The sequence below is a fragment of the Cyrtonyx montezumae genome, unplaced genomic scaffold (genome assembly GCF_038088225.1).
Source record: "Cyrtonyx montezumae isolate F1298 unplaced genomic scaffold, pur_monq_1.0 scaffold_0, whole genome shotgun sequence".
Taxonomy (NCBI): Eukaryota; Metazoa; Chordata; class Aves; order Galliformes; family Odontophoridae; genus Cyrtonyx; species Cyrtonyx montezumae.
The window spans coordinates 13,203,072-13,347,250 of record NW_027071824.1 but is presented as its reverse complement, the minus strand read 5'-3'; the positions used below and the strand labels follow the sequence as shown (position 1 = coordinate 13,347,250).

Here is a 144,179-nt window from a genome sequence, read left to right as displayed (position 1 = left end):
CATTGCTCACCCTTGTCACTGATCTGACAGCCACTGGTAGGCTTGCCGCAGGCTCAAAGATCTGATCTTCACAGACATCTTGGTTTTGCACATTATGCCATTCGTTATGACTGTTAATTACTGTATCTCACCACAGAAAATCAAAGCTGTGTTTTAACACTGAGAACCATATGGCTCATGGACTGAGGGCGATGGATGGAGCTATGAGTGGAGATGTTGACTGAAGAACTGTGAGCAGGTCTGAAATGTAACGTCACTCACTGCCTACTCGATCAACGGTACTGACTAGGAAATTGCTTTATTAGACAGAACTTCTTGCAGCAAAGCAAATTAAAGCTATCACTGGTTTAAGTTAACAATGCTCATGGTCAGAGGTGAACCGTTTCTTGAGAAGACCAAGAGGAGCCCCTTTGAAATGACAACACAATAACAAAACAAAAACACTGCAGAAAGTCTCCTAAGCAAAGCTGAAGGAGCTCTCTGCTCAGAGTGCATATTGCTAATGGAGTAGGTGAAGTGACATCACCTCTACATGACAGACAGCAGTGTTCAATCACCCTTAAAGGTAGCAGAGCAGAATTTTTCATCTTGTACATGATAAGGAGGATGCCAAAACTAGCCCCATTAGGACAGAGGAATTAACCTGCAAGCTCACTCACAGAGGAAACAAGCCAGATTTTCTCCTCTGAACTGGAAACTTCTGGCTACAAGACAACAGCAAAAGCTTCATTACTTCAGGGGGCTGGCCACTAGATCCATTCTCTATCAAGTCCGCATCAACCCTCATGGGGCCCACTGGTCTCCCCAAGAAGCAGCAAACAGTCCAGCCCCACTAAAAGCCTGAGACAACCCTAACCTGCTTTATTAGGTGACACTGGACCTGACAGGAGTGCAAGGATTAAGAACATGATCTGGGAAAGCAGCGATATGGTTGGAAACTGGGACCTCTGGAGGGCACCAATGTCTAAGTACATCGTGCATTCAGGGATGACCTCCTGGAAAGTGACTTCCAAAGCATCTATGAAGAGCAGCAGCCAAGTGTGGTGTTTCAGGGCACTACTTAACTTTTCTGGACAACTGTACCTCCGGAACTGGTGCCAGTCTTAAATTCCTGTGATACCAGACACAGGAGAAATACAGGAGGTCTTAAAGTGATACAGCTACCAGTCTTGAAAATGGCTCCTTTGAAACTTGTGATGGAATTATTTGCAAGTATCTTTGCCTACAAAGTAACATAATCTTGTTGAGATCTAGCATAAGGATTGACACCTTGAAGTATGGACTCAAGATGAAGATAAAATTTTCCAAGGGGAAGAAAAGAAAAAAAGAAATGATAAAAGCTGAAGCTGTTGATGTTTCTTATAAGACCACGGCTTACAAACCACCATTACAGAATGCTCTCTGAGTACTTTTAGCTGAAGAACAAACACTGGCAAGAATCATTTGATGACGAGAAATGACTGTGACAACAGAAGAGCTTAAAGCCTTTACGCAAAGCCATGCCACCAAGACAAGAAAGCAAATTTCTATTTATCCAGAAGTTGGATAACCCCAAGTCAGCAGAACAGTGAGAAGAACAAAGAGTGAAAGCATTCTACAACCAAGAGCACACAACACGTATGGCAGAGTGGGGAGCAGAGAGCCTATGTGAGTATTGTCAGGCAGAAGTATTTGGCTTAAATATTAGGCACAAATACGACCATAGTATGAATGGGCAGGCAAAGGCTGCTCTGAAAATAATGCCTCCTATTTTGTTATGCTGGCCCACAACATCAGAGGCAGACAGTGGTGGTATAGCAGTAGTGGTTGGACCTTCCCACCAATATCCCATTACATGTTGTTGCTATGTGACAGATGGCAGCAGAGGGGCAGTCCGACACAATGACATCTGACATGGAAGTGCACATGAAGCAAAGGTGTGTCACTGAATGAATTCCTCCACGCAGAAGAAAATGTCACCCACTGACATTCATTAATGCTGAAGTGGTGGGTGATGTTTCAGCAGTGGTGACAGCAGGGCATCTCCACTGGTGCAGATGTTTATGGGCACGGCATGCAGGCTTTTGTTCACTGCTGGCAAAAATGCACAGCTAATAATGGCGACTGCGTTGACAAACAGTGTGGGGTAGTTGGGAGTTTGTTCTACCAAACAGTGCTATTGTGCTCTTCGTTGTAGTTTTCACAGAAATAAATAGGAGGCATTACTTTCAGAATGACCTACATACAAGGAATTGCTTGCAGGAAAAGTCTGTTTTTTCTCTTCTTGGCATATAATGAAACTGAAGACAAATGATGTATAAATAAAACTGTGTGCTTCAGTAGTACAGAATGATAACAATCTCAGCAATTCATTGGCTCACACCAGGAAATTCCCCACACACGCTGCTTGCAGGTTATCAGCTTTATCAGATTGGATACAGAAAAATAAAATGACAGAAGCAAGGAGTCAAATACAGTGTCCCCACAACAGAGCTTGCAAGGAGAAAAAAAGCACTTTACATGGGGATAAAAGACTGGGTTGTGAAATAAAAGGCACATAGCTCTCAGAACCCGACATACCTGTATATATACGTATCACGTCCATGGCAGTCAGTTACCACTTGAGCAAAAACAATCACTTCGACATCAAGAGTGGACACACACCTACCTCACATCTCCTCAGTGAAGGATGAGTGTCAGATGTTCCCAAATAACACACTAGTTCTACCATGCTGCTTTTTGCTAGAGCTCCAAGTCTTTTATAAATGGCTCAAGTGATGTCATCATTCTTCCTTCACTAAAGGGAAACCTGAGACAGTGAACAGGATGGTGTCCAACTTATCCCGCATCTAGCAAGTCCTAACTTAAGTAGCTCTTTTTGACCTTAAAGTCTGTTTCCAGCTCCTAGAACTGAGATGAATCTTCATTTTCCTCCTTCTTAACAGATGAGAGCTACAAATAAAAGTATTCTGAAGATGAGAGACCATGTAAATAGTACTTAACATTCACTTTAGTTAAGAATAGGCTACAAAAATCCTGCCATAAGTTTATAGCCTTGACTGCCCAGATTTCACAGGACGTCTGGTAGGACAGCAAAGCGAGAACAGTCACAAACAGGTCTTGTTAACAATATTTTGCCCACACCTAAGCTACCTCATTAACTTTTGGGAAGCTCCGATGTGGAGTTATTTTAATACTTCTCACTCCACCAGCTGCTTCAAAAGTGAAGCAACGTCACAAACCCTTTTCATGGACTCATTTGTCAAGGTCCTCTGAGCTCAGAGGCAGTAATGTTGCATTAGGCATCTCCCGTGAAGATGTGGGTCACCACATAAATGCTTACGCGGCCAACTGCAAGCCCCAGAAACATTCCATGTTCTTTTTCACACATCTATGGCAGATTGCCACATTCATTCTAGCACCTTTCCAGTATCGACCACGTAACACTGCATGTTCTGCTGCACGTAACTAACAGACTACTGACATCCCACACAGGCCCACCAACAGCTGAGATGGGCTCCCCAAATCCTCTCCCCTCTCTGGAAAATGACACGAGGTATTGATTACAAAACCCTTCAGTCCACTTGTGTTTCTAACCTTTGTGGAGTGTTCCTGTTAATTTTCAATGCAATACTTGCACCTCATTTAAGCACCCCAACGATTTAATCATTTCTGTTAAGAATAATGATCTCTGCAACAAGCTTAACACAATTACAGCCTCATATTTTAAACATGTCAATAAAAGAGGTAAGTTAAGCTCTTCAACTTTCATTGATTAATCAATTACTGAATCATTTCAGCAGAGTTTAAGATGATTAACCTTCCGCAAGTTTCAATGAAGCTCAAACCACAAAGGCAATATTCATATAAAACAGCTAAACCAGTTTTGTTCTCAGGGACTTATTTTCTAGGACTCCACTAGTGATCATTAGTGATGATAAATTCTTCGACGCGTAAAGGGGCTTAGGAAAAAAAAGTGTTCTCAGGAGCAATACTGTAGAAAAAGTATGATCAACAAATTGAGAAAATGGATGCACACAGAAGCATCCAATACTTCCACAGACTGGTCTTCTGTCTGTGCCAGTGAGGTTGTATGCACGTGCACGTCCCCAGAGCATGTATACAAAAGCCCATAACTAAGGGGGTGGGAAGATCTTGAAATGTGAGTGAAAATCCACAAAATTAAGCCCTTGCTGAGAAGGGTCGTGACAGAACGTGACAGAACTTCAGAAGAGGATAATCGTTGTTCCCAATCTCTTTGCTCAATTATTTGAGACGCAACAGAAGCAGACTGAATATCAACATGAGTTGTTGATTATTTTGATCTACCCAGCTACTTATCCCTTGGACACGTACAGTAACTAAATATAGGCAGAAGTATTTTAAATTATGCTGCAAATAAACTCATTAAACCCACAACTTTTTGCTCCCAAAAACAAATATAGAAGGAAAACAATACGGTAGTTTATACCCCATTTATTAAGACAGAGCCATCTATTACTTAATACACCAATCGGGTATAGCTACAAGATCACATTGTTTTCTCACTATTAAGATGCAAGACAGTTTGGCAACCGGTTAACAAAGACAAGTTCAGCAGCATGGAGACGCATGGAAGCTGCAGAGGGTCAAGAACCACATGAGCCCATGAGACCCAGAGCAGCACTATCACACATGGTGCTGGCTCCAGGCGAGTGCTGCTGGCACACTCAGGAGCCAACTCCTCGAGTGCCCCGCAGGCCTGCCAGGGCCCCTTCAGCTGGAATGTTGGGAACGGGTCCAGGGACCGTCTGGGTGCTGCTCATCTGGACACTTACCAACGACTGAAACACCAAAGCTACAGTTTTCTGTGCAGGGATCGCATAGTTTTGTAAGAAGGCTTCTGGTAAGAAAGTTTATAGTGCAATCTGAACTCATTTGTGCCCACAGTGTCATTATTCGTTCTCCCAAAACAGTTTAAATATAATCATGTAAGAATTTGCCATCTCTGTAACGATATTACAAAATAGTGCTTATACAGTTAGTGACTACACATACTCATTTTCAATGAATTTCTCTCACCGTGCTTTTGCCAAGCTACAATATGAAAGCAAGAAGTGACAAAGCAGTCAAGAACTTTCACATCTCTCAAAGGCTATTAAAATTCTCAGGACTCTAAAAGAAAGTTCATATACCATATCAAACAGGAAGCACATACAGTGCTCAACTGAACTCAAAAGTTTTAAGAACAAAACCTAATTCTGCTTCCTCTTTGCCAGCGTGCCACCATGTCATAACTCCTGCTGAAAAATCAGAGTTTGCTTTACTTCAAGACAAGCAAGTTCAGATATGTTTCTGCTTGTCTGTGTGCTTAACAAGTAAATCTGTCACATGACCTACATCGCACATACGCAATTATGTATTTTTTCCTTCCTACTGAAGGCAGGGAAAAAAGTCAAGCACCAGGAACTTCAACTCTTAAATGCATTGCATTGGCCCCAAGAAACCTATCTGATAATGGCTGGAGTTTTAATGCAAATTTACACAGTGAACATTTCTTCAGCTTGAATAGTGTACATTCATAATAGTTACCTGGGTAACAATGAATGTACAGAGACTTCATTGCATTGATGTCCCACTGATATACAACTTTTGTAAATGAATGTTATATAAAAATGAGAAAAAAGGCAATGCTTCATTGAAATACCACATTTAGATCAGTATGGCAACATGCAAGCAAATGAAGTGAAAGAGCAAGTTTATTTCCATTCTCTAAATGTAACATCAAGAGACTTTTTTCATTCCTAAGACATAGCCAAAGGGATAACTATTCTTAAGAAAGAATCCTAAACAGACCCTTACCTCACTGAATCGCAGGGGTTGGAAGGGACCTCTAGAGATCATCGAGCCCACCCCCCTGCCAAAGCAGCTCCCTAGCCCAGGTTGCACAGGTAGGCGTCCAGGCGGGTCCTGAACATCTCCAGAGGAGACTCCACCACCTCTCTGGGCAGCCTGTGCCAGTGCTCTGTCACCTGCACTGTGAAAATAAAAAGAAAACAGCCTTTCTCTATTTGTAATGCAACTTTCTTTCTACACTGTATGAAGAGATTTTTTAAAATTCCAATATATTAAAGGTCACCGTATCAGCGTACTTTGGGTAGCTTCAATAAAGACCATCACAGCACATGTACTTGGAGGAATCTTACTTACACACACATACATACATATCTACAGGCTACACTGATTTGTGAAGACCAAGATTTGGCACATACAGAATTCCACAAAAATACTTTAGGAAAATTAGAGTTCTAAGTACTTTCATTATTTTAAACGTGAATTACTTCTAAAAGAAGACAGACAGTTGTTTTAGAGACACATAGAAAAATCAGCTTGTACGTTTCTATTAAACACTGTATTTCAAGTTGTCTTTGAGAAAAAGACGCATGCTCCCTGCAGGTCCATCTCTGTACAGTACTCAGCACCTCTTTGACTTTACAGTTTCAGTCTTGCATGCAATTTCACAGCAAGTATAGGCTCTAAGGCATTCTGTAAATATTTTGTAGAAGCCTGGCTCGCACATGGAGACTAAAGCAAACAGGTTTTATACTAATGAAATGCAGAATTTTAAATGATGCAGAATCTTAAATATAGAATTTGCAGTATGAGTGTCTGTCGGGATGAAGTCTAGTATAGGAGAGATGCTAGATATACACACACAAAGCTCAAAGTCTGTATGCTTCTAGGTTAAAGGCTATCCCTTTGTAAGTAAGAAGTCTTCAAGTACACAAAAATTTAAATACATAAATACCAAAAGATGACTTTGCAATTTCCTTTCTTAAGAGAAGTTTTGTTCTAAGAAGAAAATTATTTGGACTTCAACTGTCTATGTCCTTAACAGTATTTTCAGAAGGTTTATGCCTGGAAAAGTGATCCAAAACCAACAAAAGGCCCTCAGTTACTGTCAACAGACATTTCTCCAATTCCATGAGGATATGAAAAGATTTCTAAAAAATATTTAGATTTAATGTTTGTTTGTTTTTTTAATTATTGTAATGGTCTTCTACAGTGACCCAGTAATAGAGTAAAACCCCACACGCAGTCATTTCAATAGCGACACTGCTCTACTTACTCAACAATTTTCCAATGTTGGGTTAACATCATATGGAAATTGATTATCACCATTTCCATCTTTTGGTAAAGCCGAACTGCTGCTGGCTTCCTAATGTCTCACGATGCACGTATTTATATGTAACACAACCACCAAGTTGTGCTAAGCCAAGCTCTGAATTCCCACGTAGCACCTGTTCTTCTTAACCACAGCAAAATATCTTTGCAAGGTTTTTGCAAAACAATTCCACTGAGTACACCCTGCCTATAGCCCTTTCTACAGAGATAAGAATCACCTCCAAAGAACACCTCGCATGATTATTAAATACTTATCTGTCATGTAAGCAGATTAGACTGGAATCATGCAAGCATACCTTATTACATTGAATACTACAGTAAGAAAAATCAGTTGTTTGTGCACATATTTTGATGAGGACATTTACGTTTTCTACATAAAATTGGAATGCCAAAGTCAAACTGGAGTCCTCAAGGGAGTTAAGTACTTGCATTCTCAACATACTGATGTTTCAATGACTTTAGAACTGAAATCATTGATTAGAAAAATATTCTGCAACTTGAGTAGCCAACACTCAAGTCTATTATACTTTTAAATTACATTTACATAATTTCTAACATAGGCACACTATCAATTTATTCTGTATATTTCAGCGAAGCAAAGCTTTTAACAGTTGTACAGAAATATATATCATCATTCTTGTGTGCGTCTCTCTCTCAAGGGAGCAATAAATCCTCTCCATAAAGATCATTTACACATATACAAATGTTCCAAGGTTAAAGTTTGAGGGTTTTTTTTTTCTCCAAATATTTCCTACACAAAAATCTTAAAAGATTTTGTATTCCCGGCCACACCAATAATGTTATAGCTCAGATCTCCTCAGCCAGTTTCTGACTAGCAACACTGCAACTGTTGTAAACAAAAACCAGGTCCCTACACTGGGACAAAACTTGGTTGCAGGTTAAGCTGTGTGATACTACTAATGAAAGCAAGATCTAAAGTAAACTCATCTGAAATTCAGATCAAGGGAACAGTGAGAACGACACAATGAAGGGACACTTGGGTGCAATTTCATGCTGGTGAACTGTTTCCTCTTTCTACACTTAGAGCAAGTTTTAAACCAGGAGTTGCATATCCAAGGACACACACAATTTAAAACTTAAGTGACTATTAGCACATTTGTACACATACTTACATAAACTTAGTATTTACATACAAAGTTTCACCGTAACAGTTGAAGCCTTAACACAAATGAGAGAAGATAACCTACTACAAAGAATGTGTAACCGGATCACAGATTTTCCATGAGCATATAAACGCATTTTAAAGTGCTTTCTGGGTGCTTCAAAACAAACCCTTTCAGTCTACGCTTCTATATAGTGCTGTTCCAGTCATTACAAAATTTAAGTCATTCTTCAGATACATGGTGTACCCAAGAAAAAAAAAATGATGACACTCCTGATGTAGAAGTTTCAAGCTCCACCAACACGAATGTATACATTGCTTAAGTTCAGATGAAGTTGTCAAATACTTTGGTTTATCATAGCTTAGGATAAATATCGGTAGACCAGAAACTGCACCTCTCCACTCTCAGTTTTCCTCTAAAATAAAAAACACCCCAACATAAATTGACAGTATTCTTTGGTAAAAACAGGACATTTGGCCAGTTCGTGTGTACATCTATTTATTAAAATAGTCTAAAAGTGAACAAATGCCACTGCTGTACTGTCAATTTACAGGAATAACCATTCCTTACTCATTGGGGAGTATCAAAATATTAAGCTTAGCAGTTAGCTATGTAACAGGCTAAAACACATTCAGTAACTATTACAGGGGATCAATAACATTTATAGAATATTTTTTGCTTAACATTTATACTTGACAAAATCTTTAGAATGCTGGATGCCTGCAGACAAGTTCATTATTTTGCAGTGACTACAGAAACATTCAATGGTGTACACTGTCAGGTTTCTGATACACAGCATAACAAAACCCAGGAATACGGTGTGCTGAATACTCAGCTGCACGGTATTTGTGCATTACCTACACTAAGAAAAGCCTATTAAAAATTCAGTTAACTGCTACAAGTTATGTGAATATATAAAAACAGAGCAGATATACAAGTATAACACTGAACATACTGTACTTTATTAGCACAAAAAGCCAGAACAAGGCACAGCAAGCAGAAAAATACATCAATAGAAGGGTTAGTGTAGCATACAAGAATAACGTTTATTGTACTTGCAGCCAAAATGTTCCCTACCTCGCACAGGTCACTGCTGTAGAGAAGTGAGTAATAACATACTGTAGCAGCTGGTAAAGAAACTAGGGAGCACTCATAATTGGTACAAAACATTAAACAGGGGATAGGGCATTCCAACAAAATTTTAGTGCAAAAATGTCTAAGACGGAACTATTTGAAGTTCCATCTCCAATTAAATAAGCAAACAGAACTTAGAATTTTGTTTCCAAGTAATCTGTTGAAACTATTATCAGTGCATATTACTTTAAAACATTTTAAAAAGCGAAAATTGAAAGATATTTACAAATAAAGTGTAACAGTACCTTGGAAATCTGACATTATTTCAGATATGTCAGATTCTGTATTCTGATTATAATTCAACCACTTGTAATTTTCTCCATAAAAATATCAGACAACTTTAAATAAAAATTTCAAAAAAAAAAACAAAAAAACAACCCACCATTTTCTCTTCACTATTACCTTCCGTTGTAAATTACAAGCAGTTAGGCTTTAGAAAAATACAAAAGCTTTCATTTCATGGCTATAAACCAATTCTGTAGTCCTGCCACTGAATCAATAACTCACGCTGGAAGGTATTCAGCTGTCCAAGACAGCATTACTTATGCTAACAATGCCACTTAAATCTCCAAGTGTTTAAAATAGAATTACAGTACTGAGCAGGCATATTCAAGTCTTAATGATTAGGAAACCCTATACACTGAGAAAAGCATGATTCATCTGCTAGCATCCAAAAAAAACCCATTAACTATTAATGGGCTGCAGGTCATCCCTGCTTCTTGTGAACTGCTCCTGATAAAAAGAGAATACTCTTATCCACTACTGTTCGGAATCTTAACTGTGAGCTCAATTAGTACTTTGAATAGTGGAAAGTTTTAAAGACAATATTTAAAAAAATACTTTAAATATGAGCCAAAATGCTCCTCCAATAAAGTCTTTCTTCATTAGCATTACACGAATGCCCCATGGAAAATGCCTCATAGTTTCTTCATCCAATTACTACAGCTATAAAAACAAAATATTTAGGAATTAGCAAAAATATTTTCACTAGGCCTTAATGAAAAACGTGCAGAATTGTGTCTGCTTGTTGTTTCCAAGAGGCATCACAACTTTGTTTGATTAACAGCAGGCAGCATCTGACAGGATACTAACACTCAGCTTCAATAGGATATTGCAAAAAAGCTAGACGTTGTTGGTGCGCTCGCCGCAGTTAAACTGTAACACATAAAAAAAGCATATTCTGTAAGCTTACTGGGGGCTCTGATTTCCTTTTACTTTGTTTTTATAGGTTCCCTCTCCAGCCATCGCACCCGGACTTTTTGTTTATAGTGATACTCCTTTAAAAAGTCTTGCAACATTGAAGGTAATGGAAGGTCATCGATTCCATCATACGTAGTGCACCTGCAGATTACTGCCCGGCAGATATACTGCAGACTAAAAGGGAAAGTCCTGTTCAGAGACACAGTTAGCAAGGGTTCGAAGAACATGCAAGAGCTAGGGTCTTTGTAGTGCTCCAGAAGCCCTGTAACAGTGGAGGAGTGAAACACGCAGGGATCGTGGGCATCAAAACTGAAGTTGTGATTCCACTGCTCGATGCGTGCGTGTAGCGATCGGTTGTAACGACGGAAGCTCACAGAGAAGAGGTAGTCCTCTTGCGCTGAATCCCTGAGCAAAAAAGTGCCTTCGGGTTTACCCTCCAGAAGTGCTTCTGCTTCGTAACGGTCCATCACACCCCAGTAACATGGGTTACCTGTGATCTGAAGTAAGTCTGGCACAAGGCAATGGATGTAATCAATCTGAGTGTGCACCTTCCAAGCCCCCTGCTTGCTGATATGGCCGTGGCTCTCTCCAGACATCTGGCGCTGCTTCTGCCTGCGCGACTGTAGACAAAGCGTTGTTGTGTCCTCTTCAGAGTCACAGCTTCCTGGAGGAGTTGCATTTTTGTCCCCGGTCAGCTCAGTCATACCGGGGGCTAGCTTTGGTCCCAGTTTATATAACGGATTAACCTGTGCTGTAGCTTCAAAAGTATGTATTTGGGCATTGGGAGGGGGATCAACCCCTTCTTCGATACTGAGTCTACGTCTCTCCCTCAGCCTATCTTCTTCGTCTTCTGTGGAAACCAAGGAAGGATCAAATGTGTCAAAAAACGTTGAGTGTGGACTCACGGGAGCTGTGTGCTGTTTGATCAGATGCCACTTCTGAGCCAGATCTGAGCCTGCAGGAAAAGGGCATTTCTCGAGCATTAGTTCAGAGAGATGGATCTTTCTTTTGTTAGAAAACAGAGGTTTGGACTGTTTGCTGTAAGTTCGCATGGGAAAACACAGTCCAACAGTATCCTGCAGACGCTGCCGCAGAGAACGGCTGCCTACTGTCCTGTTTGACACCGCATCCATATCATGGACAGAACTCACTCCATACCTTCTCTCTCTTCTCTGCAAACCACCTCGTGTTCTACCAAATCTTTTCTCAGTATCCAAAGAGCTCTGGGTTTTGGTAGAGCAGGAATGTTTCTTCTTCCCACCCCAAGGAGCATGACGAGAGTAAGAGTCCCTGCGAGCGAGCCTAGCTCCTGTGGTGACACACGAATCATTCTCTTTCTCTATACTTATTTCAACAATCTGAGGAATTTCCGTGACACAGTTTGGGTTCCGCCTGACGGAATTCTTTGAAGGACTCAAACCTAATTGCAAAGCAACGTTTTCTCTCAGAGGGCTGCTGGGTTGCTGTTGAATCAAACCCGTTATCTGGACAGTTTTGTCTTTCGCAGATGAGCAACTACCGGAGTTGATGACTACGTTTTCATTTTGGTTTCCACCTTCATGACTGAAGAGATTCTGGCACCTGTATTTGAAATTGTTCCACATCTTTCCCACTTTATCCATGGATTATGTTATCTAAGTTAAAGAGAAAAAATATTAAAAAGAGTTTAAAAAATGAGAATAAACCCTCGGTTATCAATTAATTTACAAAGATGACTTTGTTAACTGAACACAATATCATTGAGAAAGCACCCTCAGCTTCGTAGGGTTGTACAGCACTGACATGCAGCGCATCATCTTGTGACACAGAAGAATCACCAGGAAAAAAAAAAGCGTTTGGGAAACCACAAACATTTGATTTATAAGCAAGCCCACCTACATTTCTATTGGATTATTTAAAATGTAGGTAAGATTTGTACCTGGTAGACAGGAAATACACGGTTTTAAATTCTTCAGATAAGCTTTCAGTAAGTAGGAGTACAATTCTGACAAAAACCACTTCAGGTGACTCCGAACAACAAAAACAGTTAGCAAAAGCCAACAAGAGTACTAGAAGCGTCTAGATATACCATCCAGAATTGAAAGCTCCAGCTGCAGGCAAGGAAAATTTCAAACGACAATTAACAAGATTAAAAAAAAAAAATAGCACAAAACAAATGTGGGGTAGGGTGGGAAAGAAGTGTTCAGAGATTAAGCAATTAAAAAAAAATAAACTAAGGCAGTAGAATATCAGAATAACTTGAATTTTAAAGTCTCTGATACATTAGTAAAGCCATAGATACAAAACATCTAAAAACTGTCTGGCTTTATTACTTAAGCCATGAAAGAATGAAAGAGCCCAGGGAGCTTTTCTATCTTTAGCAAGGGCACTTAAAAAGAAAGCAGCTCTGCAGCAAAAGCACAGTGACAGTGGATTGTGAAGTAAAAAGAAAAACATTAGTATTGCGTATTCTGTAATTGCTTCTTCAGAAACCAAGTTTGATAATTGGAACAAGACTGTCAAAAATCACAAGACTGCCCTAGGACACTGGCTAATTCTATTCCAAAAAGTCAGGCAATGCTGAGCTAAATTAGATCTAATTAAGCTCTGAGAGAAGTGCTAAACTTAAAGGACCAAAACATGTCACCTTATTTAACTATCAGTGAAAGCTGCTCTGTTCTATAGATATGCATCATGCTGAAGCAACACTTCTCTGTTGCTGCAGTTCTCTGCTCAGAGTTAGAAAGAAACCTAAAGCAGTGATTAAATCCATTGGGTCTCATGAAATAAGATGGGTGATAGACAAGTAAGCAACAGCTTTGCAATCCAGTCTAGAAGTTCCTAAAGCACAGGTGAAAGCCTGTTACTGTAGCAGAATTTACTGAGATTGAGGAAGAGATGGAGGTACAGTTTACAAGAGATTCATGATTAGATAATTTGAAATTCCTCCTAAGTGATATGCAAATAAAAAGCAAAATGAATAAAAACTTATCTCCCCACCTCTTGTTCAAGCACTTCAGCAATAGCAGTAAGTTAGACGTCTACATCCAATTACAAAAAGTAAACTTTAAAAATGTAGTGTGGAGTCAGGAAGGAGGACAGAAGGGGAAAAAAAATAACTAGATCTTAACCATAGCTGGGAACTGTTGGCACAAGTTACCTAGAACATCATGCTAACAATCTAAATTACATCCAAGCAGTTATTAAGAAGGAAGACACTTTTTTCAAGTAAAAAACTTTCAGATGGAGAAAACTTGCAAAGATAGGAAATCTTACATGTAAAATGCACTACAGAGCTCTCTGCATATGTTAAAAGTAGATGTGTGCAAGCACACGAGCAAGAAAGTTCTTCCTGAATAATGAAAAAATTTCTACATTAACCTTTCTGGGAGTTGTTTGGTCCAAGTTGGTAGACTGAAGAGGTCTTAAGAACAACACGTAGATTTGTAGGAACCATTCAACCACCACAGCAATAATAGCTGCTTGTAGAGTGTCAGAGATTATCCACACTTCCAAGGAAGCACACGTTTGATGTGCAGGCTTGTCAACACAGTATATATATGGTTAAGTTCTACCCACTGCTCTTTCACGTTCTTCATTTCTTCCTCTTCCAAGTCACCGAGATACATAAATTTATCTGTGACACCTACTATCTGACTGTCCTTAATCAGCTGAAGCTAAGTAACAAATTTTAAGATCTTGGGATGTGACAAAGAAGGGACAATGCATTACCTCCATTCTTTCCAGAAATCAGACTGGAAAGTGAAATTTTTGTGACAGCAAATCGGAATTGCTTTTCCAACCAGTCATACTCTGTTCAGTAATGTGTTTTATTTGGAAGTTGCTTGCTATTGCTCTTCCCTTGCACTACTATTCCAAAATGTGTTTAGGCTGCTAGGTGGGTTGGAAATCCTGCAGGTTTACCCAAAAGTCTCCAAAACCCAACTAAAAACCAAACAAACAAAAACAAACCACCCACAAAATTACCACCATATCAGCTTGACAAAATACTTCCTCAAAAGTTCTAAAGTTTAAATAATTTTTGTCACAGTTAAGAGCATATAGATATCTTTCTTACCCAGAAAAACATGAGCCACTGTATCTTGACTTGAGAACACACCTCAGGATGAACTTGCTAGATTCTGAGTTGTAGACATGATTACTAGAAAGAGAAAAAAACAGTATTTTTCTTAGCTGTTAAGAGCAACTTCTCACTTTATACTTACAATCTGCTAACAGTATCAAAGGGATATTTCACTAATTATACTTTACATGTGTGCACAGTACTACCTGCTCATTTTATATATATGTATATATATATATTCTTATGTTTTTAATATAAGTAAAAGGCTTCACAAAACTTTTTTCATCTCTTAAATACATGGTCAATCAGAATCTAGAGAAAGACCCTCAAATGAAGCTGTTAAGAAATAAGAGCAATGTCACACCATCTGGACCATTCACGTGCCAGACACAGTGGGCACACTCAGGCTTGTAAAAATGGCTTCCCACATTTTGGTTTCAAGTCCAAAGCAGCGGTTCCCAAGTCAGACTGGCAGTGCTGTCAGATCACCTCATTACTGCCTCCCCTTGTTGTTTTCAGCTGCTGCATCACATCAAAAGGCAGCTAAAAATACACACTTTTCTAATATTACTTTTCCAGGTAAGCAACTGCCACAAGGATGTTATATGATTGTGAACCAAGAGGAATGTCAACTACGATTCTAAAAATGGGAAAGTAAGTGGAATGCAAGACAAGTAAAAGAGTAGGTCAGCACTTCCCTAAAATAATGACCTATTGTTTTTCAGAAATCTGAGAGGCATTATGGGATTTTAGTGCAGTATGCTCATGCCACTGTCAAGTCTAGCAGGAACAGGAGACAGTCTGCTTCTTCACATTAGAACCAAGCCTAGGACAGTGTTGCCAGTTACCAGGAAACTATGAAAAGCTATGCTAACACACAGATCAGACAAAAACTACTTGGATATGATGCTTATTTACTGGAATAAGAAATGTAGGTCTTAGTGATGACTATATGGTTATGAAGCTATTATTCCTAGGCAGAAACTTCAGAGTAATGACAGACCAGCACTAAACTTTATTAGTTTTGATTCACCTGTGGAAGCACTAAAAATGAAGAAATGCTTTTAAAATTAGGCCACATAACTACTACTGAAAGATTCTATAAAAATGAACTTCCCAGAAAGCAACAGAGTTACAAGCACAAAACTAAGTCAAAGGCAGATGTAAAATTCTTTCCCAATGCTAACTTTTTTTTCCCTCCCCCCATCCATTATGTTCCTAGCAGGTCCACAGTACACAAGACAGAAAGAGTGCTACAGGTTCCAGACAAAGCCAGTTATGATGCTGCACTTGAGTGCTGACTCCACAGTAACCCCTTCATTAAACACCTAAAAAGTACAGAGTTATCTTGAAATTTCATGCTTAACTTCTTATTTTGAGTGCCACTCTTACACCTCAGCTGCACTCAGGAACGTGAGCAGTCAGGTCACTGCTGTCACACCAAAGCAGCAGGCAGTGACACAGCCTGCTCCACCAGCTGCCTGCTGCTTCCACCAGGGAGTGGTTGCTTCAGAAACCGTTCTTTGCTATTGGAAAACAGCTTCCTGAACTCAGGCGACTGTCTCAGTTAAGACTCTCAATCTTGCATTAGAATAAAACTTGAGTCATGCTTAAAGTATTTTATATTCCATCTAGCGATTGCAAACTGGTTTAAATCGACACACAGCAGACTTGCGGTTTCACAGATTTCTTGTGGCAGCACCAAGGTCCACAAAATACAAATCACTTTTAAACTGGCCCTAAAGCCATCCTGGTTTTCCAAAGGAGAGCTGTCTGAGACAACTAGTTTTGGAAAATGTCATTTTAGCCTGAACAAAAAATAAACTCCATGAATCAAAATCCACAGTATGGATTTTGCAGATCACTTTGCAGATTTTCCCAGAAAAAGTTATACTATTATTTCCAAACCAACATCTTTGCAACTAAAAGTAATTTCTATCTACCCTAAACTGACAGAAACGATCAGAAATGTATGCCAGAGACCACTCTTTCCAGAAGCATCACAGCACCTTGCCAGAGCTTTCTGCTGGTGACTTGGTAATAGGAACAATCCTAGAGGTAACACACCTTCATCCATCTCCGTGTTACCCGATTTGAAAATTAGATGAAACATTAAGTTACACTAAAAACAAACAAACAAAAAACAAACAAAACCCGGAACTGAACCATCCACCCAAGGCTGTAACTCTGTATAATGCAGTACACATTAAAAACACTGCATGGCTATTTCCAAAACAAGCATCTACAAACATCTCTGGTTTGGCATTTTCACACCGTGACAACTTCAAAACACTGAAAGGCAACAATGACAAAGTCAAAAGAAATCCGTAACCTGAAGGGAAAAGGGGAGAAGTCAGAGTCTACTCCCTGCACGCTACTGTGCTCGCTGCTACACTAGCACTGTGAGGGCACACTGCCCAACACCCACTGTTTGAGTTAACCCACCTGAGGAAGGTACAACAGGGTTACAAGGGTTACAGAGCTATTTCCTCCTTTTCAATACACATCCCAGTAATAAAGAATTACTGCTGCAATACTAGAAATGACACTTCTTTAAAAAAGAGAGTATAAGTTAGGAAAATGTATGGCTCTACTTCAGTTACACGCACAAAAACGCAGCCACTACAGACAGCCTGAAGAACCGATCTGGAGAGCTGGAAAAAGGAGGGGGCTGGTCATATGGATATATATTTTTAACAGATGCAGTTCCTCAAGTTTTCATGAAAGTTTAATTAGGACAAAGAACTACTATTTCTCCTAGCAGGCTCTGAAAACTTCCTGGCCCCTTCCTGGCCACCTGTGCTGAATCTGGTGCAGGACACAGCCTGCACATGTGTGGCTGTCCATGAATCAGCTTGTGGAACAGACCCGGACTAAACTTAGCCATCAGAGTCTCCATCTTTTCTACATCTTCTTTATGACTTCATAAACATTTGTGTTGGAGTGGATGATGAGGAGTAAGGGCACTACTGCTTCCTTGAACATCAGCACTGGCATTACAACCTGTGGTGGCTACTTTGAAGAGTAATTTCAGCTGAAGCCTGTATGTTAATCAGAAATGGTCTTCTGTCTGCAAAGGGAGATCAAGATTGTACTTCTGATACTTCCTTGAATGTTCAGGCTGAATGTTCATTTCAACAGTAAAATGCTGAGTCAGCTTGATGCACTCTGCTAAAGCATAGTGAAAGCTATGAGTTTCAAGAACTTCAAGCTGGCAGACTGTCTAGTCAAAGAAAAATAATGGTATTTGTTTCTTACTTTCAATTCAAAACGACAATCTCCTCAGTACAAACTCACAATGAGCGAGAAGCACAGCTGATGTTCTGCCAGTTTCTTTCCAAGCAGTCCTTTAGTTACTTCAGTACAGAAATACCATCCCAAGAAATTTTCAGTGGGACAAGCCCTTGCATCCCCCTTGCTAGGTTTTAGGATTCAAAAAAGTGTCAGGACTATGTGTGTTTAGATTATAAAACAACATACAGCTGCCATCTGTTTCCTTTCTTTTCACAAAACCTAAAACCCCTAAAAGAGAAAAGCATGAATGAGGAACAGAACATGAACAACACTGAACCAAAATAGAGACACTTGTTTCTGAAGTACTTTTTTAATTATACAAGAAAAGCAGATAATGATACAACTGTGATGAACAAAGATAGTATTTCTAATTATGTCAGGATTAGAGAGTTGCACACAGCAAGCCTAAGTTTCAGATATTAATGAAGAAGTAATGCTGCACAGATCTTCTGAGAACTCTGCATACTGACAGATATCCAAGGTAGAAGCTCCGGAACTTCAAGACAAGGATGTGTCTGAATCCCAGGTTAAGACGCCATCAAATTATCTAGGTGTTATTCAGATGGCCACTCATCATAACATCTAAGTCCACACAAGCAACATTACATGCGAGCATTTTCCCCTAAACGACCCCAACACGCCAGAAGTACACAACTGAGCTAACATCACCTTCAGAGAAAAAGTAGAAGAAAAAGCACGAGGTTAACTAAGGAAGCTACCTGCTATGGCAGAGAACTCTAGGCAACCCACTGAAATAATGCTTTCTCTTACTGCTATATTTAAGCCTCCTTGAACATAAGCTGCCAATGTATTTCAGTTTTTCTTTTCTTTTTTTTTCCTTTGTTTTTAAATGTGTACAGAATAAATAGTTCCAGTCAGTGCTGAGTTAAGCACAGCAGCCCTCTTGATGACCTCTGCAAAAGCCATTAAGAGTATTCTTAGAAAAAGATACAGAGCTCTCCTGTAGCAGGAGAGAATTCCATTCCACTTTTAAGAACACTAACAAAGCATATTCTTTTCTATCAAATTCTGAAACACAAATAATGTGTTTCTCAAGTTGCTATAAAATGAAATGGTTGGTTGTGATTTCAGGGCATTCTGTATTAAGGAAAAGCAAGCTTTAATAGTTCTGCCTCAGTAAAGCAAAGGTAATAGGAAGTAAAGCTGAAAAGAAAGGATGGGTCAGTCTCATCGTGTATCCTTTACTACCACAGTAGAAACATGCATTTTCAAACAGAGCATTTCATTCAATTGCAAATTGGCTATTTTGCAAATAGATAGCTCCTCCTTTTCAAGGCCAATTTAGACTGTTTTAACAGTATTACTTCTTATCATCTCATTCTACAATTTTCAAGACCTCCACAGCTTGTCTAATGCCTCCCCCTTTACCAACACCCTTAACCCTTACAGCCCTCTTTATGCACCCAGTCATTTCCCATAGTACCTTGCTATTTTACCCAGGAGAAGACCACACTGGCTAATACAAACAAGCTGTCTGACACCTCAAAACCTGGTAAGAACAAAGCTCTACTTGTTCACCTTCAGTGATATATCTAGAGAGGTGCCTACATGAGAAAAACTGTATTGATATTCATGTCATGTACATGACTTATTAAGAAATGCTGCCCTTTCAAATTTGAATGAAATGAGTGCAAAGCTCAAATGCCTCTACAGCCCTAATAACTGAGTAGGCTGACAAGCCTAGGCTGCCATTTATTTGGATCTGCAACTGAAAAAGTCACTGTTATCCTGAAAACTAAACAGTGCCAACATGCACTTTGAAACAAATTCATCACTGTCAATTGCTCAATTCCTAAGTCTGCCTTTGTGTCACAAGAAGTGCATACACCCTGAGCCTTATGTTCAGCATCTGACTTTTTTATTCACTCATAACATTAACAGAGAAAAGCATCCCATAGTAGCAACATCATATGCATGTGCAACAGACAATAAGAAAGCTCAGCAAAAATTCTACGACCGAAGAGCTAGCAGCATAAATGACTTGACAGGCTAAAAGAATACAAACCACATTAGCTGTACTTTAAAGTATGCTGGTATAAACAGATAACCAGTGAACCGGTCCATTGTGTCATTGAAGTATGAAGAGTGAAAGTTTCAGGCTAAGAGTTTTGAGAAAAGTACCAGAGCAGCCCGGTGCCTTATCTAGCTGCAGCCACACTCTGTGTCAGGCAGAAAGGTGTTCTGGGATAGGCAGCTCCAACAGCACCCACACACCTACAGAACAACTTTCACGTGATTCAAGTCCCAGTTCACATTCTTTAATGCCAGAAATTTAACAGGTAAGCTCTAGTGTCTCTGGCAATCTTAGATCAGTTTCTGGATAAAGCACTGGATAAAGAATTTGGATCTTCTGGATAAAGAATGCAACTGTGCCACAAAACCCACAGAGCATTTGGCAAGCTAGGAGTTAAGCCCCTGCTTAGGCCTACCCCCAGCTGCTGTCAGCACTCAAACTTGTCAGGAGGAGCTCGTTGCCCTGACAGGGCTAATTGGCAGCAAGCACCTGGCTCTCCAGGCAGGCAGGGGTAGGTAAAAGAACACAAACCCTGCAAAGGAGAAGAAGCTGGAAGGCTGCCAGGAGGCCTAAGCCTGTTTTGTACTTTCATTTTGATCCACAGGCAACTTCATCCTGGCCTACAACCAGTCTAAACAGCAGAAACACTTCTCTGCAGCTTTCCCATTGCTGGGGGCAGGTGCCTGGCTGCAGGTGAGCTCTGTCATAGAGCACATGGGCTCATACTGCAACACCAGCACCCGTAGGAACCAGCATTTCAGTGAGCTTGAAACCATGGGTACCAGTGGAACAAAGCCACCCCAATAGCCATGGAGAACACCACTCAGTTTTTAATCAAGCACACTGGATAAACTGTGGTGCCACTCCCTTAGCTGACAGTGACGTTAAACAGTGCAATACATAGGTCCATCAGCAATCTTTAAAAAGAAAATGCTCAACGTAACGAGGTAAGATGCTAACAGCAGAATCACTGCTCTAACAAGAAAAAAGTTTTTTTTGGGGTAGCACAGTAAAGAATTTAATAATTTGCAATACTTGCCCTTCTTCTTTACACAAAGGATGTCGCCAAAACCATAAGACCATCACTTATGCATCAGAGGCTGAATAATCACTGATAAGAAATGCCAGGTCTCTCTTCCTCTCAAGACTATCTACTGCCTCAATTACAACTGAGGCATTAACTAAAGATTTTTTATAATGCTGCTGTGTTATCTCTAGGGAGTTGGATCTCATTTCATAATAAGACACAGAAGAGGTGATAACACTTGTCAGGGTGTGGCTGTACCTTTCTTCTTGGCCTTACATAATGCCATCAACTATATCAAAACCATCTGAATTAAATGCCTGCTCTGGCAAAGAAACACTGGCATATGTTCACAGAGTAAGCCCCTGTAGGATGAAATTTTTGTAAGAGAAGACTAATAAGACTTACTCTATTTTGCCCTGAATCAGATTCTTAAAAGCAGCGATTCAGTTGTAAGAATGGCTTAAGAGAAAGCATTTCATGCAGAAAGAGCTTGCGGCACTCCATCAAACTGAGCAAACCTAAATCAAATGACAATTACCAGACAATTTACTTGACAGAGTGACTATTTAAAAACAAAGCAAAAAACTAAAACAAAAAACTCTCAAACACCAAAAAATAAACCACAAAGTGAGTGACTGATGCTATTCTACCACATCAGATTGAAACAAACTACCCTCCGTGCAAAAGAAACAGGAGAGTACAGACCTTCGTTAGCTGTTTCTCATTAACAGAGCTTAGATACAGCCATGACATCCCAAGGGTGATTGTCCATGGTAACTCATCTAGCATCACTTCACTGCTATTAAAAGAGATACGCCTGCTTTGCTCCCATTCCTCTGCATCTGATCCAGTATTCACTAGACCTCTGTTTTCATTACCTACCATAAAGATAATCAATGTTCAACTCAAGTTATCTTGCTAAAGACAAACAGAACATTACCCAGGGAAAAGAAGCCAGAATAAGCAAGTGACAGTGAAGGTAAGAGAAGCTTCACGCTCTCAAACCAAGAGCAGAAAGGAGAAGAACCAGCTCTCCCAGCAGCAGTGAGCTATTAATACTGGTTAGCCATTTCTGTGAAACCTCATCCCTCACTGCTAAATCAAATCCTCCTCGTCTTAGGAAACACATTTTATTCAATGAAAGATTAAATGAAAGTCACAATTTTGCATCACATAAAGGGAAGCCCTACAACATAAGACGTACCTATAAAAATACATTTTAAAAGATACAGGAGTTGTGCAACTGTTAACAGTAAAAGCTACCAACATTAAAATACAGAAGCTATTCCTGTTTGTTTCAAATAGGCAGCACTACTGTTACTTCAAAGACCAAACAGACTGCAAAAGCACTGTCAAGAAAAAGGTGCCACGGTTTCATCAAAACCTGCTCAATAACTGACTTCAGGGAGCTAGGATACTTATGTATCTATGATACAAAATAACTTGCTTCTTCGCTCAGAGGATACAAGTTTCCCCACTTCATCATTAGCAGAGATGTGGCGGTTTCCACATTTAGCTGTGGCTGCAGCGAAAACACGCAGGGTGATCACCAGAATGAGAACTGCACAACTGCCATTCCTCGTTACTGGATGGAAGTTTCCAGGAAAACCTCTGATCAGCCACAGTTTGAGCATACCTCCCCTAAGCCATTAAGGCTGAGAGGTCTGAATAAATCAAAGCACTACGATAATTTCACACTGATCCCAAACTCTTCTGCTGTGGGTCAGCCGAAGAGTTTACTCATGAGGTGGAGGGAAGGAGAGGAAAAACCATGAAAACATCCACTGTTTGAACTGTACATGTGACTGGGAACTTCTGATGCCTTGCAAGATTTTTCTTCCAAAGAATTCTGATAACTAGCCAGAACGGAACATCTTTCAGCAAAGCCTACCTGTTCTCTCCTCTACCAAAGAAGCATCAAAAAGAAAACTTCTGCTCACCCTTGCACTGGCCTCCTATAAAGATCACACTGTTGCAGGAGGAAGGAAGGACAACAGTAATGGCCATGAAAGGTTTTCAGACAACTGCAAGAGTCTACATAATTTTGCTTGAAAAACAAAAAGCTACTTCATGCTACATGGCATCAACAAGCAATGACATTTTGCCTCTAACTATGAACTACCCACCTCAAAAACAGCAGAGAAATTCAGACAGCTTCATGAGCTTCAAGTCTTTCCAACAAGAGGGATATTACTAAAAAAAAGTTGCCCAACGACCATGAGCTAGTGTTCCCACTATCAGATCACACTCAGAGTCTTACTGTAGTTTACCCATTTGGTTTAAATTTTACGTTTGGTTCAAAGGTAGCCTGGACTGCTGTCTGTAGTTCTTTTACAAAGAATTGCTCCAGGAAAAATATCCAAAAGTATATTTCACCCATTTAAAAAAGAAAAGAAAAACAACAACAGAAAAACATGCAAAATACCTCCTCATCTTTCACATTTAGGAAGCGCAGACTTCATGTGGACTATCTTATACCTCCTTACAGAAATACAGCCAAGCTTGGTCCAATTTGCAGCCCTGGAAGAAAATATTCCCTCAGCAGTCCTTCCAGATTTTACCTAAAGAATCCATATTGAGCTTTTTGGGATGGCTGCCAGTAATCAGTACTGATCAAATGCATATAACTCGTTCTTACAAGGTAATTGAGCATGTGCTGTGACACACAGCTACATAGCAACACCAACAGCAGCATTCCTTGCTCTGCTCTGCAGTGGTGCACATGCACCATTACAGATAAAACCATGGCTGTAAGAAGTATTTGGGGGGGGGGGGGGGGGCTGAAGGGAGAAGAGGAAGAGAAAGAACGAGTCTTGATTCTGAGCTGGCACGTGCCAGGTCCATCTCAAGATTCTCCTCCTTGCTCTGTGCTGTTACCACATCCCCATCCCTCGTATAACTTGGGGGGGGGAGAATTCCCTTCTTACAGCTCTGGTTCCCTGGCTCTGCACAGCTCACTGCAGCCTGAAGATGTACTTGAGAGGAAAATCCTGCTGAGCACACAGACTGCAGACAGTCTCCATAGAATTCCACAAAGAAACATTGGCATGTCCAGATAAAAAAAACTTTCAAAAAAAGACTGGCTCAGTTTCAGCAGATTTTCATATAAAATTTAAACACTACATCTCTGCAGAGATCATCCACTGACAAATTTTAAGCACTGCTCCAGTTCAGAGGTGCACTACAATATTTCAAACAAGAGAATGCCATAAAAAAAAAAGCACAATTCCTCTAGGTCTGTTTCTGGAAACAGATGAGGAATTATGGCTGAAAGTTTTAAACAAAGTTAAAGCCAAGGTTAAAAAAAAATGCATAAAGTATTTCAGTCCAAAAGACTGCAGTTGAGCAAAGTTATAAACAACTGAACACAGCATCTCTTAAATTTCCAAGATTTCCTATCATCTATGAAAGTAAGAGGCTAAGAAAGAACACCAGCGTGAACGACTCATACATGACCTTCCATTCTCACTCATGCAGCAATGTTCCTTGCTGCAGAAGTTTACATCTGTGCAACAAAATACCATCAGCGACACTAAATCACTGCTATTCAAACTGTCCAACGGTTAACAAACTGACAGCAGTCGCATCATTATCACCTGTGTCATAGCCAACATCAGCTTTAGTGAAACAACGGAGCAGAACGATCCAGCAAACACAAAGCAAACGTTCCTGCCTCTCTAAAAATTCCAGTTATTTGCATGCTTATTGAGATAATAATGATCAGGAATGTTAACACTGCATGCCATCTTGTTTTCTTCAGAAAACACCAAATGAAAGACTAATCAGACTGACCTCAAGACGCTTCACAGACTCTATAATCAATCTGAAAATCTAATGGCACTGATCTTGTACACTGACATAGTCCATCCTAACAGCAATGCAAAGAGGTGGGGAAGAAGAGAAATCAACACATACATAAAGATAAGACAACATTCTCTGCAGTCACTAGAGAAAACAGAGGACTTCTAGATGCACAGTAAGCAGGAGCTAAAGATGTCAACACAGAGTAGTTACTGCTCAAAGTCCAAAGATGAGAAAGCTTCATCTCAACACTCAGCAAACACAAGGACCAGAAAAGGTTTCTCTTCCCTCTTCCAACTCTCTTCCAAGCAGTCCCAGACATCCTATTTAACTTCAAACAATATAGAAATGATACAAGAACAGCCATGCCCACTGACTCTTCACATCAGTTGCCAGAGTTCCACTTCCACCAAGGACTATTTCCAGTTATTTGAAGTACGACAGTACTAGAGAAGAGCATTACATGCAGCCACCCTGGGATCACACACAAGGCACCACCACCATCAGCTACCTCCAACATGCTGCACGTTTCAGCTCAGCATCAGACTCCACTCATGCTGACCTTGATTTTCCACCCTGCTCCTCTCCTGTGTTGTGATATGCTCGTTGCTGCTGCAGGCTGACCTCTATCTTCCTGGTACAGCCTCCCATATGACAGCTGAAGTGTATGAATACACAGTTCACTCCTTTCTACCCAAGTTCTGCACATATAAGATAACTCAAAAATCCTTTTGACTAGCAATTTTCTGCATGCATTTATTTGACCTTCAGGGCTGGTTCCTGCATAGAGGCAGCAAGCGATTACACTGAACTACTATGCTGAGGTACTCATCCCAAAATTCAGGCATGAACGCCCTGAGAGCCCAGTAGTTATTCTTAAATACCTTTTGGGAGAGTTTTGTAAGCTGTAACATATACACAGCATAGCCTGCAGAATCGTGCTAGAGGATACGAGCTCAGTATGGGATCAGAGAGCCTTATTTTACCAGGTAAATCAGTTATTAATAACTTCAAAGAGATCATGCCAACATCTCCCCAAACATCTGATGTTGAAGTACAATCTCTTCCCACTAAAGAGCTAAATACACAGTTCAACTCCAAAATCAATCCCAAAATTGACTGTAGACTAAATATGCAAGGCTAATTGAGATATAAATGAGGATCAGGACCTTTAGGTTCATCTCTGCTTAAGGAATTTGCACAGGGTGCTACACTGGTTGGCATACCCTGTGAAATGTTATAACAGAGAGGTACACACATTGACATTTCTCTTCTGATTTGGCTTCCATCACTGTCTGTTATGGTTTTATGATTTTAAAAACCAAAACCAAGAATTTCTGCCGAAATTGCTGTCCCTATAACACTACTGTAACTCCTTCTATAAGCAAGACATAAGGCCTTCTAACAGCAAAGACCAAGGCTAAAACCGTTCAGCCACACATGCAAAGAGTTTACCTTTACGTCACCCCCTACACCAGCACTCAGATGTTCTCACAAAAAGTGCACACATACATTAAAAAATATATATGAAAAAAAAAGCTCCTTCAGAATAGAGGCATCTGCTGAATACTTTCATACAGTACTCATCAGCTGAAGTGTGCCATCCTGCCACAGGGAAGGACAGTGCCTCCTCAGCCCGTCTGCCATGATAAGCACACGAACTAGCAAGACCAAATATAAGAAATTCCATTAGGTAAGAAATCCATGATGTCAGCATTTTTTTTAAAGCAACAACCATTAACCTACTGCCCTTTCCAAATTCAGAATAACCTGAAAAAATGCAGCGTAGCATGCTTTAGGGATAGCAGTCCAACCTCACTGTTGGCACAAAGCTTAGCGACTGTAAACTTTATTAAAGTTTTAACATCAACTTGATTCTAAAAGTAGAAGTTTTAGAACTTCCACAAAATTGCTATGAAGTTTTGTTTGTCGTATAACAAATGAGCTGTATCCTAATAAACTTCTCACTAAATTAAAACAGTTTCATACTTCCTTGAGCGACAGCTCACAGTAGATCTACAAATGAGCGAGGTAACAGCTACGGAACCCTTCCTAGCACCTACTCCTAATGTTTGACTTTGGCAAGAAAAAGGTTTTGACTCAAGTTCTTGTTTCACTAATCCACAGTCAAATTCTTCATCAAAGGACTGCTGGAAAAACTCAACTTGCTGGAAACAGTAACTATAATTACTGACCTTCACCAAGTTAGCCAAAATTAAACTGCAAAGCTCTAACTTCACAGTACAAAGAAAAGCATGTCTGTGAGTAACAGAAACCAAATCAACACTTGTGAGATCTCAGAAAATGAGATAGAAGCAGTGACTTCACAGGAAAAAAAAATTGAAAGCATTCTTTGACCACAAGTAAATTCCTTCTACATTTGTACTGCATGACAAAAAAAGGCACAACTATTTTGTTGTACGTCTTGGCTAAATCAAGCCCTTGCCCAGTAGAGCATAAAATTCAAAATGTGGAATTTATTTTTATGAAATCTCATAGAAATGAACAAACTGTAAAACAGAGCTGTACATTTTATCTCCTTACAGAATGCTGTCCTCTCTCCACACTGTTCAGATGCACTTTGCTCGCTGCTATCTGGGATTTTGGAGGGGAGAATTATCTTGGTGCTTCTGCATTTCTTGAAGAAACCAAGTGCCACTGCAGATGTCCCATTAACAAACCTGCACGTGAAATTATACATGCCTCGGTCAATTATAAAACTGGCAAATCTGGATTCTTTCCACTTATTACAGGCTTTAAAGCAAACATAGGAATGACACAGTCCTGGAACTATGCATAGATACACTGTTGGTATGCAACTTTTCTAGCACTAGATTAGCTTCTCCAGATACAAAATTGATTCACGTTTGACTAAAGTTTAAAATATCCTAGAATTAATTCACGGGCCATGTGGATCTTCCACAGCCTTTGTTTCTACTGCTAGCCAGGAAAATAAGGCAATTATTTGCATAACTGAAATAAAATGTGATTTCATAACATGACGATTTTTGAGTCTATAAGAACTTAAGAGGACGAGGACCAAAAGTCATTTATTTCTTACAAGCTGTTTACAAAATAGCCTAACAGTAAATCTGTTGTCAACTTAGACACTCAGCAAGAACATATTTCCCCCACTGTAAGGACCTCAAGGCCCCTAAGCCTCTCATTAATTCAGATCTCAGCTAACGAACAGACAATATCTATCAAACTAGGGATATCAAAACAAAAAACTTGTCCAGCGCAGTGGTCATCAGACACCTGTACAACCAACACTGAGCAACAGCTGTGTGATTACTTGATAAGTTTTGAATTCATGTCACACTCCTGACTGAAAGACAAAAAAATCCATTAACAGACGCTTCACTCCTGAAGGAATCTGAGAGAACAAAACCTCATACACGTGTAAGGCCGACAGTCCCTACTGACAAAAACACTGCAATCTTCCACAGATGCTCCAGAATCAAGGAATTTGAAGAACTGCCAGTGGTCAATCCTCATGAGACAAAGGAGTTTTCTCACTTCTTTCTGCACGGCTATTGCCCAGATTCACTTGTTAGTTTTAGTAAAGCAAAGCAGTAGATCAGGCCAGGCTGAAAGTCTTCGCATTCATTCAAATTCATTCAAATTTTGCTAGAATGCACTGCAATGGACATCAAAATACCTCTAGGATTTATGCCACCTTCTGGATGCAATGAACTTTTGAAAATGTTAACTGAGACAAAATTACGTCATAGAAGACCAAAGATATAAAATTATTTTGGAATTTTCATACTAGAAGGTTAATTGCCTGGTTGTAGTTAGTATAACAAAACAAAAGTGACAACAACAAATCAAACATATTTTAATCCCCAAACCAGAGAGGAATTAGAAACTATTTTTACCAATCTTAGCAATGCACAATACATTAGATTTCCAAAATTAATTCAGATTTTCTCCAAAAGTGCACTTTAAATATCCTCAAGATCACCAAGACATCAAAAGAAACCAACAATCCCAATGGTGTAAAACAAGATGGCTTCAAAAGAAAAAAAGATATTGATGGCAGTCAAGATGGAGTTTCATCTGCAGCCAAACCAAAATATTGGTGGGTCAGCAAATAAGTAAATAATAATAAATACTGACAGTCAGACCTGTCAGGACAATACATGCTGCCTAACACAGAATACAAGAACAGAAGAAATATTTATCATCACATCCTCAACATCTTTACCCAGTGATGGATCACAGAACCACAGAACTGTAGGGGTTGGAAGGGACCTCTAGAGATTGAGTCCAACCCCCTGCCAAAGCAGCTCCCTAGCCCAGGTTGCAGAGGTAGGTGTCCAGGAGGGTCTTGAATGTCTCCAGAGGAGACTCCACAACTTCCAGAGGCATTACCTTTGCATTCTCTAAGATTATTAGATGAAATTTCTCTTAATATAATCTCAGACTAAGTTATAGGTGCATTACAGTTAAGAACCAGAGGTCCTGTTGTCAAACCCCTTGCCTCCATAAATACATAAGGTAAGATTCTAAGAACAATAGCTCTGAGGAACTTCAGCAGTTAAAATACTTAGTTAAAATAAATAAATAGATACATAAATACTTTCCTCTTCCAAGCAACAAGACCAATGAATGAGAAACGATATTTACGGAGTGTAAAATAGAGTAGGAGTTAAGCAAACAGAAATATTAACTTAGAGAGCAAATTTAAATGAGAAATGCACCTTGATAGATTTGCCCTTTTATACTACTCGTGCATCTGAAGTAACTAAACTTCACCCAATTTTAAAACGCTGTGAGTTTAATTGAATTCTACTTCCTATCCAAGTGAAGTTTTTAACACAAGTTTAAAAAGAAGCATGTAATTCCCCAACAGAAAAGTAAAAATTAATGACCTAAGAAAACAAAGCATTGACTAAGCAGTGTAAGACCTTACTCCAATCTACCACACAATGCTTCCACACCACTTTGCTGCCTGAAATTCACTCACTTTATCCACATGCTATTTCAGAGCAATAAAAGACCTCTCGCTGCACGACTGAGATGACTAAAATACTGCTGTCTCCACAGAGGCCAGTCAGATATAAAAGTTCCTCAGAAACAAAGTTTCATACTGGGATAGGTTTTCCATAAGCAAGTCAGTCAGTAAACCAAACTGCCTCACAGGCCTTGCAGCAAAAGAAAAACCTTGCAGGAGACAGGCAGAGCACGCGGTTAAAAATAAAGGCAGATAGAACTGAGCACATCAAAAGTTAGAGATGCCTTGGCAAGGCAGGCCTGGTGCCCGAGCTCTGCTCAAGAAGTAGGGTACTTGCAAGTGTGCCCCAGTCAGCATTTTCATCCTCAGCTGGCCAAGTTTCACAACAAAGGTTTTGTCAAAATAGTTTAAGCAATCTCTATGACCTATATTGCTGCTGTTGAAGGACAAGCATTTTAAGATACAACCTCGATCAGTTTTTGTGGTAGTCTTGATCAAGCCCAATTCATTCAACTGGGATCCTCGAGCTTCCACTACTTTAAGGGAAGCATGTAAAAGCTGCCAAGTGCTAGGCCTCTGTATCCCAGAATTACAGTTCTTAGTCCCACAACAAACACAGAGGTCTCAAGTAATGACATCCAAATGATTTTACCTGTGTGCCACACCAGTTTCTGAGTTACTACCAGAGTTCATTCTGCTAGAAAACTATCCTATATTGCTTTTAAGTTACTTACATTCTTGACAATCTTTCAAGTTCCACTTCTGCAGATTTACTCAAATCAAATTTCTAAGTGCTTCCCAACATTGGACAGATTCCCTCTCCTCAGAAATCAGCGCTTGCAATAGCAAATATTGCACTACAACATTGTCCTAAGAACGTTCCACACACTTTCAGCAGAGAACCTTTATTACAAAAACCTGGAGCAAACAAAGAAGCCTTATGGAGCACACTAAAACCCACCCTGTCCTTTGCTGCACCAAGAAAAGCAGATTCCTGCACTCTTTGATCCTTCACCAACTACTGCACAGACCCAAACTTTCACATGATGGGATGTGTTAAGCTTCAGCTGATAGCTCAGTATGTCATATACTCAACTAAGATCCAGATAACCGGGAACATACATGGCTACATGGACACTGAAATATTTTCTTTAAGAAATACTGCTTTTCTGGGCAGCCTCCATCTCCTGCTCCTCCTTATCCGAACCTTTCAAATACAGGCTTCAGATGTTCTGCAGCTGCCCAACACTCCCCTGAAGAATTCAACCACTTCTGTGTAAAAGCACAGGCAAGAACTGGCTCCCATGTTATCCAGGAGATCAGGACTAGTTGCAGATCCAGAAGAGGTTCCTGACTACAAATCTCTTCCACAAAATCTGGCTAACACCCAAGAGCAGATGAACTGGTAAAATTACTCTTCCTTCCTTTCCAGATAATTCTTCAAAAGGGTTTTCTACCATACAAACCAGTGCAGACTACGTATAACTATACTGAGTTTTAGCCAACCTCTCTCACGGCCAAAAATATCAGCCACCACCACTGCACACATTTTCTTACAGAGATTTTCAGAAGGTCTGCATAATCTTATAACCACGAAGTTAGTGAGACATTACATATTTCCTGAAACTAAGCTGCACATTAGATGATTCACCAATTAGTGTATTCATGAAGCTTTAAAAAGCAATCAAAATTTCATTTTTGTTGAAAAATTTAAGAAAGATGTCCAGCTGTATGCATGGGGAGAGCATGTGGGCTTTTCTCCTTAACTAACAGCTACGTTAACTGGTGAAAAATATTCAGCGTGTCAGAGTTAATTTATAGAGCTGACAAAGTATAAGGGCTCCAGAAGGTATAGCATACATTTACTAAACTTTAAATACATTTTTTTTCAGCTAGATATAGCTCAAAGATTAAAATAAGCAGCCCAACAACTAAACCACAGAAATGCTTAACATTTCAAGGCACTTTTTGTTTAACAGAGCAGACAGGTTACCATCACACCAGAAGAGCTGATAATCCTTCTGATCCCATCAATGGAAACATTTTCCTGAAGGAGGTGGGCACCTCTGGAAGCCAGCAGACACCTCAGCACTGCACAAGCCACCATCATGCAGAGGGGAGGCACAGCACATTGCTCAACACACCCAAGCACTGAGGCCTTAATGAAGCCTCCAGGCATAAATACCACAACATAAATACTAAGTGCTAATTTTCCCTTAAGGTTGAAGAAACTACCAAGCATAGCTCTTGGGGAGGCGAGTCAAACAGCACTCAAGAATTATTTAGCTATATAGCTTACTCCAGGAGTGAGTATTTTTAGGACTGTTGGGGAAATCTTCACATCAGAGGTTCTTTCTCTTACTCTACAAAGCTAGATATGCAAATTTCAGCAAACAAAAATATACCTCTTTCAGACTTCATGGTTTTTTCCCCCACTATTCATAGCAGTAAACAAAACCACTTTAAACCCTAAAGATCATATGTACTGTATGGAAGATGCATGGAGTCATCTGAATCTTGTGAGGAATCTGCTAAAAATCATGCTGTTCAGCAGCATGCTATATCACAGGACTAGCTAGTTTACAGCAATCATCACTACCCTCTGATGAGCCTAAAATACATCCCTTGCTTAACTTTAAGCGTGAAGAACGAGATCAGAAAAATTCACGTCACACCACCCTGGAATATTAGTTCACTAAGGAAACATGAATTGCCATATCCAATTGGACAAACAGTCATCTCTCTAGAACCCTGTCACAGAGTGACAGATTTCATATGTTTCAAAGAACATGTTAAAAAAATTCCTCTTAGAACACAGTTGATTTCTAACCCCTTCCATCTGCTCTGCCTTAGATGTACCTGCCATCATGACAAGAGTAATAGGAGAGAAATTCTAGCAATTCCTCCCAGGACTACACCAGCCATTTTTCCATTGCTCTCATACGTAAGAAGTCATGTCAAGCTACTGCGTGCTGCCAGCTGTCTGCATTCACCGCTTCATTGTACTGCTAATGCAATTCTGAAACTGGGGTAGATATGAGACATTTAGGCAAACTGGAAAATCAGAAGAGATTTCAGCAGCTCAGTCCATCAGGTCTCAAACTCGTGGGTTTTTTGTTTTTTTTTTGTAGCTTGCTTCAGACTAACAAAGAACGCATCCCAAAAGCATTCTTAAATCACTCTGCCATAGTTATCAGTGGACAAAAACAGAATGAATCAAATCTGCTCTTACACAGCCTCCATCACTAAGGTACTGGTTTGATATCAAACCCATGTGACCATCTCAGCTCACAGATCAACAACGGAGTGAATTAGCAGATGTTAACTTGGAAACTCGCCTCCTTTCAATGGTTCACCACAGCTACCTATCTCCTCTGAGTATCTCATGATTACAGCCTCAAATGTCACCATCTGACAGAGCTATGTCAAGGCTGAGGGCAGCACAACAACTTCAGTAGGAAGTCCTTAATGGCACAAACCTGCAATATAATATGATTCAGCCCCAAGATTTCTATAGATGTAATACATTTTAACTAAGGAATAGCCTTAATGTCATCTGCGTGCACTGTGACCCATAAGAGACCTGAATTCACAAGAAGGTATGAGACCTGAGTGAACAGGTTAAATGGCATTTAGGGCTATGATGTACTGCATGGTCATTACCTGCTGACACAACCCTAATTTCCCTTCCAGAAGTGGACTTAGGAAAGGACATTCCATCCTCCTCAATAACGCGTTGGACTCGAGGCTTCTGGCACACAAATTACAGTCTGAGTTGCACAAGTACACTTTGTGGGGAGGAGTGGGACAAAGAAGACAAGACCTTTTTGCGAGAGTGATCTTGGAGTAACATTCCTAAATTGAAGTTAACCAGGTTTACATGAAAGGAAGTTAGGAATTACATCCTCATTCTGCAATAAAAATCAAAGCACTTCTAGGAAGCCGCGTTAACGCACTGGTTCTGTACAGAAGTTCACACTAAAGGAAAGAGGGCAACTGAACAGCCTCCTGGTGCTGGGCCCTAGCTCGTACAACAGTAGCAACATTACTAAGGAATAAAAGCACCCTGAAACGCAACCGCTTGCCTCTAAGAAAACTTCAAGTTTAAAAAATAAATAAAAACACAAAACAGATTACGATCAAAAGCTCAATGAAACAGAATACTGAAACGTATCTGAAGCATTTCAAGAGTCCTGATAGCCATGATGATGCCAGCAGCAGTCTTTTTTCCAAACAACATTTCAAGTCTGAGAAAGACCTGTCTGGACTTCTGCTCTCACCTTACCTCTCTCCTGAGGGAGACAGATCAGTTTGAGATCCAGTCCTCTGTGCAAACGCACGGAATGTTTCTTTTTAAAGTGAGTTACACAAACACAACCTTTTGGAGTACTTCCCATTCATATAACCACCCTGCAAATAGTTCGCCTGGGCTACGTTTATCCTCAAAATATTTTTTTCTTGTTGTGGGACTACACCACAACAAGAAGGAACTACTGGAGTTGTCACAACCTACGTGGGAAAAGCAGTATCTTTACCAAAGTGGGCAGGGACACCACCAACAATGAGGTGAACTTCAGTGGGTTTGGCTCTGGGTTTCTGGTCACGGGGCTGGCACGGCACCATCGGGGCCAGACCCCACATGACAGCAGTACAGGACCTCATACGCTGGGTAGAAGCTGGGTACAGACTTCCTAAGAAAATTACAGCTCGCGATCACGGGAACGTCACATAAAAGCTTTTGAAACAGAGGGGAAAAAGGAGAAGCGCTCTGCAGGCACTCAGGGAACGTCAGTGCAACCACATCGCATCCCGTGCTCACGGGAATACACGCCGGGCTGGGAACCGGGGCCGGGCTACCGTGATTCGGAACAACTATCGAGCTGCGAAGTTCCCACCAGCACAAATAACGCCACGCATCGCTCCAAGTCCCCAGACCCGCTCGCAACCCGGAGTTGGCGCAGACGCCCCAAGTTTCGCCCATCCCCTCGCTCCCGCAGTCCCACGCGCACAGAGCAGGGTTAACGCGAGGCGGCTCCGCGGGGCTATTCCCTCGCGCGAGCCCGTCCCCCCCGGCCCTCCGAGCACCCCCTGCCCCCACCGGCCACGGCCCCTCACCTGCACCGCCGCCTCCGGCCGCGGCACTCCCGCCTCTCAGGGGCGGCCGGGCCCGAGGACGCTGTCCCCCCCCACCCCAACCCGGGGCCGCCGCCCGCCCCTGCCTTCTCCCGGCCGCCCCGGGCGCCGGCCGCTCCCCGCCTCCTTCACGGCCACGGCCTCAGCCGCACTCCCGCCGCCGGGGGGCGAACGGCGCAGGTTCCGGCCGTCGAGCCCGGCCCGCAGGCACCTACCGCTGCGCCGTCCCGGCGGCCCCGACGGCCGCAGCATCCTCCGCCGCTCGGGGAGAGCGGTGCTGCCCCCTCCCCGGCCCCCCTCCCTCCCTCCCTCCGCCGAATGGAAAATAGTTCCTCGGGCCCCGGAGCGGGGAGAGCGGGAGCGACATCCCTGTAGCCAATGAGAGCCAGCCTGGCCCTCCACAGAACCAATGGCAGCGGCGGGCCGGCCGAGGCGGAGCATCGCGCAGCCAATGGAGGCGCAGCTCTAGGACCGACCCGCTAGGACGGCTTCGGCGAGCCGCCGTCGGCGACCATCTTGAAGTCGGGCGCGGCGCCCAATCTGGGAAGGGGCTCGTCAGCCGCCATTTTGGATTCGGGCGATTTGGGCCGCGGGGCGGGGCGGTGTGACGCGGCGGTGGGGCGGAAGCGGTGGCTGAGGGCCTAGCGGCGGGGCGGGCCCGGCCCGGGGGGAAGCAGTCGCTTTCTGGGGGCTTCTTCACAGCTCCGAGGTGCCCCGCGCGGGCGGCAGACGGGGTCCGAACTGAGCACTGCACTGCACCTCGCAGGAGGAGGTTCTTGCTGAATAGCAGGTTGGACATGAGCCGGCAATGTGTCCTTTCAGTGAAGAAAGCCAGTGGTGTACTGTGTTGCATCAGAAGGTGCAGTGCTCTCACAGGTCACGCAGTGGATCCTCACCCTCTGATCAGCACTGCTGAAGCCACACTTGGTGTGCTAGGTTCAGCTCTGGACTGCACAGTACTGGGGAAATGTGGACATGCTGAGGACAGTCCAGTGAAAGGCCGTGAAGATAGTTGAGGGAATGGAGCACCTCCCCTGTGAGGAAAGGCAGAGGCAGCTGGGACTATTCAGCGTGGAGATCACACAGTCACAGAGTTGTAGAATTTGAAAGGGACCTTTAGGGATCATCGACTCCAACCCCCTGCCAAGGCAGCTCCCTAGCCCAGGTTGCACAGGTAGGCGTCTGAGTGGACCTTGAATGTCTCCAGAGAAAGAGACTCTACCACCTCTCTGTGCAGCTGTGCCAGTGCTCTGTCACCTGCACTGTGAAGAAGTTCCCACACACATTTGTGCAGGACTTCCTATGCCTCAGTTTGTGGCCATTTCTGCCTGTCCTGTCGCCACACATTTCTGAGAAGAGTCCAGCCTCGTCCCTTTGCCTCCTGCACCTTAGATATTTATAGACATGGATTGGATCTCCTTTGTGTCTTCTTTTTTTGAAGGCTGAACAGACCCAGGTCTCTCATCCTTTCCTCATGAGACTATCAGGGGATCTCATCAAAGTATAGAAATAACTGAAAGGACTATGTAACAGGACAAGAAGTAATGGACACAAACTTGGTGTCATCTGAACATCATGAAACACTGTTTTCAACTGTGCAAATGACAAAGCACTGGTACAGGTTGTCCAGATAGGTTGTAGAGTCTTCAGCCTTGGAGATCTTTAGAAGCTGCCTGGATGTGGGCCTGGGTGCCCTGCTCTGGTGGCCCTGCTAGAGCTGTGTTGAAGCAGACTGACCCAGAGGTCAGCCCACATCAGTTGTCCTATGATTCTGTAGCAGTATCACCAAGACACCTGAGAGCTTCTGCTCCAGAAGCATCAAGTCATGATTTTTACTTTCTGAAGTTACCCCATGCTGACACTACTTGTATAGCAGTTGCATAAACCAGTCTAACTTCAGCTTTCACACTCTGTCTCATTTTAATGACTTCTGTAACAAACATTCATTTTTAATTTTACTGTGTAGTAAATATTTTTATGCTAGATACTTACAGACTTCTCAGAAGTATGTTTTATTAACCACAGACCTTAAAACCCCAGATTTGCTGTCTCTTTTCTTATTCGTAGAGCAAATCCTCTTGATGTTTCTGTTTTTGTCAGGATTAAGGTACAGCGTCTGCTAGAAAAACAGCAGTTAAGCTACAGTTTCAGCTAGAAAAATAACAGTTAATCCCACGCCCACAAAGATGTTACCTGCCTGTAACCAGAGACTCATCAAAAATATCATTAACACTACAATATCATTACATGTATTCAACTTTTAGTGCATGTGTAAAGTTTTACATTCTCAGACAGAAATAATAAAGCTGAGGAAAGTCTTGAAACTATTCATATAGAACAATGACTTCAGAGAGACCATCAGGCTGACACCTTATAAATCATTCCTACCATTATGAGGACTTTCTGTTAGACCTAGAAGGAGCCCCATTTAATGTAAACCCCATCCACACATCTTAGTTTAACAAGGGAAATTAAGGCCTGCGATCTAATCATTACTACTTTTTCTTAAAATCTGACAGCTTTCAGCTCAATGCAAACTTGCTTGTCCAAAGAAAGTCCTTCTCATTTCTTTCACTTCCACAGAGAGGAGATCCTTAAGCTTTTTTCTTCGTTTCCACCTGGATTAACCCCTTTGTGGAAGCACTTAATTTAAAAAACAAAAAAAGAAAAAAAGGAGGAGGAGGGAAAAAAAGGAAAACCAACACAACTGATCATCACAAAGATGAAATATAGAACTCCATGTGATGACAATGACTTAGCTAGCAGAATAGCCAATATTAACTGACTACCTCTTTTCAGCTTTGGTCAGTAAGGTTGCTTACTGTTTGTGAACCTGCATGTGGCATTCTTGGGGTGTGGTAGCTTCTTTCAAGATATCCCATTTTATCAAACAATCTGAATGTCTCACTACTCAAATTTGCTTAGGTGCTAGTCAGTCAGGAAAGTCACGAAGCCAAAGCTCTTAAAGTTTAATGTTAGAAGACAACATCTGGGAATGAGTGTCATTGCTTCCACTCAAGTTTTTAAAGTTGTTAGGATTTTCTTTGACTATGCTTTTAAAAAGAAACTCTTCTGACAAAGTAAATATATTGGCGTGTATTGTCATTTCTGCTGCTTTGCCAGGGCAGCAGATAAGGGCATACACAATGTGTTTTTGTACATGATATCAGCATTTGGGTAGTTAGTGGAATTCCTTATTAGTTGCACCCAAATCCCCTCAGGACTCAAGGGAAAGATCAGCTCTGCAATACAGTGAAAGAACTGTCTGATCCATGGGGATTTTCAGAAATGCTCAGCTGCCTCCATGTGCTCACCAAGATGGTCTGGATTTTATCACATCAAATACAAAGCTGAATTCACAAAGCTAAAGTCCTGACATCGTGCTGAAAGGGAAGGGAAGGGGGAAAAAAGAACAATGAAAAAGAGAAAGGATAAAAGAAAAAGAAAGAGGAGGGGGAAGGGGAATAGGAAAGGGAAAAAAAAAAGCCTCAGATTATCTTCAATAGGTAAGAAAGTGCAAGAGTGGCATAGTGACTCCAAATCTTCCTGTTGACTTAGCAGGGTCAGATGCACCTGCTCTTTAGGTAGCAGGAGAGGATAGGTATGCAACTGTTGGTACACTGTGTCATTTGGCTAAAGTGCTTGCAGGATAGTTATAGGTTGCTTACCATCTCAAATAAATCCACCATTTAAGGAGGGAGTTGGAGCAGATGACCTTCCAAGGACTCATTCAGTGGTGATGCACACGGAAGTTTAATTCCAGCTTTACAGATGTGTCAGACACAGGTAGAAGTGTAACTGGAATGGTATGAAGCACGCAGGATACACATTGGATTTTACCTGCCCTCACTGCCAGACCTACAGACGTAAAAAGTCTTCCTCCAGTTCTTGAGGTCTGTGCATAGATAGGAAGAAGTTTTTCATACTTCCTTCTGAAAGCACAAATCAAAAAACAGTCATTCAGAGGAAATTTGTGCCGTGGTCCATGTGGTCTGATTGCAAAGCATCCACGTGGGAAAGCACTCCTCCTTCCTTGCAGGTTTGCTGGGTTTGGTTTAGCTGGAAAGCTTGTTGGATCTTTTTCCCTCAGCTGTGTTACTTGGTGTAAGAGAATGTGTTACCGCTCTCTGCCAGCCTTCTTCTCTTGTCTTGACTTTGAAAGCACATTGGAACAGCTTTGTTCTGCTTTCAGAGGACAGTGAACTCCTGCACTCAGGAAATTATGACCCAGAGTGAATTCCGGAGCAGAATGTTGCAGTGTCCTTTCCACAGGGACTCTGCCTCTCCCGTTGTTTTTGGTTTTCTTTTTTCCCTTGGTCTGCATTGCTGCTTCACCGTGGCTTCTGAAAAGAAAATACAATGATTTGGCAGTCTAGGATCAGCAGACTTCTTCATTTAATAATAATAAAAAACCTTTCTGGTTTGCTGCTCAGGCAAAGAAATAGTAAGGAAGTCGAGGCAAATAACGCTGCTTTGTTCTTCTTACCGTATGTTTCATTTTGGGAATCTGATGGTGGGATGATGGAAATGGAAGAAAATTGGGTGTTACTTACTGTGAAATAGAAGAAAATTTCCTAATCAAAAGCTTTGGTTATTTGTAGCAGAGATTTCAAAAGACCTGAGCTATCCACAGGAATGCAAGTCAGTTAAAGTCTTGCTTAAACAAAAAAAAAATCCTTAACACTAAACACTAACAACTGCAGATATAAATTAGTTTTAAATGTGTGTATGTGTGTTTCAGGATTTAGAAAGAGATTAAAGATTAGCCTTTAAAAAATACATATGTATTTGAATGAATTTTCGGTGTCTGCACACAGCCTTGAAAAGCATTTATCACTGACAGATTTCTGTTGTGGTTACCTGAACATCTCTTGTGATTTCTGATTTAACCACACAGACATTTCACAAACAGAAATCCATTCTGTTGCTGTCGATGCATTGTGTGCAAGAGGTCTTCATTCTGTCTGACAGTTTGTCCATCAAGTGATGACACTGGCTCGTTCACAGGGCTCAAATGCAACGATTTCCCTGCAATTACTCTCCATTCACTGATGACCATTTCCATCAGTTCCTAAGCAAGACATCTCACATACGTCATTGACAGCAGAAGAGACAGCTGAATATTTTCCAAAATTTGAATTGTTCATATCAAAGTTAACTGAATAGTCCCTCATCTGCTGTGCTACCTTTGAGGAGGAAAAATAATACAAAAGAAGCTGCAGCCTCCAAATTCCTAAGGTATAATGACTGCGGGATCAAGGTTTTCAGAAAGCAAAAACTATTTAATGTAAATTTACAGTAAATAAATGTGTTTGAGGCTGAGAGTTTTGATATGGTGTTTAGCACTGTTGCTTGAAAGGCATTGGCGGTACAGATAGGCAAAGGGCTCCCGAGACACAGCATGCAGAATACATTCATGGAGCTCTTCTCTTCTGTAATGTCATTCATGGTCTGAGCTGCTCATGTGGTACCTTAGGGTACATTTTGGGGTAATGGAAACATCTCAAGTAGACAACCAGCAGAGAAAATTCACCAGTACAGATGTAGGGTGTGATGGCTAGGTGCGTCGAGATCAGTTTGAAGAGTAAATATAATCGAAGTTTTTTAAGCGTTTGCTCAGCTTCATACAGCTTGTTACAACGTATCAGGATGATGTGCTTTTATTCTGAGTTCATTGGTGTGCCAGCCACCAATTTACCCAGAAGGGCTGTAACTGCCCTGCTCCATGTTAGTGCTGCTTGCTGCATGCTCTGCAGGTCTGGCCATGCAGCTGAGGAGCTGTCAGTAGCCAAATTATGTCCGTTTCCTTCCCTGCGTGTTCTAGCAAGCACTGTGAAAAACAGATCCTTTCATCTGATCCACTGTTAATAGATTAGATTTTCTGTAAGTGGGTGGAAATCAGTTCCCTCTCTTTCAGAATAAGGCACTATGGCCAACTTGGCTGGAAACAGAAACATGTTGACATCAGTCACGTATCCCTTGTATCCACAGACTGCAAGCCATCACTAAGGCAAATACACAGGTACATTCTCCTCTTTCCTTTTCAGTAAGAAAAGAAATGAAATGAAAGAAGGGAACCAACTCCTTCCAAAAAACTCTCTACACTGTGCTTTGAATAGCTAGGAATACATGGCTTTGCAGGGCTTATTTTATTCCTCTTGCTGCCAGGCAGTAGTATTGCATGACTGCATAACCTACGTGGCAGACTCATTGCATATTTTGCATGACTGTTACGTTTTGCTTCATCCTCTCTTCAAATCACTGCATCCAAAGTGAGCCTGGATCAATGAATTTTTCAAAAAGGACAGAAGGAAAAGTCACCAGAGTGAAGTAATGACTAAGACACATCAGAGAGGACTCCCAGAGCAGCCTTCAGGTAACAGGAGGTTGGTATGCCTCCTGTAAGACATTGAAAGCTTGAGCTAATCAAAGGAGAGGTCATAAAGTGCCTTGCTTGCAGTGCGTGGATAAAAACGTAGGCAGCAGACTTTGCTAGAGAAGGCTTTTCACTATCAATCATATAAATGTGCAACAAGAATGATAATGTGGAAGTTTAACCTCGTTCCGTTCAGACCAGGAACAAAGCTCTTCCTTTTTCACAGCTCGAAGTAGTTTACCACGCAGTGTTGTATGACACTTCTCCATCACTACAGAGTGATTTCCAAAATGCTGTGCTGCAGTATAAACAAGAACGAGCTGTGGCACTACTGTGGTCTGTATTACAGACTATTGAGATCGCCCCTTCTGAGCCATGGCTCTTTCAAGCTAGGACAGGTTGGCTGGACTTCAGCTAGCATTTATTGGCACTCCCAGAAGCTGTAACATTCTTCATCTCTCGCCAAGCAACAACTGTAGGAAGAGGAAATTCCTTCCTGACTTTGTGGCTCTTAAAAAATAAAAATAAAAAAATCAAATGCATTACTTCTTTTGTAAGCCTTAGAGCGAGAAGTTTTTTAATCAATAGGAGGGAAAGGTAGTTCTTAGCAGCAGTGGCAACAAGAGCACAGAAAGCATACTTTGACAGCAAGAGTGAGACTTGCACTGCCCAGCTTTTAGCTATGCTATACTCCGAGAAGCAGCTGTGGGCAAGAGCTGGGGACAAAGAATAAGCAGCCGAGAGTCAGAAATCTGAGAGCTGTTGTTGGGAGGAAGGCCAGCAGCAACCATGCAGCGCTGTGCCAAGAAGTGCAGGAAGGAGGCAGGTGCGTTGGTATTCATCTCTTTTTATATTGCTCTACTTTCTTGTCAAGGCAAGTGTCAAGGACAAGCCTGATCTGTACCAAAGAAACTTGATTCATCTATAATGTTGAGGGCTAGTGATAGAATCCTCCACCCCTCACCTAATATGAATGAGCAGTAATGCAATGCCACTTCTGTTCCATTTACGTCCCTGCCAACTGCCCCTCTGAATACTTTTGAATGAGAGGGCCAATTTTTACTGCGTTTGACCAGGAGGTAAGGGGTGTGACATTTCTTTTCCTGTAGGTCTTGTGGAGATGGGTGGCTTGGTCGAGGAAAGAGACAAACAAGTGCTGATGCAAAGGAAAAGACTTAAAAATGAGACCCTCCCTAATTTCCAGGAGGCAAGGTATGGCCAGCTGACAGGGCAGCACAGGCGTACATACCAGATTTGTATAACATATCCCTTACATGATGGTGTAAGCCATTACACACACAAGCAGCTGGACCCATCTGAATTGGTTGGCAGGCACAGCTTACCCTAAGCTTTTCACTCGACAAGGTGGTTGCAAATCAAGGTCTTATCTTGTAACCAACCACTCATTAAAGCACCTTGACTAACTTTGGTGAATGAAAGGAAGAACCTGATTGTTCTGCACATTGTCTCCTGTGTAATTAGTTACACTTCTTAGAAGGGAATGTAAATTGTTACTCCTCTATTCAATAGCACGTTACGCTCTGCAACAGCATATATAAAGCATCTGCTTGATATACATTATGAACTCTCTTACTGCATTTCTGAGCAAAGTAAGACTCAAACTAAAATATAACAGGCCAGTCTAACGTACTCTACTGCTTCCAAACGTGTTAGCCAACGGTTCATTCCACTGTGATTGTCTCAGTATGCAAACTCTGGGGAAATGAAGGGGAATTGCATGGGACTCCCTCATCAATTGCTTCCATCAGCTTCATTCCTTTTGTATGGGTATTGAAGTCAAAGTTCACTGCCCTTTTCCTTAATTTTAAACCCATGTAACTATGCCTTTATTGTGAACACTTTGTCATATTCACAATATTGGGTGGACTTTCTTGCTCTTGTACACTTACTTATTTTTCAGGATTACTATGCCTGAAATGTTTTACTCAAGTTGGGAAAGGTCAAAAGGAGTATTTCTCACTGTTTGTAAAGTCATTGGGAAGTCACTGCAATATTAGACTGAGTTGAGGTGCATTTTTACCAGAGATGGGGGGAAAACAGCAGAGCAGTATTAATAAATATATAACTCCTAGAGCAAATAATTATATTGGCAATCCAAGTAATTCTTGCTATTCATCACATTGGGTGATGAAAAGAAATTCATTTTGTCTGCAGAATAACAGGACTCATTAGGTTTGGGAGGCTTTTATATTTAATGTGGAACAAAAAAAATTAGTCTGAGGACTCTGAGACCCAGCCTGGTTGATCTTGCCTTTTCTTTCAGCATGTCTGTGAAATGGAGTCAGATATATGTGCAGCATTCCTAGAAGCATGTTATTTCTCTGTTACTACAATATTTCAAGTGAAAAAAAAAATACTTCCAAAGTCTCGGAAAATATGTTAATTTCCTTGAAAAATACAGTTGTAGTACACTCGGCAAGGAATCAGAAATACCATGGCCACTGCAAGGAAAAAAAGTTATGTCAGTAAAAAGCTATTCCAGATCTTTTGGAGAGGTAACTTGACTTCTGCATGTGGTATAAGATTTCCTGTGGTTTATCTGTACTCCAGGAGAACCAGGTCTCTCACTGAGGCTTCCCAGGCCCGTTCACCAGTCTCTTGCCTTCCTTCAATTCTCAGAACAACAGGTTCCTTTTTAAACTGATGCACTTACTCTGTCACTATAATACCAGGCTTCTATCTTCTGTGTCCTGCCAGACCACCTGAACTCCACCCTTTCAACAACCATAAGCTTGACTTGTCCATATGAACTCTATAATGGTGACTCAGACCAGCATCTGGTGCAGCCAGGACTCAGCAGGACAAACACTGTGATTTTCTTCCCCATCCAGCATATACCCAGCCCGGCACTTACAGATGCTGGAGCTACGTATGCTCTGGGAGAAAGCGTTGATGCAGCAGGCCAGAGCTGAGGCCTCAGCACATGATGATATTTCTTGTGGTATGTCTGTGGCAATGCATCAGTATGGGCATCTTTAAAAAGCTGTACCTCTGAGAAAGCCAGGGACAACTGCGGATGCTCCAGACTATGAGGATGCGATGTGTCTATTAAAAGAAATCAGATCACATCCTTTCTCAGGATGTGCACACACCCACCAATGCAAAGCAGCTCCCTGGGCAATCCCCTTTTTTTTCCTAAGGCAATTCATTTTCCTGGAGGAGGGCAATGCTTCATCCATTGTGAGTGGACAAGGGGACACTGTGAGGAGGTAGGGCTTGGAAGAAGGTGACCAGAGGCTGGAAACTAAGCTGGCTGCTACCTCCCACGTTGGCCTGCTTTCATCTTTCCATGTTTATTTCCCAGACTTGCCACCACCAGCTGTGTGCTCTGCCAGCAATGCAGTGCTGCATTCCTGGGCAGGATGTGTCCTGTGTCCCCAGCCTGGCACTGCTGAGTGCCTCTGCCCATTGCTGCGCTGTGAGCTGTCCTGGACCTCAAGCTGCCAGACTAGCTGCGTTTAACTAGCCCACCTCACCCTGGTCATTATTTCAATGTGGTCTTGACTGACTGTGGTTCTACGTAGGAAATTGCCTGGCCTTTGCACGCATCACTCTGCATCACTGGATCTGAGCTCCTTCTTCCATTCCCTTCTCCAGGGTTTATGCTGTCTCAGCTTTAGAGCAGTTTTGAGAAAGCAAATGCAGACATAGACCTTAAATCAAACTTTTCCTACTACAAACAGAATTTCATAAAGGAATAAGAAGTTAGGCAAGGCAAGTTCTTCCCCCCCTCCTAGCAGCTCATCGATCACATAGTAAACCTCAGTGCATCAGGAGTTGTAAAATCAAACTGCAGTTCGGTGAAGCGAAATAGTGCCCTTTTAATTTTGGATGGAGTAACAGCTTTCTCTGTACACCGCACATCTCTGCTTTGTGTCCACAAGCCTTTCTGTCTGTGAGAACCATGGTGCAGTACAGTGCAGACTTTCCAGACTTTGCTCACTCCAGGGTGAAGGAGTGCTTCTTCTAGCCCACAGGGACACAGCACAAGGACCACCCATTAAAGTCAGAGCAGTCATCTGTTGGAAGTGTGGTCATTTGATGTTCCTTCCTTACCTCTAGGCATTTTGTTTTCAGGCTGGAACTAGACAAACACACCTCCTTTCCTCAGCCAGGCAGAAGAGAAGAATCAGTGCTAGAAAATCTAGGATAATTGCAAGGAAAGATAGCTGGAGAAAAGCAATAGCCACTTCCACTATCCTACTCAGGAAATCTTGTCATCTGTGGATAAATCCAGTGAGGAAAGGATGCCTTGAAGCAAAAAGGATGCTGAGTATGTACCACATAAACCATGGGACTGAGGAAAGGGGACCTCTGCAAAACAAAAATGGACGATTCTGGTGACAGTGTAGCAAACTTAAGCAAGAGCAGAGCCTTGTCTGGTGTCTAATTCAGCAGAAATAATCCCCACATCAGCTGCCTTCATGCAGCTGGGCACCTTAAGTTACTGCTACGCTGCTTTTCCCTCACTGACATCCACCTGCTGCCTCCAAGCAAGATGTGCTGCAGCACGGTCATCTGCTGGCTCGCAAGTACACTCACTAACCTCACAGGATCAAAAGTTGCATCTCATCCAAACAGATAGAAAGTGAACTTGCAATTAAAAATGTGAGAACCTCAGATACCAGAAGAGAACTTTTTGAAGTGCAGAGCCAAAGATCCAACACACCAGCCCTGCAGAGGCTGCCCCTCAAGAAAAAAGAAAAGCTTCTTAATGCTGTGGAACCAAGCTAGGGAGACAGAGCCAAAGCAGGCTTTTTGTCTGAACTAATTGCACATGACTGGAAGAGGAGGGGAATGAAATAAGGATACACTGCTGTTAACATTGGCAGAGGAAGAGTAGTAGTTACTTGCTTTCTCCTTCAGTCCTTTGCTTTTATCTACCTTGTGAGCTGGGGAAAAGACCTGGATTTTACTGAAGTAGAGTCATTTGGGTGGATGAAATAAGGACATTAGTGATGCTCCTTTTTCCATTGCTGCATGCCTTGAATGAGCATTGACACCAAAGCTGAAATGCCAGCTTTCTGATTCAGTTGCAGGTTCTCTACTTTGCACAGGAGCTAATAGTGATTCGTCCTGCTGGGCAGTCAGGCTCCAGGACAGCTTCAGGCAGGAGCAACCCATACAGTGACATTCAAAAGTACTCTGACATGTCCAAGCATGACCCAGGACTGCAGGATGTGGTCTTGATCTTTCTTTTAATAAGTAATACAAAACAACTGCTAGAACCGGTCCCTAGTCTACCTTCTTTTGCTAATATGTTTGTTAATTAAGTAGCTTCCAATCATCTCAAGAGTCTAGAATTCTTTTCTTGCAAGTGCAAGGAAGGTATCTTTTTAATTTTTATTTTTTTCCCTTTGAAATGCATTTAATTGAGATCTGGGGCTCTTTTACTAATTCTGTACTGACATTTTTATTTTATTTTATTTTATTTTATTTTATTTTATTTTATTTTATTTTATTTTATTTTATTTTATTTTATTTTATTTTATTTTATTTTATTTTATTTTATTTTATTTTTATTTTTATTTTTTTTTATTACTGGTAAACAGCACTTACCATTGCCTTAAAATGACGAGATTTGAAGGTTTGAAGAGTAAGGTGGACAGTTTCTAGAAAGACAGTGCTTAGCATTTTCTGCAAATCAGGTCCCTTCTTAATGTATTTCAAACTGAACACGTGAAAGCAAAGAAACCCCAAACCATTAGTTACTTTTGAAAATTTTAGCCAGGGAACACTTTCTTAGTGCTGTTTGAGGACTCCTTAATTATCACTGCACAGAATGTAATATTAAACCAGACCTCCCCAATGGGCAGAAGTAAACCACTTCTCTTCTAGTTTTGCTTTTTTCCCCTTTTTTAATAGCAGTAATAAAACATATTATTACACACCTCCAACCACGAATGTTCTCCAGAGCAACTTGATACTAAAACCCAAATCATCTGACTGGATGAGTTTTAACGGACTGTTATAGTAGGGCAAGCCAGGAATGTTATTAGAGTGGCCTGAGGCATGGTACTTTTCCATGGAAACCAAATAACAGTTAAAAATTTGAAGTGTTCCAAAATTCATTTTCTCAAAGGGGACTTGTGGCACTGCTGAGAGATTAGAGCCATTCCTATTCAACCAGCTGTATTCCCTGCAAGACCTTCACTTGTGCCTATTCTGTCTGAACAGTCGGGTTTATTCCACTGTGGCAGAATACTAATGGGTGCTTCTGTTGTCTGGACTTGATGAGTTTTCCTCTTTCCCTTAGCAGCAATGCATTTGCATAGTTTTCCAGGCTACAGCAGCAGTAGGAAATGGCTGGGTTGAAACTTAGTTAACGCCACCCAAACGTGCTCCAGGTTTGTATTTGCAGTACGTGGTGTATGAGAACCAGTTTTCAGCACTGATGCAGCACTTTTCATCTGCAGATGTCACAGTTCATTGGAAAGAGGGCAAGCAAAACAGTGTGTATTTCAACTGCCTGTGGTGCTCCCCAAATACTCAGAAGAGATCTCTACGCATCTTTGGAGTGACTATCCTGTCACTCAAGGAGCAGATGCAGTTTTTAAAAAGCTACAGGTAGTGCAGATCTGACTCTAGACTGAGCAAGGTTGCATTTTTTTGCCCATACAGTGTCAAAACACCTGAATGATTTAAATTAAATGGTTCTTTGTCTGTGCGTGTGCATGTGCGTGTAGATAAATGTAAATATGGAAAGAAAAGCAAGAAAGTAATAAAAAAAGAGAAAGCATCTCAAATTTTCTTTTAAATCTCCATCAAGGAACATAGAAAATGCAGTGCTGCTGTTTATTTCTTTGGAATTATTGTTGCTATTGAAGGAAAAATATGAACTGGCACATACAACTGAAAACATAATTGAAGAGCACCATGGGAATGAAAATCAAAGGCAAATGAGAGCAAAAGGGATTAAATGCTAATAAACATACAGTTGACCTGAATCTAGTGTAGTTTACATTTAGAGCAAACTAGGTTTATGTTAGAATTCGTGCTTATATCCTGTACCAGGGACTGTCTGGATTTGCTACAGATTAGACATTATTATAAGGACATCTCCCTTGTGGTACCAAATCAGCAAAGACTTGAAACTGCCTTTTCTTACAGCAAATTCACAGAAACACGAAGTCCCAAAATATCTGAGGTTGGAAGGCACATCTGGAGGTCACTAGTCCAACCCTGCTCAAGCAGGGATGCCTACAGCTTCTTGCTCAGGATCGAGTCCGGTTGGGTTCTGGATATCTCCAAGGAATGAGACTCCACAGCTTCTCTGGCAAACTGTGCCAGTGTTGAGCCACTCTCAAGGAAGAAACGTGTTTCCTGGTGTTCAGACAGAGCCCCCTGCATCTCACTATGTGCCCACTGCCTTTTGAACTGGCACTGGACACCACTGGGATGAGCCTGGCTCCATCTTCATTCTCTCGCACCAAGTATTTATACATACTGTTAAGATGCACCCTGAGCCTCCCCTTCTCCAGACTGTCTCATCCCTTTCAGCCTCTCCTTACATGAAAGAGACGCCAGTTCCTTAATCACCTTTGTGGCTCTGTGCTGAATATGCTCACTTCAGTAAGCCTTGTACGGGGGAGTCCAAAGCTGGGTGCAGCTCCAGGTGTGGCCTCATCAGTGCTGAGCAGAGGGGAAGGATCACTTCCCTTGATCAGTGCTGCTCCTAAAGCAGCCCAGGTTGCTTCCTGCATGCTGTTTGCTAAGCATGGTGATGCTTGCTTGCAGGCTCAGCTACTCAAGAGGCTGAGCTTGCTGGGTCACTTAACTGAGAAGTTCTGGACTGCAGTGCACTGTGCCAAGTGTCCACACTCATACACAGCATGGTGATACTCAGGAAACTTAGGCTCATTAGTTTGACCAAGGAAGGGTGAAACAGTTAAGCTGGAAATCAAGCAGGTCAAAATTCATTGCAATAGAAAGAGAGTTTGAGAAAGTATTAGCTGTGCATTTCAAATCTAGAAGGGAGCAAGTTGTTTTAAATGCTCTGCATTTTTAAACTATTTCATGATATCTTGATTTTTTTTAAGTCGTGTTCTGCTAACTGAATGGTAGCTATTTAATTTCTAAACTAGTTTTCTAGGCTTTAACCCTTGGTTAGAAGAGGAGGTATTACCCTACCTTGTCACTGACACAAATGGAGCATAGGTGAGTAGTTTAGCAAGACAGCTAGCCTTCAAGTATAGAATTAAGACAAACATCCTGATCCCCTCATCACACACCCACATACATTGGTTTGGCAATGTGATTTGCAATGACCAAACACGTACCTCTTCCCAAGCCTGCACAGCCTCACTGCTGTGGCTGAACTTGCTTGAAGACAGTTTAGACACCATTTCATCCTTCTGTGTGTCACCTTGTATTTTTGGAGTGACAGTGAGAACAGTGAACTTCGGGGCGATGCCGTTTCCCACAGGCGTACCACACTGTCTGGGAAATTTCTTCAGGATTTTTTCCAGCTACTTTTCTGGACCTCAGATGGGTACGTGGGATTGGCTTTTTTAAAATACCGAGGTTGCCAAATGGGCTGAGCAACAAACTGTATGTTTCATCAGACCTTTGCTTCTCCAGCAAGTATTTCTGTGAGCGCCACGCTTCACTGCCAACTAACTACACAGATCAATTTTGCATCTAGGATAAAGCCTGCTTTTAGGATATATCTATCAGGACCAGCATCAGTTTCAGGAATGTAGACACGGACATGTCTGAAGAAGCAAGCAGCAAGTTATGGTTGTTTTCAAGCCTCTTCTGAGGCAAGAAGAGGCCTTAGGGGTACATCTCAAAGTGTAAAACAGTGACCAGATTAAAGGAGATTTAGAGTACAGATTAAAGGAGCCCTTATTAGAGCACACATGAGAAGAAGTAGGACAACTAACACATTTTCTCAGGATGTGCACAGAACCACACAGGAATCATTTCAAAGAGCAGTGGCTTATGACTAAAAGAGAGAGTTTAAAGGTTTTTTTGGATATCACATGTGTCTTGTCTTTACCACAGGCCTCACATGGACAAACAGTCCAATTCCAGTGCAAAGGGTGTTTGATTTCTTATTAAGTTATGCTATTTAAATGTTGGCATTGTTTGAAGCAGTGGAAAGATTGTTACGCTCTGACTCCCCTCTTCTCAACCCTCCTGTGTTGAATGACCTTTTGGGTTAACTTACACATTTTGGCCAGGTGAGAGCAAGTCCTGTGGTCAAATAATACTGCTGTTTCCAATGCTTTGTTTTCTAAACAATCCTATTGTCTTCAGTCAGGCTACTTACATGGATGAAGATTATTCTTGTAATAAAGAAATCTACTATTCAATTTATTTTATTTATTTCTATTTTTTATTATCTATCTATCTATCTATCTATCTATCTATCTATCTATCTATCTATCTATCTATCTATACATACCTAGGAGGTATATGGCCTTTTGGCTGGAAATATCCCTAAGCTCCAAGTAGCTATATGATTGTAATAAGATATATTTGAAATAAATTAAACACTCATGCTTGTCTCTCCTTAAAACATAAATGTCAGAGCAGACTCCCACTGATTCAAGTTAAATAGATACTAATTACCCTTTGAGGATTTGAACCTGGAGCAAAACAGAAGGCAAAATATAACTAAAAGAAACGCATAGCATGAAAATAGTTCTCATGTGATAAAAATAACTTGTTTTGCTTTGGTACCGAATAATCTGCACTTAGATGTTTCCTTCAGAAAGATTTACAAGATTTTTTTATCTGATTCTACAACTTTTTAGAATTCAAATCTGGGACGCACCGTATTATTTATATTGTAACAACCTCCTGAATGGTTCGTTTCACAAGAATGGGTGTGACTTTTTCAACAGGTTCTATTTTTTCTTACACGTATTTGATAATATAATCCACAGAATCATTCAACTGTTACTACAAAAGTGAAGAACTTCTGCAAAGTTCTATAAGCTGGCTCCCAAATCAGCATATTGCAGTACCTGTTGGAGACAATAGATTATTGTCTTTGATTAGAAACAAGATGTGTATTATTAGGAACAAGGTGTGTACTGAGCTTTGACGTTAGCTAAGAGCACTGAGAAACTTGAAACAAAATGGCAGTGGTCAGCATTTAACTCAATCAGCTAAGGAGATGCAGCCCATGGGGCTAGTCCCAAAATATAACAGAGTTTGGCCCACTAGGCCAAATCTTCATTTCTAGGCACCAAGCAGTTACAAACACTGAGCTTGTACTTGCAGGTAGGCATTAAACTTCCAGTTGCCAACACAACATAAAATATTTGGCGATCTTCTCAGTTGAGATGATGTTAGAGGTACTGGGTTTACCACCGAATCTGAATATTCTTCTCTTGGATTCAACAGAACAATTCTCAGGTGCCCATGAGACTCACACTGTGAAATGAAAGCATTCAGTAAGCTTTTCACGCTGGTTTTGGGGTGGTTTTTTTTGTTTGTTTGGTTGGGTTTTTTTGTTCATATGTTTTACATGTTCAAATGTATCATGTTATTTAGCAACCTGCTGAAGGTTATATATACTAGAAGCCTTGGAAGGACTGCCATGTCTCACATGCCTCGGAATCTCCCCAGGCCACCCGGGTAAAATTCAGGTGGTAAAAGCATCCGTCCATTCAGAGATGGACCCGAGTCCATCCTTTCCCTAGGTTTTGTGACTGAAGATGACTACAGTGCCATCTAGTGCTACTTGGCTGATGCTTGCACACACTGCACAACATCTCTGAGGACGTTGCTCTGCATTTGTTACTTCTAGCTCTAAATACCTTTAAATCATGAAAACGCAATCCATTTCCTGGGGAACATTCCCTCCCCATCCCACTTTTTTTTTTTTTTTTTTTTTCCCCCTGGGAAGTCATAATGTAGATTATATATATTTCAAGATGGATCTTTCAGCAATGCCATGAAATAAAATTGGCACCGAGCAGCGTGACTGTGTGGAATGGGGAAGGAACTGGAGATTATCTTGCAAAGAACATGTGTTCCCTTATATTCAAGATGTACAATTTTTAAAAATAGGAATGTGGAAGTTGATCAGTGGAGTAAGCTTAGAGAAGGGGTCTGATGCCTTCTGGCACAGCCAGCCTGTGTGAAGGGCTGGAGAGTACCAGAGAGGAGGTTAACTCTGAATGCAAAGACAATTTCTACAAATGAAGCCCAGTCAAAATAGTGAAAAAAACTGTTATTTTCCATATATATATTTGGGAGGCAATCTCTATTGAAAAATCTATAGAGATTCCCACATGCCAGGAGATGAAAAAGACTTCAAGATTTCTATGTGACTGTTAACTAACATGCAGCTGATTCATGTAGCAATCATTCCCATCAGCTCACTCAGGGCACTGCCAGAGTAGGAGCCCTGAGAGGAGCTTGAAACAGACATGGGAGGACAGCTGCCCTAAAGGTAACCGTAGCTGAAAAAGTTACCCAGAACACAGCTTTTGCCTTTCTGCAGCTTGGAGCAAGGCAACATTCCTCGAGACAGTTAACACTGTATTTTCGAAACATTTTTAAAATAAGCATACAAAGAAGGTCCTAGTGAGAAATCAATTGGAAATAAGCACTTAGGGACTTGTGAAAATCCTTCTGGGTTCCTGTCTACATCTGCAGAAGCTTTTAAATCTGACCTCAGGACATCTCGTGGCCAAGTAAACGTGCTTTGCTAAATGTGACATTGATTTTAGGCACTGTTGTATAATGTGACCTGTGGCCTGTGTGATTAAAAGTAGCTGCTGTCGCCAGATGTTCCACGTGTCCCCCCAGGCTTATTTTAAGTGCTGGCAGCATCCACCACCAAGCAGTCCAGCACCAAGAGGGCCAAGAGACTATTTCTGTTTTCTCAAAGAGCTATAAAGTTGAGGTGTTGATCTGAGACAGTTTGAGGCCGTGTTCATGACAACAAATTTCAGGTATATAACAGGTTCCATTTAAACCAGTGAAATTTGTTCTATGACTTCACTCATCTCACAGTCATTGTATTTCAAGAACTATACTGGGATTGCTCTTGAAAAGTCCTACTGGCACTCCCAGCATTCTCATTTTAATAGCACCTTCAATACTGACCTAAAATTAGACTGTTCCTGAAATGAATATGTTGCTCTTCAATGCACAAGCCACAAATACAACAAATTCTTGTCTCATACACTTAGTGATGAATTAGTTTGAAGCAAGATAGGAAGATTTGCTTCTTACCCCTTCGAAGGTAATAAAGTAAATAATAGAAACTGTTTTTTGAGCAATCTGACTGGAAGTTTTTGCACTTCATTAGCCAGCAGAATAAGTTCTGCCTGGTAGCAGAACTATAGGTAAGGTAGCAAAACAGACAAGATAAGAAATGTTAAAAAACTCTGACTTAAATAAATAAGTATCAAGAGATTAATGCAATGTACAAATGTAGATGTATTACTGCTACATTTTTCAACTAAGAAGTAGGCACAAACTTCCACAGACTTGATACAAATGTCTAGACCTTATCTTACTTGAGCGAATTCGTGTCTGTTTAAGAAGCAGAATGGTGCCAACAATTTTATAGAAAGCCCCACGTGTTGGTTTTTTTTTTTCCCTCTGGAATGTCTCCAGGCAAGTCACACTCTTCAGAAAAAAATGTTTGGCCCTGATCCTGCCTTATGTATGTGTCAAGTTTTACATGCTATGAAGAGCCCCATTGATTTAAATGGAACTATTCACAAAGCAAAATGGTAAGCATCTGCACACATTTCACCAGCTTTAGGATCTGTGTTTGAAATACATTTATATGTTCTTAACCTTCCTCTCGAATGGGCCCTTTGTTTCCATGCAGTGAGTACAGGCCACTGTTCAGTTTTTGTGTATCCAACACCTTCTATAGCTGTTGTATTATTTCTCCAGCCTGACTTTCCCGGATCATTCCACAGGATCCTGTAAACTGTGCAAGAGTGAACTGCATGTAGGGAACCTATGTAGTCAATACTTTTCACAGATCAAGAGTGCAATACATTATCCTTAACACAATAATAATAATAGGTCTGAATGAATTAATTACAGAAGAATTTCATCCAATGAAAATTGCCTAAAATTCAATTAGTGTGAGTAAGAATTCCTCTCCCACCCCCCTGTGAGTGCCAACAACTTCTGTTTTAAAAAGTTTCTAGAGCTGTTCCTGAAAAAAATCAAATGTGGATTGAGAATGACACAGTCTGATAACATCTTCCTGAGACTGCAAAAGATAATTCCAGAGCCTGAGCTGCCACCCAAAGCCTTCTCAAATTGCGAAGGAATGAAAAATGGCTAGAATTTAAACTGATATGGAAAACACTTTTCAGATTTTGATATGAAAGTCTGATAGAATGACAGTAAATCTAAGGTCTTCCTAAAGATTTGAAGTGACTGCATACGCTATCTCAGAGCTGCCCACCATCTGTCCTGGATAGTGCTCAAACAGAGAACAGAAAGCAGTGACTCCTAACCACAACGGACTGCTCCCATTTGGAACATAGCACCCAAACTGGGGGAAAGACTGACACAGTTTGATTTAGGGACATTTATACTGAATTTTACTTTACGTTCTATGTTCCACGCATTCCACACATTTAGTGAGCACTGTCTGTGATATATAAGAAAGAAATGACTGACAGTGTCACAGTTAAGCACAGTACACAACTGTCTCATTCTTTTAAATGTCAAATAGATGTTCTGCTCTGGTATATTTCAAACCTGTTAAGAGACTAAGATAGAACAGGTGTTGATCAATTTTTCACTGTCAAGCAATAAATATAACTTAAGAAACAATATAGAAACAGAAGGCTTGAAATACAAATGTTTCCTTCACCTAGGAGCTCTACCAAACATTTCAACACAAGGATTTCAAGCAACTTTTGAAGAGTCAGTGACATTTCACATTACCATTAAAAGGTATTTTGCATACAAACATCTCCTCTATGATAGTGTTCCTAATGCTAAACTTTTGATTTGGCCTAATTTCTGTCTGTAGGACTTTGGTCTCATCTGTTTTCTTTTGTGAGAGTGAAAACCAGGAGAGGCAGGGAGAGTGGAACATGGGTATATGAACTAATGGAGAAGAAACAAACAGGAAAGCACCAAATAAATGGAGGCTGCTGCAGAAGTAGCAGACATCCAGATTGCAGAGCTCAAGGCGCTCTGTGTCCTGAAATTGAGGCCCTGTTTATATGGTGGGGGAAAAGTATGATTTCTGTAGGCTGTGGTTTTACTCCCTGACTTAGCCTCAAATGGCCGCTTTGAGGAAGAATAAGTCTTTAAACTGTTGAGAGAGAGAGGAAGGAAGAATGAGGGAGAGAGAAATAGAAGTTGGAATGTCAGTCCAACTTGTGATTTAATTCCTTGCCAGCACAGAGTTTGTTTTTCTGGTTATTGTTGGATAATATTAAGATGTGTATCAAGTTGTGACCTGTTAAGGTGCTCAGAAGGCTTTCAGTCCTTAGCAGGGAAAAGATTTTGCCACTCCCCAGATTCAATATTTAACTTGGCCATAGGCTGTCTGCCAGCACAGTGGAAGATCCAGCTGGAGCACAGGGGTTTGCACATGATCTCTGATAAAGAGAGGTAAGATCAAATTGAAAACCAAGCCGTGCAGAAGCCTGTAGATGTCATTTACAGCCTAATATCACACTGAAATAAAATACATTCATAATGGACTCTTCTGGCTTTAAGAAAGACTCAGATGTCCTGATGCCCTAGAGCATGGCAGATCAGTTTCTGGGATCTCCTTGAGCTGCAGAAGCCATTCCCCCATCCAGCAGTGCTGCCTGGCCAACTGGTGCCAGGAAGTTGAGAAGCCCCACTAAGCACCTGATCCCTTGACTAGGGTTACATCTCATGGCTCTGAGCAGCCCCTTCTAGCTCTCTTTCTCACCCCATCTCTCCCCCATCCCTTATGCTAGCAGCTTTAAGAGGGAAGAGGAATTGGTAAATGTTTGCTGGATACCATCTAAGCTTGCTGGGACTCAGGCTCCAGTGGGAAGGTGCTGCAGTGCCCAAGTCCCTAAGGAACAGAGTCCTCTATAAGCTTTCACTAGTCCAGCAGAAGGCTTCCAAGTCAGTACTTCAAAGCAGCTGTGATGGCCAGCCTGCAGAGCAAGGGAAAAACAGAGGGATTTATTTGATCTGTTCTCTGTTTCCTGTTGTCAAATATCAGTGCATGCACCCGTCAGTTTTCACAACTCACTACAGATGATCTGCTATTAAGGAAGAGTTGCTGTATTTGCTTTTATTTTGCAAGGTCATGTGCTCTAGAGACAATACCTTGCACAAGGCATCTCATTGCTGCTTAACAAACCACTCTCTCAATGGTAGGGTTTCCTATCCTCTCAATTTAACAGTCGTAGATTCATTCTTTTTTACAATTCCTTTAGCTTTACATAGTTCACTGATGTAACTCCAAACACTCTCCATCTGGAATATCACTTTGGCTTTCTATTTCATATTACTGGGAATTCAATTAGTTTTGTCACTGTTTAGACTTTGTTAAACTCTGCCTTCAATTTTTTTTTATGATTATATTTTTAATTTTGGTGGTGAGTTGCTGGAAACTGTTAACTGGCTTTCTGGGTGGGTTGCATTAGTTTCTCATTCTCACTTAAAAGTACCGAATGCTAATACTTGACAGGTTGTGGCACAGCAGTTTTTCAACAGCCTTGAATAATGCTTACAGTGAAGTTCTTTTCTTGTCCTCTTAATCTGTGGTATGATTTTGTCAGACACTGTCAAAAGAACTAGTTTAGATATGAATTTTCACAGCTATTCAGTTGTGTCCCCAAATGTCTGTAACTCCTCCTTAGTAATGGAATGCCTATATTTGCATTTTTTCCCTATCTCAGTAGTTTGAAAAATTATTGTTACTTAATATCAATAATGTGGATTTTTATACAACTTTCCTTGTCTTCCTGTAAGATTGGTATCATTCTAATATTCTTTTCCATTTTATCCCCTCAATACATATTAGAACTGACTTGTCTCATTACCAAAGTGCTTGAATAATATCACGTAAATCCTTCTTATCTTTTTGATTCCTATGCCTGCAAAAGAGGAAAGAATAAAGTCAGTCATTCAGGACCGGGTTCTGTTCTATCCTTTTCACATAAGTAAACCCAGAAGTCACCACTGACTTTTATGGAGTTGTTGTCAAGGTATCTCAGCTGAAATGAAAACAAAATTTCCTTACACCCAAAATTTGGTATATTCATGCTGTTCTCTGCTCAGAGAGCTTCCTGCAATATGACTGAACTGATGAAGTGAGCAGAGCAAAGGGCTTAAAAATATTGCTTTTCTTTTCTATTAATTTAGCACTGCTGAGTGATTTGAGGTTCACTGGCAGAAAAAAAAAAAAGTACTCAGGTTGTTAACGTGACTTCTGCAATCTGCAGCAAACGTAAAAGTTTGAAAAGGAATTGTCCTTCTGGACTTCCCAATAGTGTTCTTTTGTCCAATAACACAGGTAAGATGATAAATGATTTCTCTGGCTTGAGGGCTTATGAATAAAGGAAGATAAGAGGAGGCATAGAGAAAGAGCATTTGTTCTTGGTGGAGTCCTCTGTCACGTGAGGAATGGTAAATACATCCACATGTACAAGTCAGAGATGCCTACAAATGATCTTCAGATTATGATCTCCTAAGATTCAAGCACATTGCTTTATACATTTTTGAGGTAAAGGTTTTCCATGGAATGCAACCATAATCTGAATACTTTTGACACCTTCATACCTAAATTTGGAAAATCTGAAAAGATTATTTTTGCACAGTAATTGCATTCTTCTCTGACAGGTTAGTACTGACACAGTACTGTAACAAGCTTGACACTACAGCTGCAGATTTCCCATGTGTCATTCATTCTGTCACAACACATTTTTCCAACTCTGCATTTTTTTTTCAGCTTTTTCTGACTAATCTCATCAACGTGCCATGATAAAGACACCAAAAAATGATTGTAAGTTATAGTATTATGTGTTGGATTACTGGAAATACTTACACTTTTTGTGAGGAGTTTACTAAAAGCTAATTTAATTTGTTTTAGAAAACATATGACTTGCATTACTGTTTTTTAAAGTGGCAGCAATTTCATAAAAGCCTCTTTTTACAGCTTCTAGACTCTTTAGGAACATAAGTTTTCCATAAAACAGCTTTACTTTTCAGAAATAGTTGATTTTACTCCAAATGCCAAAAGCTAAGATATTTGAGAATGCAAAAATCTTTTTCTATTTTCATTGGAAAAGAATCCTCATTTAGAGGAAAAATCAGGAGGAAAGAATACAGAGCTTTGCAAGGGAGTAGAGAGCATTATAAATATATTTATTATCCTGACACTTTTAATGTTTCTTCAAATAAGTTAGTCTTAGCGTTACAACTCCATCACAGCTAAAAGGCATCCAGCTTTTCAGTGTCCTAACACTATTATTAGGACTCAGAATGGCGTGATATGAAACTGTCTCTCAGAAGCCCATTGGATATTTCTGCAATAATTGTTTAGATAATTGTTTACCTTTTCTGTTCTTAGTAATTTCTCTTTTATTCCCCCCCCCCCCAAAAAAAAATCCCAACATTTGAACTAATGATGTCTGCAAAACCAACATATAAATGTAATAGTTCATTCTAGCTGTTCAGATCCTCAAGAATAGCTTGGTGGCTGTATTTTAGATGTATCATCGTTGCAGAAGCCTGAAGCTCACCTCCTATGGATTGCCCAATCTGTTAGTGCAATGAGCTGATTCAGTGTGTGCTTCATCCCTCCTCTCCTTGTCTGATCACACAGTAAGTTAAAAGCTCTCAGCTGTGGGAAAAGTGAACACTGGGGCAGCTTTTTCATGTGCAGATGAGCAGATGCGTTTTCTCTCTTGGGTAGAACCCCATCAACCCAAGAGTTAAGGATCTAGAGGCAAGCTATGGATAAATTAGAAAGGCCCCAGAAAAGAAGTAGAGGTTCAGTTCTAACCTCTGCGAGAGGCATCCCATATATTTCAGCAAAGTTAGTATTTCATACTTATTTAAATGGGACACAGTTCAGAACAAAGTTCTGAATTTACAGGACTATACTTCTGACAAACAACTCTGCCTCAATATCCAAATCCTTTTCCTGGTGTCCTGCTCTCATGATCTGCCTTCCCCACACCCTTTTTGCTCTCCCCCCACTGAAGCAGTGGAGGAATTTTTTTCACAGGTCCTTCAGGCCTAAAACTAGGAAGATTCCTCTATTTCTTTCCTTTCAGGTGAGAAAGAATATTTTGAGAGAGAAAAGATGTGTACATAATGTTAAAAAGACAAGACTGATGAAAAGGAAGCCATTCAGTAGCTTGTTTACATGCCAAATTTCTCCACAGACCCACAGTTCATGTGAGAGAGATAGAGCCCTGCTAGTTTGCTTCAGCATGCATGACTAGAGGCACAAGAAGCAAATACATTCCAGCCTTGTTGCTTCTGTTATCTTTCCTCTGTACATTTCTGTATGAACTAGTGAATACGGTTATAAAAACCTGTTAAGTGACTCACAGAGTGTGTTTCCAGACAATTGAAGGTGGCAGAACTAAGCCTTCCTGGATACATCCATGCTTTCAAAGGCATGCTGCCTCTTGTCTGATCGTTTCCCTTTCACTCCCACAAGGACAGCTGAGGTGGTACACTCCCAGACCACCCAGGATGGAGGAGGAAAAGCAGCACCGAGTGGGACCCCCAGAGTGGGAGGTGTTAGAGAAAGCGTAGCTGAGTGGAACAGGGGGTTCCTGTTGGTCACAGAGATTAATGGAGTACAGAGCAGGAGAAGTGTGTGGGATTGCTGACACACCAGCTGTGCTTCTGTAAGTTCAGCCTGAAGCTGCTGCAAAAAAATGAGGTTACCAGTGGAGATCACTGGGACAAAACACAGGGTATGCTGTGCTTTAACAGCCATGAAGACCTGAAGATCCTGAGAATCTAAAGCCCAATATTTTATTTCAGTATTGTTAATGACACATATTCAACATTCATGAGGCAGTCCCACAAAATCATTAAAGTCTGTTGTTGTTGTTAATTCTTGTGGGGTTCTTTATACTTTGCATTTTAGAAAGCATAATTTTTCTATACCATTACACAAATAGGTGTGACACTATATGATTCCAGGACTTAGATTTAGTAAACTCACATCGCTCTACTGTTGTCAGATATCTGATAAGGTTATGTGCTTTTAGAGCAATGATGAAAGTTTCAGGTCATTTCCATTTTATTTAGCTCCACTTCTTTCATGGAGTTGTTTGAGTTACATGGCATGTAGCATATTTAAAATATTTCTGGAAAGAAATACGTGGATGTAGAAATAAAACAAGCAGGTCACACAACCAGTACATTCTCCTCATCACACAATGGCCAAAGTTCTCACAAGAGTCTACTCACATTTAAATGAAGGCAGTCTTTGATACTACTGAAATCTTTTGAATTCTTAATCAAAGCACCACAATGCCTTTCATTGCATGAAAGCAGTCAGGTGACATAAAGACTGACACTCTTAAAAACACAGCTTACACATGAGTTCCAGACACACTATATACTTACAGTTTTTGGTTGCATGTGAGAGCTTGTGACTTTCTGGGTTTTCTTTCATGTGTGAAAACATGAAGGGCTGCTTGTTCTTCTAATGAACTATTTAACTAAGACAAAGGAAACCCTTTTATTCTACTCAGCAAATATGAGCTTTGAACTTCAAATGTATTCAATTTTTCCAGCTAGGCAGACATCTTGAGAATGATCAGGACACATCTGAGCTAGGGATCTGAGCCATTTAGACATCCTAGGTTGTCCGAGGTATCTACGCTGGGCTGGCAGGTGTGCTAAACTTTCAGAAGATGTGAGCACTTCTGCAGCAGCAATTGGAGGACAATCAGGACATATAAAGGAACTAGATGCTTCTGAATCACCTCGTGTCTAACATTCAAAGCCGTACTTAAACAGGATAAATGATAAAACCCATACACTCTGCGTAGTTCACCAGCTCCTGTATTTGTATATGCAAGCAATGATTTTTAGAAGAGCTGTTGATTCTACATATTGACATTTCAGGGACTGTGCCTTGTTCTAGAGCCAGCAGTGATTGGTTGCCTCTCTGTCCTTTATGTTTTTCCCATTAATAGTTCATGAAATGTTACAAAGGTGATAATGAGCACAGACAGGAGCCAGAGACTAAAGTAATGAATGCCATACCTCTGAGCAGACATCAGAAGAGGTATGTGACAGAGCAAGATTACTTAGGAGACATAAGCAATGATGCAGGGTTGTTAAATTCTTAGACAACAAATCTAATTTCCATGCCAGTACCAGGAGGAATCTTCATAATCTCTGCTTGCCCACAGCATGGCCCAGCATGACAGGCTCTGTCCCTGTTCTGGGACTGCTTAGAGAAACTGTGCCTCCTATGGATGCCACTGCTTGCTGAGAAAAATTCCTGTCTTGATTCAAAACAATAGATAAACTCCTTTTGACTTAGCAGAAAAAAATGTTTAATCCTTGGAGAAACCAAAGAGTAGCACTGTATTTCAGGACTAAACAACTCTAATTCCAAGGGACTGGAAAACACTTTCAGCTCCTCAGTAGTTTAGAAGTAGATGCTCAGGCAGAGCTCTCTGTTTGAAATACCTGATGGAAATACCCAGAATCTGGCCTCATAACAGCACTGAAAATTGGAAAGTTATATCTGTACTTTGAATACATATCTCTTGGTCATTTTGCTAGCTATAATCTCGTAGAGTGGACAACCTTAAGTAAAGTGGACAGCAGGTAATGCGCAGCTACAGAGAAATCAACACTCATGAGCATTCACGCTGCTTGAATAGTCACATACCTATTCTAAAGTCATAAACTGTCTGCATGCAAACACCAAACTGTCTGAGCGTATGAGGTGTGGGGGGAGTGCTACAGACATCTGTCATGTGATAACACAAGTTAAGTGTTCTTCTCTGCTTCAGTTTCCTGATGACAGAAGTGGAAAACAATTATCATTTTTCCAACTGGATTCTGAGTTTATTGTCCTGGGAACATTCCTTGCAGATGACAGATAAAAAGAGAATAAAGTATCCTAACAGATGCAATTCTAGTTCTTCTACTATTTATCCCTCCTGCCAATTTTGAAGCCTGTTTATTTGGTTTATTAAATGTTACAGCTTATGATTTAAAATATCACACAGCAGGACTGGAAAAACTACATATTTAACCACTGCATTATTCTTTTTTTCTTCATCTGTTATCTGACAAGGTCACTAGAGAGGGTAGGCACTTATAATGTTCAAGACACAATGCAGCAAAAAACTTTCTTCTTTTAATATCAGCTGTAAAATCTGCAGGATGTCCAACAGTTATGAGCACTTCATGAAATGGGGGTAAGAGGATGTAATACCGGATTCAGTGCTCTGAAAGATGAAGGTCACAGAGTTTCACCCATTTTGGTATCCTGTATAGTACGTAAAGACCCTAATTTGCAATGCTAATAGCACAGCTGTGGGCTTCCTCCTACTGCCAGCCATATTCCACCAGCTTTCTCTCTTCTCCCATCTCTGCTATTACTGCCATGTGCTATGCTGGACATGAGAGGACAAGAGTGGAAGCTACAATATGCTGTTTTCAAACTCAGAAATAAGAGAATGATCATTTTCTAATTAACCTGTGGTTCTTAAGGATAATAAATAATTACACAAGATGCTTAGAAACATCTTCATCTTCATCTGAGCCACACTAGTGCAAGCATTCTAGTTCATATATATTTTTGAATCATTCAGTCATACTCTAACAGAGAGATATATGGCAGGAAAGTGTGTTTGCTCTTTTTAGTTGAAGTAAGTGCCCCAGACACAGTAGATCAAAGCTATATTTCAGACAATTAACAAAATACAGTCAATGAAACAAGGAAGATTTGCAGTGTGGAACTAAGCTTGGCAGTCCAAGATAACTTCCAGGCATTTATCAAAATATAATTATTTCCGTTATTTAGAAACTATGGGTTTAAAGCTTCTCATTGTAAAAATGAGCACAGTTAATCAGCTTGAACATCATGTGAACCTGTAAATATTCAGAGAGAGTTCAAGAGAAATTAAAAATAACACTTGAGAATTTAGCGAGGACTGAAAAAAAAAATCCAAACCAATCAACCAACCAACAAACAAACCCCAATCATTTATATAGAACAATAGTCTGACACCCTTCTAGAGTTCTGCTGTTAATGACTTGATTTCTGTACTTTGCCAGTTAAGACACTCCAGACATATGCAATAGGATAGAAAATGCACCAAAAAAAGTGAACAACATACAGTGTTAAAAATGACCCTGAAAGAAATTCCACAGGAGAAAAAGCAACAGCTCCTCCATTTGATCCTTCCTTCCAGAGAAGGCCTCAGGCCACCTCTTTACCAGAAGCCTTTACCCCACAGAACCTGTATTGTTTCATTTTGGCTGACACCAGCATCACGAGAGTACATTGTGTTTATTTGCCAAGGGCTGAATTTAAGTGGAGAATTGGTGTCTTTCAAGAAGATGGTTTTGCTCAGGTAAAATAAAGGCTAGATTTTCCTGGCTAACATCAAATGTGCATACAAATATGTGCCAACTGACAGTGACAAAAGGTACCTTCTTTCTAGAGCAGACCTGACATTTTCCACCAGCTTTGGAAGTCTTACAGATTTTTGGAACAAGGGGAAGGCTGTAACTCAAGAGTTCCCCTTTGCCAACAGTTACCCAGCAGATAATGTCTGAAGTAAAGAACTGAGCTAATCTCGTCAACATTAAGAGCCAGAAGAACAAAATCCTCAAAGATAATAGCTATTTACAATCACAAACACTCTCAGATGGGGTATAAAATATGGGTTTTGATTAGAGTCTAGTTGTAGAACCGTGGATCTAGCTCCCATAATCAGCATCTTGGATTCTGCAGTTTGCACTGAAGTGCAAAGTACAACTGCTTGTGCTTCTGATGGTAACAAAGCTTACTGAATGAACCCTGAGGTACAACATAGTCAGTCCAGCACAACTAAAGCATGTATATTCCTACCAAGACAAAAGTCAGCACAATCTGTCTGTAAGTAGAGATTAGATAAACTTTATGTACAACACAACGCAGAGCACAGGCACACCCTTCTTTTCTGTTATCTTGGATTACCTTTGTTCTGATGACAAGGAGTGCAGCAATCCAGAATGGAAGTGAGAAATGCACAGAGATGCAGCAAGTTCCTTGACCAAGGCAAGGCACTAGCCAGGGGGTTCCAGCCTCCACCAGCATTTGCACATTCAGAGGAAGCCAAGGAATTCAAGCTCCAGGGATAAAAAAAAAAAAAGAGGTAGCTATATTGTTAAATTGATGGGAAATGTCACGTATCTGTCACGTCATCTGTGTAAAGTAAATACAGTTTTTCCTGAAATGTGACAGCATTAATAAGGCTTAGAGAACTCTAGCTGGAAGGGATTTCCTGGTATCCTTCAGTCCACACCCTAGTACCGACAGAATGAAGTACATCAAGCTATTCCTGACAGATGCTTATTTCATAACAGCTTCCAATGAAAGTGATTGCACAATGACCACAGGCCTTTCTCTCACAGTATTTCACATCTAACTCTTCTAACTAGATTTTTTTTCTAATGGCTAATCTAAATCTCTCATTACAAATTCAGATAATTTATTCTTAATTTCTAACCTGCACTAGGCACAGACAACAGATGAATCAACTTTCTAATAACTGAAAACATTCTTGTCACTTTGCTATATTTCTTCTTTCATTTTCCCTTTTTCTTTTTTTTTTTAGCCTAACTTCCTTCTTTTCTTTCTCATAGTGCAGGTTTTCTGAACTGCCTGACATTTCTAATACTTTTCCCTCTACTTTCTAGTGTTTCACCTTTTTTGAAACATGGGACTCAAAACAGGCCTCTCTATTCCACCAGTGGAAGAAAAATCTAATGGCAAACAGACCAGAAAAATGACTTTCTTGGGCTCAAGTGTGGATCTATTATTAACATTTCTCAGAACATCATCTGTCTGTTTTGCAATCCTGTCACAGAACTGACTCATTCAGCTTATGATCCATGTAACCCCAGGTTTTCCTCTACAGGAAAGATTGCATGAGGATTTTGAGCTTACTCTGAAGGGCAGACTAGGGCAGATCGTGTTGTGTTGTGACAGCTGTGAGGAAGGAGAGCCTCGGGGCCTGCATTCACCAGCCACAACCAGACTGGACACAGCCTTAAAAAGGTGCTGTCAATTAGTTTGCACCAAAAGCTGGAGGTATCAGTCCCCAGAGAAAGTCTTGATCCTGCCACCTGTTTTAAGGGAAAATTCTCGCACTTTATCAGTCTACTTAATACCACCAAAAATGTGCTGAAACAAACGTAAATGGAGTCCATGGAAAGAGGGCAGTGAGGAACAGAGATATCAAGCACATGCAGATCATTTATCCACTTACAAGACATCAGTATGAAGACTGTCATGCCTATGACATTAACCCTAAGTATGCTGAAAACAAATCAGCAAAGGAAGTTCATGCCACTAACTGTATGTTTTCCTTCAGGTCTCTTCTCCTCACTTTGCTTTTGCCTCCGACTTAGTACACGTCTCATCCCACCTAACTGTTCTGAATCTGGTGCCATCTCTAAGCTTGTCTTTTAGGCCTCCTCTACAATCCAGGAGTGGAAGAACTACCTAACAAGCTCTAGATTAATTCCACCCCATAATAAAAGTCTTAGATACAGGGAGTGAATCACCTTCTGAAAGTACTGTTTCTCTTCATAGACTAGCAAAGAATGTAAAGGCCAAACAGAGGTCTAATTCTCTGACAGCCATAGAATGGCAATCACAATTAATTCCTTAATGATGGCTCAGGCTCTCTAACTCAGCTGATTGCATTTCCAAGAAAGCACTTATAATATGTTCTGTGCATAGCCAAACTCAATATATGTATGAGGATCCACAAAGTTTAATTTAAATGCTGAATATCCTCTCTGTTCTCTGTCTTCCACACATCCTCTGTCTCTATCTCTAGTTAACTATGGCAGATTGTCTTTTCACAGCCATTCCTGGCAATACATCAACAACCAGCAGCTGGGTCACATTCATGGACTCACAAGAACAAGGCAAAGCTATCAGTTAATAATGATACTACCTCTCCCTGGCTTTCATTTTGCCTGGCATAAACTGACAATGTGGTGTAATTTTTTTTCCCTGACTACATTTCTCATAGCACGTAGAAGGAAGTGTAATTTGCTATCACAGCATTTTTTCCCTTTCACACTTGGCTAACCATACTTCACACAGATCTTTTCAGTCAGCTGCTGCAAGTCATGGTCTCAAGATATCAGAAATCAGAGACTGTGCTGCCTCAGCATTTTTAGAAGTCATGGCACTCTGTGCTAAAACTACACAACTTTTGCTAATTTTATTAAAATAAAAGTCTTTGTAGCAAGCTATACTCATAAAATACAAAGTATTGACATAAAATCTCTGTTGGTACATTTCTGAAGAGTAGCATGTGCACTTATAAAAAATATATATGTATTTATGGCTCTGTTTCTGCAGGACTTCATCCAAGATCTGGAAGGTCAGCATCATTCCATAGAAAAGCTGACAGTCATTAGATAAATTTGGGATACAGAGAGCTGCTGCAATGGATTAGGTCAGAAGCTGTCACTAATAAGAACAGAAAATCACTTTCTCCATCCAAAATGTGCCCAAACATTCATCTACCACTCTATTTACCTCCATGAAAAGTACTCTACAATTGCTATTAATGGACACAGAGATGTCCATTTCTGAATTGGTATAATAGGTCCAGTGCAATATCATGAGAGAGACAAGGGACTGAGAGACACTGAATCACAGAATCATAGAATCACCATGGCTTGAAAAGACCTCCAAGATCATCTGGTCCAATTGTCCACCTACAACCAATATTTACCCACTAAACCATGTCCCTTAGTACAACATCTAAACACTTATTCAACATCTCCAGGAACAGTGACTCAATGCTCTTTCAGAGAAGAAACTTTTCCTAATATCCGATCTGAACCAACCCGGTGCAACTTGAGACCATCTCTTCTAGTCCTAAGTCAGAAGTATGTACAGACTTTTGCATATCCTGCTCTCGTATATTTTTATTCTGTAACTAGAAAAATTTAATTGCATGAAATTAATTAGATGTTGGCTTCCAGCACCAGTGGTGCTGGTGGTTTTGCAGCTGAAGCCTCTTCGTAGAGCTCAGTGGATTTTCAAACACTAGGTGGTGCCAAGGGCCCACACATAACAAAAAGCTGCCTGAAGAACCAAAAACATTTAATTTAATGACAATATTGGTGCAATTGGTTGTTTGCCCCGTTCTGTGAATCAGTTCTAAATCTACTATTAAAATGTCTTGTTGCCTAGGAAATGATAGGAAAAATTCTGTACGGAATTACAATAACTCACATAAGCTCACAAGGAATTTGGTGCTGGAGTATGTAGAGAGAACAGCAGTTCAGAAGCAAAGCTTCAATACATGGATTTTACCTGCACAGAGAGGTCCAGATTAATTTGGGCCAAAAGCTTTTCTCTGACAGTGTTCAGTACAAAGTACTTCAAAGAAATCTATAAGGGCCTCATGGCATGCAAATAAGACACTCCTACCCTTGGTCTTAGCCTGGTATTCTAGCACTTATAAACTGGTTTAAGTTCTAGCACCTAAAGCCAAACTTTCCAAAAGGGTGTTTCTAATTCAAAATTTGGATATTCCTGCTAGATATATAAATAATATATAGTTGATCTATTTTAAGAGGTTAAAAAAAATAGTTGCAAACTTACACAATAACGTACAACAAAACTTCTATGCTTCCTAGTTAGTACTTCCTTGAGTAAAAAATGGATTTTTTTGCTCATCTTTCAGCCTTACTGGTCTCAGTATATATGAACAAATTCTTTAACTAGAGAATGAGAAATAAATTTGTGATAGTTTTAAATTAGAAATGTGTAATATCTAATGCTTTAGAGGGTTTAAGAGGTACTGCTTTTGGGAATACAGGTGTCACGCTTTTACTGAAGGACTTCCTAAGAAACTCCTGTCTGTGAGATAATCATATTGATAGTTTGCAGGAAGACTGCTATCAAGTTACCAGCAGAAAAGGGCAGAGTGAAGGAGTATTTGACACCTCACTAGCATTTCTATTCTGATACACTTTTGTTTCAAGTTATTGATGCTCTTTTTTTCCCAATACAGATCTTCCTGTCTGCATACTATTAGATTTCTGTGGAAAGAGGAATTTATGCTTGCCAAGGATATAGAAGAGGGTGCAATTGCCTTTCTCTGGGTTTCTGCAGAAGGGCTCAGCTCATGGAGTTATTTGTCAATACATGTGCTGGATCCTGTCCGTTCTGTCACAAGAGTAATCAACAGAAAATAAAAATAAAACATAAAGTTATAGATCTAGGAAGAAAGAATCATATTCAGAGAGCAGGTGAAAACTGGAAGATCTGTCCTGAGAAGATGTGACATTGGAAAGGATTTGGGACTGAGTAAGGCCTTCTGAGCAATAGCTTCTAATGTGGTTCTGGAGCCAAGAAGGTTAATGTAATCCATAAACGTATTTATAAATCAAAATGAAGAAGTGTATTTGACATTTGTGTGATTCATCCCCATTAAATTCAGAACTGAGACACTGAGAAGACTTAAATTAGACTCACGATTACAATTAAATTTTGTAGTAAAAAAATGGCAAGAATTGATGCGGCTTTGCTTGTGAAATAAAAGTCTGTAACATACTGTGCAATTCCTCTGCAGATTACTATCACTTCACATGCACACTGAGTCCAGTGTGTCATGCTTACAGTACTTGGGCAGATTAGATTCTTAGGGTGAGGTTCTATCTTCCTTTGACGTAGCTACATTTTGAAAAAACGGGTTAAATATTTTTAAATAGAGTGTCAGTGGCAGAGAATTACTCTTTTACCATTCATCGGGGTTCAAAAAGAAATAAGGATTTCAGCTCTTTTTCTGAGTATGTCACCTCAAGGGTGAAGTCGTGTCAACCTGAGGAGCAAACTGCTTCAACCCCATCTCCTGGAGAAGTCCAGGTATACAGAGGAGCCAGTAGTGCTGTGATGGCTGCTGGGCTAGTTGTGATGGAGCTTGGGTAAGATGTGGGATGCTGCACAGCAAGAATACTAGAGGTATTGAAGTGGGTGGGTGTGAAGCAGATTACTGAGAGGGAAGCTGCTATGAGGAGGCTTGTTTCAGGCCCTTCACCACATGATGGTCTACCTAGTAAGCTTGGGTTTGTTACAAGTTTCATGATATGACCTCGACTGTGAGAGGGAATGTTGCACACTGACAGTATTCTGTTTCAGGTTTTGGAGTTTAGTTTTTATTTTCGACTATCAGTTGTGCTTGGAGGACAAAACTAACAACCCTAGTTCTGAGTTTTTCTATCTGCAGGATGGGCATCAGTTTGTCTCAGAGCCCAAACTGAAATCTTGGACTTCTTGTGTCCTCATTTTCAACAGAAGTGTGTGTGGTACATGTAACTGTGCAGTGATGGCACCAGACACCCAGGGAAGACCCAAGTACACATGCAAGTGCTGCTGACTACAATTCATGCCACGTGGGAGTGAGCACAAGTTGGAGTGTAGCAGTGCCTTTGTGGGCTAAATGCATATTGTTGCTCAGGCACTGAACAGTCCTGCCTTAAGCATTCCTTTACAGACAGTCTCATTTACTAGCCAAAAGCTGATTAGCTTCACAAGGTTGACTTCAGTTTTTAGGTGTCCTTACAAAACCACCTACACAGCATCAACTCAAGCCCAAAGCAGGGATCTGCAAACTAAACAATACTGCTGTAGTGCTCAGTAAGGAAGATTTCCCCCCTAGCAAGAAAAACATTAAAGTAGTTTTTATTTGCAGGTAACTCTATAGCTTAACCCTTTTTAACTGGAGACAAGAGAAAAGGAAAAATAGCAGCATATACACTAGATAACTCTGGAGAGCATATAATGATGACAGTCACATCACTCCCAATTTGAGACCAGAAATACATTCATCCTAAATCTCATGGAGCTGTCAGGGCTGACTGAGATAAGCAGCTACTGCTCACAACCTGAGTACAGGCTGAAAAGTGATGAACCAATGGGCTGCTGTATGAGCATCCTGTAAAGAGGACACTCCTCTAAACTCAGCAAGCAGAGCAGTAAAATGGCTCTGGGTGTCAGAACTGCATTTCTTAACTGCCTCTTTTTCCCAATTAAAACCAAACTTACAGTCATGCCACACATTAGACTTTTAATAATGTGAGCTTCACATACATGCCGACTTAGGAAAGGGTGATTAGGTAAAAATAAGTAGGAGTTAAGCTCCGAATAAGAAATTGATTCAGATCACAGCTCGTTTACCAGTTTTTGACCATTAACGAATTCTGTAAGCTATGCCTGACTTTGTCACCTGGAAAAAAGAACCTCTTGGTACCTGCCTTTTTCATAGTGGAGCTGTAGCGTCTAATCTATCAAACTTTAAAGTGTGCTGAGAGCCTCACAAGAGGTCAGGAACAAATAAGATATATCTGAAAGTGCAGAAAATGATCTGATCAAAAAAACACATTTGGATAAATTAATGTGGGGATTATATACTTGCTTTCACTCTATTAGAATGAATGGCATTTTGCCTGGAATATGAGTCATAGGAGAACTTTATATTCTGAGTGTAAGACATTGCTAGGCAAGACAGAATGGGGAATAGTGATCTGGAGGATAAATTGCAGGAAGAAATAAGCAGAAATATACTAAAATAATGCAATGCTTGAAGATCTACGCTAAGACAAAAGTTAAATTGTATCTTTATAATTTGAAAGCCATTCAAGCTAAAATGCTCAATGTTTCTGCTGAGAGAATTCCAAAGCATGGAGTATAACATGTGAGAGCTTAGGACAGTGTGTCTCAGTCTGGGAGACCTGGCTCTGGAAAGAATTTTTAGAAGAGGTTGGATGAATCAGAGCCGGAGCTCTTCTCATGAGTCACTGAAAAACTTTCATTAACTCCTGTAGATCCAAATAAACATTTGCAACACCAACTCCCAGAGAACAATGATGGAATAGCAGAAATAGCCTAGTCCAAACCAAAGCTTTGAAGGAAGTGAAATGTGAGAAAAAACAGAGACTCAAAATCTGCGAGGAGACTCAGGCTGGTCAAGGCATCACACAAAAAAGGCATTCTGATCCTTCCGTGGCACAGAGGCTGACAGCACGTAAGTACTTTCAGCTGAAAAAGAATGACTGAAAAGAGAGAGCTGAAAGTGGAGAGAAAAAGCCCAGTCATAGTGAAAGAACCTTGCTGCGATGTGAAATTCCTCTAAATCAAATCAAACACGAGATTGTACCAGCAGAACTAACAGCAAAAAGGAGGTTGTGGCTTGTGAAGTCTTTGGTGACGCAGTTGTTCAAAAGGGCAGCACATTCAGTTGTTCTCTGCACTGAAGACTGTGTGAAAGTGCACAAAGGTGTCTGGTGCATTCCCTTGGGTGCTGCTCATCAGCCCAGATCTGCCAGCTGCATGGCTCCAGCCCGGCTCCAGCTTTCATGAGCTGCGCACAGCCAGCAATGGCAGGAGCAGCAAGGCCCACTGCAGTGAGGCTCTCTTCACTCAGCAGGCTCTCAAAAGCAGGGAGCCCAATAAAAGCCTAATATTGCTGTATAGTACATTTATCTAGAGCTGTGCAGAGGTGTTTCAAATGCCCAAAAAGATCAAGTTACCACCACAAACTTTTTAGTTGCCAAAGAGTTCAAGTACTGCTTCTGGACTGCTAACATATCCTGCTATGGTAACTTATATGGCTGGATAACATATCCAGCCATGGTAACTTATTCATGATCTATGACTCACCAAAGTTCCACGTATATTGCTTGGAGATATATTAACATCTTTTTGAGCCCTGAATTTTACCCATTTCTCTTCTGGCATAGAATCATAGAATCACCAAGGTTGGAAAAGACCTACAAGATCACCCAGTCCAACTGTCCACCTACCACCAATAGTAGCATACTAGCAGTGGTGGAATTTATGGCTACACATTGACTTTTGCACCTGCTTGAAGCATTGTTTGTTTAGAGGCTGAAAATCCCTCTGTTTGCTGTTGAAACATTATTCATTGGTTCTATAAGGGATCTCACAGAATTGGTGTTGCCATTTCCGTCTTCTGTGAAACCACATCTGCTCCTGTGGTGGCTAGAAGAGCTCTCTGGCTAACAAGTAAGATGGCAGCTGTATCTATGCAAGTGAGTAGTGGTATAATGTACAAGGATGCAAAGCTGAAATAAGAGCATCCAGAGATGGGCTTGAATAGAAAACTCGTGAAGAAGAACCCCAAAAGTTAAATGGATGGGCTGATTTCCCTGGCAGCATAGAAGGTGTTCAGATGACTATGCTTCAGGGGAGAGCATTACAGTCAAAAGATAAGGGGGCACATTAGAAGCAGTAGAGAGGGAAAGAAATTTGAACATAGAGTGAGGCAGTGATACCTGGCCATCAGGCTTTTGAAAACACAGCAAGAAAAGTCTCAGTGGAGATTACTGGACCATGCTGGAGAGCACTCTGGATGGAATCAAAGATGTGTTGGAGGCAAGGACTGGGATTAACAATTCCATGTAACCCAGATCTCATCTGCTCTGGAAACATACAGCATTACAAAAATCTCCACAACTAATTCTTCAAAAGTAAGGACATAGGACACACAGAAGTGTGTCAGGCTGAAGTAAGGAAAGCTGTGAGTAACATATCTGAGTGACACTAGGAGAAAGCATATACACTGCCAATGTACAACTATTACACTTTTATCGCTTGCCAAATTCAGCCCTATGTAGTGTCATTAACAAAAGCCAGTCTTAATAAATGTCATTTATGTAGAGTATTCGCAGACCCTGATTCAACATAGTTATTGCTAACATTACAGAAGTTCTGCTTCAAGTCATTTTTGATTGAATGTGCTACAGACTGACAACAGAAATGCAGATAATGCAGATATTACTTCCATGGGACTCTTGAAAAATTATTTCTCGCAGAAGAATAGCCTGGTCAAAAGTGATACCTAGTACTTTTTACACATTAAAGAGCCTAAAAATATGCTTGATAATTTAATCTAGGTTTGGCTTGCTGCTATATTTAAATCTACCCACTTATGCTTTCAACAATAAAACAATTCCTCCACACACTTTGATGCACTCAGCCTAGATTCTTTTAGAGTGTTGCACACATGCCTTCTGAATTTGGGGCTGGCAATACAACAAGCTTATTACCCGGGATCTCACTCTAGGCTGTCAGTTTTATTTAGATTCCATTCAGCTTTTCAGCTTGATTTATCTGGCTTGGTTCAGTGCCCAGCAAAGTTAATGGAAAGTTTCTATTGACCTGAAAGGAAGTTAAATCGAGGCATGTTTGTCTGCTTAGTTGTGACATTAACATTATTTTTCCCATTCTGCTTTTTGTATTTGAAATGAGCTAGCAAACTGTCACAAAGTCCTGAATTGTTTTCTTAACACAGAGATGTGAAAAAGAGTATTGCACAAGAAGCTCTGCTCCAGCTCTCATTGAAACGAGCAGAAACTGTTTCATTTCCAAAGTGGAAGCTGAGCTGGAGCTGAATATCACAGTTACATTTATTCCAGGATTTATTCCAAAAAATGAAAGTCTAATATGAAAAGCAGATGTCGTTGCCCTTTCTGGGTCTTCATTGAGTTGAAGAAAAAGTAGGATCTCAGTGCTGCTCACAGTTGCATGAATTTTATGACATGCAACCTGTTGGCTTCCATTTCGAGACCTATGAAATGAGCAGCTTTCATCTTATAAACAAAAAATGAACAAAAGGAAAAAAATAAGTTAACTGCTTTGAACACAGCAGAGAAAGGTGGAAAAACATAAATCCTAAGACCTCTAAGATAAGAAGGCCAAGTCCCACCCCCTAAAATGACTTGTGATGAAATACTATGATTTTTAAATCAGCTTCATACTTTGGAGATCTGATTCACTTTGAACTCTTCGGAATTGCTAATGCCTTTGTCTCACTACGCTGGATAATTCATTCTCTGTGTCATGACATTTTCCAAAGACTCAACAGACTCAGTGCTCACATCATGCCAGAGAAAAAACCAACCCCAAATTTTAAAAGGGGGAAAGACACGGAGAATGTCAGCAAAATTAATTTTATCGTGAGATAAAATGAAAATTGATTGAGAAATTATGTTTAACCTAAAACATTATAGTCTGCCTTGATTCTTGCATAAATATCTTGGAGCAGATGAGATGATTTTCTGCAAAAATATGTAAGAATGCATTAGGATATTTTTTTCTAGAGGAAAACCTGTGTCACATATAAAATACAAGGTAGTTTAAACAAACATTTCTCCATGTGAATGTTTATGCATTTATGGATAGCTATTTGAAATTCCAAAGCTTGATAACTGGTACAGATGTGACTGCTTATCACCTCATATAAGCCTGTGTATGATCTATTGCTCATCTGCTGTATCCAAATTTTTTTCAACACAGAAGTTATTGGAAGAGCAGTTTCACAGCATAATGCTCATAAAAATGTCTAAATACTTTATTAGCTCTGAATACCTGTATGTTGTATACTATTTTGCTATGCATAATAAAAGTGTGCTCACTGCTTTCACAGGAATGAATCTGTGGTGCTGCCTGGGCAGTTGCAGTGCACTTTGATCCCCAGTGGGCAGGCAAACGGTCCCACCAAATCACAAGATCACAGATAAAATTTCAAGGAACCTACTGCACATTACTTCTCATTCTTAATCATTCTGATTAACGTTTAAGTTGGCAAGTCATGCTATAATGTTTTAGCTCATCCTTGCTAAGTAGACACTCATACAATATTAATAGCAAAAGGAACTTTTGTGTATAGAGCCTGGCCTGTTTTGTGACTAGGCAATATTCATTAATATGTTTGGCTTCAAAGTTCAGAAGAGGTAACAGACAACATATTAGAAATCCATTCCCAGAGCCTACTGTCAGCTGATTCCATTGGCCAGCTAACAACAGAAACATGCACAAAGTGGGGCACTATTATCTAAATATCTATCCGTTACACGCTTCCATTTTCTGTACATTTCTCCCTATCACTTCCAAAAAGCATCTGTTTTTTTATTTCTCAAGTCAGGTAGGGGACGAGAAGGGGATGTGAGGTAAATTATCAGAGGGTTTTCAAAGTTCATTCCCTGAGATCCTCATTTAAACCTATACTAGATGCCTGAAATTCAGTCTTGTGGTAATTACTGAGTCTTCTGAGGCAGTTACAGAGGGGCACTTACATCATGTGCTACCAGCCCGCAGGAGCCATTACAGGGGAAAATACGTCACACGCACATCTAATGGGAGATGAATCACACCCTGGAAATAGATTTTTCCTCCCCGCTGATGGTCAGGGGAAAGAGACATGGATCTGTTGGACCAGGTCCAGAGAAGGGCCACAAAAGTGCTCCAAGGGGTGGAACATCTCCCCAGTGAGGACAGGCTGAGAGAGTTGGGACTGGTCAGCCTGGGGAAGAGAACATTTCGGGAAGACTCAAGAGCAGCCTTTCAGTATCTAAAATGAGGGTGTAATAAAGGAGACAGACTCTTTGGCAGGATATGCCAAATAGGTCACAGGTTTCAAACTAAAAGAGTGGTGATTTAGGCTGGATATAAGAACAAAGGTTTTTTTATAGTAAGGGTGATGGGGCACTGGAACAGGCTGCCCAGAGAGGTGGTGGATGTCCTGTCCCTGGAGACATTAGAGATCAGGCTGGACAGGGCTCTGAGCAACCAGATGGAGCTGTAGGTGCACCTGTTCAGTGCAGGGCAGTTGGACTAAACAACCTTCTTCCAACTCATATGATTCCACAATTCTGATTCTATGACTCAAAGGGGAACACAAGGTGATTAACTCAGACTTGGTATCTAACTTTCAGTTAGCGTGTGATGAATCACCACAAAGGAAAAAGAGAAATGGCAAGAACACAATAGTACAGTGAATGTATAAGGAGCCTAGGTCGACTAGCTCACGTGCCCATCAGTCACAGGGCTGGTGTCAATAAGGTTTTTTTGTGTAGACCCAGGACTACATACGATCTCTGAATTAACCTGTGAACTCAATTCCAAGTACAACTTTTGAAACTCCCTTCATTTCTGAGCTTGGAAATGTTCACATCTCTGCTTACCTCTGCAACCTAAACCTGCACTGCAGTACTTGTAGGTATGCAAGAAAACATTCTTAAATCAGTATGTGGTAATCCAGATTCATAGGGCAGAAATCCTCTAGCCAGCAAGGCTATTAGGCCGCACTTTAATAACTAGACATGAATTCTTGTAGGATCATTCCTCTTTGTATGGGCTGGTAGGTTCTCTCTCAGCTTTCTGACTGCTCTTCTTTTAAGCATTTCTTTTACATTTCATAAATACAGTACAGTAATCTTCATTGTGCTGACCTGATTCAAGTAAAAGTCATCTATACCTGGGCATCCTTCACTATAGAAAACTGTCTGGGGCTTGAGAAGAGTTCATCTCTTTTCCTGTAGAATTAGGGGTGCTTGTGTTTAGTCAGTTAGGTTTGGGAGTTTGGTTCCTATGAAAGACTGGGAAAGCTGCTGGAAATTTCACATTACGGAATAATATTATTCTTGTTCTATATGTTTTTTGAGGCAAGAATTTTTTCTGTACCCAGCATTAATCAAACTTGGGCAGATCAAAGCAAGGAAACTCTGGGAAAATTAGTACAATTTTCTTTCCCATAGCATGCCAGTCAAATAAAATTAGAACTTTGTAAGAACAATGTAAATAGCATTTATGTTAGCAAAATGGTGATAAAACATCACCTACAAGAAAAAAAGGCATACATATTAATAGATTATAAAATAGAAAGGACATATACAAGTATATGTGCAAACCAGAAAATATAAATAAATAAACATAAATATCTTAAATAACCATTCTAGGTGTTTGCACTCTCTATTTTCCAGTGTATTATTTGGCTTCCGTGATCTTGACTACTCTGTAGATAATTATGCAGAGAGATGTACTAAATATGACCTCATCATTGTTTCAGACACTGCATAAGCACAAAGGTGACACATCCTGCCTCAAAGCGTTTTTCTATCTATAACTAGAATTGTAAGAATGCAGTGCTAGAAAGGACTTCAGGAAATAGTATAATCCAATTTCATGCATGAAAGTCAGCTAAGGGGTTTTTAGACCTACCACAAAGGTACTAGTCCGTCTTCTTGAAGAGTTCCAATAAAGACACAATTACAGCATGCCCATATAAATTATTTTAGCACCTTATGTAGCAGAATGACGAAAACAAATCAGCCTAATTCACAGCAGAGCATATAAGCTTAACATATTAAACATTTTTCTATTGTAAGGATGAAGAACAGCTGAGTACTACATTTTGCTAACAAACATTCATGCACTGGAAAATCGTTAAAATCTCTACCTGTAACTCTCTCTTTTTTAAGTGAACAAACTCATTCCTCCAGCTGTGCTTTGCATTCCCTGAAATCTGCCATCAGAATTTTCCATCTGATCAAATAGAGCATAATTATCACTTCGCCTGTTTGAAATATGACAGCTCTATCCATTCAGCCTAGAATAATGCCATTTAGTTGACTCAGATGTGTTTTGTAAAGCGCTTTGCTCCCACAAACATAAATTCTGTATTGCTGCATAGGTGGTTATTTTCTGTATATACAGTGTTACTGTTTCTTCCTTTCTTGCTAAGCTAGTTATTTTCTTAAACAATAAAATTATACTGGTTCATCTAATGACAGATTATTGTGGGGAGCTTGTGGGTGGACTGTTATCAGTGTCTTATCTCAGCACACTCATATACTGATTCTTCAGTGCTTTATTCCAAAACTCTCCATGGCAGAAAGTTAGGCTGATGATTTATAGTTTCTGAGTTTTCTTTGCAGCCCAATGAGCACCATTTCTTTTTTCCAGACCTTGCAGGTATCCTGCAGAGACTAATTTCAGCTAATTGCTTAAGTAAAATGAAAATCAATAATGTCACATTTAAAGTATATGGCAAAACCAGTGAGAAATTGTAGATAATCTACTATTGGATACCCAACAGCCACTGCTCTACGTAAAAGTAACATATCTGGACTTGGAATAAGTTTGTCTGACTTTATCCAAGTTTTACACTCACTGCGTAAATCTTGAAATTCTTTCACAACTGAGACTCCCACTACATTCCTTTGTTAGAATGTATTTTCTCTCCAGAAGAGCTCTTTCATTTTTTCCTCAGCTGTACACTTTGTCTACACAAGTGCTGCTTACTTAAACTTTTCTCTTTTTATAGCTCCAACACTTAATCCACATTAATCTCTGACAGCTTTTATCATTTGCAAAGTGCAAAAATATAACTGCCTGCATTCCCCTTTAACAAAAATCTGACTGTTTCTCAATGTAGACATATATAAACTGTGTCACAAAGACTTATTTAATTATTTTAACCATTGCTTTAATTACGATTTAATCCAACAGATGGAAATTCCTGATTTGAATAATTTTACCTTCTTTCCCATTTCCATTTTTGTTATTTTACCCAAAACTTTTCTTCTCATTGATTAGTAATCTAATGTTCATTTGCAGCAGAATGTAATCCCTACATTAAGTCTTTTTTTGTCTAATTAGTATTAAAACTTTTCTATTCATTGGGCTTCCTTTGAGAAATGAAAATCTGGCAGGTAGCTCTGCTGTGTCTCCTAAACTGCAGGACAGAGCAGCTGCCAAGTGCATAAATGAAGGCCTTCCTCTATCCCAAGTTCAGTGAATGCCTTCTCTTACTCACTGCAGGCAAGGGTCTCTTACTGACAACAGGAACAGTGTAGATAATCTGTAGTTTGCTTATACCATCAACAAAAACGATGACAGTGATGTCAAAACACATAACATATTTTTGTAGAAAATTAGAGCTTACATATTTGGATGTTATTATAGCTTATGTAGTTCTTTGCAGTTGTTTCATGACAGTGCTTTTTCATGCTATGGAAATGTTGTCTTCTCTAAGCCTATTTTCTCATCAGACTGTTTGAAAGAACACTCGTCATCAACCACAGGCTGATTGGCAGGAGAGTGCTCACAGTGAAAAGTGTTTAATTGAGGAGCTGGCACCTCAGCCTGAACTGAAATAGCCTCATAAGCATGCTGCAGATATTTTCCTATTGCCCAGACTTCCCAGCAGGGTGGGACTTGGCAGAGAGCTAAGGTCTGTATGAAGAGCAGATTCTGTGATCTTTGTAGTTAAGATGTAACACCAAGCACACTTATTTTACTGGCAGCAGCTGATGGCTCTGCTGGTCACCTGCTCGGTTTGCCAGATACATTTTGTAAGCGAAGCAAGGATACCTATAACTTTCAGACTAGTCAGACTTTTCAGATAGGAAAAAAAGTTTTCTGCAATTGAGGAACTCTCTTTTCTGTTGACCAATTTGAAGTTATGAAATAATGAGCAAACTCCCTACATCTGAAAGCAAAACAAACCAAACAAACAAACAAAAAAATCAAATTACAGCTCCACATGATAAAGAGCCAAAAATAAAAATAATAGGATCACTGACAAACTTACTTTTGCATTCCTACTGTGCTCTGAACTGCAACTCATAGATATTAGAGATTGCTTTACAGTTGTGATAGCACACCTGATAATGCACCAGAAATAGATCTTACTAGTAAAATATGATCTCGTTTTTTTATTTGTTTTTCTAGTTGACAGATACCTCACAGAAAAACAGGAGTTTTACACATACCGACTTCAGAAGACCATAACTACATTATTAAACTAGACTGATTAAAACAAAGTATGGCTCATTTTCTTGATAAAATGTTGTCCTAAACTTTGTGCCTTAAACTTCAGTAGAATTGGAAGCATATGTCATAACCCGTAGGTCTCCAAATAAGTTAAACTGATACAGTTTTATGTATGAAATGTTTAATAAATATCACATTCCCTGCCTAAATTTAACCAACACTGAAAGTTGAAGAGTTAGAAAATCTTCATACAAATTAAAGAACTGTATTGCTGAAACTATTAAGCACTGGTGGTAAAATCTGCATGCACACAAGTGAAGATATACATGTAGTCTTATGGAAAACGGTGTGAATATGCTGCCAGGAAGAATAACATATAAAAACTATGCTCTATTTGGTTTCAGAACTAATCAACTCCCGTGTTAAACTCTTATCTTCTTCTGCCCTGGACACATGGTAGATTATATAGTAGTACAGGCAACAAACACAGGCACAAGCTACCTCCTAACAATATACACACACCACGTCTTTTCTAAAATGAATTCTAACCCCAGCCTGACTTGGTTTCCTTGGTAGCCTTGGACAACTCGGCTGAATGGCTCTTATTCACCTACCTCTCATGCCGCTGTAAGGGACAATTAATGCTTAACAAGTACTCAAGGACAGAAGCGTGCATTCGTGCACCACGCTCTTCTACTGTTGCTAGTTTTACAATTTCCTCCCTCAATCAAGCATTGATTTTTCATTACCAGTATAAAGGCAGGAATAGAGCAAGAGCATATGGCACTTTGTAATGACTACTCTACCATCAAATTTCATTTCACATCTAGTATATGACAGTTAAGCTTGGGTAATCTGTTGATTCACCTCTAAACAAGTCTCATGATCTTGTCATATACCAATGTATATGGAAAAGGATCTGAAACTTTTGATACATTGCTTAAATATAGAAGCCTTTCAAAAACTGCTCCCTGGCATCCAGCTGCCACGGTTCTGGAAATGAACAAACCAAACAAAAACAAAACAAGAATTGTTGGCTAGATGCCAGCTCCCTAGCAGCCATGAAAGCCTTTTATCACACAGTCCAGTGACAATGATGTGTTAGTGAACAGGAGTCTACATATCAGAACAGTAAGTGTTCGTGACAATCTGAGACGTACAGAAACAAACCTCTTATTTTTGTGACAACAAAAGCAGTAAACAGAAGTAAACAAAAGCAGAAAACAGAAACCCAGAGCGATTTTCTGTTAAATGCCCTACTAACCACGTTATAGTTGCAAGTGAAGAGAGACCCATTAACCAATAGAAAATTGCAACTGTGAGTTCTGTGTTTGTGTGCGAACTGAAACAGTTAAACAATAGCTATATTTAATCATAACTATAGCGAGGCAGAAAAAAACCCCTCCACATTTGCTTTCCCAGTACCACCTGGCAAACAGGCATACAGTAAGTGCATTTGCTGGAAGCACTTATGCTTTGCTCTGAAAAACACCCTTAATGAATTGGTAACATTGCCAAGTTCAGTCTGCATCTTTCAGTGCAAAGAGAGAGATACTAAGGAAGAAAGAAGTGGTTTCTTGAGCTTTTCTACCATTTGAAATCTAGTCTGGAAGTGCCTACTTAATTGGGTAGTTTGGCCATCACTTCTGTGACACCTGAAATCTGAACTTGCTATTTATTCAATTTCAGAAATGTCTTGATGAACCATGTAGGAAAATAATCTTCGTCAGCAATATCCACATGAAGAAGACTGCCCCCAGTTTTTCCCTTCATTTTTTTGGCAAGATTTCAAACAAATTCTTCTAGGCCCCTTCACCACAACCAGCCTTGTACGCCTAAAGTGGGTGAACTGAGCACTGTATCAACAAAGAATTCAAGTCTGCTGGTGTTAGCCAGAGATGATGAACACCTGTACGCCTCATACAAGTTTTCTGAAGTGAATTGCAGCCTCCATCCATAAACGTTTAATTAAAAAAAAAATCAGTTTCTGATGAAGTTCAGATGATAACTTCTTCAATAAAAGCAGAAATCTGGGAGGAAGAAAATTACTTTAAAACCAACTGGTTTTCAGAATGAGGCACATTTTTAATCCTCACTAACAGAAACATTTGGTCCTTATTTGAAAGGGCTGTCCTCATGCCTAATCAGATTGTCCATCCAATTCTACTGGTGGAGACAGCAAAAATATCTTTCCTTAGTAGCAAATCTCAGCTGCAGTGTGGCAATGGTGTTCATTCTCTAATGATACTCACAATGAATTTTCCTGTTATCAGTATTCGGGTTTCTACTTTGCAACCTTCCTAAACCAGTGAGCTGGTTAAGACAGCAGAAGCAAAAGATGCACCGTGTGATCCCATGCCAAACTATTGCCCACTGAGAAGATAGCTCCAGTATTATCTGTTGAGCAACCAGTGGGCACAAAGACTGTGTCTGGAAATTACTGGAAACAAAACTTCTTCATGTAAACAAACAAATCACTTTCAACTAACTAAATGCTACTTGCATACAGCAGTGGTACTAGAAAACTGTATTGAAAGAAATTCAGAAGCATTATCATTCCTTAGTTTCAGTAGCATTGTCTGAACAATTAACACCACAGTTAGAGATACAGAAGTTCTCACTGTGTATTTCATATCCGCCATGAAAGCCTTTTTTATTCCCTGATACTAACTCTTAAGAAACCTTACATTGGCTTTCTTGCCATCTACAGACAGTTTACTGTCTCTGGATGTGGAGTTTTCTCCTTCTCTTGGCTTGCTGTCTTTCAACAAGTATTGAATTTCTCATACTGTGGTCTGTTGTTTCCATGGCCGGGAAACATAAAGCTCTGTTAGGAAATATAGTAACGTGGTTCATTGTGTTATTTCATGCAGCTGCTTAATTCAATCTATTGTTTATTATTTTTTGCACATAACTCTTGTGTTTACTGATAATACAAAGGCAACCTTAAGTTGACTGGGTAAAGCAATGCCCAGCCAGTATAGAACCAGGTAAAAACTAAAATAATCTTAATGCCTTAGAACAGTACCTCCAAATGACTAACCTGGGTGGCCCTTTCTCTAGTTGATGCAGCACTAGGAAGAGGGTAAATCCATCAGAAGAACAAATGGGAGGATAGGAAGAATGCGAGGGCACAACAAAGGCTCTTCAGTGGTTTCTGTTTTCATCTGTTTGACTGCTGCACACACAGAAATATTTTTATAGCTATTCACTTGGTTTGTTTCAGAAATCTGCACCAAAACATTGCTTCTACGTAGCTCAGTAATGCTCCAGCCAATAAACACACAAAGAGCAACGATAGGAATTCAGCAGTTCTGAGGAAAATTCTAATCCATCTCAGTTTGGCAGCACAGATCTCTTACATAACCTGTGAACTAGAGGACAGTCTCATCATCTGGGAACACTGATTTGTCCTTCTCAACACATTAAACAAAAGTGGCAACTTTCCATAACAAATTTCCCTTTGCTTTTCAAGGCATAATGTTGCAAGAAAGGCATCACATGCTAATGAGACATTTCTAATATCATTAAAGAATGCTTCTATACAACAAATAAATAATAATGGAGCAGTAAACAAATTAAAACCATAGTGCAGAGTTGCAGAACAGGGCCTGAGACACAAACTAATAGTAGCAGTTCTCCAAAACAATGATTTCTGAAGAACAAGGGCATTTCTGAAAGCCGACTGCTACTTCAGTACATCTTATGCAGACCTCAGGAGCTGAATCTCTCACGAGAGTAAAAAAAGTCTGAGATGAAAGATCCCAAGCACCTGCAGACCACTAGAACAGGCGCCATCTGTAACCACTTTAAAATAAATAAATACATAAATAAACCCCAACTCTCTCCTTTTTCCCCTGAGATACTCTGTAACAAGCAAAAAGCAGCTGCCCGGTATTAAGGTATAAAAGCTCCATTCACCAACTAATCAACAAAGAAACATATTATTTACATGTTACAAAATGAGGTACACGTTCATTCAGTACCAGTATTTACAGTATGAAATAACCTTGAATTGATACAACGCATTCAAGAATTACACACAGTCATATTTTTGAAATAAAGATGCTAGAAAACATTAAGAAGACAAGAATAACTTTGTATACAGAATGGCAAAACTAATCTTATTGAACAAAATCACAAAAAAAAACGAAGAGTTCACAGAGTATGAGAGGATCTGACACCTGAAATCACCTTGAACAAGCCTGACCAAAAAGCTGAAGACTAAGCTGGAAACTTACATAGATGAAAAAAAAAAATATATATATGTATATATATATATATATATATATATATATGTGCCACAGAGATGTACAGTGATGTTAGAATTAGTGTTATTACTGTACACGAACTATTCCATGCAACTTCTGTTCAGTTTTTCACATTAACATGCAGAAAAGAACAGTGATCATTCAGTTTCTATCATACAAGCAGTTGTCTCTGCAGTAGATAAAAGAACAAAAGGAAATTTAAACTAGAAAATCTGTTCGCAAGGAAATTCCTATTGATATTTTCTCCATTATGGTTGAAAGTTGCAAAACTGTAAGAATTTGATAAGAGATGGCAAAAGGAGTAAACAAACACGTCTAATTAAAATCCTACCACAAATTCAAGTTATTATTCTTTGTAAGAGAAATTGCTTTCTTACGTAGAAATTACAAAAGGATGGATGAAATGCAGTCTCACGTGTTCACATGTGTTTGCTTCAAGCCTTATTTCCAAACAGTGCTAAGGAGAAAGCAGTCTGTTTTGATCTTTCAAATCTGATATTTATATAAATGATTACATCACAGAATTCAAGAGACAGTTTTAAAAGGAGTGTTTAGAAACCAGTCTAACTTAAGAAATAAGGAGACTGAGACCTGGCATTAGTAATCGATGCTCATTACTTTATTGCCTTGGGCCACCAGATGCTGTATGCAAAATCTGCTTAGGATTTCACAGGGGAATAGCTAATCAATCTTCCTGCAAAAGTAAGAACTGGCAGAGTAACACACTGCATTTTAGTAGTTCAACAGCTTGTGATTCAACAAACCCTGCTGTTCAATCAGAACAATGGAGTTAAACTCTGAAAAACAGCACTTCAAAGTGCAGGATGTAATAGTTAAGGATGAGCATAAACATAAATACCTATGAGCACAGAACTAAATAATGACTGTATTTAATGAGGTGATATAAGCTCACATTTTATGCATCCGTTAAGTATTACCACCAGACAAGCAGAAGATTCAAGACAGGACAACACAACAGTAAGTGCTAATCTCATGGATCTGATCTGATAGTAACATGGTTTCAACCTATGGCTTTGAACTGTATCAGCTGCTGCAAACCATTACCTGTAAATATTAGCTAACATTAGTGCTAAAACAACAAAAATCAAATATCATGTTCACTTCTAATGAAACAACCAGGCTGTCTTCATCTCTAAACTCATCCCAAGTAAGTGTATTCCCTTCCAGAAAGTAATATTCACAAATAATATTGGAGAAAGGTAAATGTTCAAAGATGCAGGAGTCAGAAGTTCATGAAAAACTGATCAATGTAATTAGACAGAAGTTTGCTTGTAGTTCTTTGTATCCAAGACCTTCTTGCCACACATTGAGCAGATGCCTACAAACACACAGAAGGTATGTAAATTATTAAACAAATATTATTTTCTCTTCAAAAACATAGTTCATGTGTTTTTGTAAGGATAGCTTTCAAAGAAACTGTTGAAGACCTGTAACTGACAATCTACCTGTGTGCCATCTCACCTGACACTGCACATTCAGAAGTAGTAACATGATTTTTTAAACACAAAATAATATTTGCAGTATATATGTAATACTTCCACTTAAAAAATAAACTCTATTTTGAGAGCGTTATGATTCACAGCAGCACCTGAAGCCTCTAATTTGCTGAACTACTGCAAGACAGCCAGGAAAGGACCCCAACTAGCAAACAAGTAAAAATAGTATGTTGCTAAACTTTCTAATTCCTGCAGTCTGAGATGAACAGAACGTAGCTAGGCTAAGGAAATACAGGCACCAAGAAACTGATTGCTAAATGAAAGATTAACCAACAATTGAGAAGCTGAGAAGAATACAATTTTATAGAATTAAGCTAATTACAGACTAGAAGAGAGAAATATGATGGACACCAAGAGTAGCTGAGAGTTGAACTAAAGATGACTGATGACCTGAAAACTTTGCCCTAAACCCAAAGAGCAGCCAGAAGACTGGGGCAGCAAAAAGCACACAAGTTTGGCAGGGGCAGAAGGGAGAGTTTCCTCAGTGTTTCCCCCTTTTTCTAAAACAGAAAGGTGCCAAATATTCTGCCCAGTAGCACACATCTTGTTTTGAGAGAACATTCATTAGCAGACGAAAAAAATAATATATATCAACTGACAACTATTTCTGTTGCCACTCTACAAATCATAAGTTATCAATACATTAGCATCATCTGATTGAACATATATCTAAGAGTCCATTAGGAAAGAGAACAGCAAGGAACATCCTGGTTATTTACTTCAGAGTTCAAAATCCATCCGATGCACTGCTCACTCCAGATCTTAAGTGAGGAATAATTTAGATAGTCTCTAAATGTCAGAGATATGCATCGGTTGAAGCATCAAGTGTTAAGACTGCAACTGCTTCCAGAAACATTCTGTTACTGTGGTCTCTGATAGTCAGAATTAGAACCTAATGCATTCAAAGTTCAACTTCGGACATTTATGAGGTTTCTACCTGGAAGGATGGATAAGCAAAGATATAATCCTGAAGCCCACTCAAGACGATGATGAATTTCATAGATTCATAGATACATTAGGTTGGAAGGGACCTACAAGATCATCTAGTCCAACCATGCAAATTTAAGAAGGAACAAGGTTCTACTATATGGAATCCAGGCAGCCATCTGGTCAGCATCTAGCAACTAGAAAAGGCAGCCCTCCTACAGCAGTCTGCTAAACCACTTACCCAATGACACAGTGTGCAGTTGTAGAACAATTAATGTTATTCCGTAAACAAAACTTATAACTTTTTAGCTGCAGCTCTACATCTAGCCATACATCCATCCGACGTTTGTGTGCTAAGTGAATTCTTCAATATTAATAAGGTAGCTGAGTTCATCTTGCTGTTTTCCCCCCATGGATTACAAGTTTGAGCCCTTTCACTTACCCTCGCAAACCCAGAAGACTGATAAAATTTTATATTCCCCAGCAGAGATTTCATAAGGGTTCTGAGCCCATTATTACAATATTTGACCATCTGTGTGGTAAAAATTGATTTATGTGTATGAAATTAAAGTCTTCTGCTCTCTTTGCTATCCCTGTGCACCCTCAGGGAGTCCATCTTTTCTACACCTTCCAGTTAGAAGTTGAAGATAGTATTCAAATCTCATGACAGCCTTCTCTTAGCAACACAGAACAAACTCACGAGTTCTACTTGCTCTCTTACTTCAAACCAAAGTGGGGTAAGATGGTACGGAGTGAAACTCACCTTTTTTATAGGCACATCCTTGACAATAGTGAGACCCTGGCTGATGGACAGAACTCTTACAAATTCGACATATTGCAAATTTGTTCTTTCCATAAGGATCAAACCTGGAAAAACAGAAAAGTACTTGATTTACACACAATGAAATAAAGTACACCCTTCACCTCATTCTAAAAAGGCTACATGAGACGACACAGACAGAAGCTCCAGCATAAAAAGGTCATCTGTAATAGACAATGGAATTTCCACAGAAAAACTTACTCTTTCTCCATTAAGGGAGATTTCTTGCATTACAGAGATAAAATGAATAAAATCTGAACTAAAACCATGTATTTTTTATTAAGACACAAGACTATTCTGAACTTAAAATATGTTCCAGCAATGGCCTGACCCCAGCATGAGATAACAGAACGTCCTTTACACAGTAAGGAAAAGTTGAAGTGATTGAACAGGCATTCTCAGTGTGGAAGATCACAGAACCATGTGAGTTGGAAGGGACCTTTCAATGTCATACAGTCCAACTCTCCCACAACAAACAGGAAGAGATAGGCTTTTCAGCTCCTCTCCTAACACAAACACCAATTCCTACAGTTTTTAGAGATGCCTGCAGCAATACAGCTGCCCAGGCTCTGTGATTTCACAGAAAGCACCCATGAAATGCAGACAGACAGACTTTAACCAAGGAATAACATGCTGTAACTCCCTCCAAAATAATTTTTACAGGTCTGTTTTGGACGAGGCTTGAGGAGTTACCCTGCTTTGCGAGAAAGTGAGGCCTCAGTTGTAGAAAACTGACTTTTTTAAGTTGAAATCGTGATTAAATACTAACCTTGCCTTCTTCGAGGTCAATGCCTTGTTTTCGTTCAGCTTTCGGCCACCACTTTCTATAAAAAGAACACAACCACAAGGCAATATCATAGCGGAAAGAGCCCACCTTCCAGCTACCACACGTGTGGTCAGAGCTCAGAGTTGGCTCGCACAGACACCCCAGGGCCGTGTGCCAGTTCCCAGCTCCCAGCCCTGCGGAAGACCAACGCTACCTGTGGTGTTCCTCGCCCCATCCTTCCACGTATCGGGAGTGATCACCGTGCCCAGCTTCCTCTCACCTGCGGCAGGACACATCGCGAAAGAAAACGATTAGAACCGCCCCGCCTGGCGCCCGGGACCCGCGGGCATCCCTCCGAGCCGACCCCACTCACACTTCTCGCACACCATGGCGGCCCAGCACAACAACCGCCGCTTCCGGGCCCGCCCCGGAGCTGACGCGGTGTCATTGCCGGGCGGCAGGCGCGCCGGGTGGGCCCCGCGCCTTGCTAGGCCGCCCCGTGGGGCGAGCGCGGCTCGGTGCGTTGCGGGCGCGAAAAAGCCCTTTTCCCCCTCAGAGCGCTGGTACTGCCCGCTGTCTTGCAGGTGGCTGGCGTCAGGGCGCGATGAGGGAGGCAGAGCTGAGGCGGCTACTGGCTGCCAACTTGCTCTCCGCGGTCTCCATCGTCCTGACGGTGTTCGTACCGCCTGTATTCCTGAGTGGGTTCTCGGTGCTGGGCACGCACCTCGCGTGGCTGTGTGTCTGTTCTGTTTGTGTTAGCGTCCTTAGTGTAACCTTGTGTCTAATCCTAAAGCCAAGTCAGACTTCTAAGAGAGGCTCGCTGTCTAGCAAGGTAAGATCTTTCTTAGATTCCTAGCAAATAGTGTGGAGAGGGTGCTAAAACTGTCACTGAAATGATGGGATGAGACAGAAGTTTCCAACTTTGGGTTTTAAATTCTTGTTTTCCATGAGTGAGAGGACTACAGCGTGTGCTGAAGCCGTTGCAGAGCTTAGCTGTCTGTGGACCTGCCAGCAGCTCGCTGGGCTTAGCTGCCCTCTCCTTGCCCACAGGTTGTGTTTGGTAGTCACAAGGCTAATGCTGACCAGCAGCAGTTTGAGTGCTGGCAGGATGGGCACCAAACTCACTTCACAACCTAGGCCTGACCTTCAGTATGGCCAAGAGACACTTCACTCTTGCATACCTTCTGATGTGTAGGATTTGAGGTGTAAAAGAGAGAAGAGCTCAGGACAACTTAAAAGTTGGTGAGACGGTGGCCAGACAGTCTGTGGGTGCCCCATCCCTGAAGGTGTCAAGGCCAGGTTGGATGGGGCCCTGGGAAGTCTGAGCTGGTGGCGGGGGGCAGCCCTGCCCATGGCTGGGGGTTGGAATTGGGTGGGCTTTGAAATCCCCTTAAACCTAAGCCACTCTGTGATTCAATGGAAGTTAGTAAACTTTTAAAAAAGTGAAGTGGGAAAGTGTCAAAATGATTGCATTTCCTTGAGCGCACACAGAAGAATCTAAATCTGGGAGATTTTTCTGTAGTTACAGTTTGTAACAAGACCATTAAAGGTATGGATGCCAATATAACAGGTTGAAAGAGAGCAAATATGGAGTAGAACACAGCTAGATCAGGAGTGGTAGAATACAATTAGAAGTCAGCTGAATCATGTGCTCCCACCAGCTGAGTCAGACAGGATCCAGTGCTCTTACAATGATTCTTAAAGAGTTAAGTAATCATCCAAGAAAGTAGTACCTTTGTATTTAAAACTGATGTCTCAACTGCTGGCAGGGGGGATGTAAAATACGTAATGTCATCATGGAAAACAAGTCTTTTAACCATCTGTGATTTGAAAATGAAGTAGGCTTATGCATTCTAGGTGAGGTTTCATCCCAGCCTAGCATAAATAATAAATATTGAAGAAGTGGTCAAGAGAGGTATGAATTTCCATTTGTGACCTGATTAGATGTGTTTATCCAGGGTCTGTCCTTCTGGATGATGTAGAGAGTACCCAGAAACTGTCATTTAATTTCGTAGACAGTTGTATGTAGATCTACAGGTAGTCACAGACATTTTTCAAAGGGATTTAGAATGTAAGATGCCAAGTTTCAAAACAGGGTGGCTTTAATTATGTATGATTTTAAATACTGCTTTTGATTCTGAATGTCTTTTTTCATACTGTGTACTTTCTTACTTTGAAATATCTTTGGTTTCATCAAAAGGCGTCTTTCACAGAATGTGAAACCATATCCAATTAAATTATCTTGTCATTTCCACTTGTATATTTTACATGTTTTTTGTTATAATAAGGTGGATGAAGAAATATTATATGCAGTGAGCATGTTTAATTCACTGTTTAAAGGATACCTTGTTCTGTAGCAAGAATATCTAAAGAAAGAGTAGTGTATGATGCTGCTGATACGTATAAGCTAAGTATGTTATTTATATTCTCTTTACTTTTGAAACATTATTCTGATATTTTATTGCTCTTTTTTAGATATCCAGATTTCTAAAATGCTGTATATACTTTTTCATGTCTTGCATACTATTTCATGCGATTATTGTTCTTTATGGAGCACCTCTCATAGAGTAAGTCAGAAGACCCTATTTTTCTCTAAACGCTTTAAGGGGGAGTTCTCCTTGCAGATATTGGTATTAAATCTTATATATTACTTGGTACATTGGAAGTTAAATAATCTCCTGGCTGGAGGAAGCGGGATGGCTGTCTTTGTAGAGTTTGGCTCTGACAGATTTTATGTATTTGGAGATCTGTGAGACAGAAACAACTTGTTTCACTTTAATGTTTGTTAGAAAATACTTGTACTGTTATATATGTTTCACTCAGTCTTTGTATGGGTACAAACACTTTCTAAGTTTAATTTAATTCTTTTTTCTCCTAATATTGAAAAATACACATCTCGTGTATCTTTCATCCTTTTTATATTTGTGAAATTTTAGGCACAATTAGAAAAAAGAAAATAGGAGAACCGAAAAGCAACCTAACTGATTTGTGAGAGAGATGACAGATTACGGACTGACAGTGGTGTTTGGTTTCATGGCTGCTTCCACTATGTCAAACTGGAAAAATAAATTGAATAGTGAATTGAATGTTCAACTATTCAAAACTGACATTCTATATGAGATAAAACTGTATTTAAAATGATACAGGTATCAGGGGGATAATAAACTACATCGCAGTTTTTGCTGGGGCAACAGATAATACTAATTTTTTCTTCCTTTCTTAACTGTTCTAGAATAATAAGAAAAAAGTTTACTTACTCTACATGAGTCTTAAGATAGCATGTGTGCTTTTACAAGTTGAGAATTTTTTTCCTAAATATTGGAACTCATACAAAATAATGCTATAAATACTGATTTTCTTATATTGCTTCTCTGTAGGTCGGTGACCGAGACATTTCTGTTTTCAGTTCTCCTGTCTACCTTCACTACTTTGCAGTGTTTATGTTTGCTGGGACCAAATGTACAAGCTTGGATACGGGTATTTAGTAGAAATGGGTAAGTTCTGTTCTATTCCAATTATTAACCTGAATAGAAATGGACTGAATTGATGTGAACATTATAGATTTCGTATTATTTTATTTTATTTTGGGGAAGGAACTTTCTGAGTTATGGGTGTCGTTTCACTTCTGTAATTACAGGCCAATGAAAACTTTTCTGACAAAAATATTACTATTCATTTTGAAAACACTGATTCAGAAAACTGGCCTTTTATTTCTGGTATCCCAAGACTAAGCCTTACTTGATATGCTTTTGAAGGAGGGAAAGTTTCAGATGAGCATTTTACTGGTGTGAAACCATTCTGCTGTCCAGTATAATGATTATAATAAACTGGACACCTGTGAGTGAGCTCTAGAGGAAGAATCTTGCACTCGATCCGATGTTAGCCCTATAAAACAGTTCTTAGAGTAGGAATAGCCAGCTAAAATCAAAATTTAACAGTATTTTTTAACTTGAATGTGATTGTGAAAATATATAATCTGCTGTGGTCTTAAATATGTAATCTTTACCCTTGCTCTTTATCAAATTTTAAAGAAGGCTTTCTTCAGTGTCAGAGGTTTCAAGCATTCAGTTTTTTTCAAGAATATATTTAAATGAATGTAATGTGGGCCCATTACATTAGCGTGTGTCAAGGATAATATGTTCTTCAGAAGTGTTCTATCACTTTTGCCTTTTCTCACCCCCTAAATAACAGGACTGTTGAAAGACACTCTGAAACATAAAGAAGCTCCACATATACTTGAATTTTAATGAGATAAAGGAAAATGCATTCATTCCCTTTTAACAGTTGGTAAGGTTGAACTCTTATCTCAAAAGAAAACAATAAATTGTATCATCCTGCTGACTGAAGGGAGTTATATTTAGTTACTCTGTGTAGAGAAAATCAGAAATAAGAAGTTGAAAACTACGTATAGTAGTTTATATATTGGCTTTTGTTTTGTGTAAGTTCTCAGCTTACTGAGAAGTATCAAAATCCTTATCCAAGTTGGTTATGCTTGGTTTTTATTTTCAGTGGAAACAGAGAACAGGGGAGTAAAAATGATACCTCTCAAGAATTTAATAAAATCAGAGAGTTATTTAGCCAAAACAAATCGTTGCTGATTTGCTTGTTAGTCAATGAAAGCTCTGCAACTGGAAATAGAAGGTGAAATCAATTAACAAATGTTTAATAACTGTCAGTCTTTGTGCCAGGTTAAATTTTAAATGCATGTCTTTTTCCTAATCCAGACTTTCCTGTTATTTCAGCATAATTATTGCACTGGAAGCGGGGTTGTCTTGCTGTGATGTTTTTGTACATACTCATTAATTGCAAGCTGTATGACTTTATCTGAATAAATGTGCATTCAATAAAGATGTTGTATTACATAACCCTTGGAATGAAAATAGATGATTATGGAGAAATATTGAAGCAGGTTTTTTTAGGTTGTATGTAGTTGCCCTTTTGAAAATAAGTCTGTGTTTTTTCATTTGACCTCATGAATGAGTTGCAAGCACTCAGATGTTGAGTGTAGGAATGATTTATTCAAAAGTTATATCCTGGCTTAACCACGTGGAATGAGGTGGGACTGGTTGAATGGGGGAAAAGGGCATTTAGGTGAGATCAGCGTGGCTGCTTGCCTTGAAAGAGATGTTTAGTGAATTGAATTGCTCTGGCACAACAAGCTGGAAAGTCTGAGTAGGAGTGTGGTGTAGAATGAAAGAGGAATTGTTAAAAAATGTGTACAACTTAGACTGAAGTGATCATTGACATTTATGTTTGTTGCTCTCGTTTGCAATATTTATAAGATCAAGATCTGCTGTGCTTTTGTCTTCACAGAAGTGTAGGAGAGGGCATCTTTAAAAAGAAAGTTCATCTTAATAAATCAAAAGTAAACAAGCAACAGATTTTAGTATTAATTAGCCAGTTGTTGCTCTGGATAGCTGTAAAATCTTTCTGTTATGTTAAGGTGGCGGTCTAGTGTGAAAATACTGTGAGACCTAATATTTCCTTGGAGGACTGTTCATAAGGTTACATCCAAGTAACTTGTGCTGTGTAATCTATTGCACCGTAATAGCTATGGTACAATTGAGTCATTCAGCATAAATGTCCTAGAGGTAAATCATGCCAAGTACTTATTTTTTTCTGTTTGCAATTGCAACATTTCTAGCAAAGTAGTCACCTTGAGTAAAATCACTTTCAATTAGAATCCAGAAAAGGTCAGTCTTTAAGTCTGCTTGCCTGTAAGGACCACATTCTATGTGCCATTGCATGGTATTATGTGATCTGTGGCACTGCCAGTTTGTTTGTTACATAAGGGTTGAGGGATGTTGGTGGGTCAGGGACACGTTGCTTTGTTGGAATGAAGAAAACAATTACATGCAATGCAATTGAAGCTCAGATAGAAAATGTCACATGCTTCAAGTTTTTAAGCTAAGCACACTTTTTGAGCAGTTAAATGAACCAAGTGAAGTACAGAAGTGCTTTGTCCAGTTTTCATTTCTCCCATTTTGTCACTTGTCTGTGTACTGCATACTCTCACAGATATGGAAACGTCCTTTGTAAAGGTGGGCATCATCTAAGGAGAATGCTGCTTTGTATTTCAGTCCTGCCATGGTACAGAGTTCTCCATCTTGTCTATCCAGGATCTATTTTAATACAGAACAACAAATAATCAAAGCGTTCTTACTGCAGTATACTGATAGAGGACAAGTCATGCAATGTTTGAGAGGCCTATGTCCATGCTTCGGAGTGGTTGAATTAGAAGCTCAAATTGTTGCCAAACTACCGAGAACTGTTCTTCACATGGGCACTGTGCCTTGCTCATTCTGTTATTTTGCTTTTGGACTCAATCTAGTATCTCCATATGGTGCAGCAGTATGTGCATACGTTTACCAGATAGGATGCCTTGTGTGATACAAACGTACCTCAGTCAGTACTAAGTGTATTCTGCTGCCTCTTTCACTGCTTTAGGGCTGTAGTGAGTGGTTTCCTCTCCATACTGGCTCCTAGCTCAGTTATTCAGCTTCTGGAAATAATTTACAATTTTCGGTGTGCAGATGAGTTTGGTTTTTTATAAGCTACAAAAACATAGACCCGTGTGCTCAAATCTAGGGTTGTTACAGCAATGGGATTACTGTATAATGAGTAGTGTTGTTTCTGCCCAAAATGTCAGCGTTGCATTGTAAATATTATAATCAGTATGACTTCTGTTTTGCAAGCAGTAGAATCTGTTTGTCCTGTGCTCGTACGTGGTTCCATCAATATTGAATGAAGCAGTGAGTTCACGTACTCACAAGTAAAGTCTAAAACTTTAGACCCTTCAAAACAAGGGTTAAAAGTTTAAAGCTTTCATGTTACACATCCTGAACATCACTGATGAAGTATGTACCACTGATGGGTTTGTAGTTCATCTAGACTTTTAGCTGTAAAATGCCCATCTCTTTTCCATGATTGGTAATAGTTAGTTTTGTGTTTATAATCTGAGATGTAACAAATGTAAGATTCAGATTGTGTATCCTCCTGATTTGGAGTAGGGATTTGAACTCGTGTCTCTCAGTAATATGCCCTGCAGTGTTATGAAATGCACAGAGAACTCAAAAGTCCATGGCTTGAGGAAAGCAAAATAATCACTTGATAAACTGATGATGGACAATGAGTAATTACCTAATAAACAGAAACCTAAATTTTCCAGAACTTTTTGAAGTCACTGCTGGTAGGAGGCTACAGACTGAGAACCAAAGTCACTAACATCTGTTCTCATACGCTGTATGTGCTGGTGGGCTGTGCAAAAAGAATTTGCCAGCATGCAAGAAATTCATCATGCCTCCTGTGTAGCTGAACTTGGATGCATTGCAGCTTAAGGAGTGTAACGTGTATTTACTTTGCAGTGTTTATTTTCACATCATTTTAAACTGAAAACAATTGCTGCTGTTGAAATCCTGTAACACTGTTTTTACAGAGCTATGTCCATCTGGGAAAACAGCCTACAGATTACTACAATGGGCAGTATACTAGGAGGTTGGTTTGGAGCATTTCCTATTCCTCTTGATTGGGATCGGCCCTGGCAGGTTAGTGTCTGCATCTTTGTTGTAAATAAAAAAATATTTGTTTTCCAGATACACAAGCTACACAAAGTTACTCTGAAACTAAACAGATAACATTGGATTTACTTGTATGTTGTTTCTACAGGGTAGTGCCAGACATTTAAATCTCACTGGAATCATCTTTGCTTACTGTATAAGGATGTAAAATGCACACTTTTTTACTTCCCTTTTTAGGATTCTTTGTTGTAGATTTATGAGTGCTTCTGCTGCGTGCAAATTTTATCACAAAATAGAGCTTTAAGGCTTTTGATTTGAATAAGCTAGACAAGGAGGAAGAGAAATGTGAAATGACTAAGATTGCTGCAGGTTTGTGTACCTTCAATTTGGTATCTTTTCTTATGGGCATGAAAGATGCTCTCCCAGTGTTTTAATTCCATACAAGCACTGAACAAAATGCATTTCAGATAGATTTGGATTGATCTGTGGAAATGGTGTGGCCCAAGAGCTGTACTACAATCTTGACTTCTGATTTCAAAGGAAGGCAAGGATTAGCTTTGTAATCACACAGTATCTGGCAGTACAGATTCAGTCTTTATAAATTCAGAAGTCTGTATTATTTTCTCCGTGTTTTGTTTGTCATGGAAAAATGATTATATACAACAGTGAAAATCTGCATTTGCCATAAAATGATACCGGTACCGATTTGCTCTGAATATCCTCAGTGGGTATTTTCTTTCCTCAGGTTACCAAACTCAAAAACTCTCATCTGCCAGCCTGTATGTAAGCAGACAGTTTCAAAGGTTTATGTCATAAATCAGTAAAACAGGCAACGTGTTTTTCTTTCTAATGTTGTGGAGACATTGTGGCATAGAGCTGTCATAGAAATTTGTCCTGAAGTAGCTAGCAGTCCTATGCCATCAACCTTTATTTACACCAACATAATGAGACATTAAAATTTCTATTTCAAAAATAATAGTAGAGGAATAAGATAATACCTTACCTACAGAATGACGTTTTCTTCTTAAAATGGCTTGGATTTATTGTTTACAAGATACCTATGTGAGACTGCTCTAGGAGTTGTATTTCCTCATGTGGAACTTGATCTTGGGTGAAAATTGCGTGTATGAGTAATAATTCTGACCAGTGCTTTCTGCAATTTAGAACTGGAGTTAAGTCCACATACATGAGTTTTGGATGATACTCAGTAGTCTAAACATAATATTGAGTGCCATCCAATGCATCAGAAACTCATGTAAGGCTGCCAGAGGACCTAGAGCAAACACATCACCTTTCAGAGCAGGAGACGAGAGAGTGCAGTAAGAATGGCACTGGACACCTAATGTTTAGACAAATGGATACTATCCACACGTGTAACTGGCTACTCATCTCTTTTCTGCAGGTGCAGATGTATACATGCATGTACATATGCACAAAATCTCAGAAGATATTAGGATGCATTGCATAAAAACTTTCTTTTATGCACCAGTGATATAAGAAAAAGTTAATGAAAGACAATAGGCTTTGATTAAGACAGACAACTTTAAGTCCATTTCATTTTTAATTTGTGCATTCCCCGTCTCCCCAGAGTACAGACTCAGGTTTGCTAATCATCAGCTTTTTCTGTTTGAAAAGTCTTCCAAGTTATACAGGCTGAACATAACAGACTTACTGAAGTTAAGATCTGGAATCTGTAAGTTTACACAGATATCTGACTCCTCAGAACAGCAAAGAGTCTGCAGAATCTTCAGATATCATAACTTGTCACTAGTTGTTTCTGGGGGCATGAATGCTCCCCACTTTTCAACCTTTTACCCTGCAGAATTTAAAATAATGGGGTGGGGGAAGGAATTTTAATTCCCATTGTGAGTCTGAACTACTTGATCATTATTTTAATCATCATCTGAATAATGCAAGAGATCAGATGAATAGAGAAGTTTGCTTATCAGTTCTGCAGGCTGCCATTTCAACAGCCTGAAAATTGCAATTTTAGGTGTTTTTTTTTTGTTTTGTTTTGTTTTTTTAGCATCAGCTTTGTAGGGAAAAATGAAAGCAGCCCTTTTTAAAAGCCTTTGTATTTTATAGTTCTGTTGCAGTGAAGCAATGGTAACGAGTTAAAAGGCAGGAGTGGAACTCCTTTAAGGTAGCTTTTTAGAGATAATGTTCATAACTCTCAGAAGTTTGCTGTTATCTACTTATTTATTCTAATGGTAAGTGTTGCCTGTAGCCTAAGGCAGAAAGGGGTGAATGGGCCTAATAAAATATTATACTGTAGTTGCAAATCTACTTGCTTTAGGAAGAGAATCTTTAGTGCAGGTTGTCTTTCTGATCATAAAAATATCCGCACTTTAACACAGTTACTGAAAAAGATTCACTGGAGAAAAAAAAGAAGACATGAGCTGGGAGTGTTCTGTGTAGAACCTAATCCAACTGGCATGCTTACAGGAAGTCTCAGGCAAAGTGTGGAAAAATCATGTAGATATTAATGTAGGCTCAGAAGTACTTTCAGCACAGTCATAACTCTCCTGGTGAGACCTCACCTGGAGTACTGTATCTGGATGTGTAGTCCTCAGTACAGGAGAGATATGAGCCCTGTTGGGAGTGTGTCCAGAGGAGGGTCACAAAAATATGGTCCAGGAGATGGAACACCTCTCATATGAGGACAGCGTGGGAGTGCTGGGGCTGTTCAGCCTAGAGAAGAGAATGCTCTGGGGAGACCTCATAGCAGCCTTACACTATTTAAAGGGGGCTTTAAGAAGAAAGAGAACAGACTCTTTAGTAGGTTCTGTTGTGATAGGACAAGGGGAAATGGTTTCATACTAAAAGAGGGGAAATTTAGACTGGACATAAGGAAGCAGTTTTTTACAGTAAGGGTGGTGAGGCACTGGAACAGGCTGCCCAGAAAGGTGGTGGAAGCTCCATCCTTGGAGACGTAATAGAACTAGAGTAGTTTATAGTACCATTGCCTATATCTTGCCTTATCAGAAAATCAGATTACTGCATGTCTGGTATATTTTCCACTGGAATTCATTTTTACTTCAAAAAGGTTAAGATTTCAGTGGAGTAAACATAATTAAACTTCATAATCAAGGAGTTTCCATCCATGTCCTAGTGGTTAAAACCAAATGCTGCTTCATACACAGTAACTCATCAACCAAAGAAAAACATATCGGTTCTTTATGCATAACTCTTGTGGCACACAACAAAAACAAGATAAATACAGATATCTCAGAAAATCACTTTATTTTCCACGTTCAGATTGTGAAAAATACAGGGGATATTCAGATTAGTGGCCCTACATTTAAATATAATGACGTAAAGCACATCTTTTGGCATATAACAGACAACTTTTATTCTAAGTAAATAAAACTCAGCAGGAATGGAATATAATTCTGGAAATAAAATAACGTTCATTGTCTGAATAACGTTTCAGAATGGCAATAAAAACCATGTAATGCATTTCTCTTAGAAGTAGGTAAGGTATTGCTGAAAGTCATTTGGTATCCTGATTCATTGCTCTTCACTGTTCTATTGTTATTCATAAAGTAACTTTTTAACATAGAGTTTGGCCATGCCTGTTGTCCTGTCTCTCTGCTAGTTCTCAGAAAACTTTCTTTTCTAACTGTGTGAAACAGCTGGTCAGGGACAACTACCAGGTGGTTCTTTCTGGTTAAAGAAGAATAAAGAATACTGCAGAATTAATCCAATCTCAGGCAAAGGTAAAGATGTAAGGACAATTGTTTTAGTGGAAAGCAAGTCCCTATAGCACTCACATTTGTGTATTAAAATAAAACAACAAAACCCAACACGCTTTTCAAGACATAATACACTAAAACATGTCTTGCAGAGAAAAAATGTCATACTGGTAGAATAAGTATTTTTCAGTTTCTTGAGCTTACTGTCAAATTCCTAAGAAATGTTACAAATAATTTGTGAGGCTGAATTGACTATTCTAGATGACAACCAGAAGTTTTCAAGAGTTATGCATCCATAGCTAGTTGCCTCTAGCCATCTGATGCGCAGTGGTAGGGACTGGGGTTAGTTAGGATAGTTTCAGTAAAGAAAAATGAAATAAATTCCTTTTCTGCAGTTGCTTAGTTGTTTGGTTTGCTTGTTTTTTTCAGATTGACTATTTCAGGTTGATGGTGCATTTTCAATAACCACATGTGAGTAGGACACAAGCTTTCTGTGTCATCTGACAAGTGGCATGGTAAAGCACAACACTGCTGAAACAGAGTGGGCTAGTTTAGGTGGTACTGGACACAAAATGACACATCCTTTCTTTGCGCAGTCTGAGGTAATTGAGTTGCAGAACAAGGTGGTATAATTAAAACTGAAAACCTTATCAGTATACTCTGTATGCTGTAGAGCTAGTATTCCAGACATCCTATACATTGCTCACAATCTTTATTTTGCAAATAGCGAAGTTCCTGGCTTTAATATTTTGACACCAGATTTTTAAAACATCTTAAGTTCACTGTTTTCATGTCTGCCCGTTTTTCTCATAGCATAATTTTGATCTGTAGTTGTTGATGATAAAACGTGACTTTGAAACCATATATTGTCTGCAGTGTTTTTGTATCATATGTGAAAGTGACATTCCTACTTCATACTCAAGGTCTGTAACACAACAGGTAGTGCTACCTAACTTGAGTTTACTGACTGCCATGTAGTTTGTCAATATGACTCTTAAGTATTGGCCTAGATTCCTCTTGGACAGTTACAACCTGAAAAAGAGTCTATGGAGATCCTGGGTACAATTTTTGGTGGTCAGTTAACTAAGCTGAAACAGAAATATAAACTTTCACAGTATGTTGTTATCTTTTAACGCAGCTGAGAGGGTATTGTTCTTGTATTTGCTTTAGCTATTATTAACTACTGTGGAAAATTTTGTTGTAAAAGAAGTTGCTCCACAGGAATACCAGAGATAATATCCACTGGGGAGGGGGAAGTGTTGTTTGGTGTTGATTTTTGGGTGGGTTTTGTTTTGTTGTTTTAAACACAGGTAGAAGCTTGTTCCACTTCAGTGGGATTATCAGTGTTTATTTAAAGGTATGTTTTCTTAGTGTAAACCTTAACGGTGAAATCAAAGGCAGTCATGCTTGCTAGAACTTCAAAACACAAATCCACAAAACCAACTTCTGGTTACAAATGCCAGCCTGAAAAAGTCTTCGCACTTCCTGTCCGCAGCACGTGCTTGTCAACATACACATTCTGTACAAGGCGATAAGACACTTTTAGTTAATGTTCACACAACTGAAATGGGTTAAAGGTATGTCTTGACATTTTTAAGACAGTGCAGACTAAACAATCTGTAATTTAAGGCATGTTAAGAGGGAGAGTCATTGTGCTCATTTATTTGGTTCCTTAAGGGAAATGAAAATCTTACATAGCTTTCTAATTGACAGCCAGAGATGGATCTTTTGAAATAATAATTAAAAAAAAAATTCTAGTTTAGGTATATGAGAAAAGCACTTGTCTAGAGAATGGGACCAGTCTGTTTATTTGTTTAAATAATAAATGCAGTAGATTACCCTACTCTGTTCATACCATTAGTCACCTGCTTACTTTGTGATACCCTTAAAACCTTTATCAGAGCTTCTATGAACCTTTATCTGGTTTGTAAGAATCTGGCCTTTGTGTCATTATCAGTGTTTACATGCTTCCCACTGCATGGGATGCAAGCTGTGGACTCATAGTAGAGGACATAATGGTTGTGCAGCCAGAAATCTGCTTTAACTAGCTACATGCATAGTATAGCAGAGCAAGGATCATCTTGCCGTGATCCCACAACATGCTCCACTTTCCATGCAATATGCTAAGTATTCTCAAGTCAGCTCATAGGTGTTCTAAAGAGCACTTAGGAAATCATCTCATTTATTTCCTGAAAGGTTGGCAATTCCTGTTCTCATTCTAAGAATAAGTTCTTACATACACTAGAAACTTCGCAGTACTGCAGTGCCTATTTAGCTAGCCTCAAGCAATTCCTGTTAAGTCATATCAGAACTGCCAGATGAAAAGAACAAGGCAAGAAGAAAAGCTGAAATAGCAGAAGTCAGGATTCCTTCCTGTTAACTGCTGGCTTCTGCTCTATCTCTTAAAATCAATTTCTGTGCTCGTTAAGCATGCAGGTGGGATTTGTTGTTGCCCAGCCGCTGCTCAGATTCTTAGCAGTCACGTACACATTGTTAGAACTGGCCTGCTTCCACATGCATCCGATACAGAAATTGACTGTTTTTGTATTAAGCTGTGAGGATGGTAGCTGGTGCTTCCCAGCTGCTGGGATACACAAGGTATTTCACAACAGTTTCCTGAAGAATGTTCTGTCCTGCCTCCTACGTTCCCCATATTTCTCTCTGCAGATCAACTTCCTCTCCCTCAAAAAACTGCAGTTAGGTAATGTTGCCTAACATCGTAATTTTCCAGCTGCTGACCTACCTACTCCACCCCAAGCATGGCATTAGTGGTGGAGTAGGTTATGTCAGCTTCCTCATGGCAGAAAGGAGCGCAAAGTAGGAGAAACTGAGCTGAGCAATTTTCAGAAGGTGAAAGGAATACTTTGGGTATTTGGGTATAAAGTTGGGTACTTTAAACAAATGGGATGGATGGAATCTTAGAATTGGTAGTTGGCTATCAGCTGCTTAAGATTTTTATCACTTGGTACCGACTCAGGGATGCCAAACCGAGTTTGACAGGGCAAAAGTAGACTGATCAAAGCAGTCAATTTCATTTAAAAAGATTCAGCAGAATGTGACTGAACCTCAGAAAAGCAAGGCCAGCACCTAATGAAAAAGAAAGCAGTCTGCTTTCTTCAGTGGACACGATGCAGATTTACTACAGACTGTAAAGCATACACAAGGGCTGTCATCTCCGTGCAGCTGATGAGCTTAACAACCACACCTCAATATTTCTTTGATGATTTCTTTCAGTACCCCTTTGGGTACATCTGGCTATATGGCAATGGTTAAGAATAAAAGGTGCCGGGCTTCTACCATTACTTGTTTATTGTTTTACCCTGCCTTGAGGGGTGACATAAGGAGAGCAACACTCACATGTCCAAGCTTGTAGCTCCTGTGCTTAGGGAGCTTTCAGAAGGCCAAAGTGCCTTCACAACTTCACAACCAGCAGAAGACACATGAGCCTATAACAGTAATAAGGCACGTGATAACTTCCTTCTTTTCTGTAATACCCTTCTTTTCAATGCCACTTGTACAGTTTCTCCCTTTTGCCCCTTACCTTTGTTGGCTGCCATGGGTGAGGGATGGATTTCAGAGGTAATGTGTTAAGTAAGACAGCCTGAATGCCTGTGAGGAAACACTGATGATTTATTTTTAATCAAAGGAAAAACTGACTGTTTTGGAGGGCAGGCAGAGGCATCATCAATATTAAGTTACATAATTCAGGAAAACTATTGAGAAACTGTGCTCCAAGTTGTGGTTTAATCAGGAAAAAGAAGCTACAACCATCAACAGAGATCATTTTAATCATTTCAACAATTGCTCACTATACACACAATACCAAAAGATACAGAGTGAATGGGTCATCAGAGATACTGACCTTACTGTTAAGGGAACATGAAAAATTTAGTCTGACATCTACTTATACTTCTGAAAAGCAGTTTGGCTACTATAGATTCACCTAATGTAGGTAAAATTTAATGTAGGATCATTGATCACAGAGAATTTGATGCAAAAGACCACTGAGTTCTGAAGCCTCTGTCATTAGTTTTGTGAGAATGGTATTTCACTTCGCCAGTGGATAAGAAAGTTTGACTGCTGTTTCCACTGAATGTTACTGTGTAACTGGGGTCTCAGGGACTTTTTTGCTTTTGTCCTTTAGACACTTAAAATAGCCTGCAAAATGTTAGAAATAACTTGATTACATTTCTTTTAAAAGTTGAAAAGATCTACCTGAAGCATAAGTTTAGCCAAGGCCACAAAGTCATGTGAGTTTTAAATATACATAATATCTTACTGTGCCAAAGCATCAAGGCTTTTTATAGAAGACCTACAATGCCACTGTTAACTGAACAGAAACAAGCCAGTCTTTGGTTTGAGTGGCAACAGCCAAAACATTCTGGCAACAAAACCAAGTAGCAGAGACACAATGTTTGGAAATGGAAGAATGAAACAAGGTCAATAAAGAGTACCTAAGGCACCTTGTTTATAGTCATCTTTGCTACACTCCTTAAGACCTCCAAATAATATGTAAAGCTGCAAATGCTAAGGAATGTGAAGATGAAAAAGCAGAGGACAAAAATAAGTTACTCTTATTCCTAGTTAAAATTCCCATGACTGAAGGATGTGAATATCTATGTATTTCTCCCTGTGATAATTTAGTAAAAAGAATCAGATCTAAGAAAATGAGTGAAAGGAGAAACCAGTACCATAAAGAGTAAGTTCATTTGATTTTTGTGAACTGACAGTCAAAATGAAGTAGAAAAAAAGGCTGGACACTGAGATGTGGGTATTTTCTTTAATGTCTAGTGCATTTCTCAGTCTCAAGTACTATAGAAGGGGAATATCCCCCTTGATTTAAAAAATAAAGAATAGGACAGTGCAGTCTGTACTAGCTTAAGGACTGTACAGCAGGATGTGCAAAATTGTCCCTGCAATATACAAAGGAGAATTTTGAAGAGATGGGAATTCAGTTTATTCTACAATAAATATTTTTAATCACCAACTTAGTTGGGACCTTCATCAAATGCATCATGCAGTTGACGTTAAAATATTCTACGTCCGAGTACAGAATGGTTTATGTTCTGTTTTGGCCCATCCTCCCTGAAAATCAATACTGATTTGACAGTGGTGGTGGGGAGGATTCCATTACTTCTCGGCCTCAATACTAGATGCTTTGTGTGAGTCAGCTGTACTGAGTCAGTTCCCTGTTCTTATGTTAGGAAATAGAGCCTATAATGAAAGCTCTCTTGGAGTCTTACACATAACTGCCTTATTATATTTTTCCTGAACTGGGTGCAAGATGTTCAGTCAGTTTCCAGACTTAAGTTTGCTTCCTTCTTCTAGCCAGAGGGGAATTCATCCCTTTGCCTGCTTTTCAAGTCTAAAGAAAAACCCTCTATTAATCTCAGTCTCTGACCTTATTTGATTGTTAGTTAATTAAAACACACCTCTGAAAGTTTCAGAATGCCATGAAGGATTGGAAGGAAAAATGGAAAGAGGCAGACTTAGAATAGAATAGTTTCAGTTGGAAGAGACCTACAGAGATTATCAAGTCTAACTGTCACAAAAAAAAAAAAAAAATCTGCAGGTTTCATGATGTGTGCAGCAGGACACTAAGTTAGCTGTGCACTTCAGGGGCTATAAATACTTCCAAGTTTTTCACATAGTTTTGGGAATATCAGACTAAGGTCTGCAACAGCCAGAAGCCTGGTTACATTTTAATACATATCAATTAAAAAAAAAAAAAAAAAACAACCCAAAACTGTACCACAGCATTTAGTGTTCATAAAGATGCACGTATGATTCTTATACTTGTGGCATTTTTAGGAAAGCACATCAAGCTTTAAAGTAGAATAAGACTCCATTGTCTTTCAGTACCTAACACTGAGAATTTGTGCTCACAAAGTACAAAAAACAGGAACATTTTTCTCATTGTCTGCTTTTACCTTGCGTTCTCCCCTCAGGTGTGGCCCATTTCATGTTCCCTCGGAGCTACCTTTGGCTATATGGCTGGTCTGATTATTGCACCTCTGTGGATACACTGGAACCGGAAGCAGCTTACATACAAAAGCAGATAACTGGCGCAAAGAGAGACAAGGTATTTCTTTGTGCAGATTCCATACAGACTGTGCAAAAGTTTTTTTTCTTTTTTTTTTTTTCTGTTGTTGTTTTTCTCTAGATATATATGTGTAGAAAGCAGAAGACTATCCAAATTCATTTAGAGTATTTCAGGCCAAGCACCTCCACTCAATAGCACTGTACAGATGCTGTTTCAACATGGTGCAGTTTTTGCTTCCTCTAGACTATGTAACCCTGAGAGACTGTACCTTCCAGTCTGAATAAAATATTTGTAACAGATGTGGTGGCTTCTTATTACAAAGTTCATTGATTCTGATTGTATTCCTCTGGATTTCACTGGTTGTAGAAGGCAGAATCATTGTTTTAGCTTTCAAACAAGTTTGCTGTGTACTTAATGCGTTGTATTTAAATTCAGTAGAATTTCACAGTAAGCCTGGCCATTGTCAAATGTATCTCACGTGATCAAACAGCAGTTTATGCATCTTGAACCTATTCTCTTCTTCACCGTGTGTTTCTTTGGAGTTAGAATGGCTATAATAGCTTCATCAAAAACAGTCTTCAGTCCTTTCTGTGTTAAAGCTGAACACTCCACATAGCAGTAGGCTCCTATCTGTCAAGAAAATAAGTTAATTCAATAGCAGTATATTTCAGCTGTTCAGAACTGCACTTCAGCAATTTGTTTCTATAGTGAAAACCACAGAGTTTGGCTGCGATCTTGAAAATTTATCTGAATGTGCTTCTCCCTGTAGAAGAACAGAAGATTTGTATTCTGGCCAAAGACAGGGCATTTCTTTAATTTGGTTTGCCTTATAAAACAAGCATATTAAATCAAATCTTTGGATGGGCAGTGAGGTCCTCCAGGCATTTTCAATAACTAAAGAGCAAAAATGAATAACAGGACCAATTTAAATTTCAAAAGTAAGTCTTAATAGAAGCATCCACAGTATCCACACAGGCTGTTACAAGAGAAGTACAGCATTCAGAAATGATTTCCTACAAATGGTTACAGCATCTTTCTTCAACATGGGGATTGGACAAGATGACCTCCAAAGTTCCTTTCTAATCTTAATCATTCTGTGAACATCTCTGATTAAAGCTTACATAATTTTTACTGAGTTTCTATTCAGAAAGTTAGAACTATTACTAATAAGGAAGTACTATTCCATAGGTCTGCTTCTTAGCTATAATCAGTGATTGTTAATTGCTAGCTACTAGTCATGAGATTTCCTATATTAACTGGTAAAAGAAATGGGCAAAGCTGTAGAGGGAGAAAAAGTCTATTGAAAATAGATGTTTCTTGCTTCTTTGCTATGTCATTTCATTTAGGAGTTTCTTGTTTACCTCTTTTGCTAATTTCTGTCCTTGTTCCACAGATAAAGGCTTCTCTTTCATATCATTCAATCTTGCCAAAGTTTTGGGATCATCACGAAGATCAATCTAGCAAGAAAGATTGCAGTCATGTTGGAATAGCTTTTTTCTAAACAAAAGTCAACTGGTTATATAAATACCTTCTTTTTAAAGCATAAAAAAAATGGAGCCACCTCACTGTTCAGATTCTGAATCTTCACTGATCCAAAAGCCCTGGAAATTTAAGCTGTGAGCTGCTTTCAGTCTAGAAGTTAAAAACATTTACTTCCTAATTCAGCTTTTCAGTTAAAATAAGGTATCTAGCAGTGGCAGCGCAGCTAACTCAAACTAAACTCAAAAAAATCATGGCAACAAGGGGATCCCTTCATAACTGGAATCCAGTCTACTACCTACAGGTTGCAGGAGGAAATCGTCTCACTTTTCCGATTGTTCCTTTGCTTCCATAGTAAAGGATATGACTGATAGTTGCAGACCATCACATTTATTTCAACAAAACAGAAGGTGCTTATTAGAAAGCAACATAGATCTAAGGTTTTCTGCCAACTCTTAAGGTAGCTCTGCAAAGCCAGAAAGAGGTGCTGCTCAGATCCTGCTGGACTCGAACAGTGAGACCAAAGAAAGGGCAGAAACAATCAACTGTATTATTTAAATAAACTAAACAGAAACAGATACCTGTGTTCCCACTAGTAAAAAGGGAACATTAGGTGCATATTCCTTCAACTCCGGTACCCACTCTTCCTTCACGTTTTGAAATGAAGCAGGGTTTACCACTGAGAAGCAGATAAGGAAGACATCGGTCATAGGATAAGATAAAGGTCTCAGACGATCATAGTCTTCCTGAGAAAGAAAAATTCCGTTATCTTCAGTACTGAGTTGTTGCTTATATTTCATTCATTTTTTATTCAGGAACTCTATTTCAGGAAGTATGGTGAGGCAAACTTTCCATGTTAACAACTGTTCCAGGCTAGTGCGGCTGTCAGAATAAAATCTGCATGTGAGAGTGACTGTATGTGAATATAAACAGAAATACAATCTCTGTGTTAGTACTGATAGAAACTTACCTCTGTAATAGAATATACAGAAGAGTATCCTTAAAAATAGTTTTAATTTAAAGGAAAAAAAAAAAAAGAATTCTGTTCCAAAAGGACTTTCAGCCAAAGAGAACAAGACATGACTGCTGGAGTCACACAGGTTATACAAAGCTAGGCTAGATTAAGGCTATTTAATACAAGTAAACCTTCCCTTTGGATCAGATGTAGAAGTGATATTTAAATTGCTCCTTAAAATTTTCTTTCTGCCAAAGAAGTTTTACTGTCCTGTTGCTAATGATCAGGGCAGGGGAAGGAAGGATCAGAAGAGAGCTCCTTTGTCCAGACTCTGCTTTCTGTAAACAAGCTCAGCAAATAGCGGCAAGGAACAGAAATTAAAGATCAAGAATACTCTCAGGGAAACATTAATGTCCTTTTGGGGGCATGTGTCTGTTTCAAAAGATTACTATTTGGGTCATTTAGAGCCATAGCATTTAAAGCTGCCAGTCCGATTACCAGCGCATACAGAAACAGAGGTACTTAGAAACGTAAAACAGACATAATCCCCCTAGCAAGAGGAAGAAAGTAGATTTTGCCATATATTTTAGCCAGGAGGGAAGATGCCCCAGCTAATTTCTGCCAGGATTCTTTTGGTCTGTAGCAGTGACCAATGCCTACTATTCCTACTTTAGTTACTTTTTTAACATAGATGACTGAGTCTTGTCATTGACAAGATGGTGAAAAATGACTGTTTTGTGCCTTCTGCTCCACAATAAACACCAACGCCTGGTTAATCTGTAGGCTGTGGCAGCCTCCCTCTTCTGTACATAAGCTCCCTGTCTTAATTAAATCTCACAGATATTGGAATGATTTGTTCATTAAATATAAACAGAAATGTAATTCAACTCCATGTTTGAAACAAACCAGCAAATTGAATTTTCGTTTCCTTGGCAGCTGTCGTATTACCAGATCATTAACCTATAGCTGCACCCTCAAAAAAGCTCTTCATTGATTAACTGTTAAGTTTTTAAGATTGCATCACTAGAATTTCAGAAATCGTGTGAGAACTTCCTCACAACAGTTTCTGCTACACCTCTCTGTTCATCTGAAAGTCTGCAGCTGTGGGAAGAAGAGTGCTATCTTCATCAGGAAATGGAGAAAAGACGTGGGAACAAGCAAGCACTGGAGGAGATTATGCGCTAGTGAGGAGGCAACCACTGGCCAGGCTCTTCCATGTTCACGTGCCATTTTGGTTACACAGACTTTAATGCCAGCCCTATTTACTCTACAGTTTTGTCAATAAGCCAGAGTAAGCTGAGCTGTAAATATGCGCACACAATTTCACAACCATGGTAGCTGAAACTACTGTGAAACATTTGACAGGCCATTTGAAGATCTGCTCTTTCTCTGCTACCATCAGGGTCCTATCTCATTTCACAAGAAAGACCTGGTAAGCAAGTCTTTTCAGCCACCGTGGCTATTCATCACAGACAGCAGAAATAACTTCTTAAAAACAAAAAATGTGATTTTTTTTGTTTGTTTGTTTGTTTTAAGTATATGCTCTGTGTTTCACTTCTATTACTGAGTGCAATTAGAGCCTGCTTGGAGTTACCACACTGTTTTGTAGGGCGGAGATCAAAGTCCTAAAAAGAAGCTTCACAACTGCAAATTAGACTGGTCCCTGGAGTTCAGAAATCTGCATTCAAGAACACTCGTGTGGATCCATCAGTTACTCAGTTACTCTCCAGATCAGCTTTACTAAATCATACGCAAGATATTCTTAAAAAGGTGTGGGTATTTATTTATTCATTTTACAAAAATCAATCTAGTTTATAGCCCTTATTCCTGCCACTGAAGAGTTGGCTTTACTTAACTCTTAAGTTTTATAAAAGTCTCACACTGGGTTACATTAATTAAGAGTACTGTACGCATTAAATATTGGAGTGGAGAAAACTGTCACCAGAAATTACTGTGAGTCCACTGACACTAAAACATGTTTCACATTACAGACAGACCTTTTATTCATGGCAAATACTCATTTGCTCATCCCATTTATCTGATTTATTTCCGAACTTTTACGTTTAGTTTCTCTTTTTTTAAATCCCAATTGGATACAAATCTTTGTGCATTCAGCCACATTTTGGATTGGCACTTTAATTCCTCAGCATCTATCAGCAGTCATCCAGGAATGAGAGTTTTCACTGCTCTTTAAGGAGTGTGCAGAGCTGATCTTCTTCTCTGTCCCTGCATCTATTTATATCCTTTTGATTTATACCCTGCTCCATCTGGGCAAGCTGTGGGTCCATCCTGTTTAAGATGTTAAACAAGTACGGTGTGATTGGATACTTTATGTACCACAGCCAAAGATGTATGTGGTATTGACTTCACTGCATCAGTGCTGATGTAAGTTAACAGAATTTGGCTATACCCACTAATTCTACTGCCTGAAACAAGTCAGTGCTGCCAGGCTGGCCTTTAAATCTCACCTGTGCTATGAAAATGATGTTCATATTGATCCTAATAATGGCCCACCACCATTTGTTTCAGTGAGACACATTGTTAGAGTGGTCCTGGGTCCTCCTCAGACAAAGCCTGGCTTAAAGACAATGAGCATCGTGTAGGCTGCCGGTGTGTAAAGGCTCCTGCTCCCCAGCAACCTCCTCTGAAATAATAAATCTGAAAACTTTGTCTGATGTATGAGGTCTAAATAACTGCTTGCACTCAGTAAAAGAATCTGAAATACCATATGAATTTACACTGCATATTAGAGAAGCCTGGAAAAAAAACTGCTTCAATTATAGTTTATTTCCTGAATCTAGTGTAAGGGAAATAAATGTGATTCATTCTAAAATTAAATGCAATGACAAAATCTAATTACACAAGTCAGTCAACATAAATTCCAATTTGAGCGCATGTACACACCACGCTGTACAACAATTAAACTTCTAATCTAACTGGGGGAGGCACTGCTTGTACATTTAGGCATCAGAATATTTAAAGCATGTAACTGGAATATTTACGAATATAAATAAGTTGTGTAAGAAAGCCACTAAGAACCAGAATACTCACTAAAGTCCTAAAGACTCCAGACTACACTGACATGGCTCCTCCTCCAATATACTCCGGACTTGAAAATTTTTCACTGTTTCCCAAAACAGATATACAAATAGGAAAATGCATGCTGAAAATAGAGGATAACTTTAAACAAACTGGATACAATTGAGTTGGCTAAATTAATACTGTATGGTGCTATGATCTTCTATGGGCACCATCTGGAAAATACTACAACAGGACCATCCATCTTTTACCTAGCATCTCTGCAGTAAGCAAGGACAGCTGCCAATGAAGGAGACACAGGAAAGAAGATGAGATGGAGAAAGCAGATTCATCTTGGCTTCTCAACCACAAACTGGGAAGGACTGTTCTGGGGTGGTTTTGTTTTGGGGGACTTTTTTTCCTTTTTGCTTTTGGGTGGGGGGTTCATTTCCCTCTAGTTTCACAGTATTCTGTAGGCAAATTTGGCATTATCTTTAGCTGTCTCCTTAAAATCTCTCCTTCAGGGCTCTTATCCCATCTGCTATAGTACCTAACAATCTCCCTGTCAGGTTTTCTGCTGCCTTGGCTGGAATACTGAATCAATGATTTTCACTGCATTGTGGACGATGAGGTGGATATGTTTTAATCCACAATCAAAAATTTGGCTACTGTGTTTCCTCACTTTCAGATACAGATGTCTCAAAAAACTTCTTGCATGAAGAATGGTCTTGCAATTCTGCAGCAGTACATTCTTCACTTCAAAGTTTTGCTCAGACTAGAATAACCCTGTGCTGTATTTCAAGTTGCCTAATTTCATGGATTTCAGCTGGAAGACATAGTTAAAAACACACAAACTGCATTCCCAACTCTGCTGCTGACATAATCTGTTGCCCTGAGCAAGTTATTATCCTCTCTCTGCTCACATCTTCCCATCTGTTCGGGCATCCCATAGGGGCTTGCTAGCTTAATAATGCATTAGTCTTTGCAAAGCTTTCCGACAGCTTTTGGTGTACACAGCTTACAGTGCACTGGGTTATTTAAAACAAAAGAATAAAAAGTTAGAAAAACAGTGAAGACAAACTGCAGACTCAATTTCTAGACAACCTTCTTGATCCACAGAAGCATCATTTCCTTTGTTTGTTAGAAAATTGAAGTCAGAGGTGTGGGCGTAGCTGAGATCCCACAATATCTGCTGTAGCTTCCCTGTTTTATGGTATCAGTGGCCAAGTAAAAGCAGTGGGGACAGAGGTCCCTACCCACCCTGCAATGGTGTGAGGCCACTGGCCTCCCTCTCCTCTGGAATGGAATTAGGGCCTCTATTCCATTTGGAGACATGAAGGATAATTAGTGGAGCCTACTTCGCAGCACCTTGACCAAAACATCCAGAGAAATTCACATGTCCAAGATCTACTGTTACAGGTACTGAAGAAGACACAAACCTACATCTGTTCGTTTTCTTTGCAGATATCTCCATACTCTTGTAAACAAAAAGAAAAGCCTGTTGTATATTCTGAGAAGCTATGATGTCGATAGAGGGGAACAAAATAAAGCTCACACCACACTGGAATTAAAACTGGAACTTGACAACTCTAGGTTTGTGCTCTCTGCATTGGCAACCATCTGTTGCTTTCACAGCTTACAACAGCAATCAGAAGAGGAGGTTCTCACTCCCAACCATCTGTTTTTAGATGAGAAGCCAAAAATAGACCTCAGGCGGAGCTGCTAGAGGAATCCAGCTTTGATGTAGTGCAGGGTAATGACAACTGCTGCTCGCAGGCTCTCAGCGAGGCACACACAGATCACTAGATGTGGTAGTCAACCCCAGCTGTATGTCCAAGTTGTAAGCTGTTATGTAGTAGGACAGTTGAAAGTTTTCTCTTCGTAGAAATCGCTGTACTTCAATTTTACCATTTGTAGGAGTGCATTTCATTGCTATCCTTCAATGCTGCATTGTTTTCCTCCCTGAAATTCCCACTTCAGAAGGGCTGCTGTAATGATTTGAAAAACGTAACAAGAACCATAATAACCACTGTAACTAGTACATGCCCTAAGGACTCATTACAGCATTGGGGAAGTCCTGCTGTTTCCCCCAGACTATTCTAAGTTAAAAGTCAATCTGCAGCTTTGCCATACGAACCAGGCAGAGCTTCAGCAAGCAACAGCCTCCCTAGAAGCACACCAGGAAGCAGATTTGTGCTGAGGGGCTGAATCACGCTGAGGTTTCTGATTCTGCTAGAAGCCTGGGTGGGGGAGGAGAGGGAATCAGCCTGTACTGCCCAATACAAAGCACTTCCCTGGCTTAAAAAACTCTCAGCTGTTTTAGTGTGGGCTGCATGTACTCTGTGACACTTTTCAGGGGCGCAGGGTGAAGTGTCCCCAGCACAGTGCCCCTGACACAGCATCACCACAAAGCAACTGCCTGCCCAGCTCTGCAGTCAGAGCCTGTCACGTGCATCGCTGTGTTCGATTTCTCTGGTGCCTACATCTGTAGCCCCTGGCTTCCAAACATGCAGAGCAAAGCCAGCTGACTGTTCCTTGCCTGCAGGGAAAAAGTACACGACAGCCCCTCTTTCTCTTTGCTGGCTGCTGGGGTTCTAGCGAGCATTGCCAAAAACAGAGTTGTCCTGCTGTGGCTTCTAACATGGGTTTCCCAGGGAATGCAGAAAGTGGCTGATTTGGGTCCAGCATCTATTTTTTATTTATAGAAAAGGCTGCAGGAATACAGGCTAAGTGCTCTCCCATTGTATTCCAAAACTGAAGTAAGCTAATCTAAATCCATCTCTGAATTCCTGTGAGGAGGACTGTTCAAAGGAGGTATGAATTATACATTGAAAAAAAAACAGGGTTTGTGAATTATGATTTTTCTTCTGACAGAACTTCCCTTCTGGCGTGCTGAGAACTATGCTGCTGCTTACATGTCTGAAAGGCTTTTCTGCATATAGAGCAATAACCAGTTGAAAGATGGAGCCTATTAAGATGGATTTTAGAGCACTGAGACAAGAAGGACAGAATATGCCCTTTATTATACATAAAATTGCTTTTAAGTGATCAAAATTGATCCTAGTCTTAATGTGGGATTAAATACTGTCCAAATCCTACATCTTGGCATGAGGTGATGCTCACTATTTCCCAAGACAGTCTCAACAGAGCACTTCTCTCCATTACCACAGTAACTTCAACTTCCTAATTTCTCTCTGGTTTTCTAAAAGAAGCCGTCCCCAGATTTTCTCTCTCAGACATATCATTTAGCATCTTCCACAGTGGAACACGGATCCCATTGACTGCATGCACATTTTCACTTGAACACACCTCTACCTCTTGTCCATCCCTTACCGAGCTCCAAGGAAGCAGCGCAATGAATGCCTGGGAAGCCCTTTCACTGATGACCCATGGGAAATCACCAGGCTGTGATGAGCTGCTGTGCTGGTTTCCTCCTTATGTTCAGTGACCTTATGAACAGCACTCTTCCCACCTCAGATTTTCACTTTTTCCACATAAGGAAGTCATCCCATTTTGGTGACTGCAGCCATGAGCAATTCACTCCAACGCTGCATCCCAGCTGCAAACCAGAACAACCAGGGCAATAAAGCAGGCAGCCCTACAGATGATCTTTTAGCACTCATGGCTACATCTAATTTAGTGGAAGCTGCTTGAGGTGCATTCAGTCTGTGTTTTATTCACCTAATGCAATCAGCTCACCTAGGATGCTAACAGATGTTCCTTTGCTCTGAAGAATCATTCTGCCACCTGCATCTTGACACACCAGCAAGTACTGACCATCGCAAGGAACTACTGCGCATGTGCCACCACATGGATGCAGCAGAGATTAAAAAGGATGAGGACGGCAGCACCTAATGCTTGGAAGTTAAAAAAAGAACTGAAGCTCTGTCCCAAAGCATCCATTTTAGTGATAGTGTTTTTCCTAATTCACAGTAAAACCGCAGGATTTGGAATCAGCGTGTTTTATGTTATCTCTTAAAGCCTCCCAGCGTCTGCTGATTACATAAAAGAAAAATCTCATCCTTTTTGCGTGTAAATGAAAGGTAGATTTCTAGTCACCCACAGATACAGAGAAAACTTGAACTTGCAAAACCCAAAGGCTTCAAGCCACTTCCAGCAAAGGGCAAAAGAAGTCTCAAGCCATTTTCATTTCCTTTGTTTCCAGGTGCTCCATACCAGCGTGTGAGGACAGGATGAACTGACTCAGCAGTTTGAACACAACTACGTTTTATGTCCCTTTAGTCCACGTGTTCTCAATAAAGCACACTGAAATCAGCAGCGTGTGCCTGCTGACACGAAGCTGTGGATCAGACCCTAACGTATACTGTGCATCCCTTTGCACCAAGGATTTTGACTAGACAAAGGAGGTCTTTGCTGTGGGAGCAGTCCTCGGGTCTGAATTATACTTAAGTTGTTTGAAGGCGTAGTTTAGAGGGAGTCAGACTATAAGAGAAAAACAGAGCATTTCTGAGATTCCTCATATTTGCCAAAATACAAAAAAACTCTTTGCAAATGAAATGTTTCAATCAAGAAATGTGACTCAAGAAATGGTCTTGTAGAGCTAAATCTGCTGTCAGAGAGCCCCGCCAGCTCACGCCGCTCGCCCAGCTGTCCCCTTCCATCACTCCTGTTGCCTTCAGGACAGTTGCAGATTACATGACAATTCGCTGAGTGCAGGTGCACACCATCTTAAAGTGAAGTCAGGATGCAAGGTTATGCTGGAACAGCAATAATTACTGCTTGCACTCAGGGTTGCAATAGTCTGCAATAGTCTCTCTATGCCAGTAGACGTCATCAAAATGTGCTTTTAACATACTGTAAACTGATGTTTCAGAGAACCCCTCATGCTTGGTTTGCTTTGGGTTCTTTACTTTGACCTGCCATTAACTCACTATCCATATGACCAAGACGTTACGGGTCTTCATTCCCAAATACAACCTTTAATTTAATTCTAAGTTAACTCAGTCTCAATTTTCAGAGATGCTTTGGGCCTTTGGACATTCTGAAAATTAAACATTGGGTTGCTTTTGGAAACTCTAAGCAATATTCTCCACCCTGTGACTCCCCTCCTGCTGATAACAGTACTCGCCTGTCTTTCTAGGGAAGACGTGACGCTTGCACAGTGTGACTCACAGTTAACAATGAGGTATTTGGATGTAAGCTCCACACTGGAATTATTATTATTGGATGACCGTTTGTAAAAGCCATTCTAAAGGTAAGAGTCTATTTCCTTTCAAAGGGAAGTCTGTCATTGCAGAAGTATCTGCTGCTGACCTCCCATCACAGCGACCATCAGCTCACACATACTACCTCCTTAACATCTTAAATTTCAGAGAAAGGATCTGGGCGTATTTCTATTTTAAATTACCTACACGCATCCAGTTGTTGCTGCAGAGCTGTTAAACCTTTGTGGCTTGCTGCATCCTCAGGCACAGCAGCTTCAGCCGAGCTATTCATAGGGCTGCAGTGAGCTCACAGCCCGCCAGCAGCAGCTGCAGCCTGCCTGCAACAGTGCAAAGGCAGCGAGGGAAAATGCACGTGGGAGGAGGGAGGTGTGGGGACAGAACGGGGATGGCTCACATGTAATTTTTAGATTTGCCAACATCACGTTGAACATTTCAGCATTTGTAACTCAGCAATGAAGGCTCACGGGGTTTGCTTTGTGCAAGTGTGCTTGCGTGTTCTGGGTTTGCATTTGGCGCTCTGGCCATGTGTGATATGTGCAACTCAGAAGGAATAATGCAATCTAAGGAGGGAAATTCGTACTCCACAACAAACTAGCCCAAACAGTCAGCCACTGCTTCTCTTCTCAGGAAGCTGAAGTGATACCTGCAAAACTGGGGCTACCATCCAGAGCCAAGGCAGTCGGCCAGGGTTACGCAGATGACTGCTATTTCTTGTTTTATTTATAGCAACCACTGCAAGTTGTGTGTCCATCCACTTTAAAAGCCCTGCCTCCATCCCTCTCTTTCCCACAGGCTCATTCACAGTTAGAATTATTTGTTTTTACATCTGGCCTTCGGGCAGCCACTGATCTTGCTAATACTTGAACTAGCTTTACACACTTCAGCCTGACCAACTGTAACATAAAATTGCATTTGACTTCAGTTTTAACTCAGTTGCAACACAAGTATATATATTGTGCCTGAATTAAGGTGGAGCTGCAACAACAGCAGCCATCAGAGTACGCGAGTTGAAAGAAACCAGGCAGAGGCTGTTCTCATACTGTGCTTTGCATTTTCCCAGCTTCTGTTTTGGTCACAGCTGAGGAGCCACCAAGAATTTCACTCTGGTCTGCTCCTGCACCCCTCCTGCCCTCTCTCTGGTTCCTGACAGCCCTTCATAGCAAAGCGCATGAGAAGAGCAAGGCTTCCACTTGCACGTGCTCAGGACATGCTGGATGAAACGGACCACACCACAAATGGAAACCCCACATCAAAAGGGAAGGAAAGGAGGATTAACCCTGGGTGCCATGTGGCAAGGGGGCATGCTCTCAGAAATTTCTCTGAAAGTGTTCATATTGTGAGAGTTAGCAATATTATGGAAGACCAAAACGACCATCACTTTTCCTAATTCCAAAGCACTCTGCCAGGGTGAAGTCAGCAGGCTCCTGCTGGAGCCCCAGTTTCCTTCCCAGGCTTGTTTTGCTGCATATCCCTGCTCCATAAAGAACAGTACTGACAGTTGCTCTCACAGAGCAAGAGAGGTGACTGTCAAGCTAAAGGCAACCCAAACATCACCATCAGGTGCACTTCATGTTCATAAGCTTTGGCATGTTTCTGCTCCCAGCTCTGGGCTATGTAGGGTAGGCTCCACCATTCTCATCTGAGGGACAAGAAGGAGTAAGGGGACAAAGAAACTCAAAGTGGAAGACTGTGCAGGGCACTGAGGCCCAAAGGAGCTGCATCTCCACCTCTGAGAGGAATTGCCTGTGGAATGCACTCCGCAGGGTGGCATGGCCACACCAGGACCAGGAGTTGGCCTCTGCAGCTGCAAAACCAAGCAGCTGTGCAGAGGTTCCAGGAACCTCCCCTCCCAGAAGGTGTACTAGCTGTTTTCTGCTGAACTGGGGCATTTTCAGATGAAGTTTGCCTGGCCACACACAGTAGGGCAGGTTTGTGGACAGACCAAAGCTTGTGAACTGTGTCATTTTTCCCTGCGATATATAACCTGGAAAAAAAATGGGACCTTAATAGATTTATTCTCAACCTACTTTTAAACTGACAGATGCAAGGCATTATGTGATCAGTGCAGTTACTATGCGTGATTCTGTCTATGCTGAGAAGCAGATCACTAGAAAAGCAAACTGGATGTCATGAACTCAGTAGCTCACAGCACCCTGTCAAGCAGAAGTCTGTCACACATTGCTAAATACATAACCATACAAGCTAACAGCACCCACAGACTAGTAAGTCAGTACTTCAGGCTGATGGGCCTGCTGCACACCAGACAGAAATCCAAAGGCTTTGTCTCCTTGCTCTGCCATGGGCTTCCTGCAGGGATGTGGAGCAGGTCACAGCCCAAACCTCTGTTTGCTCTCTCACCCCTCTTCTCCCAGAAGATGAGATCTGGACTCTGCACAGGACTGGAGCTATATGCACTCAGAAGGCTGCAAGTAGCTCAGATGCCACAATAATCACATGCTGCCAAGCTTTGATAAAATGATACTATCAAGCCACTGTTTTGCAGTAAGACTATTTGGGGGTGACAGGATTAGAAATAACAACACTGATACATGCTGGCACAGAAATCCCGACTTCAAGCTGCAATGAATCCAAGCTGAACAGAAGTCTGTACAACCAGCAGGCATGTACCAGATGCAGCATGCTGCTTCCTCAGCACAGAGAAGACACTAGCAACTCCTGTCTTCTCTGCTCTTAAATACATACAATTGTTAAACTTTATAGAAAGCTTTCTTCTACCCCAAGGCTCTATCAGAATGGCTCATCAGCAAACTCTGATCAAACAAAATTGTCAGACTGGAGGCTCTACACAGGTTCCCATGAGAACCTCCTCAGTTGTGCTGGGTATGTGGATGGGGCTTCCACGGGCTTCCCTCCAATAACCTGAACTGGGGTGAGGAAAATGGTAAAGATTTTATGACCGCTGCAGGTCTGAGTTTTGCCAAGGGCAGATGTGTTTGTGACGGCAGTCTCATTGAAACAACCTACAAGTCTAAATATACAATACCTTTGCTTGCTGTTTGCTGCAAATTGGCCAGCTTACTACTAGTGTTAGAGGAGGCCAAAGGTTTCTCCGTTTTGTGCTCTGTGCAGCTACACAGATGGACACCACAAAACCACTTGAGGTAAGGTTGCACAGAGCTGACAACACATGCTCCCATTAATAGCAACAAACAAGCACGGGCTGTGAGGCAGCATCCACAAATAAGCTCTGTGTAAGCTCACAAGTGCAAGGTGCTTTTCCCTTTTATTTATTTTATTTTATTTTCCAGTGCTCACTATGGAAAACTGGATGCACGTTAACGGATGCTTTACTTGCCTGAGCACTAGATCCTCGTAGTGCGGCACACCTGAGCAGAATTTAAAGCCAGCTGGGTTGTGAAGCACTTACTACTAAAAAAGCAAAGCTATGATGGAAATAGCACGTGAACTCAGTTTGCATAACTGGGACCAGCTTGTGTTTGTATCAGTGAGATCTCAATGATGAAGTCAATCCGTTGGTAGGAACCTCACCCTCCAGCTACTGGCTTTCTGGAAACGAAGCCTGGAATTCTCCCTGAATGCATTCTGTTGCTGTCTTCCAGGCCTTACACACAGGCTGAGTGCTGCTTCCCTCACGGCTACGTGCACACCTACAGAGACACACTAATTTGGACAATAGTTGTTAAGTGTGGGAATTACTGGGTTACAAAGTATGGCTTTGGTGCACGCCACTGCAGAGAGATTTATCTTCCTCTCCACTCCTTACCACAAGGAAGCACATCTGAAGTCATGTGAGACCCAAACACATGCTCATGCTGCAAGAAGTTTTAGCATAAGGAATATACAACTTTGCAAAAGACCACGCAGCTTTTCCATTGAGGCTCCGCACCTTCTTGGCACCTCCTGCACCCCACGGCCAGGCCCTTTACGTGCTGTTTTGGTTCAGATATGCCACTTCCAAAGTACTTTAACTCAGAAGGCCGCGCTCAGCCAGCTGGCTGCAAGTTGGGATAGCTAGGGATGTAGATAATGGAGCCCTGTGCTGTTCGTTATTAGCAGTGATCCAGCATTAAAACTAACTCAGCCACATGCTGACATAGAGTCTTCCACACTATTAGCAAGAGAAGTACTCGGATTGTCTAGAATAGCTTAGGAAAAAGAAAAAAAGGAAAAGGAAAAAAGGAAGAAAAAAAAAAAAGAGGCAGCCCAAAACCCCATGTGAACAACCCCGTCAGCCGCACGCGGGCCCGCAGCAGCCCAGCGCCCGGCCGCGCCGTGCCCCCCCGCCGCCCAGGCAGCAGCTCCGCTCGGGGCTGCCCCCGCTGCGGCAGCGGGCGATGCGAGGAGCCCCGCTGAGTAATGCCGCCGGAGCAACTTCGGCGCCGGACAACGCTGGTCGGCCGGCGGCCGCGGTCGCTCGCTCACTCACCTGCCCGGCGGTGTCGTAGAGCCCCAGCAGGTACTGCTTGCCCTCCACGGTGACGCTGACTGCGAGGAAGGAGAAACAAACCGCGTGAGGCCGCGGCGGGGCAAGGTCGGGCGGGGTTGGGGTGGGGGAAGCCGAGCCGGACCGAGCCGCCGCCCCGCTCACCTGCGTAGTGGTCGAAGACGGTGGGCACGTACTCCTCAGGGAAGGCGTCGTTGGCGTAGCTCATCAGCAGGCACGTCTTGCCCACGGCGCCGTCCCCGACCACCACGCACTTCAGCATGACCGCGGCGCTGCCATGGGCCATGGCCGGAGCCCGCCCTCATGGCCCCGCGGGCTCGCCCCGCCGCGCCGGGCCCCCCGGCATCGCTCCGCCACCGCCGCCGCCGCCGCTCAACGGCCGCCCCCACCGGCCCCCGCCGGGCGCGGCCCCCCCGCCATCCGCCGCCGCGCTGGGCCCGGCGGGAGCCGCCTTCCCCGGCCGCGGCCGCGCAGGGGAAGTGCCCGCGGGAGGCGGGGAGGCGGCCCGCGCGTGGGCGAGGCGGCGGCCGCCCCGCTTCCTTCTCGCAGCCCTCGGCGGCGCCGCTCAGCCCGATACGGAGCCGGGGGGATCCGCGGGGCGAGAGGCGGTCGCCCGGGCGCCGTGAATTTCGGGTGTTGGGGAACCTGAACGCGTGCTCCTGGAGCGGGTTTGAGCACGCACCTGAAAGGCTGAGGAGCGGGGGCAGGTCTAACGAGGGGGTACCGCACGGAAAGGAGTGAAGTCATGCTTTCACGCGTGGCCGCAGCGAGCGTCGCCACGTCTAGCGGCGCCCCGGAGTCATCGCAGCAATCCGCTGCGACGCGCACTTCAGAGTCAGAAGGAGAGCAGTCGCCTTTTCTGGTTTGTGATTTTTTTGGAGACTCGCGATTAAGTCGACAAAAGACACCGCAAAGACCCTCTGCCGCGCTTTGAGGGTTAAAATGAATGCGAATCCCACGGAGCGCAAGTTTTATCTGAATATGCAATAGGACATGTTTTTGTTTCAGGACAATGTGTAACCGTTACTACTTGGCAAGTTTTTCCCTCAGTTGCTGTTATCTCATCTGCCTTGAGAGCGCTGAGAGAAAAAGCACAGTCACAGGGATCAGAAGGACCCCCCTCAGATCACGGAGTCCAAGCCCACTGCTAAAGCAGCTCCCTCAGCAGGTTAGCGAGGTGGGTGCCCAGGCAGGTCTTGAATACCTCCAGAGAAGGAGATTGCACCACCTCTCAGCAGCCTGCTGCAGTGCTCTGTCACCCTCACAGTAAAGAACGTTCTCCTCACGTGTGTATGCAACTTCCCATGTTCCAGTTTGTGCCCCTTGTCCTGTCACTGCACACAGCTGATAAGAACCTGGCCCCATCCACAACGACTCCCACCCTTTGCATAGATAAGATTCTCAACCTTCTTCAGGCTGAACAGTCCCAGGACTCTCAGCCTGTCCTCAGAAGGGAGATGCTCTGGTTCTCCTCATCATCTATGTGGCCCTCCACTGGACTCTCCAGAAGTTCCCCATCTTGCAGAACTGGACACAGTGCTCCAGATGTGCCCTCACCATGGCAGAGTAGAGGGAAAGGATCACCTCCCTCTATCTGCTGGCCACACTCTTTCTAGTGCACCGTGTTCTCCAGGTACACTCAGAGATCATCAATCCAACCCCTTGAGCAGTCAGCAAACAATGGTATGTCCTCAGCCTTCCAGAGCACAGCAGCTGTATTTGGAAGCCACTAACTGGAGATATTAGGAGGAATTTTTTCACTCAGAGGGTGGTAACACACAGGAACAGGTTGCAGATGCCCCATCCTCGAGGCATTCAAGGCAAGGCTGGGTGTAGCTCTGTGCAGCCTGGTCCAGTGGCTGGCCACCCTGCCCATGGCACGGGAGTTGAAACTAGATAACCTTTGAGGTCCTTTTCAACCTGGGCCATTCTATGATTCTGTGATTTGCTGAGAACCCAGCAGGCAGCCAGCACAGGGCTTTGGGCACAGACACAGTGGCCTCTTAGAGAACAGCTCTGCCCAGCAGGCAGGTGTATCCTCCAGCCATCTCAGCATAGAACAGGCCCAGGAGAACTGCTTCATAGTGACCTGATGCATGCTAACTCTTCAATGCCTGTTAGAGGTCCTCAAAGTACCCATAGGGAGCTGACAGCATGCTCACGCGCAGTGACCAAGGTGACACCCCTTCCTTATCACTATGCTTGCCAGAGTACAGGCTCAAAAGCACCCAACACCTGCAGCCCTGGGTGGCAGCTCTGGAGGCTGCCACTGTACAGGCAATGGGAAGTGTGCTTCCTCCCTTTTGGCGCTTGCATAATTGCTGGCATTGCTTCACAAATCCTGTAATCATCATTTTGCACTTGCACAATCTCATCCAAATTAGTCTCCTCCATTCCTCTATCTCTCGCAGACAATGGGTGGCCAATCAGCTTGCACTAAATATTTAGAGTGAATGAAGACTCGGAGCTGGTAAACTAAAATACTTGCTTGGATCTGCTCACCATACAGCATGGCTACAGGCAGCAGGAGTGGAACCTCATAGAATCTCCTAGGAGTCCCATGGCCAACATGTTTGTAGGAAACAACCCATAATGGGCTAGGATTGCAATGCTCAGGCTGTGTCAACCACAGAGTATTCTGGGAGGAAGAAATACAGCTAGGCTACTTTTTCCATGTAGAGTCTATTCCAAGTATTCAGGTCAGTAGTGGAGGAAGATGTGCAGAGAAGATCTGATAAAGTATGGGAAGTCTACGAGGAAACAAATCCAGGGAAATCCCATAGGTGGCCATGCAGCTAGGTGTCAGAAAACAGACTTTCCTTGGGAAGTAATTTCTGGAGTATACAACTGCTGCAAAGGAGAGCGTGAGAGTGAAACCCTGAAGTGGAATCAGAAATTCTTCCATGTGAATTATCGGCAGTGGGAAAACAGAAAAGAAGGAGATGGAGTCAGGCCTTGGTAAGCAGCAAAACCAACAAAGACAAAAACAGTTTTGTTAGTGCAGCTGAACTCTCCACATGAAGTAGAGATAGATCTGTCAACTTGACTTGTTAATATCTCTCTAAATTCCATCTCTAAGTGCTCACAGTATTTCTCATTTGTGCAGAAGGGTCCCTGCAACAGTTCCACGTAATAGGTGAGTTCCATTAACATGAGTTGTATGTAAGTCAATCACAAGATTCATTTCTCAGGCACGCGTGTATCTGCAAGATTGGAGCCATTCTACAGTACTCAGACTCAGAAGAAACAGTCTTAGTGAAAGTCAGTAAAAAGGACAGTGCCATCTGAATGCCCTGTTTGCAGCATATTGTCTTTCACACCGCTCAGTCTCTCATTTTCAGACAGCTCCCCCTCACTGCTGTAAGCAGCAGAAGGTAATACCAGCACAGACGTAACGCAAGCCGGTATTTCAGTCTGAGTGATTCATTGCCATCACCAGCGGTAAGAACGCCACTTCTGCGGTTTATGAATCAGATCATTACATTTTGCTTGTCCTTCCAAGATTAGGTAATGCAGAGAATGGTTATGTATATATACATAGAGCTAATGCGGAGGAAACAAATTACATATTTCTCATGTGCCGAAAATGGGTAGGCAATTCAATAGCAGCAGATACAATTCTTTCTGAATGTCAGCATCTACTTCATCTCAAATATTCTTTCACCATTTACTAGAGCAGAGATACTATTTTCCTCTCAGTTTAAAGGGTCCCAACTGCATTCTTTCTTCCTCCATAACACTTACCATAAATACTGTGATGGTCTCCATGCAAAAAACATACAGTCTGTACAATTAGCATAGAACAGGGTGACACATTTTAGATCATCAGCTGTAATTATCCAACTGTCCAACCACACTTACCTCTTACAGTACCCATGGTAGTTACTTTACAGAAATGGGACTGGCTATCACAAACACATACACACACGTCATTTAATCTTTCCAAAGAAAACAGAGACACTGCAAAGATCTCATGCATAGATTGATGCAGTTGATTTCCCTATAGTTTGGGAATTGCATAGTGGTGTTCATCTCTCACTTCCTTCTATGAAAAGGCATTTATGAGATGCTCTGCTCCATATATTTGTTTGTAGCTTCCAACTATGATATTTGAGTGACTCTGAAATGCATTGTCCATCTAGCAGAAGCAGTGAAGATAATAGGTTTCCTGTCAAAAAGAGTGTCTGCCTCTTGACTAAAATCAAGGACAGCTCTGCAGCAACACTAATGAATCAGTTCCTTTGAAAAAAGGGAGATCAAAGTGACTTTAAGGGGAATATTACATCACTAACTTTCTTAGGCAAGAGACTTACGCAACATGAATGCTCTGGACACAGATCAGAAGCAATGAGCTAGAGGTTGAGGTGCCTCTTCAGACACTCATTTCATCCTCTGAAAGGAAGAACTTTGCTGACTTCCAGTGACACTTAAGATATCTGTGACATCTATTTGAGTGCCTCCTGTGCCGTTCCTGGTGTCACACAGGTCACTTGTCTCTCTGCACTCCTATCTCAATAACACGTATTGGCCACATTTCACTGAGCTCTACCACTGTGATGCTGCCAAGACTTAGGCATCCTACCTGATGGTTCAACTGTGTGAACTCCTCCTCTCAGTTCATTCTGAGCAGAAGAGCTGGGACAGCCACTCAATTTCCACGTGAGCAATGCTTCTGTTACATTTGCACTCAGCCAGTTGTTAGGATGGTTTTTATTGCCTTAGGTATCTTAAAATCTCTGATTACTGTTGTTTAGAGTTGAGTTCTTTTGATACTATATTCAGGGAAGGAGTCTGAACAGAATAAATCACTACCAAGTTACTTAGAGCTTAGCTAAGTGTCTGAATGAAACAATTCTCTTCCTCACACCAACTTTGTGTGAATTACTTGCAATTCACCAAACATTGTTGGAAATAAATCTCCCTCACAGTGGAGTTTTTTTGTACAGCTACAATTACCAGCATTACAAGGCACAGAAGAGGGATTAAGCAAACAGGGCCTTCCTCTAAGCACTTAACATCTTCTTTTCAGGCTACTTATATGACTTATGACTTCATGCATCACAATAGTACTAGAACATACCTCTCATCACTGCTAAGAGATGTACACCTGTCTCATTCCAGTGCTCAAGACTGTGTAGATAGACTGCAGATAGTTATCCTTTTTCAAAGCTGACTCCTAAGTGGTGCTGGAGAGATCCCTTGGACATTTTGAGTGTTATTCCTCCAAAAATTGCTCATGAGAATGTTCTAGTGGTGTCCTGGTGATGACAACTGAGTCTTAGCACTCAAGAATATTTCCAGTTTCCTAGGATAGATGCCATCATTGTGATTGCAAGGCCTTTGTGTTCTTAATCTCATTTTTTACTGGGATGTATTAATTCCAATGCAAATTCTTGGTTCTTATCAGCATTTTTGATTGATTAATTCTGATGTTTCCTTCCCTGCGAAAAAAAACACTAACCAACAAATCTTACAACTCTAGACACGCACACTTGAAAAATACCCTTTTAACTCCATTTACTACAAATAAATCTGTGCCTAATATGCATCTGTGGATTTCTTCTAGCCTTTGATGAACTTGAGATTTGGGTCTGAACTTCTTTCATCAGCTTCTTTGAAGCTGATTCTTGATCTGCTTGGTAAATGGAAGCAAGACTTAAGACTAATTAATCTCCTGCAAACAGGTAAGATTCAAATGCTGAAGCAAGCATCTTTAACTTAGTGTTGTTTCATGTAGGAAAAAAAATAAACATTTTATCCCATGCCAGTTTACAGATTCCCAGTGAAATGGCTTGAAAAGTTTGGGGTCATCTGAAGGTAAAGAATAGTGGTGGATGAGATATTGAGGAATGAAAAGTGTAGCAAGGAAGAGGAAGTGGAGTGGAAAGGCAGGGAACCTTGAGGTTCCCCTGCTCAGTCCTGCTCTGGGACTGAAGTCCTCTTCCATAACTCATTGTATAATCTGGTGAGTGGAGAGTCCTGAAGGGAATTCAGAAACAGACCTAAGGACGGAAATCCAGATCCAGGGGAATGTAACATGCAATATGTAAGCTGCTTACTGTGAAGCTGTGCCTGCAACTACGGAGGGTCAGAGAGCAAAGAAACTTTTTTAAGCATTGATAGCTTCTAAGTGCTAATGGTTCAATAAAGCTGAAGAGAAGAGCCCAGTGGAAACTTTGTCAGGAAGGGTTATGTATATCCTGATAGAAAATGGAGGGGAGGTTGGAGACTGTCATTTTTCAATTCTTTGGTGTTTTCTCAATGGTACTTCAGTGTAATCAATGGGAAATCATAGTTTCTGATCACACTGTCAGGAACTTCACCTTCCAGATTTTTTCAGTAAGTGCTAATAACACCTATTCCAATATCACAACAGAGACAGTAGTGGTTGACAATCACAGCATTAGTTCCCTTTATTTCATCTCAGTAGTGCTGTTGTTGCACCCAATTAACTTCTAAGCTCTATGAGAAATACGTCTCTGTTAGACACATTACTTTGCAGAAAATATTCAATATTTTATGGTTAAGATCACTCACTTGCCTCCATAAAGTCAAGTTTAGCATAATTCAGGCCTCCAAGAAACCAGAAAATACAGAACATAACAGAGCAGTATGAACACCAATCTTTATACCAATGCCTCAAAGCATCTGTAATGGAAATAATTCACCACTACTGAGACTGCCTTTCAGAGAACATTGTATAAAACTGGTACAGCACAGGCAGACCTTCCCCTTGGAAAAGCATTCTGTATTTATAGTGACACTTCCTTTACATGCATACATCGACCCAATTTCTTAAAACCAGTTCCATAACAATTATATTTTCTCTTTCCAGCTAGGCACTATGTGACAATAGTTGCTCACATACATATTATTAAGCCCCTGTTTATTTACCCAACTTTACTTTGCCCAGGTGCTAGTGGCTAGAACATCCCTGTGTCCCAGTGCTGACTCAGTGTACATAGCTCATCAGTGAGAAAAGGCATATGGTTATCACAGGGTGCATATAGACATTGTTCTTTTGTTCCCATCCACAGAAGTGACAAGCAATATGGGACTGAGGCTCCATCTGTGAGGCATGGCCTAACATATTTCCTGCTATCACAGTTTAACCAGCCTGCTACTGCTTGATACCGAGTAAATATTGCCACTTCCCATCTGAAAAAGAAAAATGAAAATAAAGGTTGCCTGAATGTTGACCTAAGCTCTGTATTACCTGGTTTCCAAAAGTCTGAATTTTGCTAAAGGTGATATTTTATAAGGGCTCTAGCTACTGACAGAAAGTCCCTAACTCTGAATTAATTACAGGTTTGTAGCAATCATTAAGAAGGGAAGATGCTTTAAGGACCAAAAAATAAATCTTTCCTTGGTTCTTGAAGTGTGGCTTGCATGGGTATCTTCATAATTTATTGGTCCATAATTCAGGATGAGAAAGAAAAGCTGAAGCTGCTGGAGTCCTGAGGTTCCTAGTGAAAACCACTGCAAGAGGCAGGATGTATGGCAGAACCAGTGTGGGGTTTTTTTTTGTTATGGCCCTGGCTGGTTGGTTTTTAAGATTTTCTTGCTGACTGGCTCTTTTATACCAGGTGGGGTTCACCACTGTTTTACAGTTTTCTTTATTGCTGACATAGGTTCTATTTTTCTGTCAGTTAGAAAACACTGAGGTAACAATAAGCAAGCTTCTTTATATATACAGGTATACAGAAAGGCTGAAACTTGCTTTTAGAAAAGGCCCAAACTCAGTGTCAGTTTTCAATTCAATCTAGCTCCCATTTACCCCTCTAGAAAAAAAAGAAGGGTAGTTCTCCTGAAGTATGAGGCTACTCCAAAAGTAATGCCTCTTATTTTGTTATGTTGGCCCATGACATCAGAGATGGATGTCAGTGTTATAGCAGTAGACACTGAACCTTCCCACCAATATTACGTTACATGTTGTTGCTGTATGACAGATAGCAGTAGAAGGGTGGTCTAACAGAACATTATCTGACATGGAAACATGTACAGAGCAAAGGTGTGGAACTGAATTCCTCCATGCAGAAAAAAATGGCCCCCACTGACGTTCATCTAACCCTTCCTAAATGTTTATGGAGGCCAAACAGTAGGTGTGAGCACAGTGAGGTGGTTGGCGGCATAGAGTAAATAATCCCCAAGAATGGTACTCAAAAATAGTATGAAAGATAGCATATTTCAGTAGGTCTATATAGATGGTACACAAATAGTAAGCAAAAGAAGATGGCTCACCTTTAGGATGATAAAGGCTCACTGCAGACTCCACGTGGTGGTGGTCAGCCCTTAAATGGGGTTTGGGAGAGGTGGAGCCAGGCTCCACCCCTTCCAATCACACAGGTATATCACCTCCACCTGTGTGCCTTGTGGCTGACTCAGTGCTCACCTCAGGTGACCAATCAGTGGTTCAGGCCGTGGTTCAGCTGTTCCCATACAAGTGGTGTGTTTTAGCATTGGCCTCAGTGACAGTGGGTCACCTCTGCTTGTGCAGATTGATATGAGTGCAGCATTGCAAGCTCTTGTTCATCACTGGTGAAAATGCACAGTTAATGGTGGTGGCTCTGCTGAAAAATCTGTGGCTGAGAATTTGCTCTATCAAATAGCACCATTGTGCTCTTTGTATCTGTTGTAGTTTCTGTGGAAATAAATATGTGGCATTACTTTTGGAGCAATCTACATATGTACCACAGCCATCATTCCTGGTGGTTGTAACCTTCTATTTCTATCACCTGATAATCACCCCCAGGATGTCTGAAAAATGAGGACATTGAAAGGTAATGGAGGCAAAGAAGATGTCCCTAAGATCAGCTCAAACAAAGTGATTTTTTTCAAAAACAGCACAAATAATTGTTTTCCATTGGAAAAACAGTATTATCATTCCAATATAAGAATGACATAATTCCTCAGCAGTTCATGTATTCGTGAATATGCAGGAGTGCATTGCTACCAGGTTTACTGCTCCTTCCACCCACCAAACCATCATCAGAAGATGGCAGTTAATGCTGGGCTTTTAGGAGGTAAAATATATGAGGATTTTTCCTTACAGCAATAGTTTGAAAAAAAATCCAGTGGTGGCATGAGTCAAGCCAGTTGCATCAGCTTCAGTGGTGTCTGAGTTTGGACAGTGAAGGAATTCAAACAAAGCAGGTATTGCCTTAGAAATAAACATTACATGGCCTTTGTGCTACTGAGCAGTGCAAGAGAGGGATAAAAGGATTTCAGACACAGACAGTTCCAACACCCCCAAGGAAGCTGGCTGTGGCAAGTGTGATTGTGTGTGATTGGAACCAGGCAAAATATTTTCATAGTGCTGTTTTCTCCTGAATCAAAATAGTTTTCTTTTAAAATTAGCACATTCTTAAATGAAAAGAAGTGTCTTTAAAAATGTTCCGATTTGTACTCTGTTTCTCTCACAAAAATAAGTAACACAATCATTCATTTGCAATAATAACTGACAAAAAAAAAAAAAAAAAGCTGTGTTTAATGGTTATAAATCCTTTGAATTTCAAGCTTGATGAGTTGTTTTAGATTTGCCTGCTGGCTCCAGGCACGTCTCAGTTCCCTCACCAATTGTCCTGTTTCATGCAATCTGAAAAAAAAAAAAAAAAAAAAAAAAAACAGTAGAAAAGTCTACTTAATATTTACAGACAGAGGAACTGTACTGTGTGTGCCATCCTTTACATGGAAAAGATACAGTTGCTGCTTCCTTCTGTGTGGATATCTAGTGTCTTACTGACCATGAGAAACTCAAAGAGACAGAGAGGAACTTATTTGCAGAAATAACAGTCCATATAGTAACAACCTAAGAGCAGAGGAAACTAGGCCACTCCACCCCAAAAATAGTAACGCTGCCAAATTATGAATGACCTTACAGAGTACACCAAAATCATGGGTAACTTGGTGTTAAAAGACTGAATTTCTTTCATATCAGTAGAACTGACATAGTTATGCAGAAGTCAGTTTTGTCAGCTTATGAGCAATGGTGTTACATTAACTGAAGGACATCAAAATTACTGCTGCCATCAATAATGTACTTTTGTAGCCACAGTCCTGTTTACCACTTTGTGCATTCTTTGATTGGTAATATATGGTAGCAAAAGCACCTTCAATCTCATTTGCATCACCTATACAAATATGTACTTGCCTCCCAGATAAATCCCAGGCTGGGGTATGATCCACACATACTTTCAAAAGCGGTCAGAGTGGAGTTAAGTGCAAATGGCACTAAAGGAACCAGAAAAGGGAGTGCTAGTGCTAATGACAGCTTTTATGTAAGTGCCCTGTGTGACTGCCTGCAGGATGCCATCCTTTGTGCTCTGCTAGGGTATGCTTTTAATGGGATGTGCTCTTGTTTTTAAAGAGCCATCATTGTGGAGGAAAATTTGTTCAAAGAATTGCAACTGTGCTAGACAATATCAGTGTGAATTGAACAAGGCATTTCCCAACCTGACTCAATCTGTATGTCCCATTTTACTTTGATTTCTTTCTTTCCCTCCTGATTGTGAAGAAAAAGTGGAAAGGAGAACTGTAAGACTTCAATCACTAGTAGAATTCTAAGCAGGTCTGAGGATGGGATCTGGGGGTCCAACTTTCAGTTTGGGGTTAGCAGTATGGACAGACTGGAAGACTTGAAAAAGATCTGGCTTAATGCTCACGTGAAGGTCTGAATAGGATGTTTCCTGTAAGTCTTCCTTCCTTAGGCCGGTAGCAAATTACATATATTGCTTCAGATTTTCAACATTTCCCAATCTGGATCAATTTACATTTGGAGAGAGGGTGTGAATTAAATTGTTATACAGGCTTAGATGAAGTGCCAGCTTGTTACTATGCTTTTTTCAAGCATTAAATACTTTTTCTATTAAGGAAGCCTTCCAAATTTCTTGCATCTGGAAATCTTTCTCTTTGCACAGCTTGTTTATAAATGCAAGAGAAGACATACACTAACAAATGCATTTATAATAATACAACTCCTGGAGAATTTGCTGTAGTTGGAGGCTCTGTTGTATTACAATCTATAATAATGTGTTGCCTTCTTCATGGAGTCTGAATAAAAGCCAGCTGCAGCAGAGATGCAGAAATCAAGAGAAAAGTTAGAAGCAACACAGAAAAACAGAGGACAGAAAAGCATACACCAAACTGTACAGCCAAGGCAGTGAGAATTTGCAGCTTTCAGCCTGAACTGCATTTACAGTCCAGAGTGAGAAGATGGGCTGGGTGCCATTTCTTAATTCATTAGATTCTGACTTCAGCTTGCATGCTTCATTTCACATGCCACAGACAGCATATACGTCCATGAATATGAAACTCCTCCTGGTTTTCTGCTGTCGTTTTCTCCTGAATTCTCTTGTATACCAAGAGCCTACAGACATACAATTCCACTTTCTGCCAAGGGATGTGATTTAATTCCTATTCTCTGTTGGTTGCAAACAACACATTTATACCATGTGTTCTAATTAAAACAGTAAAGCATTGGATGAGGCTTTATCTGAGTCAAATTTGGCTAATGATGGTCTTGTTCTTGCTGTTGTTGATACCCATATGAGAACTGTGTTAGTCACAAAGGATTTTGCTAGTAAATTGTATTCAAGGCCTGTTCAACTCCTCCCTTGGCTGCATTCACAGAAACCTCTCCTTTATATATTAACTTAATCAATTGCCCCCTTCTGATTTTTATAGGCTCTGTAACAATTACTCTGGGATCCCAAATTTCTCAGTGATTAGTTTCCGCCCTGAACAATTACCACCCAAAACATCCTCCAGGCACTTCAGAATCTTCATCTACTTGTGACTTACAGTCTGCCCTAACACTCAGCTTGCTACCACCTGTGTAAGCATCTTCCTTACAGCTAGAGAATATGGGAAGGAGTTTAGAGGTGAGCACCTGTAGTTTGTCTCCACTGGGGCCGCAGAAGCAGAAGAGACTCAGAGCTTTGTGAAGGAATTGTGGTGATTTTCTTTTCTTCTTTGTTCACCCTTTGAATTTTGAAGGGTCTTAGAGATTCTGTATTTCTTTTTACAGGTCCTCTTCAATCCAGTGGGAATAAGTGATTGACATTGTGGGGTAGCTACAAATAACAGCTCATCTTTCACACCACCAATACTAACTTCAGAGACAGCCTGAATGCTGGCAGCAAAAATCATCATCAGTTCAACAGCTTATTTACCGTTCTCCCTAACTCCTTGCTGAGTAAGAAGACAGTAAGTATGTGCATCAGCATATCATTCTTCAAACGTGGCTAATAGTTGTATGCTGCCTAATATATGAGATAAATGTGAACTCAAATACAAAGAAATGATCAGGTATCAGGTATTAAATAAACAGAAAACAACTGCTTAAACACAGTGCATCCTACTGTTGTGGAGCTCACAGCCATCAGCAAAAGTTGTGGCAGCGTAAATGCGCTTAAAACGATTGGAAAGATTTGCTGAGAGTGATTCCAGCTATTAAATATGATGGTCCAAATGCATATTCTAGCTCAGGAAACTATAAAACTTTGCCATAAAGTTCTAGCAGAAGAAACAATCTACAGAGACCTGTGTTTCCTGTACATCTACAGAGACTCTTGTGCTCTGTTGATGAAATATTGGTCTAGCTCACTTTAATATAGCATAACTGTTCCTGTATTTTGCTTTCATATTCTGCATTTGGCTACTGGGTTTTGCATAGTGATTGATCTGTGTCATACACAGGCTCACCTGTATTTACTCATACATTTCTGGTGAATTTATCACTTTCAAGCTAAGTAGTGAAAGATGTAAGAATCTAATAATTGGGATTTCTCCTAGTAAATAGCGCACAGTCCTCTTTGCTGTGGTTCACAGAATAGAAAATTTCCTTCACTTTTTATAAACATGTTAAATAGAAATTCCTAAAGGATTGGAATGTATTCACTCCATGCTTGAATTGCTTCTGAATGTGTGGTAGAGATGCCAGGCTGGGTAGTGGTAGAAAATATGGTTGTCTTTCTGTACCTCCTGACACAACCTGCAGCAGATCTAGCTGTTCTTGTGATTGTAGAATAATCACTGAAAAGAAAAAAAAAGAAAAACAAATGAACAAAAACCAGTCTATCCAGTGGCATTCACCTATGAAGCCACATTGCAGCTGAGGTGAAAGTCTCGCGGTCAGTTTGGAGTAAGAGTCTCAGATTGCAGCATTCAGTCCTGCTCATATCAGCAAGTTCAGAGCTCTCCAGAAGCAGTGTGGTTAAATTCACCACTCCAAGCATTTCCACCCGTGAAAGCTGCTCTGAAGCTTTCTACTGAGAAAGGATTTAATTAAACCAAGTCTCCAAATGTAGTTTTCCTGGTATCGTGCAATTTTCCATATAATAAACTGCCAAAATGTATGCTTTGTGATTCACAATGCTCATTTACTTAGACAACTTTAAAGATGATCCCTAAATGCAGAAAAAGCTCAGGCACCGGAGGAGGAGAGGCTATGCTGAGCAGGTTTAAATGTCATAAATGCACTGTTGTGGGTTAGTAATTGTATCACAGTTGACAGATGCTGCAGCAATCATGTGACTAGAACATGACCTCATATTTCTGCTTTCTCTTCTCCTCCCCCAGTAGTGAGGGCAGTGCTATCAGCCCTTAAATAAGCAAAAAATATGTACCGAAGGCTGGCTGGTGAGTTACTTAAAGGAGAAGCCTGATTTTGGACACATGGATGTACTTTGTATGTACTACTAAGCAGCTTCTCAACAGTGGCAGTTATGCAAAACTCTTTTTTCTACTTGAGAAGTGCACTACATTAGCTATTAGGGTAAAAATATTGAATCACAAGTCACACGGGCTTAGATCATCCCTTCCCAATGAAAAAACCGCAGGAGGGGCCTTAGAGGGAAGAAAATGCCTCAATGATCTGTTCACGGGATTACTATGCAGACAATCAGGCTGCTGCAAGCTCTGATGTCCTCCAGGGATATGTGGGAGGATACTGCAGCACGAAGGAGGCTGTCTCTGCCCTGCCTGTTCCCCAGGAGCCACTCTGGATGCTCTGTCAGGATGATTTTGCAGGAGGCTTGCCAGAGCTTCTGCTTCTTTCACAGGAGTCCCAGGGACTGGGAACTTCCAAGAAGGATGGAACAGTTTTGAATGGCATCTCATTTTCCAGGGGTACTGAGTGTCCCCATAAGCCTGCTTGCTTATTTATTTATTTATTTACTATTATTATTATTTTCTTTTTGGCCTAGATTTTGGATCATACGAGTCCTATACGGGTTCTGCGAGAATAAACAAGATGATGCTCTCTCAACAGCTGAACACCACTTCAGCACAAAGGGGATCCCACCATGGAAATTTCCAAATAATAGATCTGCCCTGCGGGGATAATTTTCTATCTAACTGTTATGCAGGGATCAAAGCTGAGGCTGGGTGAGAGTTAGAGGTTCTAAATCAAAATCCCAGCTTTGCACTGACCTCCTGGCCTCTTATGCCATACATGAAATGACAGTAGCAATTACTTGTTCAGTGATCCTAAGAGAAACCATTCTAAAAGCGCTGAGATTTTTTGTTTGTTTTGATTTGTTTTGTTTTGTTTTCTCACTACTATACCTCCAGTTTGCAACAATCCCTAAAACAGAGACTGGAAATTGTTCATACCAGTTTCAGTGCTATTAAATAGATGAAAAATAAGATTTTTCCACACAATTACTCTTCTCTAATCCATCTTTCCTTTTGCGTCCAATTGCTCATCTTCTCACAGGATCCAAATGTGTCACAGGTATTCTAAGCTATCAGTTGCTGTAGTGATGCTTTGGATCAGAAAGATCCTAGTTAGGCTGCTTTATGTTGACAGCATATCAGAACAGGATGGGATTTATCTGCTTCAGATGAGCATTTCCGTCATGTTTTGGTTTCAAACCCAGGAAAGCCTTTCCTAGGGACCTGCACTCGCCCAAGCTGTCACGAGATGCTTTCAGCCAGCATTTTCACTCAGGAAGCCTTTCCATGGCAGGGTGAAACTGCCGGTGTTAAAAACGAGCGAACTCATCAGTATCGTAGGGAGCGTCCCCGGGAACCTCTGCCCGCGATTCCCCCGCTGGCGCGGCCGCCATCTCGGGAGCCGCGACCCGGGCACGGCGCCATCTTGTGGTGCCTGCGGGCTGCTGCAAACGCGCAAAGCGTGGTCCAGGGCAACTGCTCCAGAAGCCCTGCGAAGCCTTTCTGCTCTTGGGATGCCACTGTGTGGGGAGCTGCAGCTGTGGGAACAGCTGCCACTTCGGTACTGGCATTCTGGGCTGTCACCCCGAGCCCCAGCTCCTTCTCAGCACATTTTCCCAGTGGAAAGCACGTCTGCAACACAGGACTGCCTTACATCGGTTGCTGAAACAGGTAAAATAGTGTGGTGTTGAGTAAGCATTCGCCCTTTTTAGGATGAGCCTACACCTAACCCCACCTACATCTAGATGACTGATAATATAGTTCCCACATTTCACCAAGAATTAAAATCCTCAGTCACCTCCTTTCACTTGTAGCCTGGTTTGTGATAATGTGCTTTCTTGTAAACACCAAGCTGCAAGTGAGTACTGGGAAAAGAATCTGTTCACCCTCTCCACCACTCCTAAAATGGTGATGATGGTGGTGTGACTCTGAGAGCAGTGGAGAAAACTGATTCACCCATAGCCCTGAGCTGGCCTCTCCTGCTGCTGGGCAGCATCAGCAGGCACAGAGCACTTCAAGTCACACTGTGGGGAAAGCCCATGCACCTTTTGAAAGCTTGCATACCTCCCAGAGCTGGAAATGAATGAGATTTATAACACTGTGGCCAGAGTCAGCTTCAGGTTTGTCATGCATTTTCCATTAGGGAGTCTCACTTTAGGCGTCTTCTCACCAAAGCCTTATAAAAAGTGTTATTTAGGTCTCGAGTATCTCATATCATATTAGATGAACAGTTTTCAGAGAAGCAGTCTATATTCACAGTGTTATGAACATTGATCAAAATATCTACAGTTCAGCAGGTATATGCTGTATATTTTGATGCTTTAGTCAATCAAAAATCTACTTGGTGTTCAGCTTATTTTTTCTTACTTCTGTTAGTACTGATAAATTAAGCAGTGAGCAAATAATAATTATGATTTATTAGAAAATGCTAGGGTGAATGTATCAAACAATCTAACACATATTCTGCTGTGTTGACTTATTTTAAGAGGCAAAACAATACAAGACTCTGCTTAAGCCATGGACCTTCAGGAATGACAAAAGCTCATTTTTACAAGTTTCCAATAAGGCCACATGCCTTGAGTATAGATCAATCATATTTTTATGTCTTACACACTAGACTCTCCCCAGCCAGACTAAGATGGAAAATTTGTTATAGAAGAGCCTCAGGATATGCCCCCTTGTACATGGTACTTGTTGCTGTAAATGAAGTTTTATTTGCGGTATAGATCAGATGGCAGTATCATTGGCAATTTGTCTAAGGCTTTAAAATTTCCTCTTTTGACTTGAACTGGGAATTAAATTAAGCAGATGAACTTTGCTTTTCTACTCACAATCTGCCTGATCAAAGCAGGAGATCCTCTTGAATACCTAAATGGCCAACTTGCTGGAAGGAGTCCCTGATAGATTTCTTTTTTAAATTTAGCACAGCCCAGAATAGTAACTCTTACATAATATACACACAGCAAATATGGGAGTTGCTATAATTTCAGTAATAGACTGCAGATTTCCTGCCTTGCAGAATACCTAAAGCAGACAGCGTTGCAGTCATCCCTCACAAAAAAAGCCTGAGCAAATAAGTTTGTTCTTAAGAAGCAGAGGATAGTGTTTCCTTCAGGTATCAGAACATTGTCAACAACCAAATGGACAGTGACAGATCTCTTGTTGTATGTCTGTGTTACTGCGGCCTCTGTTCACTTCAAAAGTTACAGGTGCACTGGACCACCTGTTCCTGAGGAGAAAGAAAGGAGGCAGGAATTTGCACTCTGCAGGGACAGGATATGAGGGCTACTCAGGAAGTGGAGTGCTTAGATAAATATGATCCTTGCTTATTCACAGCTAATTATGTCTGGAGTATATACTCTTCTTTGCAGCCTGTGCCTCAGGTAGGAGATCCTAAATGAGGAAAGTACAGGAATTAGACCTTTCTGGCATAGTGTGTTTGACAGAAGTTGTGGCAGAAGGAATGAAATAGACATTCAACCTATTTTTACCCTCTCCCACTTTCTACTTTCCATAACTTGGTACTTATCCTAACAGTGAACTCAAGAGCAATTGCAGAGCCTGCACTTCATATGGATGCATCTCAGCCCAATCCCTGCTGCGTTTCAAGGAGTAAATCCATGAAATACTGCATTCTCTGAGTGATTTGTCTTGATTAAGATGACATCTCTTGGGGACCATAGGTTACCCAGCTGGATAGGATTCAGGTGCTCTGGTAGGCAGGACACCAGGGAATCCTGGCCTCCCAGAGTTGCTTCAGTGAGGAAGCAGCAAGGACCTTCACAGTGCTTAGTCAGATGGTGGTAGCCATGCAGATTCTTGGGCGTGATTTCGATTTCACTGGGGTCCACAGATAAAATGTCCTAGAACTGCTGTCACTTTGCATACAGAGTGCATGCTGGATGAATATTTGGCCCAGTGTCATTTGATGAGATTATTTACGCAGAGGAATTTGCTTAGCTTGGAAACCTGGATAGAAACAGGAATGTGTTAAATAAGCAGTTACCTCCATACTCAGAAGTTGAAATGAATCATATCAACCTATGTCCCTTGTCATTTCTCAAATCCTTTATTTTATTTTATTTTATTTTATTTTATTTTATTTTATTTTATTTTATTTTATTTTATTTTATTTTATTTTATTTTATTTTATTTTATTTTATTTTATTTTATTTTATTTTATTTTATTTTATTTTATTTTATTTTATTTTATTTTATTTTATTTTTAATTTCTACCAGAGAAGGCACTAAGGAATTAAGCAGGTTAACCTTGATTTTGCAGAGTCATCTCTGTAATTTTTGATCTAATAAGAAGTATCCTCCCTGCTGATTTGATGGGGTACCCTCTTTCAGAGAGATGTAAATGAGGATGCAGACAAGGCAGTATGGTCTCAAAACCAGCTCGTTACTCAGAGGAAATGTATCAGTGTCTTTAGAAGGTTGATGAGGCACCTATTCAACTGTTTGTTCATTTAAACTTTGCTTATGCTGCTGGTCCCCACCACTAGCACAGGGTATGCACATACACATATATCTGCACCAGTTGAACTAATCAAAGTGACGCTGTATTTTTAGCTAAATCATTTAAGAATATTTAGGTGTGGCATTTTACTATCTCTCAGATGTTGCAGCAGTGCTCTGATCCTGCTCTCTTGCCTCTGTTTAGTCCATGACTGTTCTCTGTGCTGATACTAAAGGTTGGGCACTGAACATGTGTGGAGTCTTCTTTCCTTCTTGGTTTCCTACAGACTCTGGATGTTCTTGATCCATAAAAGCAGAGGGCAGTGCTAACAGAAAAGGTAGCTTGGATGCCAGGCATTGCTATTCATAGCCACGATTGCACTCTTTCTGCTCTCACTGTACAAGGAGTCATAGACCTTCCAGGGCTCTCAGATTCTCTGTCTTTGTGCCGTGTCATGATTGCTGGTCAGAAGAAAACAAGCCTAAGGGGTGAAAAAAATAAAAAGATGAACGTGTCATTGTGTAGGCAATGGACTGGCAGTAAACCTCCTTATGAGGTGGGGAAAGAGACTCCAAAAAATTGGACTTGAGGGCTGCAGCCTTTCTTAGATGTCTGAAAGTCTTAGAGTTCAGGCTGTAGCTGGATGTTTTTGACAGTGAAGGACAGCATGCTACTGGGTGTACTGGATTCCATGTTGGTTCTCAAGAGCAGGTGCCCCCCTTGAAGTTTAGCTACATTTCAAAGGAGAACGATGGCTTTAAATAGGAATTCCTTTGTTTCTGTATTTGGTCAGTCCTTTGGAAGAAGTCATGCTGAAGCATCATAACTAATATAGTGGAATCTAAAGAATTTGAGGCAATTTGCTAATAACAATAGACAATTCTGATATTAGTGGGGGTTTAACCTGCACTGTAAGCAGCCACTGTGAAGCAGTGTGTGTGCAGTAGAGTTTGCTGTACCTCTGGTGGTGTGCAGGCTCCAGCAAAAAACTCCAGTGTTCCAGTCTCCTGCAGACTGGGTCATGTTTGGGAGGACTGTAGAAAGACAGTGATTTTGGATATAAAATCAGCATTAAAGTATATAATCCCGATGTAAAGTTCTAATTAAAAAACAGAAATTGACTAAAAAGGTTAGGCTAGAAGAAAGATTTATTAATAGCCCTTCAGAAGACATGTAAATAATGCAAATACCTTTTATAAAGCACAGTACTGGAGTTAATCAAATAAATAAAATATTTGGATTGAAGGTTTTATCTAGAAGCCTTGGAGAATTCTTGGAGAATTAAGTCAGGTCCTTGCTGGTCCTATAAATCTGTGCTTAGAATCACTGTCAATTCTCTTGCATGTCCTAATAGCAGCAAGATTAAATGTCTTGGGGTACTCCTAGGTTAAAGTCATCTTCACGCAGACAGCCACAGCAAGGCTATGCTTAGCAGCATCAAAACTGGGCTTAAATAATGCATAAATTTCATCTTTCCAGGTGTTATTTTTGCTGTCTCTGTACAAGAAGAAAAGCAAGCATTTCTTTTAACCCTATGTGGCTTCTATATTAAAATAAGCCTTAATACTTTTCCCTGGCTATCTGTTTTTAAACTGACATGTATCCCACTGCTTCAAATACCTGAACATCTGAGTTACTAATATGCTCCTAAACCGAGAGTGTGTATGTGCTTAACCATCAGAGAACAGAAAAGTCACTATATTCCCAGTGTTTCCCTAATTTTGCAGTAGGTTTCAGCAAAAACCTAGGCAATTTTACTCACATTTACTTTTGATGCTGTGTTTGCACCATTCCCCATTCTGAAATGAAAGAATGTAAGTATCACAAAGCAACACATCAAGGCTGTGTTATCAACTTGTATAACACCAACTGTGCAAATTACAAATTGGAGTTTGCACTTAAATTTCACTGTAGGCAGATGGCTTCTCATGTATATAAGCAGATTTTCCACTGACAGGGAAACATGAAGATTCCTAGGCCCTGAATCTAGTACAATTGTCAATCGTTGAAAAATGTCAGTAAATGGAAAAGCATATAGGGTTCCAGTTTGTAAATATGTTTGATGATAGTGCATCAGAACAATACTTGCATAGTTAGAACACCAGCGGTGTCTCTTCTGGCATGAAGTGTGCACACTGTATCATGTAAATAAAGCACTAATGTGCATCTTCTTGTGTTCCTTGAAGTGCAGAGGCACTATGTAAGATGCTGCTCTGGCTGGGTTTAAATGATCAAACCGGTATTTGCCTTCTATGCTATTTAAGTCATTCACTACAGGGTGAATACTAGACTATGACAGAGTTACTATACTGTGACTGAAACTGCACACTGCTCACACAGCTCAGCACCTGAAACTGATGCTAGCAGTTACATAAACTCCAAGCTTTATAGGCCAGGCAGATGGGCTTCATTGCATGCAAGCAGTGAGGGAAAGAACAGCGCAGGGGTTGCTGAAGTGATGTCCACAGGTCAAGGAGTTGGGTCCACAAATAACCTAAGTGGTACAGATAGGATTATGTAAACAGTCTTTTTCCAAGTCAGGGGTCCCTCAGTTAGGCATTCCTCATAACTACCAGCTCCCTCTTTAGGCTTCACACCAGGCTTCAGCCCTGCATTTTTTAGTCACCAGAAAAGTCACATTAACTGTGTGGGATACGGTGTTCCACACATTTGGGGCTCCATGCGTTATCTCGAAAGGAAGTGGCTGATCCTGGAATTTCAAAATCTGTTGCAATTATTTTTATATTGAGGTGGAAATAACTTCTAGAAAAGGAACAATGTACAATTTATTCCAAAGATCCCTTTGACAACTTTTGATTATTCCATTTGCAATCCAAGGGTTTTTGCTTTTGTACTACAGGAAACTTTTACAAGATTCAAAACAGCACATTGTGAAGAATACTGTTTTCATCAGAACATAGATACTTTTTAACTAGAAGACATCGGTCCTCATCTCATTCTAGCAGAGGTGGGGGCAACAAAGTATGTTACTGAATTTCCATCCCTGCAAATTGTAGCAGGTAACTGCTACATTTGAAACATCACTCCATGTGAGAAGGACACACCAGTGAAAAATATGAGGAGATCAAAGACAGTCTGTTACTGTGTCCAGGAGTCTCTATTTCTTTGGATATCAGCTGATGGTACATCCAGTGTGTATATAGAATCATAATTTTTCACTATATACTCATTAGATTTGCTTAGACTTAAGTATTTATCTGATCCAGTAGCCTAGAAAAGAAGTTACTAACACCCAATATTCCACATGTTACAATCTTTGTGTTATAGTGTTTTTAGGAGGTGACAGAAAATTTTGAAAGCAGATGGTGCACTGATTCTTCCACGCTTTATTCTCTTTTCACTGCAATATTTGACCATCTGGCTCCTTAGCATCTGCTGAAATTTTCCCAACTAACTAATCCTCTAATCCAGCATTGTCACTGCTTCAGCCCTTCTGACCAGTTATTACTAAGAATGGTAGCAACAGCCAGCTTGGTGACATTTACTGAGTTTCTCCAGTTTCATCTTTGTTAAAAAACACAGCCTATCGAGTGCTTCTGTGGTAGCCAAAGATGTGCCTGAAGTTTGAAGCAAGCTGAGGTGAAGAACAGAAATTCTGGAAGTTATGCTCTGAGAAAGCAGTTTGCAAGTGTACCCACAGAAAGAAAATGGGGTATTTTTGATCAGCTATGACTCAAGATTCACCGAACCACCTTATTTCATATGGAGGCGATCTCCTCTCTGGTGTGACCCTGAGGCTATGCAGTACTTCAGAGGTAGTAGGACAGAAGAAGGGAGCAAAGCAAAAGATGAATTATGAAGAATACACATTAAAATGAAATAATAGACTCATGCAAAGATAGTACTCCAGACTTAGTGTCTCCCTGAGACTGTCACAACTTCTGCAGTGCTAACTGCTATTCTTATAACATATTCCACAACATGCAGCTAAAAAAAAAAAGGGGGGCAGCCACCACTGCACTGTTTCTTTTTCCTTTCCCTTATGCAGGATATTTCTCCAAGAACAGTACACGCACTAACATTATTCAACAAAAACAATTGTTTCCCTTGCTAAGTTCAAATATTGAAAAATCATGACTCAGATTTCAAAATGATGATCGACTTACAACTCATAATGATTTTCTTTTTAAGCAGCTACATGCCTTAAAGATCTTTAAATTGCCATCTGGTTTCTGGGCTTCAAGTCTTGATCTGGGGTTTTCATAAGTATGAGAGATCAAAGTTTGAAAATAAAGTGTTATAATGTAATTCTGTAATCATGACTAGTGACTGTCATATGCAATAGGATACCAATAACACAATGAAAATTAAAAAACGAATGGGACATTCATAGCCTAATGCTGAAGAAGGATATACTGGATATGATGCTCTAGTACTCAGTTCCCACTCTTTCAGGCAGCAGAGGAATTGTTGCATGCCTGGAAACAAAAATATCTGAAGCTACCTTTGGACACATACTCTGGGGCCGCAACAACTCTTCACTGTGAGACAGAGCATCCCTAGGGCTAATGTAGTTTGTGTTCTGCTTCTCAAGGTCCTGTGAATAACAGATTATCCAGGGCTTAGTGTATACCAGCTGTGTTCCTGTTCTTCCCTGTATGCTGGAGCAGAAAGAAAGGCCAGTGTGGATTTACTACAGCAGTTCTTCATCACCTGAAGGGGCCCTTGGTACAGGCAGCAGATTACTCCTCTGTACTGTAAAGCTGCTTGGTGCTGGCAGAAGCAATCTCAAGACAGGAATTACCCATGTGAGATCTACAATGTTCCTAGAAGAGCTGGTGGATATACACTAATTATTTAGTATTTTCTCATATATATATATTTCCTAATGCAAGTTTCTTTCTGAAATGGAGATAGAGAACAAGTTTCCTGAAATACAGAAAGCTGTGCTAAAAAGTGGGGGAAAAAATGCTGAAAGAACATATCATTTTAAATCTTGCATACAGCAGCTCAAATGTTCTAGGACACACAAACATCTCACAAACACATGAACAATATATAGCTTAAAGTGACATGATCTTTGACTTAAACATTCTTAGTGAATCCAAAGCATACAGATATTTTACTATTCTAAAGATAAATGAGCTTTGAATCAAGATCTTTGTCATAAATTAACATATTTGGACACAATTGACATTATTTGATGAAGGTTTGTAGAAGAAGCCTGTGCCATTTCAAGGGATAGAACCTCAAAGTCCTGTCAGTTTTCATGTGCTGCAGCATCTTCACCGTTGTTTGCTGTTTTAATGCAACTACAGAAAAAATATCACCTCTGGACTGCACACAGTGTTTGAGTTTGCCATTCACAAGCAAAGGGAGGTGTTTAGTCATTC

The 144,179-nt window shown here is 40.6% G+C and overlaps 4 protein-coding genes and 2 long non-coding RNA genes across 10 annotated transcripts; 3 read left to right on the top strand and 3 right to left on the bottom strand.

Moving 5' to 3' along the window:
• Window positions 1–9,207: 9,207 nt before the first annotated feature.
• Window positions 9,208–35,218, bottom strand: SOCS5 (suppressor of cytokine signaling 5). 4 transcript variants are annotated; one of them, XM_065754881.1, is made up of 3 exons: window positions 35,130–35,218; window positions 14,659–14,742; window positions 9,208–12,235 (listed from the first exon to the last, which is right to left on the bottom strand). In XM_065754881.1, exon 3 carries the CDS (start codon window positions 12,221–12,223, stop codon window positions 10,613–10,615), a length of 1,611 nt encoding a protein of 536 aa, XP_065610953.1. In that variant the 5' UTR covers window positions 12,224–12,235; window positions 14,659–14,742; window positions 35,130–35,218; the 3' UTR covers window positions 9,208–10,612. The 4 variants fall into 4 exon arrangements, with proteins under 4 accessions (XP_065610953.1, XP_065610962.1, XP_065610973.1 ...); XM_065754890.1 differs by lacking the exon at window positions 35,130–35,218 and adding an exon at window positions 34,897–34,993; XM_065754901.1 differs by lacking the exon at window positions 14,659–14,742 and having other exon boundaries at window positions 35,130–35,212.
• A 49,718-nt stretch (window positions 35,219–84,936) lies between these two features.
• On the bottom strand, window positions 84,937–88,787 carry CRIPT (CXXC repeat containing interactor of PDZ3 domain). Its single transcript, XM_065754793.1, has 5 exons — window positions 88,744–88,787; window positions 88,585–88,650; window positions 88,374–88,428; window positions 87,548–87,651; window positions 84,937–85,679 (listed from the first exon to the last, which is right to left on the bottom strand). Exons 1-5 carry the CDS (start codon window positions 88,757–88,759, stop codon window positions 85,615–85,617), a joined length of 306 nt encoding a protein of 101 aa, XP_065610865.1. The 5' UTR covers window positions 88,760–88,787; the 3' UTR covers window positions 84,937–85,614.
• A 130-nt stretch (window positions 88,788–88,917) lies between these two features.
• Window positions 88,918–105,924, top strand: PIGF (phosphatidylinositol glycan anchor biosynthesis class F). Its single transcript, XM_065754935.1, has 5 exons — window positions 88,918–89,202; window positions 90,846–90,937; window positions 91,748–91,864; window positions 95,806–95,914; window positions 105,531–105,924. The coding sequence occupies exons 1-5, from the start codon at window positions 88,975–88,977 to the stop codon at window positions 105,642–105,644; spliced, it is 660 nt and encodes a 219-aa protein (XP_065611007.1). The 5' UTR covers window positions 88,918–88,974; the 3' UTR covers window positions 105,645–105,924.
• A 99-nt stretch (window positions 105,925–106,023) lies between these two features.
• On the bottom strand, window positions 106,024–121,163 carry RHOQ (ras homolog family member Q). Of its 2 annotated transcripts, none has more exons than XM_065754948.1 (5): window positions 120,834–121,163; window positions 120,672–120,730; window positions 107,686–107,850; window positions 106,987–107,082; window positions 106,024–106,255 (listed from the first exon to the last, which is right to left on the bottom strand). In XM_065754948.1, exons 1-5 carry the CDS (start codon window positions 120,973–120,975, stop codon window positions 106,100–106,102), a joined length of 618 nt encoding a protein of 205 aa, XP_065611020.1. In that variant the 5' UTR covers window positions 120,976–121,163; the 3' UTR covers window positions 106,024–106,099. The 2 variants fall into 2 exon arrangements, with proteins under 2 accessions (XP_065611020.1, XP_065611029.1); XM_065754957.1 differs by having other exon boundaries at window positions 106,121–106,251.
• LOC136060469 (uncharacterized) lies at window positions 112,651–117,553 on the top strand. Its single transcript, XR_010623364.1, has 3 exons — window positions 112,651–112,670; window positions 116,179–116,292; window positions 117,324–117,553. It is a non-coding gene; the product is annotated as an uncharacterized LOC136060469 (long non-coding RNA).
• LOC136060460 (uncharacterized) lies at window positions 120,555–135,412 on the top strand. Its single transcript, XR_010623360.1, has 3 exons — window positions 120,555–120,701; window positions 132,715–132,893; window positions 134,894–135,412. It is a non-coding gene; the product is annotated as an uncharacterized LOC136060460 (long non-coding RNA).
• Window positions 135,413–144,179: the final 8,767 nt, after the last annotated feature.

Bases quoted from the DNA above. Each gene is read 5' to 3' on its own strand.
- PIGF (XM_065754935.1), top strand. From the start codon at position 88,975: ATGAGGGAGGCAGAGCTGAGGCGGCTACTGGCTGCCAACTTGCTCTCC. The intron at 89,203-90,845 runs GTAAGATCTTTC...GCTCTTTTTTAG, and splicing joins GAGGCTCGCTGTCTAGCAAG to ATATCCAGATTTCTAAAATG. The intron at 90,938-91,747 runs GTAAGTCAGAAG...GCTTCTCTGTAG, and splicing joins TATGGAGCACCTCTCATAGA to GTCGGTGACCGAGACATTTC.
- CRIPT (XM_065754793.1), bottom strand. The intron at 88,429-88,584 runs GTAGCGTTGGTC...TTCTTTTTATAG, and splicing joins TGGGGCGAGGAACACCACAG to AAAGTGGTGGCCGAAAGCTG. The intron at 85,680-87,547 runs GTGAGTTTCACT...GTGTGTTTGTAG, and splicing joins AGGATGTGCCTATAAAAAAG to GCATCTGCTCAATGTGTGGC.
- SOCS5 (XM_065754881.1), bottom strand. From the start codon at position 12,223: ATGGATAAAGTGGGAAAGATGTGGAACAATTTCAAATACAGGTGCCAG.
- RHOQ (XM_065754948.1), bottom strand. From the start codon at position 120,975: ATGGCCCATGGCAGCGCCGCGGTCATGCTGAAGTGCGTGGTGGTCGGG. The intron at 120,731-120,833 runs GTGAGCGGGGCG...CCTTCCTCGCAG, and splicing joins CGTCTTCGACCACTACGCAG to TCAGCGTCACCGTGGAGGGC. The intron at 106,256-106,986 runs GTAAACAAGAAA...TTTTCTTGACAG, and splicing joins GACAGAAATTAGCAAAAGAG to ATAGGAGCCTACTGCTATGT.